The following is a 144,179-nucleotide window of genomic DNA, read 5'->3' on the forward strand; positions in this document are numbered from 1 at the left end:
TTATGAAAACTTTTGATTACTTCATAAAAGTAGTCGCTGGAAGAATTCTGGTTTCAACAATGTGCTGGGAATTTGTGGGTGAACTTTCGGAGGCAAAATCAGATTTAGAGAAAAGTGAATATTCTATTTCTTAGCTTGGGAAGTAAAAATCTCAGAAGTGGTTATGGAATGTTCTCTTTCCAGATCTGAGCGTGAAATAATGGAAGAAAATGCTCACGATGTAATGTAGACAAACAGAAAGAATCACGAGTTCATACGGGGGTTCTCACTCTTCTGTGTGTCTTGAAGTAAATCGCTTAAAGTTGGCAATCAAATCAGCTCCTTATTTGGAGAGGGAGGTATGAGGATTTATTACACACACACACACACACACACACACACGGCGCTCTTGCAGCAGCTCTTGCTTAAATATCACTTCGGGATAATCATAACTTGTGGGCAGATCTTTCCTGTCGAGTTAGTTTCTAACCTGGTCATTGTGCGCTTATTTTTGTCCGTTTTCCCACCCACTTGGGAAAGGCAGAGAAGGCATGCACCGCGCAGCCCCTGAGAACTGTGACTGAAGCTCACGGCTCCCCCCAGCCCTCCCACCCCTGCCAGGAGCCGGGAGCCGGAAGGCCTGCACGACGGCCGGGGCCGCTCGGGGACACCGGGTCCCCCGCGGGCCAGCGTCAGGCTGTCAGGGGTGGGGTAGTGACCGGCTAGCTTTCGCCCGTCTGCTGCGCCCGGCAGGAAAAGCCCCTAGGGCCGAGGTTCCCACCCCCGCCACTTCCTGGATCCCTGGGCTGGGAGGGTGTGCGGGGGTGGAGGTGGGGTCTGCGGGGGTGTGGAGGAGCCCAGGTGCAGCTCGCCTGGCGGCGGGGCGGGGCTGGGGCGGGGCCGGGGCAGGTCGGGTGTTTGCTGAGGCGAAGGGGCGGGCCTTGGCGCCCCGGGAGCTGCCCGGCAACTTTTCCCGGCTCACACCCGGGCGCGGGAGAGAAGACCTCGGGACGGCTCCTGGGGAGTTTCCGGGTCCTAGGGTCCCCGTGCAAACCCAGAGCAGCTCCAGTGCCCGGGGCGGCGGGCTCAGGATGCGGCCAGGACGGACAGGCGGCACACTGCTGCGGCTGGTGTTAGTGCTCAATCAAGGTAAGCGACGGGTTTGCTCCGCATGAGTTGCAGGAGGAACTTGCGTGGGTCCCGGGGGCAAAAGCGAGGAATTCTGCGCCAGCGAGGCACAGGTGACGCGCGTCTCTGCTCTGATTCCACGTGGACCCAAGCGCCTAGCCATCCCAGCAGGATGGAGAGAGACTCCCCATTCCCGCTCTCCCTCGCCTGGTGTCCCCATAAGGCCCGGCTCACCCTGTCTGTAAAGCACCCTTCAAAGCTCGATACGCGCTTCGCTCTTAGGCACACACGCACGCGCACACATGCATGGGGGAGTAAGGATTAGTGGAGCGCCTGGAGATCCAGAATCCTGCTGCCGGGTTCAGACAGGTGCCCCGCCAGACCCGGACCCGGAGGTTCTGTGCGTCCCAGGAATCCGGTCCTGGGAGACAGCCTGCCCCTTAGGGCGATGCCTGGTGGCTTTGCAGGAGCCTGGGAGCCCAATAAGCTTATTTTTCAACCCCAGGGTGTGAATAATGTCCCTATTTCTTCAGGACGCAGCACTGATGTTTCTTCCCTTAGTGGACGTAGGAAAACCAAGCGCCTCTTCAATACTTGGCAGAGGGGAATTCTTCACGCCCTTCTGCCTTCTTCTTACTGTTGTAACGTCGTCTGTTCGACGGATGTAAACTTAGGTCAGGAAAAGTTCTTTTCCGCTTTCTGGATTGTAGGCGCCGCAACGAGAGATTTACCCGCAGCTGCAGCTCCAACGGCAGGGGATTGAGAGCCGGGCCCACCCGTCGCCTGACTCCTTTTGCACGAAGTGGGGAAATGAGGCTGGGGGTACCCAGCTGCGGCGCAACCACGGTCCATCAAGAGTACTTTCCCCAGGGGACTTCCCTGGCGGTCCAGTGGAGGGAGCGCGGGTTCGATCCCTAGTCGAGGAGCTAAGATCCCGCGTGCCGCCAGGTGTGGCCAAAAAAAAAAAAAAAAAGCTACTTTCTCCAGACCATTATCCAGAGCCTCCTGTGTGCTTACTTCAAGAACTTTAGTTTACTTTTGGGGTTAGGTGGGGTGGGGGGAGTCACATTTGTATATCATAGTTTGAATAGCTATCAAAGCAAAACAAACAAAAAAGTGGTCTCTGATTTTCAAGTGTTTTTACAAAGAGGAGAAATCTTTCTTAAACTGCCCTCCTTTGAGGCATTTAACCCGTATGCAGAAGACCCTGTAGCATTTTCTCCAGGTTAGAGAAAGAGAAATAACACGACCCCAGCGGAGAATAGGCATCGTTAGTTTTCCTTTCTAACCCTGGGTCTGGTGCTTCACAGATATTCTCTCCTGGGACCCCAAGAGTGTTTTGAGGGGCCATCAACCCTAACTTAGGGGTTTCAGAGAAAGTTGGATTCACCTTGAGAATCAGCTCCTGGACACCACCACCTTCCCAAGAGCTAATGGACATTTCAGTGCAAGCCTTTCATCTCTCTTTAATTACCCATTATTAACAGAAGCTATGGAAATATAACATCATTTTCTTATCTTTGAAGTGTTGAGGCTTGTTCTTTAAACAGCAGTGAGAAATACTTCAGAGGAATGTAGTGCCGCAAGGCATGAAGTCAGGTACAGAGACTTTACCTGGAGTTGGTTAACATGCAACTCGCTGCAAGCCAGCAGAGGTGATTTAAAATGACATCTGTCCAAATAGTTTGTATATTTCCTCCTTCCTCCTGCTCCAGGTATTTACATACTCAAGGAACAGGTTTTCTCTTAATTCGGGGTAATCAGAATAAAACTTTGTCATTTGTTATCTGAACCCAAGTTCCCAGGGAAACAGCATCATTTTTTGATACCATGAATATCCAAGATTAAAATGAATAATTGAAAGTTCTAGGTTTGTGACAGCTGCAGTTTCTTATGGCATGACCCTATCTGTATAAAATTTTGAGTACTCATCATTACTATACAGACACACATGTAGTTGCTTATAAGTTATATCCATGTATATATGTGTAATATAAATACCAAAAATTAAAATGTAAAAGGCGCATATGTGTATGCGTTTATACATCTAGCACACACCAACCACTGTAGAAACTTAAAACCATCATATCTCACTTTAACACGTAGATTCAAATTCGCTTTCTATAAACATTCTCACAGGTATTTAAGAAAAAGCAGTGCTCATAGTTTGGTTTCATATTTATCACTTTTCATTGATCATTCCTTGGTTTAAGTGCTTGCAATCATTGAAATGGTAACCGGCAGGTTGAGGATGGAAAAGAAAAACCATGAGAGGCCTGGATAATCCATAAACTAAGTAATAGGTCCATAGGGAAAAGGGAAATGTGATTTTAAAATGCACGACATCACTTACACTGTCTAGTGTGTTGCTTGGCTAAGGATAATCCTTCCCTAGCCTCATCTCTTGCTATCTCTGGTACCCTGCCCGAATCACCCCCTATTTTCAGGTCCCTAATTTCCCCTCAGGCGGTAAATATTCTAATTTCCCTCTTAGTAAGCAAGTCCTCCTTTAGTATGTAATTTGGCAGCTCTTTCCCCCTGAAGCACCCTCCACCCCTGGCTTCTGTTCTCCCTGTTTGTCTCCTATTTTCCTGGCTGTTCTTTCTTAGTCTCCTTCCCAGGCTCAGCTGTTTGGCCCAGTCCTTGGTGTTTGCAGACTTCTAAACTCTTCATTTTACCAGTTCCCTCTGGGCCTGCTCCCCGCTCAAGTCAGCATCTCCAGCCAGACTCCTCTCCTGAGTTCCAGATCAGTGTTTCCATCTGTTAGCGAATATCTCCACCTAGATGCCCTATATGCACGTCCAACTCCACATGTCCCCAACTGAAGTAGATATCTGTCCTCTGAAATTTTTTCTTGCATTGTCTATTATTGTTTAAAGGCAGCATTATCCTGCAAACGTGGAAACCAGGGATCTCTTCCCTTGTCTGCAACCTCAGAAACTGTCTCTAAGTTCTGTCTGCTCTCCCCCACTCATGTGCCTTCTGCTAGCTGCCCAGTTCAGACCCTCGCTTTTTTGTGTCTGGACTCCCACTGTTTTAAGCTGGTTCTCCTGTGTTTGTCTCTTATCCCTCCAGTCCATTCTCTGCTTTGTCACCAATGTTATCTTTCTAAACACTTATCTGTATCCAATCACCCCTTTGCGTCAAACGTTTGGTGGCTTCGCATCTCACGTAGCTCACAGTCCAAATTTTGTGGCACGTCAGAAAAAGTCCTTCGCCATCTGGCCACAGCCTGCCTGTTCAGCTTCTTCTCTACCACACTCCCCCGTGCACACTTACACACAAGCACACACACTGCACATAGGCACACTCACAATACACACACCCCAGAGCCATGTACATGCACCTATACACACCCTTCTGTGTTCTGACTGCACCTGAACATCCCATATTTGGTGTTAGCATATTTTCCAGACTATTTTCTTGGCCTTCACTGCCTTGATGCTTTTTCCCTTTTTTTTTTCTCATCTGTTTGCAACTCACCGTTGTCCTATGTTAAAAGAGACAACCCCAAGTAAAATTATAAAGTAGGGAAGCTTTTATAACAAAAAGGGAAGTTTGAAGTAATCTCTCATTTCTGGGACCCACCCTCAACGACCTCTCTCATCTCAGCCTCAGCCCCTCAACCACCTTAGACCACCAGCTGATACGGTAACTCCCCTCCCCCATGGCTCTTCAGCTACACCAGCCCAACCTCGTCTAAGCTTTGCTTTCCTACATACTGGTTCACAAGCCACTGTTTTGATTCACATTCATAGATTGGGACTCTGGATTCAGTATTTAAAAACAATTACGCATACGTTTCTGATGTGCAGCCAGGTTTGGAAGTAATCGCTTAAATATTAGCACTGTACCTTCTCTTACCTAACAAATTAAAATTCCAGAATTACCTGTACCACCTTGTTTTGTGATGACCACCAAGTCAGGTGTATTTCACCACCAAGAGTCAGAGAATGCGTCAGTTCAAGTGAATTCCTTCTAAAGTATGTGATGACTGCTCCTTTCTTAGTGTGCTGAAAGCCATGGGTGTAAAAAAGGGAAAAGCCTGTTAATGCAAAGAGATGAGCTGCTAATGGTGGAATTTTAGACATTCAGCAAAATAAAGGCCATTCAGTCTGTGTGTTGAAAATAAAGAGTTTCAGGAAGAATAGGAAAGATATTTGGGACCGAAAGTGTCATCTTGACATCATGTAAATGTTACCACTAAAGTCACTATCAGCCCTGCTTAACTTGGGACATTACAGAAAGATCGAGCACAGTATAAGGGAAAGAACTATGGAAAGCTGTTACTCCAATCAACAAGTCAAAGATGTGGAGGGTATGTGTATGCATGTGTGCTTTTGTATCTTACGGTAACTGATGATTTACCTGGAGGAACACACAGAATAATGACTCTTAAAGAGAAGAATCTTGATACCACAAGTCCCGAGACAATAATAGGTCCTCTGTGTGAAAGTGACCCCTATGATTCTCCCTTCTGATGATACATAGGTGCTTTGTTGCTCTGGATGCAGTGAATTCCATAAAACTAGTTTTTGATCATACCTTTATGCAGCACTTGCTTTATGTAAGGCAACGTGCTGGATCCAGTGTAGAACCACTGGAAACTTGAAATGTGGTCCAGAGAGGTTGCAGTCCATTTGGAAACAAGTCTGCACACGAGGGAAAGACATTGTCTCAGTCCCTGGGGGCTGCCTAACCAACTTCATACCCTACCATCCTCCTTCCTGACAGAAGCCCAAGTACTGGGGTAACCCCTCCTCTGCACAGCTAGGAGATCCAGGGAATGTTGAAGGGTAATTGGACTGAGCCAGTGCTGGTGGTCCCAGATCTCTCGCCAGTGTCTGATTTAGACATGGACATATAATGGAGTTTTGACCAATGAGATATGGAGTGAGATCCGCTCAGGGACTCTGGGGAACGAATTTTTCATTCCTAAGGGAGATGCTGGTTAATAAACATACTGTCAGGTCTAGATGTAAATCTTGGAACAGCTGTAGCCATCTTGCAACCATGATGTAAGGACTAGCTTGGAGATAAAGCCAGTACACTGGCCTAGTGGAAAGAGAGGAAGAAGAGGGTCCTTGATATTGTCTTTTATTGATAGTTTCTGAAATTTCGAGCCATCATACATCTTGGTGTCTTAAAAAATTTCCGTGTAATTTAAAACTTGTTATGTTGTTCTTGTTATGTTGTTGTGTTGTCTATGCCTATAACATAAAGATGTAAGTTTCTATAACATAATAGGTGTCATATGGTCTCATGCAGTTAATTGCTGAATGAATGATACAGAACTAGATGTTGAGTTCAGAGGATGGAGAAATATCATTGTGACATGTTTAAGTATCAGGCCTCTAGACAGGCCGTCCTGGGGGCAGGAAATAATTGTTAGCATTCAGATCTACTGTGAAAGGCCTTAGAGATCAAAGTTCAGTTCTTTGTAAGTGACTGTAAGTGGTAATACAGTAATGTAATCACTAATAGGCCCCAAGTCTCCTAGTTCCTGGGGCCAGATGTTTTAGATACTTAAATAGGAAAGGAGAAGGCGCTATGCCCGGAACACATTACTCAAGGTATTCACAGAAAGTGAGAGCTGGGAGGTGGGTGGGTGCCCAATCGTGAAAGGCCTTGTAAACCCTGGAAAGGAGCGTGGCGTTTATCTGGAGGACAGCGGGAAGGCTCTGAAGGTTGTTAAGGCACAGTGACACGCTCCGGTTGGCCCCTTGACAGATCACTCTGGCAGCAGGGGGATGGTGGAGTGAATGGAAGCCAGACTGAAGGCACCAAGACCACTTAGGAAAGAACTGGGTCTAGGTTCGGTGTTAGAGATGGCGGTGGTTCAACTATACTCCAGTATAAAAAAAAAAAAAAAAAAAAAAAGATGGCAGTGGTAAAAACCCAGATAGTGGCAGTAGGGAAAGATAGCTGAGGACAGATGTGAAAGGTATTAAGGAAGAATGGACAGGATTTGGTGATTGATTTACGAGACCTGGGTTTCTGGTGTAAACAACTCGGGGGGTGCCATTCACCAAGACAGAAGCGCCGAAGGACAGCAAGGCTAGAGGAAAAAGAGAGCAGTTCAGGGGCTTCCCTGGTGGTGCAGTGGTTGAGAGTCCGCCTGCCGTTGCAGGGGGCACGGGTTCATGCCCCGGTCCGGGAAGATCCCCACATGCCGCGGAGCGGCTGGGCCCGTGAGCCATGGCCGCTGAGCCTGCGCGTCCGGAGCCTGTGCTCCGCAACGGGAGAGGCCACAACACCGCGTACCGCAAAAAAAAAAAAAAGAAAGAAAGAAAGAAAAAGAGAGCAGTTCAGCTTGACAGGTTGAGTTTGAGACATCCACGTGGATACGTGTAGTTACTAGATGGTTATGTGTAGCGGTGTCAGGAACAGGAGTGAGAGCAACATGGGGATAGAGATTTAGGAGTCGTGGGCATCTGGAGAGGGATTGAAGACATGATGTTGATGAGTCAGACGAAGAGAGAGGATGACTTTGGCTGCAACCTGAGGAGCTACCTTAGAAGGTCGGGTGAGGAAGCGGAGATGCCAAGGGAGAGAGAAGACGCAGCTGGATGAGGAGAAAGAGGACAGCACAGACTGGGGCACCGCGGAAGTGTTTCGAGAAGGAAGAGTCGGTCCACAGGATCAAAGTCCTCACAGAAGTCAGACAGGTCTGACCTCCTGGGTGAGGGCAGTCACTGCTGAGGGGAAAAAACAGAACCAGAGTGGAGCCAGTTGAGGAGTCAATGGAAGGTGAGGGATGGGGACAGTGCCAGGAACTTTGGCAGGAAGGCAGGAGCTAGAGGGATGAGGTGGGAGGGGCTGCTTAAAAACAAACAAACAAGCAAACATTGGAGAAACTTGCATAAACATTATCATTGTGTTTTTTTTTTACTTCTGTCACGGTACTGAACGGTACACTTGTAAGTTTTGAAATTTACATTGAGGCATCCGTATGTGGCAGGAGTCCGTGACACGAGAGATTCGAAGAGGAGAAAAGGGGCACGCGTGTCCGTGGAAAGGATGCTGTCAGGGAGAAAGAAGTGGGAGGGGGAAACTAGATGACCCACAAGAACAGCAGCTCCGAAAAGATTAGAAACCACACATGATCACGTGAAGGAAGTCGAAGCAGGTTCTGGGCTATGAAATGGAGAGGATATTAATTGATGAGAGAAAGGTGAAACTGACCAAGGCACACAGAGAGAAAACTCAAAACAATCTTTTCAGAAATCATAGTCCCATATAGCACAGAGAATTAGTGTTGTCTTTGAAAGGTTCTGGTCATAAAATATGAAAGCCTTTTATTCTGCATAACAGTGGTTTTTTTTCAAGGCGTTTTAAACATTTCTATTTAATACAAATTAGAGAAGAAATTAATGTCTACTCTTAATTTTTTTAAGTTATAATTAGTTCAAGGTACTATTCAAGTGTTTTATCCAGTCTATGCCTGCTGACTCTTGTCACGTAAATTACATTTACTAACCAGTATAAACTTGAACTGCATATTTTTGTAATGTTTTCAGGTCCATTGAATATTGGGACTGTTCATAATTTTCAAATATATTTTTCCTCCTTGGAGAGAATTGTCTGTTCTGTTGACCAAACAGTTCATAGAAACTGGGCAACTTTGTCAATGAAGATTCCTGCATTATTATTCCATGTTCTGAAAGGGTAACTGCAATTCTTCCTTTTATTAGTTTAAAGGGACTAGAGCAGTTTTTACTGCAGAAACCGTACATAACTCCTGATCATTGAAAGGCTTTCTGTATAAAAATGAGGCTAATGTTTAAATGAGCAAAGGGGAAAAAAAAGAGTGATGGACACTGTATTGTCAGTGTAAGAGATTATTTCATTGTGTTCTGAAGAGCGTGTACAAAGCTATTGTGCCCCTGCATGCCTTGAACATTGGCAGTTGTCATTCTCCTGATTCATTCGAAGGTGGCCTTTGTTTGTCTTTGTGTAGGCCTGATCTCATTTCCATGGATACCATGTAGAAATGCAGACTGAATGCAAGCTGGCTCTTGGCCAGTTCAGTAAGATAACTCTATTCCAAATTGTTTACCAGTTTCCTTCAGGTCCTTTAACCAAATAGCTTCTTGGACGCTTGTTAGAATATGGACAATGAACCTTCTGAGTTGTATAACCTTTTTGTAATCATATTCTCAATACTAGTGCATAAAATAGATATTTCAGAGAAATTGACTTAGTTTTCTGTGTACTTATTGTTTGGGGGGTGTGGGGAAGGAGGACATAGCCTTGGTAATTGGGATACTTTTATGTGATCTTATTTTCCTTTCAGTATAAAAATGTAATAGCCCAGATAAAAAAAGTCTTAATGCAAAGTGGAAAGATGGTTAAATAATTTATGTAAATGTCATAGAGTCATAGTTCTTTCAGACTGCTATAACAAAATACCACAGACTGGATGGCTTATAAACAACAGAAGTGAATTTCTCACAGTTCTGGAGGCTGGGGAGTCTAAGATCAAGGCGCCAGCATGGTCGCATTGTGGTGAGAGCCCTCTTCCTGGTTCATAGCTGGTGGCTTTTTGCTATGTCCTCATACGGTGGAAGGGGCTAGGGGTCTCTCTGGAGCCTGTTTTATGAGGCACTAATCCAATTCATGGGGGCACAGCCTAAGCACCTCCCAAAGGCTCCCACCTCCTAATACCATCATCTTTTGGGGTTAGAATTTCAACATATGAACACAAACATTCAGACCATGGTATGTAGTAATTAAGAAGTCCCTTTTATTATTACAGTATTTAATTTTTGCCCCCAAGGAATAAGACTTTAACATATTAGTATCATTTTTGGGGGGGGCTATGGTTCCAGTGAGATATGACCTTAACCCTTTTTAACAGTATAGTCCCTTAGTCTCTTACCTTAATCTCTGTTCTCTCTTTTTAAAATACAATTTAGCCCCCAACCCGTATTCTATACATCCTTTAAGTAAGTCTCAATTTCACTGAGGCTTATGCACCCCAGGAAGCCTTCCCAACCACTAATCCAATTTAGTTGTCTTCCTCACGTGGACCCTTTCATAGCAGTTGTCACATTCTACCTCAATGATATGTTTACTTGGCTCTAAATCCTATAGATCGCAAACTCTGAGAAGACGGGGGCCATGTCTTCTTCACTTGTGCCAAGTTGAGTTTTGTTGAATGAATGAAACACGTATGACAGCAATTGTAACACGGGTTAAAGGCACACTTTCCGAATGAATGCCAAGCCGAAAACCTCCTAGTTCTTTCCAACTCGTATATGCCAAAATGCTTCTATTTGCAGGTTTATCCAAATTTGCTAAAATATTCCTTTAGTTGATCAATTTTTTTTTTTTTTTTTACTTCCTTGAGAGAGTTTGTTTGCTTTTGGAATATTTCTCCTTTGTCTTGAAATGTCTAACTAGGATGACTCAGTTGACAAGTAACAAGATGAATAAAAGTATTAGGACAGTGCAGACATCTTTTTATCCCTAAAAAACCCTTTCTTGTTCCCCTCTTCTGTCCTCATAAAGCAGTACTATAATTTATCTTCAGCTTGACTCTCTCTCCCACTGAATACACTTTTTTTTTTTTTTTTTTTTTTTTTTTGCAGTACGTGGGCCTCTCACTGTTGTGGCCTCTCCCGTTGCGGAGCACAGGCTCCGGACACGCAGGCTCAGCGGCCATGGCTCACGGGCCCAGCCGCTCCGCGGCATGTGGGATCCTCCCGGACCGGGGCACGAGCCCGTGTTCTCTGCATCGGCAGGCGGACTCTCAACCACTGCGCCACCAAGGAAGCCCCACTGAATACATTTTTAAGATCACCTTTCATCCTATTTATCATTGTATTCTCAGGACCTAGCATATAGTAAGCACCCAGAAAATGGTTGGTAAAAAAATTTTAAAATAAAAATAGAATTTTGATAATATGAGGTAAGTATGTCCATCAAAGTACTAAACTTGGTTAATACTTTCAGTTTATAGCTTTTCTTTATAAAGCAGAATATTTCAATATCCTTATAGAAAATGACATATACTAACATTCTCGTTAACAGAAAAAAATATTTATATTTCTTCCTTTTGATGTTCATAAGTGTGAATGTAAATTTTCATAGATATACTTGCCATTTATATGAAAATAACTCATTTACTTTTTTCACTTGGTATCTTTTGTATATACTTTTCCCTGTGGCCCTCATATTTATAACTTTACATTAATACATCCTGCCATGTCATGGTTAACTATTGTCCCATTGTTGTATATTTAGGTTGTTTCCTGTGGGGTTTTTTTTCCCCCTACTGCAAGTAATGTGGCTATAAATATCATTGTACAAGAAGCTTTTTCTTTTCTTTTTTCCTTTTGGACAATTTCCAAAAGCAACATTACTGGATCAAAGATTATCCGTATTTTTTAGCTCCTGTTGCATACTGAACACTGTGGTCATCACTAATGTGTGATTTTTACCAATTTTACCAACATTAGATTTTAATTTACTTTTTGTACTTTTTTTTTAACTTCTTATAGGTTGATGAGTGTAACCTGGTGCTTCATATTTATTTTAATTCTCATGCTTTATATTAATCAGAGTGCATTTCTAAGTTACTATTTTAAAATGCCTATCTTTTGAAAAATATATGTAGAGTAGGATATTCTAGAATTTAGGCCTAGAAGAAACCTCAAGAGATCATCTAGTAAATGCCTCATTTTTACAGTAACCAGCTTTTGAAATGACTAAAGCCCAGGACTCTAACCTGCAGTCTGTCATTTCAAGATAGCCTTCAGAATTTCCTCTGAAAATCTCTTTGACAAACTTCTCCTTGTCAGCTATTTCCCACAGATTGATTGCAATCCATTTTCATTTAAGGAGTGGCAGTCCTCTGGTTAAGATTTCCATACTTCCATGGGTCAGAACCTTTTAGGGGGAAAGAGAAGACATTCTGTTTGCCAGAGCACTTGACCTTGAGTCTCCAAATCTGGAGATTGTTCTGGTTAACTATTGCCATGTAACCAATCACCCTAAAACTTAATGACTTAAAATGACGACCATCATTTGTTATCTCTCATGGTTTCTTGCATAGGACTTTGAGAAGAGCTTGGCTGGGCAGTTCTGGCTTGAGATCTCTCATGTAGTTACCTTCAGAGGGTAGGCAGCTCTCTCTCTTCACGTGGTCCCATCAAGGGGTTTCTTCAGCATGGCACCCTCTGGGTGGCCTGATTTCTTGCAAGGCGAGTCAGGGACTTAAAGGCAAGTGTCCCCCTCAAAACTGGCAGAAACTTGCGTGGTCTTTTCTAACCTAGACTCAGAAATCATACAACTACATCTATTCATCAGAGAAAGCCACACCTAGATTCTAGGGGAGGAGACTTACTCAGCGTCTTGATGGGAAGAATGTCAAGTAAGTCCCAGACATGTTTTAAAACTACCACAGTGACTTAGTCAACTTAATGGTGTTTACAAGACTGTTGCTTGTTTATATCATAGTTGTTCAACTTCGACATTGTTGACATTTGGGGACTAGATAATTCTTTTGGGGGATGGAGCAGTGGCAGCGGCAGGAGGGGCTGTCCTTCGCACTTTAGGATGATGAGCGACTTCACGGGCCTCCACCCACTAAATGCCAGTAGACACTTCCCTTCCCCGCAACAGTGTGACAACCAAAACTTTGTCCAGACATTACCAAAAGCCCCCTGAGGGACAAAATCGCTGCCAGTTGAGAAGCACTACATTAAACAAACATGTATTAATGTTCATGGCATCATGAAAGGAACTCTAGCTCTGAAGAGTAAATTTTAATTTTAATGCCATTTTTCTGGCTGACTTTGGATAAGTCACAGGCAAACTCTTCCCTACCTTGCTGGGTCATTGGGAGGATCAAATGGAATTATGAATGGAAAACTATTTTGTGCACTGTAAAAGCATATATAATGTTACTTTTCAAAATTCATATCCTTGGTATTCATCCATTTTTATCATCATTCATTATGTTAAGGGACCTCAATGGAGTGTCTATCATAGGGTAGTAGAGTGTCAGACACGGGAGGAATTGGAGGATTCAAGGCAGTCCCTCCAGGAGCTCTGCTTTCCATTTCTAATGTTACCTGTAGAGGAGAATCCAGATCCTTACTGAATGTAAAATTTAACAGTCAAAACAAAGACTTTTAAGGAAAAGTTGCATTTTTCTTTCTTAATGAAAGCAGGAGAATGTTACACTGCTATATTCCAAACGCAGTTTTATGCTTTTGGCTTTTGCACTACTTTTATTTTTTCTTTTAAGCACTATAGCTGTAAGCCAGACACTCTAGAGCTTAAATCTGTATATACAGTGAATGTGTGGTTCTTTTTAAAGGGCCTACAGTTTCTAAGTTTAGTTGCTTTATTTTTCTTTTGAGAGGAGGGGGGATGGGCTTTCTAAATTATTTCTGCAGTATTGTCCTTTCAGCATGAAGACAATGCTATTGAGAATGATTTCCTGTAATTTTGTACAGGTTCAAGGATCTAATGCGACCTATGACCATTTTCTGTTGTACATATTCTAGGTAATGATTAGCTACACTTGAGAGCTTGAAGTCTGTTTTCTTTCTTTTTTTCCCCAATATACTGTTATTTATTTATTTACTTATTTTTGGCTGCATTGGGTCTTCGTTGCTGTGCACGAGCTTTCTCTAGTTGTGGTGTGCAGGGGCTTCTCATTGTGGTGGCTTCTATTGCGGAGCACGGGCTCCAGGTGCACGGGCTTCAGTAGTTGTGGCTTGCGGGCTCTAGAGCGCAGGCTCAGTAGTTGTGGCTCATGGGCTTAGTTGCTCTGTGACATGTGGGATCTTCCCAGACCAGGGATCGAACCCATGTCCCCTGCATTGGCAGGTGGATCCTCAACCACTGTGCCACCAGGGAAGTCCCATGAAGTCTGTTTTCTTAGTTTCAGAGTCAGGGTCTGAGTAACCCCATTTCCTGCGTTTGTGGTTTCCTGGAGGGTCCATGGGCTGATAATGTTTTCTTGGCTCTCATGGTGAGTGTGTCTCAGCAAAATGTAGACACGCTGTCCTCCTATCCATTGCACAGCAGTTCTCAGAAACTTAAATGGAAACTTATTCAGGATATGTATTTTTATGTGAGAGGTGAAAGTAGGATCACAAATTAACATGCCTTATACAATTTCTCAAAAAGTGTGCTATTATCAGTAATATATAACGATATTAATAGTAAAAAAAATAACAAAAAGAAGCTGTCTTTACTGAGTGCTCATCATTTGCTGGACACTGGGTTAGAGTTTTATATATACTGTCTGATCACAATAAGGTAGACTCATAGATTAGGTCTATTTCACGGGTGAAAAAGCAGTGGCTTATATAGGATGAGGAGCTTGTCCAAGGTCACAGAGCTATTCCAACCTCAGAGGCCAAGCTTTTAGGCTCTACGAGGTACTGTTGGTCTTGCCCTGTATGTGGATTTTTCAGTTAAAAAAAAAAAATCCTTGTACTTCCAGCACTGGCATACTTCTGCCACTACATCACCCCAAAATATAGGGTTCTCCTAAAGCTAGATAAAAAGCAAAGTTAAATGTTCTCTAAAATTCTAAATAGAAAATAAAATGTGTGTATATTTGTATATACATACGTATGTACATATTTATTAATCTTTTAATCTACCTCTATATGTATCTTCTCAGTACCCTGCATTCAAGCATCTTCCTTTGAATCAGTCCAGAACTTATATTTATTGATAAACCTGGTCTTTACTGATCTCCCATTGTATGTATAACTTATTATTATGTGGAAAGGCGAAACAATCAGCAGTCCATCTGTTAATTCAATTGATTATTGATCTACAACCATGTAGATACTCTGAGTATGGGGGAATATAACAGTAAACAAAACAGACAAACTCCCTACTCTTCGGGACAAAGGCTGATTTACCATAAAACAAGGGAAGCTTAAGCTTCAGGCACCCTCACTCTGCAGGCCTCTTCCCATGTATTCACATGCCTGATATTTTTATTAAATATGCAAAAGTTCAGATCATTGTCTCTTTTATACCCTAAAATAACATATTTCAACAAAGACATCAACAACAAACTGTTTGATAAATGTCATCAGTTCAAAACGTTTCTGGATTAATCCCTTTAAAAGAAAATTTGAGGTACCTTGAAATATTATAGCTTCTGTATGATACTGGAAAACAGTCCTAAACATTTACATGACATTACAAATAAGGTGTTATGAACATGAAAGAAACTTTCCTTAACTGTAAATAATAATAATTTTAAACATTCAATTTACCATGCCCAAAAAATTACTCTTTAGAGAGTATGATTTTATAAAGTTATCAAGTAAAGAGGTGATCAAAAGATATAGAGCCCAGGCAAAATGTATCACAGACGTACATCAGGCAATCAGGAAAAGGTATGTTTTTTTAAAAATATATTATTCAGGTTTTAAAACTATTTATTTGCTAGGATTACTTTCCTCATTCTAAACAAAAAGTTAATTTTATACCTGAATTTGTTTCACAATTTTATAATTTTTTCCTTAAAGAGACATTCTGTCCCAAATTGTAGACATGTCAATCCCTACAAAACTTAACTCTTCTCATACAGATTCTAATGAGGGTGGAAGACAAATTAAAAAGATAAATACATAACATAAGAGGTAGCAATGCACAGTAAGGGGGACAGAGAATGCTGGGCAGGGAGTGGGAAGCAGGAAGATTTTTTTTTGCTTGGGGTTATATTATATCTATTGCTATATAACAAATTACCACACATGGGGTAACTTAAAATAATATACATTTATTATCTTACAATTTCTGTGGGTCAGGAATTTGGGCATGGCTTCACTGAGGTCCTCTGCTTCAGGATCTCTCATAAGGCTGCAACAAGGTGTTGGCCAGGGCAGGGGTCTCATCTGAATTCTTAACTGAGGAAGGATCCATTTCTGCTTATTTTAATTGTTGGCAGAATTAATTTTCTCCAGGACTATTAGACTGAGGGCCTCAGTTCCCCACTGGTTCTCAGTGGAAGGCTGCCTTCAGTTCCTTGCCCTGTGGGCCTCTTTGCTTCATCAAAGCCAACAAGAGAAGGCATCTACTAGCAAGATGGAAGTTACAATCTTATGTAATGTAATTACAGAAATGATACTCTGTGATATTTGATTCTGCATTTTGAATCTTCATTTCTATTGGTTTGAAGTCACAGATCCTGCCCTCAAGGGGAGAGGATCACACAAAGGCATGAATAGCAGGAGAGGGGGATCCCTGGGAGCCCCCTGACCACCACAGGTAGTGAGGAATGGCAGCTCTGATGGGTTGATGTTTGATGTAGAAACAGAACACTGTCTGGGAAGAGTGTTCCATGCAGAAGGAACAAATGCAAAAGGCCTAAGGTCAGAGTGAGTTTAAGGAAGAGCCAGGCGAGTGAGCTAAAAAGATAGGATAGGAGGTGAGGTCAGACAGGGTGGGGAGGCAATAAGTATGCAACTATCAAGAGACAAAACATACACAAGAGAACAGTAAGTAACATTTCGAGGTAGTACATCACAATAAGAGATGCAGATGGTGAATTGTAAGATGGGTGCGTACAGGCTAAAATCATAGGGGAAGACCCAAACCAAAAGTTTATAGAGAAGTGGCCTATGAACAGAGATATAATAGAAGAAATACTACCTCAGTTATGTCTATTGTTTCCATACATGGCCTCGAGATGTGTCAGGCATATCTTGTTAATGAGCAAGCTATTCAACAGGCGCTGACTTGCTAAATGCACAAGAATGCTATTCTGAGAGAGGGAGAGGGAGAGAGAGGAGTTTCTCCTTTCACATAAAAGGAATTTAGGAAGATACTGTTAAAATAGAAAGTGAATTGATGAGCTGGTGTTCCAGTACTTTACCCCATCTTCTTGGCCATTGGGAGCCAGTGAGTCTGCCAGATGGCAGCTCATCCTCCAACATCTTCATGAAAAAAAGAGAATATATTGAGTTGTTAGGAAGCACTGTCATAATAAATGGACTTCAGAAGCAATTGCTATAGACTTTTGAAGATGTTCGTTGCCTGCAAGATCAAAAATTGTGAAAGGGCATCAAAATCACCCAACAATGTGCACAATACTCTAATACTTGATGTAGTTACTTTGTCACAAAATAACGACTTGTATTTTTTTCATACAAAATGTGAACCTTAAATGATATAACTTGACTTAGTATATATCTCTCCTGTATTTATATATGCACATCTGTATATTGACAGGCTTATCTTTGAAACGCAGCATAGTAAATTGAAAATTTCTGATATTATGCAATTTCCCCCATCTTAGTCTGCTGGAGCTGCCGTAACAAGACACTACTGAATGGGTGGCTTTAACAATAGAAATTTATTTTCTCACAGTTCTGGAGATAGTAGTCCAAGATCAAGAGGCCATTAAGGTCGGTTTCTGATGATGACTCTCTTCCTGGCTTGTAGACTGCTGCCTTCTGGCTTTGTCTTCATGTGCCCTTTCCTCTGTATGTACATGCAGAGAGAGAGATCTGGTGTCTCTTCCTCTTCTCATATGAACACCAGTCCTATCAGATTACATTCCCACCTTTATGACCTCCTTTAACCTAATTACCTCCTTAAAGGTCCTATCTTCATATATAGTCACATTAGGAATTAGGGGTTCAACATGGGAATTTGGGGAAGATGTAATTCATCCATAACGCCCCTTTAGGCTTAACTACATAGTAATGCATTTATTTCTGCACGAAGTGATGCACATGTTTCTTTAATATGAATGCAGAGTAAATGCCAAATAAATGATACATGCACACATCATTTAAAAAAAAAGTGGCCATAAATTATGAAGCAGAACAAATTATGAAATTATTACCCAGATATTAGCTGTAATCTCTTTGCTTCTTAAAATTGAAATATAATTCTTTTGAATCCCTATTCCACCCTTATAGGAAAATATAGTGCTCTCCCAAGATTTCTCTGAACCCCCAGGAGTTATCCATTTTCATTGTCATTCAGCCCTCAATATCCAGACTGGGGAGTTTTTGTTCTCCACCCTGACAAGTCTGATATTTGACTTTACGCTATATAAAAACTAATACATTAGCTCGTTACAGTTTCATGGATGCTGACAGCTGACATGAGGTTCCTGAGTCAGAGACCAAGGACTTTATTACTCATAGCATGACAGGTAGCACGAGCATGTTTACATCAGTTTCCCTGTGCTGCCCCACAAAGTATCATGAGGGCAGCGGGAAGGGATCCAAATGGAAGCCTGCACACATTGAGTAGGTTGCATTATGAGAGAGGAAAACTGAATTTGGTGACCTGCTGTTTTACAGCAAGAATTCAGCAAACCCATTCTTTGTCCTGGAGAGTGAGATTACCTTACCCTCAAGGTTTCTTGCTGCAAACACAACCCTGAAAAAATGGCCCAGGTAAACATCGGGCAGGATCTAACTTTACTGGCATACCCATCATGTTGAATTGAATGGTGGTCCCCAAAAGATATTTCTATATCTCAGTCCTCAAAATCTGTGAATATTACCTTGTTTAGATAGAGGGGCTTTGAAGATCGCCTTGTGGAAACTGTTGGGAGAAACATGAATGTCAAAGCCCCTTCCAGTGAGGGTTCAGAAGGAAACGAGGAACATGTTGTTGGAAACTGAAGGAATGGTGATCCCTGTTATATAGTGGCGGAAAGTTGGGCCTAACTGTGTCGTACTGTTGTGTGGGAAGCTTTCGAGCAATTAACTTAGATATTTAGCTGAGGAGATTTCCAAGCAAAATGTTGAGGGTGCAGGCTGCTTTTTTTCCTTGCTGAATGTAGTAAAGTGCAAGAGGAAAGAGATAAATTGAGGAAGGAAGCATTAAACAAAATAAGAACAGTACTTAATGATTTGAGAAATTCTTAGTCTATCCAGATTCAAAAAAAAAAAAAAAAAGAGCGAATATTAGGAGACTCATTGTTAGGAAAGTGTGCTCTGAAGAGAAGGCCAAGGGTGTGGCTGGAAAACATTTTGCTGAATGGATTAGGCGTGTGATTCCTGGATCCTCTCAACCGTCTCAGCAGAGGCCAGGAAGAGAGAGAGAGTTATCCAGGAAAGATCTGTGGAGAGCTCTCTTGTCAAATGGCACAGATCCCCATGACATACACAGGAGACCTACAAGGTTTTTAGGAATGTTGTCTCAGCAGAAATGCTGCTCTTGGACTGAAGGGGACAAAGAAGAAGAGGCCAATAGAGCTGTTTCAGGCCCAGAGGACAGAGCCTTGAGCAACAGAGGATTATTTTCAGGCCTGAAAACCTAACGGAATTTGACCTGCTATGTTAAACTTTCTTGGTTCCAACAACTTCTTTATTCCTTCTAATCTCTCCCTTTTCAATGGAAATGTCTCTCACATGCCTGTCACACCATCCTTTTTTAGAAGCAAACAAATTATTTTCTAGGCCCCAGACCCCCAGATGGGGAGAAATTTGCCCCAAGACAGATCATACCTGGAGTTTCACCCATCCCTGATTTAGATGAGAGTGTTTCTCCTGGACTCTTAAGCACAGTTCTTCTGGGAACCTTTGCTGTCCCCTAAGAGAGTTCCCCCGCGTCTTGGTGATAACTGGACCTTCCTGCTGCCCCTGCCTCTGCCAATACCTCTGCAGCTGCTGAGGACCAGTCCCCACCAGCCATGGGATAGAGATTTGCTCCACATTCTTAAAGCAGTGACACCCTGTGCTTGCACTTTCATAGAGATTCAGACCTTAGAGTTCATGTATATGTGTAAGTTGGATTTTATTTTATTTTATTTTATTTTTTTTATTTATTTTTTTTTTTTGCGGTAGGCGGGCCTCTCACTGTTGTGGCCTCTCCCCTTGCAGAGCACAGGCTCCGGACGCGCAGGCTCAGCAGCCATGGCTCACAGGCCCAGCCGCTCCGCGGCATGTGGGATCTTCCCAGACCGGGGCACGAACCCGTGTCCCCTGCATCGGCAGGCGGACTCTCAACCACTGCGCCACCAGGGAAGCCCTATTTTATTTTTTATTGAGATATAATTGACATAATATTATATTAGCTTCAAGTATACAACACACTTAACTTTTAGAATTTTTATTGGAGTATATTTGACTTAATATTATGTTAGTTTCTGGTGTACAGCAAAGTGAATCAATTTTATATATATATATATCTCCATCCTTTTTCAGATTCTTTTCCCATGTAGGTTATTACAGAATACTGAGTAGAGTTCCCTGTGCTAATCAGTGGGTCCTTATTAGTTATCTATTTTATATATAGTAATGTGTATATGTTAATCCCAATCTTCTAATTTATCACTTTCCCCCCACATTTCCCCTTTGGTAACCATATGTTTGATTTCAAGATCTGTGAGTCAGTTTCTCTTCCATAAATAAGTTTATTTGTATCATTTTTTATTAGATTCCACATGTAAGTGATATCATATGATATCTGTCTTTCTGTCTGACATTACTTAGTATGATAATCTCTAGGTTCATCCATGTTGCTGCAAATGGCATTATTTTGTTCTTTTTTATGGCTGAGTAATATTCCATTCTATATATGTACCACACCTTTTTTATCCATTCCTCTGTTGATGGACATTTAGATTGTTTACATGTCTTTCCTATTGTAAATAGTGCTGCAGGGAACATCGGGGTGCGTGTATCTTTTCAAATTATGATTTTCTCCTGATATATGCCCGGTTGTGGGATTGCTGGATCATATGGTAGTTTTATATTTAGTTTTGTTTTTGTTTTTGTTTTTTTATGCCTGCGTTGGGTCTTTGTTGCTATGTGAGGGCTTTCTCTAGTTGCGGCAAGGGGGGGCTACTCTTTGTTGCAGTGCGCGGGCTACTCATTGCGGTGGCTTCCCTCGCTGTGGAGCACGAGCTCTAGGCACACGGGCTTCAGTAGTTGTGGCACACAGGCTCAGTAGTTCTGGCTTGCGGGCTCTAGAGCACAGGCTCAGTAGTTGTAGCACACGGGCTTAGTTGCTCCATGGTATGTGGGATCTTCCCGGACCAGGGCTTGATCCCATGTCCCCTACATTGGCAGGCAGATTCTTAACCACTGTGCCACCAGGGAAGCCCTATATTTAGGTTTTTAAGGAACCTCCATACTGTTCTCCATAGTGGTTGTATCACTTTACATTCCCAGCAACAGTGTAGGAGGGTTCCCTTTCTTCACACCCTCTCCAGCATTTATTGTTTGTAGATTTTTTGATGATGGCCATTCTGATTGGTGTGAGGTGATACCTCATTGTAGTTTTAATTTGCATTTCTCTAATAATTAGTGATGTTGAGCAGCTTTTCAGGTGCTTCTTGGCCATCTGTATGTCTTCTTTGGAGAAATGTCTATTTAGGTCTTCTGCCCATTTTTGATTGGGTTGTTTGTTTTCAACACAATGATTTGATACATGTATATATTGCAAAATGATTTCCACAATAAGTCTAGTTAACATCTATTACCACACATAATTACAAATTTTTTTCTTGTGTTGAGAGCTTTTAAGATCTATTCTCTTAGCAACATTCAAACATACAATACAGTATTATTAACTATAGTCACCATGCTGTACCTTACATCCCCCTGACTTATTTTATAACTAAAAGAGTTCTTATATTTTTGTTTACTACTTAACAGACACTTCCTCTCGAAAATGCCAGCATACATCTGCAGGAATGGGCCAGAATGAAATAAGAGAGTCCTAGTTAAAAATACTCCTCTCTTCCCAATTCTACCTCTTGCTTTTGGCCTTAATTCTCTTCTCTTAACATGAAATTTTTTTCCCCTTTAACTCTCTGGATCTTTTTGCAAATGAACCCCTTCCGGGAAAAGCCAGCCCCACCTGCCCTTCAATGTATGTAGATATGCTTAAGTTTTGCATTAGCTACACAAATTAGACTTTCCTACCATCTTCTACTACAAATATGTGTCATTGAGCTCTGACAATGATATCATGGAAATCAAGACACTTCCTGACAAAATTTTGTGTTGAATATAGAATGATATATTTTGTTTAATACATTTATTTCTGCCCTTGTTTTCTGAAGATTTTGTTCCTTTCTGAGCTTCACTACATATTGAGAACAAAACTGGGTTGACTATATCTCATTACCAAACATATATTTATTTCTCTTTTGAATTATCGTATAATTTAAAATCAGGTTCCAGAATAAAGTGGGAGAATGAACTCCATTTTTGCTTAAACTAATTCTTAATTATTAAAGTTTCCCAGAAATCTGTTTCAGAGATGAGCAGGAACTCTCAGGGCAGGAGGTGCTATAAAATTTTTTAATGAGTGGAAGAAAAAAGAAGTTTGCATTAATCAATGTGTGCTTAACTATCTGGTTTGCCTGTGGATATAAAAATGACAACAAGACAGGTTATAATCAAGGATGAAACACGACACCCTTTTATTTGCGGACAGAGAGGAAATTAGTTAACCCTCCAGGACATACATTGCTTATTTTCACAGTAGGTTTTGTGAGATTCACTGAATACTTGGGCTCGGTTACTATCAACAAATATACAGCAAGGTCACTTTGGATAAGTACTTTGCTGCACTATTACTGCATTCACAGGCATCTGCATGAGGACAGGAGGGAAGTTACACTCTGACATGACCCTGACAGGACAAGGCTGAAGTCACCTTGAAACTCACTGCATCTAATATAGACCTGGACTGTATAAATTAATAATTTATGACTTGCTGGGCCAGTTTCTCACCGTCCCCATACTTTTCTCTTTCACTTCTCCATAATACTGAGCAGCATGTTCGTTGGGCCTGGAATGACCTTGGCCTTCCTCTTTATGCAGTGAATTCCAGCTCATCCTCCAAGGTCCATGGATTGCCACCTCTTCTATGAAGGCTTCAAACTCAGATGTACCCTCTTCTCAACTTTTGGATCAGGGTTCTTTTAGCTTTCTGAAATTTAATACTTATCCCATGATGATATAACTGTTCATTATTTTATTCCAATTACAAGAATGGAAGCTCAAAGACAGCAGAGATCTTGTCTGTTTTGTTCATTGCTATATCTCCAGGACCTAAGAAAATGCCTCGCACAAAGGAGTTGGATAAATATTTTTTGAGTGATTCATTTCTTAGTGTGTGGGCATGTTTGGGGGGTAAGGCAACCCAATGAACCAAATAGGGTTGTTATTTTCCATATGATTCAGTTAATTTATGAGAACAGACATAGGAACACATTACTATGACCAGTGAGATTGTAAAGAGGAAATAGACATTGAATTAGACAGAAGACTTACATTAAATTTTTAGAAGCTAATTAGCTATCATAGGCAAAGTGTGAAATGGTGGCATAGTGAGTTTTAAATATATATTTGAGGAAAATAAGTATAGTGAACTGAGATTGTCCAGATTTATCAAAAGTGGCAGGCTCTTGAGGGAAGGATTGAAGTACAGGAAAGAAGAGGTTTAGTATCAATGGAATGAAGGAATGGTGATGGAGAAGGACATGTTTTGTGAGAAAAATGAGCAGACCGTTTATGAATGGAAATTCTGGACAATAAGTTTGAGAAGATGAGCCAGACCAAGACTCAGATATCAACTACCAATTGTGTGACACTGAGCAAGAAAGACATCTAATCTCCATGAGTTGCAGTTTCCATATTTGTACATTGGTAATAATAGCTAGGTTTTGCTGTTTCACAAGGTTGGTGGGGATCAAATGAATCAAGATGATTCTGACATAGGCGGACAAACAGAAGCATTAAGAAATAGTAGGCTACAAATTGGAATATACATCATGGTTTAAATATTAGAGGGAATAAATACTGGAAGGAAATGAACTGCCCTTGCATGAGAATGATATGATTATGAGTGATCTTTCTCCCCCTAATTTTGTCTATATTCCAAATCATTATCAAAGAACACATATTCATTAAACATTCATTTCATTCAACAAATATTACCCTAGGTGCTGGGAAAATAGGAGTGAATAAAAGAAATAAGATCTGAGCTCTCAAGTCGCTTAGATTTTAGTAGGCAGAGAGACACAAAACAATGCAGATACATAAGATCACTTCAGATGATAAGCGCTGTGATATTGGGGTAATGATGATGGATGTTGCTGGTAGAGGAGGGAGGGGAGGTCTCTACGAGAACAGCAGAGACTTGAGCAAAGACTTAAATGGTGAATAGGTGGCAGGACACAAATACCGAGTGGGGAAGAGTGCTGTAGGCAGTGGGTCAAGCCGCTGCAAAGGCCATAAGCAGAATGAACTGGATGTGTTCAAGGGACAGAAGGAGAGCCAGTGTGGCTGGAACACAGTGAGCGAGGACAGTGGTGGAAAGTGAAAGTCACCAGATACACAAGGGCCAGATCATGAAGGGCTTTTGAAACTGTGGTAAGGAAATTGGATTTTATTCTCAGACATTGGGGTATTTTAAGCAGAGAGATGAAATGATATGATTTACATTTTTAACTAATAGTTTATATATGTGTGTATATACACATGCATATATGTACGTATACACATAGTATATACATATAAGTATGTATACACACATTTGTGCATATATATAATAAAATTTAACTGCTACGTGATAAAATGGACTCCATAGTGATTTCATGTCATGCTGTGATCTGCCAAGGTCTAATTAATGGGGAAAAAAATGAGGTCATTATATATATGACCATATGTGGTCTTTCTAGCAAAAGATATTTTAAAAGAGGAGACAGTTTGATATCACCCCCCCCTCCAAGCTTTTACTAGTTTGTTAGATAATTGGTAACGTATTTAAATAGGATTTATTGAGTTCTGCACTATGGGGTAAAGTTAAACTGTTGATTGGAAACACCAATATTCTGAATGTCAGTTCTGGTTCTCTGCTTACTTTGCTACATTATTTTCGTTTGCATTTTATTTCCTGAAAAGTATAAAGAAGCAGTGGTGCATATCAAAAATAGATATTAAGGAGAAAATTTGCAAATGTGAAGCTGTGTAGATTTTGCTACAGAGAATTTGAAAATTATGATTTGTCCTTCTCATCCTGGCAGCACATTTATTTCTAAAAAATAATAGTGAGCTGAGTACTCTTGAGTGAACAAATCCACAGTAGAATGATTTTGGCAGGTAAAGAGGCACGTCAACTACTTTAAGTCCCCAAAGCTTCATCACTGACCTCATTATTCCTTTGGAGCACATTTCAGAATCTGTCCCCAGAAGTACATGGGCATAATGGAAGAGCCAGCCCTTTTCCTCCATCCTTTCAATGCCTGAAACAATAGATTTATGAAATACTGTGCACTTTCAATGTGGCCCAGAAAGTGGGTTATTCCTTTGTGAAAACCCATATTAATGGAATTTTGATGTCAGTTTTGAAAAGTCCACTCTGCCTTCAGTGTCTGCTAAGGTAACTACTGATCTCAAACAGCTTGAAGCCTGTTCCCATCTCCATAGAGAACGTTAATATCCACACAACCTTCTTTCTCTAGAATGTAGGATGACCAGCATTAATGCTATCAGTGTCAGAGGGGGAGACTTCATCAACCTTACTCTTTACCCTCTTTCCCTTTCCATCACAAACAAGGTTTTTTAAAGAGGTCTATCCAGGCTTTATCCTATCAAGGCCTTTGTTGTTTTTGAAAATGAATATCATTTCTCGAACACTCAGAAAGAAGCATCAAAAAGAAAAACCACTTTTGCAGTTCCTGCTGGAATAAAAGATATGACCCCTTTCCCTTACATTTTCATTCTCAGAAATGATCCTTTCTGAAAAAAATGATACAGTTTTCAAGCAGCTGTGATTTTTTTTTTTACCTCCTTTGATGTAGTCAGCAATGCTTTTTCAACAGACATTTCATATAGAGTTCGTGTCAAGATCTTCAGGGAGATTCAGAAGAAATAGAAGATAACCTTCCAACCCTGCCCTTGGGTGATTTAGAGTCTTGCATTAGGAAGGACAAATAGAACTGAAGTTACTTAATCCCTAGAGGTAATATGTTGTTTAAGAGTTCAAACTGTTCAATCAGACAGCCCCGTGTTCAAATCCTGCCCTTCCCTTATCACTTTCTACCTGTGAGACACACTTATCTCCAGGAACCTCAGAAATTTCTGCAAAACAAATATAATATTAGCAATCAGGGAATTCCCTGGCTGTCCAGTGCTTAGGACTCCATGCTTCTGTTGCAGTGGACACAGGTTTGATCCCTGGTTGGGGAACTGAGATCCTGCAAGCCGTGCTGTGTGGCTGGGGAAAAAAAAAAAAAGTCATATTTTAGGATTGCTATGAAGATGAATGAAATAATGAATCATGGAAGTAAAGTACTTAGCATGGTGTCAGAGCCCCAAATTAGTTCTTAAAAATCAGTAGCCTCTATTTCTTGGTAAACATTGATAAAGAGAATAATTATTACTTCAAACACTTTTTTTTAAAAGTGGCCTTTGATAATTGTATTACAAACTTACATTCACAAATTGTAAATATGGACTACGTTTTTATTTTTCCTTCATAGGCATTTTAAATTGCTGTGTGGCGTACAATGTTGGTCTCCTGGAAGCAAAGATATTTTCTGGTCCTTCAAGTGAACAGTTTGGCTATGCAGTGCAGCAGTTCATAAATCCAGAAGGCAACTGGTAAGAATAGTCTCTTCTTTATCACTTCAGTAAAAACACTAAATTTAATATTTGACTACAATTGCTTGTTCAAATTGGTGCATGTATATGTTACTAATGGGTAGTCCTCAAATATCCGTAAATGAAGGATTTTTCTTTGGGAGTTGGTAACTCTCAGATTAATAATTAATGGGATGGCATAAAGGTACCTTTTTTAAACCTAGATAGAAAATTTTCTATAAATATTCCATAGTAAATTCATAATACCAGATTTTGACCATTTGATGTTAGATAGATAGGTAGATAAATACATTTGTCTTCCTTTCTTACTCTGTAAACTGATATCCATTAGGCTTTGTAAATGCTCAGCTGGCTAGTGCTGCCGCTGGACCATTTCTAGATGGTAGAATTGTTCCCTAAATTTTCTCCTTCAGCAAAGCTTTGTCTACTGGCTTCACTCTAAGTCAGCGTTCCCTACTCCAGGTGACAAAGGGTCCTCACAAGCATTCATACTCCCTTTTGAAGCAGAGGGCTCCAGACAGATCCTAGCTCATCTAGAACTCTTTCCAATGAATAAATGGGCTGTTGTTGGCTTATCAAATAAGGGCTATAATTTATACCTTTCAACTAAAAAAATTATTCCCAACCTAAAAGTTGAGAGTTATGTTTTTTTTTCTTTTTTTTTTTGAAAGATTTTGCTTTTTTTTTAAAAGATTTTATTATTTATTTATTTTTTAATATGTGGTCTTAATTATTTATTTATTTTTATTTTTGGCTGTGTTGGGTCTTCGTTTCTGTGTGAGGGCTTTCTCTAGTTGCGGCGAGCGGGGGCCACTCTTCATCACGGTGCGCGGGCCTCTCACTGTCGCGGCCTCTCTTGTTGCGGAGCACAGGCTCCAGACGCGCAGGCTCAGTAGTTGTGGCTCACGGGCCTAGTTGCTCCACGGCATGTGGGATCTTCCCAGACCAGGGCTCGAACCCATGTCCCTTGCATTGGCAGGCAGATTCTCAGCCACTGCGCCACCAGGGAAGCCCGAGAGATATGTTTTATACGGTGGGAAATTTTAGGACTTCAAGCCCTGGAGGCCGCATCTCAAGTAACCCTGAGAGAACTGCTCCCAGGAGGCGAGGGGGGAGCCAGGATATATAAGAGTTTTGCAACAAAGGGCAGGTAGTCTGAACGTCAAAAGAACGAAAAGAATAAAATATCTAGGAATAAACCTACCTAAGGAAACAAAAGACCTGTATGCAGAAAATTATGACACTGATGAAAGAAATTAAAGATGATACAAATAGATGGAGAGATATACCATGTTCTTGGATTGGAAGAATCAACATTGTGAAAATGACTCTACTACCCAAAGCAATCTACAGATTCAATGCAATCCCTATCAAACTACACTGGCATTTTTCACAGAACTAGAACAAAAAATTTCACAATTTGTATGGAAACACAAAAGACCCCGAATAGCCAAAGCAATCTTGAGAACGATAAACGGAGCTGGAGGAATCAGGCTCCCTGATTTCAGACTATACTACAAAGCTACAGTAATCAAGACAGTATGGTACTGGCACAAAAACAGAAATATAGATCAATGGAACAGGATAGAAAGCCCAGAGATAAACCCACACACATATGTTCACTTTATCTTTGATAAAGGAGGCAGGAATGTACAGTGGAGAAAGGACAGCCTCTTCAATAAGTGGTGCTGGGAAAACTGGACAGGTACATGTAAAAGTATGAGATTAGAACACTCCCTAACACCATACACAAAAATAAGCTCAAAATGGATTAAAGACCTAAATGTAAGGCCTGACACTATAAAAGTCTTAGTGGAAAACACAGGCACAGCACTATATGACATAAGTCACAGCAAGATCTTTTTTGACCCACCTCCTAGAGTAATGGAAATAAAATCAAAAACAAACAAATGGGACCTAATGAAACTTAAAAGCTTTTGCATAGCAAAGGAAACCATAAACAAGATGAAAGGACAACCCTCAGAATGGGAGAAAATATTTGCAAATGAAGCAACTGACAAAAGATTGATCTCCAAAATATAGGAGCAGCTCATGCAGCTCAATAACAAAAAAACAAACAACCCAATCCAAAAATGGGCAGAAGACCTAAATACACATTTCTCCAAAGAAGATATACAGATTGCCAACAAACACATGAAAGAATGCTCAACATCACTAATTATTAGAGAAACGCAAATCAAAACTACAATGAGATATCATCTCACACCAGTCAGAATGGCCATCATCAAAAAATCTAGAAACAATAAATGCTGGAGAGGGTGTGGAGAAAAGGGAACACCCTTGCACTGCTGGTGGGAATGTGAATTGGTACAGCCACTATGGAGAGCAGTATGGAGGTTCCTTAAAAAACTAAAAATAGGGCTTCCCTGGTGGCGCAGTGGTTGAGAGTCCGCCTGCCGATGCAGGGGACACGGGTTCGTGCCCCGGTCCGGGAAGATCCCACATGCCGTGGAGTGGCTGGGCCCGTGAGCCATGGCCGCTGAGCCTGCGCGTCCGGAGCCTGTGCTCCGCAATGGGAGAGACCACAACAGTGAGAGGCCCGTGTACTGCAAAAAAAAAAACAAAAAAAAAAAACTAAAAATAGAACTACCATATGACCCAGCAATCTCACTACTAGGCATATACCATGAGAAAACCATAATTCAAAAAGAGACATGTACCAAAATGTTCATAGCAGCTCTATTCACAATAGGCCGGAGATGGAAACAACCTAAGTGTCCATCATCGGATGAATGGATAAAGATGATGTGGCACATATATACAATGGAATATTACTCAGCCATAAAAAGAAACGAAACTGAGCTATTTGTAATGAGGTGGATAGACCTAGAGTCTGTCATACAGAGTGAAGTAAGTCAGAAAGAGAAAGAGAAATACCATATGCTAACATATATATATGGAATTTAAGAAAAAAAATGTCATGAAGAACCTAGGGGTAAAACAGGAATAAAGACACAGACCTACTTGAGAATGGACTTGAGGATATGGGGAGGGGGAAGGGTAAGCTGTGACGAAACGAAAGAGGCATGGACATATATACAGTACCAAACGTAGGGTAGATGGATAGTGGGAAGCAGCTGCATAGCACAGGGAGATCGGCTCAGTGCTTTGTGACCGCCTGGAGGGGTGGGATGGGGAGGGTGGGAGAGAGACGCAGGAGGGAAGGGATGTGGGAACAGATGTATATGTATGACTGATTCACTTTGTTATAAAGCAGAAACTAATAAAAACAAACAAACAAACAAAAAGAGTCATGTACCAAAATGTTCATTGCAGCTCTGTTTACAATAGCCAGGAGATGGAAGCAACCTAAGTGTCCATCATCGGATGAATGGATAAAGAATATGTGGCACATATATATGATGGAATATTACTCAGCCATTAAAAGAAACGAAATTGAGTTATTTGTAGTGAGGTGGATGGACCTAGAGTCTGTCGTACAGAGTGAAGTAAGTCAGAAAGAGAAAGACAAATACCGTATGGTAACACATATATATGGAATCTAAAAAAAAAAAATGTCATGAAGAACCTAGGGGTAAGACGGGAATAAAGACACAGACCTACTAGAGAATGGACTTGAGGACATGGGGAGGGGGAAGGGTAAGCTGGGACGAAGTGAGAGAGTGGCATGGACATATACACACTACCAAATGTAAAATATATAGCTAGTGGGAAGCAGCCGCATAGCACAGGGAGATCAGCTCGGTGCTCTGTGACCACCTAGAGGGGTGGGATAGGGAGGGTGGGAGGGAGGGAGATGCAAGAGGGAAGAGATATAGGAACATATTTATATGTATAACTGATTCACTTTGTTATAAAGCAGAAACTAACACACCATTGTAAAGCAATTATACTCCAATAAAGATGTAAAAATAAATAAATAAATTAATTTTTAAAAAGATGACTGTTAATTAAAGAAAACCAGATATGTCAAGTTAAAGGATTTAGCGCTTTTCTATGTACGGAAGATGCAAGAATCTGAACTCACTGAAATCATTCCTTTGATGTGCACCTCAGCTATCTGGGGCCAGTATCCTGTGTTTTCATACCCTGAGTTTCCTCAGGGCTCACCGAAGGGAGTGGCTGCAGGCTGTTGGCTGCTAGATGGCAGGTATTCTTTCCTTCCTGTGCCCTCAGGGCTCACCAGGTCATCATCGGCTGTGGCTGCAATGCTGATGACTGTTGCATCCTTTGTTTACTGATATGGCAGGCAATATTCCATCTTTCATACCGTTTTTCCTGTGTGAACTTATGTCTGGTGCTCTAAAAAATGGAATTCAAAGAAACACTCAGAATCCAAATTATCCACATTTTGAAGTGTGCCTGTCTGTATGGTGGGGAAACAAAATGAAATTATCACTCATACGGGTAGTGTGTCACAGAAGGCATCTTGGAGGAGGTGAATCATGGGGTGGGTCTTAAGAGTGGATGTGAACAGGTGGGAGAATATTGTTAACTCATTCCTGCTTCAGAGCTTCGGTGCACACGCTTTTCTCCTGGAAGGGACAGTCTTCCCAAGATTTTGGGTCTTATTTCTCAGTTTTGCTCAAATGCCTCCTGCTCAGAGAGACCTTTCAGAGCCAGCCTGTCTGAATCAGCACTTCACAACCTCCCAGTCACTCTCTAGCCTTTTATGTTGGTTTATTTTCTAAATAGCAGTTATTACTATCTGAAATTATCTTTATATGTTTATATGCTCATTATGCATTTTCTGTTCCGTCTCCGAGGGTAGGGACGTTGCTTCGTGCACTGGTACATGCTCAGAACCCAGAGTGGCACCTGGCATCGAGCAGAGGAGTCACTCATTACTTGTTGAATTACTGAATGAAAGTCCTGGTCCCCACTGATTCACCTGAGGTAGTCTACAAAGTGACCTCGAGCAGACAGACTTACGTAGGCGCTGAACAAGACTCTCAGACGCACTCTGATGGTCCAGTTCATAAGTGTGGCCTTGCTGAGGACAACCTGGCATTAAACTTGAGGTTATTCTTTTTTATTTATTTATTTTTTTTTTTGCGGTATGTGGGCCTCTCACTGTTGTGGCCTCTCCCGTTGCGGAGCACAGGCTCCGGACGTGCAGGCTCAGCAGCCATGGCTCACGGGCCCAGCTGCTCCGCGGCATGTGGGATCTTCCCGCACCGGGGCACGAACCCGCGGTTATTCTTTTTAAGTAACAGTTTTTCTTGGACAGAGAAAGAGGCACCATTAGCAATAGATGCTGTTAGGGATGATAAGTCTGTCAAGGACTGTAGGCAACTCAAGCACTGGCCACACTGCAGGTTGGAAGTTAAGACCAAAAGGGACAAAGTTGACAGGAACCTAGCAGGCAGAGTCCTGGCAAAGTGAGCCATATCTCCTTTCTCTTTCCAGGACTCCCTCTAAGCATACAAAGTGTTGCTAAAAGACAAATATGTTAACAGTTTATGGTGAGATTCTGGTGCTGATAGGGTTATGTCAAGACCGGGGACACCAGGCATTTCTAAATCCTGCCTTGACCTCCTCATGACATTCTGGAAAGATACATAAACACAAGACAATGGTTAGTGGCCAACAAGGTAGCACTCTACTATTGGCTGGGCTGGTGCTTTTAGCTCCAGTATAGAGCTTTCTGGTTAGATGTAGTATGAGGCTTATTTAGGCCTTCCATCCCTCAAGCCTCCGTATAACCACCAGATGATATGTACATACCCCACCCCCAGGAAGAAGAGAAGGGAGCATCTTACCTGAGAGCTACAGCCTGTGAAGGTGTGAAGCAGAAAGGAAAGAGAACAGAACTTGGCCTGGCATGCCAGCCTGGGTCCCTCACTGATCTAGCCTTGTAACATCCGAGTCATGGACATGATTTTCTAACGCACCACAGGCTGGATGCTATGTGAGGTGCAGGAAGTACAAAACATAGACCTTGACTTTAAGGCACGTGGAGTCGAGTCAGTGAGGAAGATGGATGTGCCCAGCAGGCAGTCGTGAATAGTGCCAGAGGCATAAGAGCCAACCCCAGAGTTAACAGCATTTGTGTGCCTTTCGTGTCACTTGCTATATTAACTTACTATTAAAAGCTCATTTTCTGAAAATGAAGCTAAATTTTCTGAAAAGTTAGCTTTCTAAAGAAGCTAAATTCTTTAGCTTGACATATCTGGTTTTCTTTAATTAACAGTCATCTTTTGATGTTCAGACTACCTGCCCTTTGTTGCAAAACTCTTATATATCCTGGCTCCCCCCTCGCCTCCTGGGAGCAGTTCTCTCAGGGTTACTTGAGATGCGGCCTCCAGGGCTTGGAAGTCCTAAAATTTCCCACCGGATAAAACATAACTCTCAACTTTTAGGTTGTGAATAATTTCTTTAGTTGACAGGTATAAATTATAGCCCTTATTTGATAAGCCTTCAACAGCCCATTTATTCATTGGAAAGAGCTCCAGATGAGCTAGGATCTGTCTGGAGCCTTCTGCTGCAAAAGGGAGCATGAATGCCTGTGAGGACCCTTTGTCACCTGGAGTAGGGAACGCTGACTTAGAATGAAACCAGTAGACAGAAACCAAGGCCTGGGACGCTAAAGGGACAGGGTTGCATCCTGGCCTCTCTCACTAGCTGGCCCTGCCAAGGTGCCTTGCCCAGAGGGCAGGGATGAGCAGGGTCCAGGTGAGTGGGCTTTCCCACTCCAGTGCTGGGGTGGCCGTGGGTAGGTCCAGCAGCGTTCACAATCCTGCGGCTCAAGGAACATAATACGAAACTTTGGAATCCAGAATTGCCTGTTTGCTTTGACAATTGGCATTGTGCCCTTCCCCACTCCTAATTTATGACAATTGCACAGACATTATGGGAGTAGCAGATGTGGGAAAGACTGTTTAAACATTATTAACTTTTCTTCTGATACTAATCAAGTTAACTTTGGGCACAGAAAGTGATATTACTATGAATTTCTTTAATAAACTGAGTCTTTTTCCCTTAGACTTTATATATGTAATACATACTCACACATCCCTTTATTTTTTTTACTCCCTACTGCCTGTTGTGAAGCTGCTGTCTTGGCAGTGTTTTCCTCTGCTCGCTTGGACTTTCTTTACAATCTGTCTTGTTGAGCCCTGACTCTATCTTTCAGCCCTTTCCTGCCTTCTGACAACTCGCTTAGAGCTCTAGTCTGAGTTTTTCTTAAATCACACTCCACTATTTTTAAAGTACAACTTTAGCTGTTCCATATGTCCCATTTTTCTAAGAATTTATAGGCATATTTTGTACTGGGATCTACAAGATTTTAACAAAATAATCTTGACTCCTTTGCTAGTTTTATTTATTATGCTTTTATGACACTGTGGACTTTTATTCTAAAAACAGTAGTAATATGGCTTTGCAAATTCTTGAAACTTTCTCATGGTCTCACATGAGCTGGATGACTTTAAAAGCAAGATTACCTCACAAATAGAGCACGAGAGCACTCTACCTGCACGGAAAGCTGTGGTCTCTTCTCCCCCGAGTGAGACCCACAAAGGGTCATCCCACTTTGGAGCCCTCACTTTATACACAGGATGTTCCAATGTAGGTGATGCAATCCTTATCACAAACAGTTACACAAAGGATTGTGATATGTTTAAAGTCATTTCCTGGAAGCTTGTGGTGATATGCACTCTTTCTGTTTGTCTCATCTGAGGGCCTGTCCCAAGAATTGTCTGAGCTCATTATATGACTCAAAAACCTTAGGACACTGCAATCACTTGTGTGACGAGGACTGTCTGGGAATCGAGGGTATTTCCAGTTGTGGAAATGTATTTTCTTGCTCTAGTGAGGACCAGTGTGTGCTTGTTCTTTAAGAGGAGAAATATAATGAGCAAGTGCCATAGCCAAAAAAAAAAAAACTTCCATCTATATATAGTATAGCTTTTACTTTTTATAAATTTATTTATTTATTTTATTTTGGCTGCATTGGGTCTTCATTGCTGTGCATGGGCTTTCTCTAGATGCATCGAGCGGGGGCTACTCTTTGTTGAGGTGCATGGGCTTCTCATTGTGGTGGCTTCTCTTGTTGCAGAGCACCAGCTCTAGGCACGCGGGCTCAGTGGTTGTGGCTCGTGGGCTCAGTAGTTGTGGCTTGCAGGCTCTAGAGTGCTGGCTCAGTAGTTGTGGTGCACGGGCTTAGTTGCTCCACGACATGTGGGATCTTCCTGGACCAGGGCTCGAACCCGTGTCCCCTGCATTGGCAGGCGGATTCTTAACCACTGAGCCACGAGGAAAGTCCCTGTTTTTACTTTTTAATTAAAAATTGTAGTAAAGCATTATGTGTGTTACAAATATAACAGATTGTAGAAAATATCTCTTGTAGAGAATTTTAGATAAATAATAAAGAAGTAACATTCAATTCTGCAACAGACATCAAAGATTATGTCGTACAGTGCATTGGTAATACCAATACTGGTAAATTCTTTGCCAAACACATAATACTCATGATGACTCTTTCAGAGCTTTGTCAAATGATTACCCATTTTACAAATGAGAGGAGAGGAGTGAGACTTAGAAAGCTTTATTAGTTTGCCTAAGTTTACAGAGCTAAGAAGTAATAAGCATAGGGTAGATTAATGCAAACAGAGGTAAGGTGTTCCAAGTGGACATATTTTTATAAGTAACCAAGGAAGAAAGTGGCAGAATGTAATTGGCATTTATAAATAATATTTAAATATAATTTTCATATAAACTTTATAAAGTAAGATAAACTTCATTTAGCATTTTGAATGAAAAATTATTACAGAAAAGGGTTGCCTGGGATGACAGTTCCCATCTGTCTTGTTTTTTTTTTTTTTTTTTTTTTTGCGGTACGCGGGCCTCTCACCGTTGTGGCCTCTCCCATTGCGGAGCACAGGCTCTGGACGCGCAGGCTCAGCGGCCATTGCTCACGGGCCCAGCCGCTCCGCGGCATGTGGGATCCTCCTGGACCGGGACACGAACCCGCGTCCCCTGCATCGGCAGGCAGATTTTCAACCACTGTGCCACCAGGGAGGCCCCCCATCTGTCTTTTCATTCTCTCATAGACAGGGATTTGTCATATAAGTCAAGAGCCAGAACAGAAGGGTTTTACCCTCTGCTTCCCCACCACTAGCTGGGTGACTTTGGGAAAGTCACACAACCTCTCTAGAGCACAAAGAAAATGCCATCCTGACCAAACCAGAAGTTTTTAGCACCTAGTGAGAGAATAAAACACTTCAAAAACTAAACTAATGTGCACATTTGAGGTACTCTCATTAGCTCCTTGTAAAAATATACAGGAGGAAAATCAGGATTTTAAATAACTAGATCCTCCCCACCTCCCTCCACTGCCTCATCCTCAGCCATTTCTCATCTGTCACGGATTAGCTTTGGTCCATTTCTTCTTTTTCTTGGCCAAGGATGCTATTCTGATCCCTTTTCCAAAATAATCATGTCTTCGTCTGTCATTATGTAGCCTTTAAATATTAGCCAATATCCTCCTTTATGTCTCTTTCCAAAGGTAAAATTCTCTTGACAGGTTTTCCTGGTAGTGCCATTTAACATGCTTACATTGCTTATTCACAAGGTTTGCTTTTATTTTAAATCCACAACATATGTATTCCTTTTTGTTCTTCCATTACATTTTAGTTATTTTCACCAACATCTAACTTAGTCATATTTTTGATTCTGCAAAGGCATTAGAAGTCTGACTGTAATATATCCTTGCAGTTTTAAGTTTAAAAAACCTACTGTTGACATTTTTATAACTAATTATTATGCTATTGTCATGTACTTAAACCAACACTATTCATATAGGTATACAAAGTGGCGTGTTTCCTATCAACATTGACTTTCCCTTGGCTGGCAGGGTAAGTAGGGAACCAAGTACCTTTTAGACCCCCATGGGCCCCTCCAGTGTTGATTCACCTACCTTTGTCACATCATAGTTGTTAATTTTTTTCCACTAAGTTAAAGTTATCTTTATGGATGAATTTTTTAAATGGTTTGTGTTATAGTAGAAAGGGCACTTGAAATGTTCCCTGCTCTGGACACAAATTTGTATGTGTGCCCACAAACATAGGGACACACATACATGCCCATCTTTTGTGACTTGCATGTGGAATAGATCGGCTGCTCCGGAGTATCTGGAGCCCTTCAGTGACCTGTGAAAATCCTCTGTGCCTCACCAGCTAGTCTTATCATTTTAAGCTTTCCTCTGTGTTAATGCCTGAATGTCTGTTTTTAGAATGAGTTCATTCACGATGGTGCTGGGACTCACACACACACACCTTCCTGGTGGCTACTTGTCTGAAACTTTTCCATCCATCAACTCTGTCTGAAGAAGGATCTGGTAAATGCAAAGTGGCACAGGTGGAACCTATTTGTTAATTTGCTTAGGGCCCAGGTGACAGGACAACAGTGAGTAGCTCTCCTGGAAGAGTTCTAAGTCAGCTTAATGTGACAGAAAGAATTGGAGGTTTGGAGTGAAAGGGCAGATCTAGACTTTGCTGCCAATCAGACAGAGTCAGTTTCTTTATATGAAAACAGGAGTAGTTATAATATTTGATCTCACAGAGTATTTATAAGGATCAAAGAAGATCCTTATAATAAAATAAAGGATAAAATGTGCTTTATAAAATGTAAAGTAGTTTACAAATATGGTTGCTTTTCCAGTTCTTAGCATTGATAGCAGCCATCTGTCAAAACACCTATTTAAAAGGTACTATCTCATGGGCTTTGATTTATAAAAATGTGTGACCTTAAAAGCATTCCTTTCCTCCCCGCCAGGGCACAAGAATGTGGAATTAATACCATCACAAGGCTTTAAATTGACTATTTTGCCTTTTGAGTTTAACTTCAGGAAAACTGCATGTTGGATGAGTCAACATAACAGAATCCGTTTTTATTGATTCAATTGCTTCCAGTGCAAAAGCTAATTTCCAGGATTTTTGTGAGACAGAACAGTAGGCTTAAGATGTTCTAGCAATAATGAAGTCGGTGGACTTTGCATTGGGGAACTGAAAGACCTTGAGGGGTAGCCATCCCACTGTTTGAGGAAGTGATCTGGCAGCCACAGAAGTCTGAGGCTGCATAATGAGGCCAGGAGACTAAAATTGCCTTTCAACATATGCCAAAGAGTTTAGCTATTAAATTTATAATTGCAGTGTTTCCCAGCCAAGAGCTGAAAATGAACTCTCTTACCCGTCTTCCCCCTTCCTAGAGATGTGAAATCTTACAGGTGAATTCTTCCCATCACCAGCTCCTTTTATGTTCCAAGCAGGTAGCCATATGGAACTCACCAGCCTCCTTGTGTTGTCAATGGCCTGGAACTAAACAATATAAGGAACAGTATTTATATTTATAAGCTGTAGGCTTTGAAATTTCTCATCTTAATGTGGGTATTATATATAGTAAGCTTCTAATGCCAAACAAAATACCACCATGGATGGCTGCTAGACATCTCCAACTGACAACAATGTCCTCCTGACCTCAAAATCTTGCTCTACTGACTGTATTCCCCTTATCTGATGATGGCCGCTTGGTTGCTTTTAGTTCTAGCTGAAAACCTTGGGGTCATCCTTTGGGGTTTTTTTATTATTATTATTCAAAAACTAACCTCTCAAGAAATCCTGCTGGCCCTACCTTCAAAATATATCTGAAACAAGTACACTTGTCACCACCTTCCCTTCTGCCAGCCCCGTAGGAGCCTGGCATCACCTCTTGCCTGTATTATCCCAGGTGCCTTCTAAGCACTTCACCTGTTCCGCCTTTACCCCCATGCAATCATTCTCAACACAGAAGCCTTCAGAATCCTTCTAAAATATGTCAGATCATACCACTACTGTGCTCAAAACACTCCAATGACTTTCTTTCTCATATTTCACTCAGAGGGAAAGCTGAGTCCTTATGATTTCATACAAGGCTCTGCATGATCTGGGCCCATTACCAACATGACCTCATCTCCTACAATTTCCCCCTTGTGCATTCTGGTCCAGCCACAGGGCTTTTGCACTTGCTGTTCCCATAGCCAGGACTACTCTTCCACCAGAGTCTTATGGTTTTACTCCTTTCCCTCCATCTACTCTGTTTTTTTTTTTTTTTTTGCCGTACGCGGGCCTCTCACTGCTGTGGCCTCTCCCGTTGTGGAGCACAGGCTCCAGACGCACAGGCTCAGCGGCCATGGCTCACGGGCCCAGCCGCTCCGTGGCATGTGGGATCCTCCCGGACCGGGGCACGAACCTGCGTCCCCTGCATCGGCAGGTGGACTCTCAACCACTGCGCCACCAGGGAAGCCCCCTCCATCTACTCTTTACTTAAATGTCGCCTCAGTGAGGCCTTCCCTGGCCCTCCTAATAAAGATTATAACACCCTCCACCTCACGCTCCTAATTTTATCCTCATTTTCCCACAAAGCACTGATCACTATCACCGTATGTTTTACTTACTTATTACACTTATTGCCTGTCTTTTCCCACTAGAATGTAGCCTCTGTGAGGCCATAAATTTTTGACTGACTTACTCTCTAATATCTCCCCAGTGCCTAGAATTGAGTCTGGCACACAGTTGGCCTGGCCACCAGGTACAGCATCACAGGTTGTATACTGTACAAGGCCAGGGCACACCATGCATGTGGGAATGGTACCCGCTAGAGCTGTGCAAACTGTTAGCCCCCTAAGATCTTTAAAAACATTTATTGAACCAAATAAAACATGCTTTGCCCTAGTGTCAATATTTTTAAGTGCACCTCTGTCCATAATCTCTGGAAAAGTCTCTAGTATCGAAGGAACGCTTGGAGAGTTTAGAAAGTCACAGACCAAAGGAAGATATTTATAACAGTCCCTCGATTGTGGGTTTAAAACTACCTACACCACCGTAAATACTGTTTACTAACTAAACAAAGTATTTTGAATTCCACTGGAGGTGGGCAGATTGGCTATGTTTTGGAACTCTATATAATCACTATTTTCCCACAAGATAATTGAACAGTAAGTGTTATTTTAAGTAGTCTTGGAAGAATTCCCAGTTTCACTGTAGGAAAAGAGGAGTTTATATCTTGGGATTTTGTTTTGTTTTGAGAATCAGCACACACGCCTGTTCACGCAGCTCTTTGTCTGGTTGTGATTAAATTAAATCCATAACTTCAAAGAGGCTTTGCCACATTTCAGCAGGGTTTACCTACCAACGTATCCTATTCCCCACCTTTATAACATTCTCTCCTGGCATGTTCCTTCCTGCTACAGCTGATTATATAAAATTTTATAGATAAATATATCTGCCTCCTTCATCTTTCTGTCTGATTAATTTGAGAATGTCACAGTTCCCTCAGAGTAACCATGGGTGATGTCATAGCCTTTCCTTGTGAGGGTGAGTTGTCAGGAACAAGGATTTCACTAGGTGCAAGGGAGGAGGAGAATCTACTGGAAACACTGCCAATAAAGGAGGTGAGCAATGGTTTTACAAACATTCTCTGTAGTCACTAGTGTGACCTGTGACTTCCTACTTACTAGTATGGTTCACAGCATTTAAAGAATGAATTATACACGATGAGGGCATCCTTGCTGTTCTTCAACAGTCACCAAAATGGTCTGGTTTGCCACTGTCCTCCATTGTTTTGCGTTAAGAGTTCAATATGGCATAATGCTGCCAGAGATTTATGTGTTCTGTGTGAGAATCTCAGGTCCTTTCATAAATTTCTTGTTCAGGGGCACACAGCTGCACAGGTGCTTGCCTTCTCTTCTTCCTGTCTGATGAATGGGGGAAGGGGTAACTTTCATGGTGGCAGTGGAGATGTCATCATCTCCCTAAGCCTTGAGGTTATCAAATCATGAATTCTGGGAGGGGATAGGAGGGGGTGGGGGGAGAGTGTCCAGGGAATGCTTAGTCGATAGGAAACAGCAAGTGGCCTTTTGAGCTTTCTCACTGAGAAAACAGGTAGCTAGCAATGCAGCTTTACTGCTGGAGGCTCTGAGGGACAAAATGGTTAAATTTTAGGTGAGAAACACTAAACTTTTGTTTCTCAGTGTGTTTCTCTGGAATATGCTGAGGGTGGATGGGAAAGGTGCACAGTAGAAGCCACGCAAACGACCACATTTGGGACCATCTGAACATACGCTGTTCTTCCCTGTCTGTAAACAGTACACCCCCCATCTCAGTAGGTGTGGCCTGACCCTCAGGTTCCAGTTCCTACTCCTTGATGATTCTGGAGCCCAACCCATCTGTTCAGACAGTTTTCCCAACCTGGGCCCTTTGCCACGCCTTCTTGCCACTAATAGGAAAGAGAATAAATAGCCTAAGGGTCAAGAGCTTGGGCGTCAGAATCAGTTATGCTTGGCTCTCACGACCTAGGTGAATATGAGTAAGTTGGTCATCTCTCTGTGTCTCAGCGATTCTGTATGGAAAATGGAGATAACATAATCTCAGACCCGTGCTGCACAGGAAGTTAATAATGTTTGGAAAGCCTCTCATTCAGTACCAGCTGTTGTAAGATTTGCTGTAATTAATATCAATTCCCAGCATGTAAAGGGGCAAAGCCACACTTCCTATTATAGTTTCTTGCTATCAGGTGCTATGTTGTTCCCTACAGACTCCTCAGTCAGCTTTTGTTTAAAAAATAAAGACTCAAGTTAGACGCATCATGGATATGTGGAGACTGAATCAGGAACAGCAGACAGAACAGTCACCATATAATGCTTTCCTCTCAACTTGGTGGAGTTTTTTCCGCTCTTCTTGTTTGTCTGTTTTTTCTTCAATTTGGACAGAAAGAAATGCTCCTCAATAAAAACAGAACTAAAAATTTTCTACTCAACTTTTCCTCAAGTAAGAGAATTCTCTTAGGTAATAATATAGAATCAACACAACATTGTAAATCAGCTATACTCCAATAAAAATTTTTAAAAAATAATGTAGAATCATCTATTCGTTTGTTCACTTGTGTTTTCATTCATTTGTTCAACACCTAGTCACTCAGCGCTATAGTCTCAATTCCTAATCGCCATGGACTTTTCCTCTCTAGGGGGGATTTAGTCAGGAGGCAAGCACTTCCAGGCTAACGTGATGAAAACTGGGACAGGGAAAGCTCAGAGACTATGAAAGTCTTCAGGAAATCCACCTTGCTCAAATGTGGAAGAACCAGGTGACTTCCTGGAAGAAGTGGTTGTCTAATGGGAGACATAACTAATGAGCAGACTTTCCCAGGCAGGGAACAAACAGCACGTGTGAAGCAAGGAAAACTCAGCTCCTCCACCAGATCAGAGTCTGACTAAAATACAGAATTTCAGGAATGTACCAGGAGAAAACAGGGCTGGAAAAGTAAGCAAGGGCCAGATTATCTCTTTCTTTCTTTATTAAAGAAATTTTTATTGACATATAGTTAATTTATAATGTTGTTAGTTTCAGGTGTACAGCAAAGTGATTAAATATATGTGTGTGTGTGTATAATATGTACTTTTTCAGTCTCTTTCTTTCTTTCTTAAATTTTAAGATGTATCCTGCACACAAAGATCAGAGGTAATACTGTGTAGTTCTACTATGGAATGAAGACCAGAGATTTGTACAAATGGAGAAAAATCGAGCTGCTGGAAGATAGTTTTTACAATACAGAGTCTTCATAAGTTTCCTAACTTCCTCTGAGTTGTTATGAATTTGAAGAACATCAGATATGTTCAAACATGCACTTCAAATCCTGCTCTATGATTCTCTCCCTCCATTAAAGTGAATATTGGCTATATTACTAATAGCCAATATTTCAATTCCTATTTCTATTTGTATTTCAGGTATACAGATTGTGGTTCACAATTTTTAAAGGTTATGTTCCATTTATAGTTATTATAAAATATTGACTATATTCCCTGTGTTGTACTATATATCCTTAATAGTTTATTTATTTATACATAGTAATTTGCGCCTCTTAATCCTCTACCCCTATATTGCCCCTCCTCCCTTCCCTCTCTGCACTGGTAACCACTAGTTTGTTCTCTGTATCTGTGAGTCTGTTTCTTTTTTGTTGTATTCACAAGTGTGTTTTACTTTTTTTTTTTTTTTTATGTTGAGCCTTCTTTTAATTTTTTTTAATTTTTTTTTTTTTTGGCTGTGTTGGGTCTTCGTTTCTGTGCAAGGGCTTTCTCTAGTTGTGGCAAGCGGGGGCCACTCTTCATCGTGGTGCATGGGCCTCTCACTGTCGCGGCCTCTCCTGTTGTGGAGCACAGGCTGCAGAGGCTCAGGCTCAGTAGTTGTGGCTCACGGGCCCAGCTGCTCCGCGGCACGTGGGATCTTCCCAGACCAGGGCTTGAACCCGTGTCCCCTGCATTAGCAGGCAGACTCTCAACCACTGCGCCACCAGGGAAGCCCCTGTGTTTTACTTTTTAGAGTCCACATAGAAGTGATATCATACAGTATTTGTCTTTCTCTGTCTGACTTATTTCACTAAGCATAATACCCTCCAAGTTCATTCATGTGGTTGCAAATGGCAAAATTTCATTCATTTTTTATGGCTAAATAGTATTCCAGTGTGTCTCTGTGTGTGTGTGTGTGTGTGTGTGTGTGTGTGTGTGTGTGTGTGTGTACCATATCTTCTTTATCCATTCATCTGTTGATGGACACTTAGGTTGCTTTCATATCTTGGAAATTGTAAAAGATGCTGCTTTGAACATTGGGGTGCACATATCTTTTCAAATTAGTGGGGTTTTTTGTTCTTGTTTTTGTTTTTTCCCCAGATAAATACCCAGAAGTAGAATTGCTGGGTCATATGGTAGTTCTATTTTTAGTTTTTTGAGAAACCTCCATGCTGTTTTCCATAATGGCTGCACCAATTTACATTCCCACCAAGAGTGTACAAGGGTTCTCTTTTCTCCACATCCTCAACAACATTTGTTATTTGTGGTCTTTTTGATGATAGCAATTCTGACAGGTGTGAAGTGCTATTTCATTGTGGTTTTAATTTGCATTTCTCTGATGATTGATGATGTGAAGGATCTTTCCATGTGCCTATTGGCCATCTGTATGTCTTCTTTGGAAAAACGTTTATTCAGGTCTTCTGCCCCCCCTTTTTCTTAAAACATCTTTTTTGGAGTATAATTGCTTTACAATGGTGTGTTAGGTGCTACTGTATAACAAAGTGAATCAGCTATACATATACATATATCCCCATATCCCCTCCCTCTTGGATCTCCCTACCACCCTCCCTATCCCACCCCTCTAGGTGGTCACAAAGCACCGAGCTGATCTCCCTGTGCTATGTGGATGCTTCCCACTAGCTGTTTTACATTTGGTAGTGTATATATGTCCATGCCACTCTCTCATTTTGTCCAAGCTTACCCTTCCCCCTCCCCGTGACCTCAAGTCCATTCTCCATGTCTGTGTCTTTATTCCTGTCCTGCCCTTAGGTTCTTCAGAACCATTATTTATTTATTTATTTATTTATTTATTTTTAGATTCCATATATATGTGTTAGCTTATGGTATTTGTTTTTCTCTTTCTGACTTACTTCACTCTGTATGACAGACTCTAGGTCTGTCCACCTCACTACAAATAACTCAATTTCGTTTCTTTTTATAGCTGAATAATAGTCCATTGTATATATGTGCCACACCTTCTTTATCCATTCATCTGTCAATGGAAACTTAGGTTGTTTCCATGACCTGGCTATTGTAAATAGTGCTGCAGTGAACATTTTGGTACATGACTCTTTTAGAATTATGGTTTTCTCAGGATATATGCCCAGTAGTGGGATTGCTGGGTTGTATGGTAATTCTATTTTCAGTTTTTTAAGGAACCTCCATAGTGTTCTCCATAGTGGCTGTATCAATTTACATTCCTCCAACAGTGCAAGAGGGTTCCCTTTTCTCCACACCCTCTCCAGCATTTATTGTTTGTAGATTTTTTTGATGATGGCCATTCTGACCACTGTGAGGTGATACCTCATTGTAGTTTTGATTAACATTTCTCTAATGATTAGTGATGTTGAGCCTCATTTCATGTGTTTCTTGGCCATCTGTATATCTTCTTTGGAGAAATGTCTATTTAGGTCTTCTGCCCATTTTTGAATTGGGTTGTTTGTTCTTTGATGTTGAACTGCATGAGCTACTTGTATATTTTAGAGATTAATCCTTTGTCAGTTGCTTCGTTTGCAAATATTATCTCCCATTCTGAGGGTTGTCTTTTTGTCTGCTCTATGGTTTCCTTTGCTGTGCAAAAGCTTTTAAATTTCATTAGGTCCCATTTGTATATTTTTTGTTTTTATTTCCATTTTTCCAGGAGGTGGGTCAAAAAGGGTCTTGATGTGATTTATGTCATACAGTGTTCTGCCTGTATTTTCCTCTAAGAGTTTTATAGTGTCTTACATTTAGGTCTCTAATCCATTTTGAGTTTATTTTTGTGTATGGTGTTAGGGAGTGTTCTAATTTCATTCTTTTACATGTAGCTGTCCTGTCTTCCCAGCACCACTTATTGAAGAGACTTTCTTTTCTCCATTGTATATCCTTGCCTCCTTTGTCAAAGATAAGGTGACCATATGTGCGTGGGCTTATCTCTGGGCTTTCTATCCTGTTCCATTGATCTATATTTCTGTTTTTGTGCCAGTACCATACTGTCTTGATTACTGTAACTTTGTAGTATAGTCTGAAGTCTGGGAGCCTGATTCCTCGAGCTCCGTTTTTCTTTCTCAAGATTGCTTTGGCTATTCAGGATCTTTTGTGTTCCCATGCAAATTGTGCAATTTTTTGTTCTAGTTCTGTGAAAAATGCCATTGGTAGTTTGATAGGGATTGCACTGAATCCTATAGTATAGTCATTTTCACAGTGTTGATTCTTCCAATCCAAGAACATTGTATATCTCTCCATCTGTCTGTGTCATCTTTAGTTTCTTGCATCAGTGTCTTACAGTTCTCTGCATACAGGTCTACCTAGGTAGGTTTATTCCTAGGTATTTTATTCTTTTTTTTGCAGTGGTAAATGGGAGTGTTTCCTTAATTTCTCTTTCAGATTTTTCATCATTAGTGTGTAGGGATGCAAGAGATTACATTAATTTTGTATCCTGCTACTTTACCAAATTCATTGATAGCTCTAGTAGTTTTCTGGTTACATCTTTAGGATTATCTGTGAATAGTATCATGTCATCTGCAAAGAGTGACAGTTTTACTTCTTCTTTTCCGATTTGGATTCCTTTTTTTTTCTTCCCTGATTACCATGGCTAGGACTTCCAAACTATGTTGAATAATAGTGGTGAGAGTGGGCAACCTTGTCTTGTTCCTGATCTTAGAGGAAATGGTTTCAGTTTTTCACTATTGAGAATGATGTTGGCTGTGGGTTTCTCATATGTGGCCTTTATTATGTTGAGGTAAGTTCCCTCTATGCCTACTTTCTGCAGGGTTTTTATCATAAATGGGTGTTGGATTTTTTCAAAAGCTTTTTCTGCATCTATTGAGATGATCATATGATTTTTCTCCTTCAATTTATGAATATGGTTTATCACATTGATTGATTTGCATATATTGAAGAATCCTTGCATTCCTGGAATAAACCCCACTTGATCATGGTGTATGACCCTTTTAGTGTGCTGTTGGATTCTGTTTGCTAGTATTTTGTTGAGGATTTTTGCATCTATGTTCATCAGTGCTATGGGCCTGTAGTTGTCTTTTTTGTGTGTGACATCTTTGTCTGGTTTTCATATCAGGGTAATGGTGACCTCATCGAATGAGTTTGGAAGTGTTCCTCCCTCTGCTATACTTCGGAAGAGTTTGAGAAGGATAGGTGTTAGCTCTTCTCTAAATGTTTGATAGAATTCGCCTGTGAAGCCATCTGATCCTGGGCTTTTGTTTGTTGGAAGATTTTTAATCATAGTTTGAATTTCAGTGCTTGTGATTGGTCTGTTTATATTTTTTATTTCCTCCTGGTTCAGTCTCGGAAGGTTGTGCTTTTCTAACATTTTGTCCATTTCTTCCAGGTTGTCCATGTTATTGGCATACAGTTGCTTGTAGTAATCTCATGATCCTTTGTATTTCTGCAGTGTCAGTTGTTACTTCTCCTTATTCATTTCTAATTCTGTTGATTTGAGTCTTTTCCCTTTTTTTCTTGATGAGTCTGACTAATGCTTTATCAATTTTGTTTATCTTCTCAAAGAACCACCTATTAGTTTTATTGATCTTTGCTATCATTTCCTTCATTTCATTTTCATTTATTTCTGATCTGATCTTTATGACTTCTTTCCTTGTGCTAACTTTGGGGTTTTTTTGTTCTTCTTTATCTAATTGCTTTAGGTGTAAGTTTAGGTTGTTTATCTGAGATTTTTCTTGTTTCTTGTGGTAGGATTGTACTGCTATATACTTCCCTCTTAGAACTGCTTTTGCTGCATCCCATAGGTGTTGGGTTGTCTTGTTTTCATTGTCATTTGTTTCTAGATATTTTTTTATTTCCTCAATGACCTCTTGGTTATTTAGTAGTGTATGGTTTAGCCTCCATGTGTTTGTATTTTTACAGTATTTTTCCTGTAATTGATATCTAGTCTTATGGCGTTGTGGTCAGAAAAGATACTTGATATGTTTTCAATTTTCTTAAATTTACCAAGGCTTCATCTGTGACCCACGATATGGTCTATCGTGGAGAATGTTCCATGAGCATTTGAGAAGAAAGTATATTCTGATGTTTTTGGATGGAATGTCCTATAAATATCAATTAAATCCATCTTGTTTAACGTGTCATTTAAAGCTTATGTTTCCTTATTTATTATCATCTTGGATGATCTGTCCGTTGGTGAAAGTGGGGTGTTAAAGCCCCCTACTATTATTGTGTTACTGTCGATTTCCCCATTTATGGCTGTTAGCATTTGCCTTATGTATTGAGGTGCTCCTATGTTGGGTGCATATACATTTACAATTGTTATACCTTCTTCCTGGATTGATCCCTTGATCATTATGTAGTGTCCTTCTTTTTTTCTTTTTTTTCACATCTTTATTGGAGTATAATTGCTTTACAATGGTGTGTTAATTTCTGCTTTATAACAAAGTGAATCAGTTATACATATGTTCCCATACCTCTTCCCTCTTGCGTCTCCCTCCCTCCCACCCTCCATATCCCACCCCTCTAGGTGGTCACTAACCACTGAGCTGATCTCCTTGTGCTATGCAGCTGCTTCCCACTAGCTATCTATTTTACGTTTGGTAGTATATATATGTCCATGACACTCTCTCACTTTGTCACAGCTTACCCTTCCCCCTCCCCATATCCTCAAGTCCATTCTCTAGTAGGTCTGTGTCTTTATTCCCATCTTACCCCTAGGTTCTTCATGACCTTTTTTTTTTTTCTTAGATTCCATATATATGTGTTAGCATATAGTATTTGTTTTTCTCTTTCTGACTTACTTCACTCTGTATGACAGACTCTAGGTCCATCCACCTCACTACAAATAACTCAATTTCATTTATTTTTATGGCTGAGTAATATTCCATTGTATATATATGCCACACCTTCTTTATCCATTCATCTGTTGATGGACACTTAGGTGGCTTCCATCTCCTGGCTATTGTAAATAGAGCTGCAATGAACATTTTGGTACATGACTCTTTTTGAATTATGGTTTTCTCATGGTATATGCCCAGTAGTGGGATGGCTGGGTCGTATGGTAGTTCTATTTGTAGTTTTATAAGGAATCTCCATACTGTTCTCCATAGTAGCTGTATCAATTTACATTCCCACCAACAGTGCAAGAGGGTTCCCTTTTCTTCACACCCTCTCCAGCATTTATTGTTTGTAGATTTTTTGATGATGGCCATTCTGACTGGTGTGAGATGATATCTCATTGTAGTTTTGATTTGCATTTCTCTAATGAATAATGATATTGAGAACTCTTTCATGTGTTTGTTGGCAATCTGTATATCTTCTTTGAAGAAATGTCTATTTAGGTCTTCTGCCCATTTTTGGATTGGGTTTTTTGTTGTTTTGAAATTGAGCTGCATGAGCTGCTTGTAAATTTTAGAGAGTAATCCTTTTTCAGTTGCTTCATTTGCAAATATTTTCTCCCATTCTGAGGGTTGTCTTTTGGTCTTGTTTATGGTTTCCTTTGCTGTGCAAAAGTTTTTAAGTTTCATTAGGTCCCATTTGTTTATTTTTGTTTTTATTTCCATTTCTCTAGGAGGTGGGTCCAAAAGGATCTTGCTGTGATTTATGTCATAGAGTGTTCTGCCTATGTTTTCCTCTAAGAGTTTGATAGTTTCTGGCCTTACATTTAGGTCTTTAATCCATTTTGAGCTTATTTTTGTGTATGGTGTTAGGGAGTGATTTAATTTCTTACTTTTACATATACCTGTCCAGTTTTCCCAGCACCGCTTATTGAAGAGGCTGTCTTTTCTCCACTGTATATTCTTGCCTCCTTTATCAAAGATAAGGTGACCATATGTGCATGGGTTTATCTCTGGGCTTTCTATCCTGTTCCATTGATCTATATTTCTGTTTTTGTGCCAGTACCATACTGTCTTGAATACTGTAGCTTTGTAGTATAGTCTGAAATCAGGGAGCCTGATTCCTCCAGCTCCATTTTTCGTTTTCAAGATTGCTTTGGCTCTTCGGGGTTTTTTCTGTTTCCATACAAATTGTGAAATTTTTTGTTCTAGTTCTGTGAAAAGTGCCAGTGGTATTTTGTTAGGCATTGCATTGAATCTGTAGATTGCTTTGGGTAGTAGAGTCATTTTCACAATGTTGATTCTTCCAATCCAAGAACATGGTATTTCTCTCCATCTGTTTGTATCGTCTTTAATTTCATTCATCAGAGTTTTATAGTTTTCTGCATACACGTCTTTTGCCTCCTAAGGTAGGTTTATTGCTAGGTATTTTATTCTTTTTGTTGCAGTGGTAATTGGGAGTGTTTCCTTAATTTCTCTTTCAGATTTTTCATCATTAGTGTATAGGAATGCCACAGATTTCTGTGCATTAATTTTGTATCCTGCTACGTTACCAAATTCATTGATTAGCTCTAGTAGTTTTCTATTAGCATCTTTAGGATTCTCTGTGTATAGTATCATGTCATCTGCAAACAGTGACAGCTTTACTTCTTTTCCGATTTGGATTCCTTTTATTTCTTTTTCTTCTCTGATTGCTGTGGTTAAAACTTCCAAAACTATGTTGAATAATAGTGGTGAGAATGGGCAACCTTGTCTTGTTCCTGATCTTAGTGGAAATGGTTTCAGTTTTTCACCATTGAGGACAATGTTGGCTGTGGGTTTGTCATATATGGCCTTTATTATGTTGAGGAAAGTTCCCTCTGTGCCTACTTTCTGCAGGGTTTTTATCATAAATGGGTGTTGAATTTTGTCGAAAGCTTTCTCTGCATCTATTGAGATGATCATGTAGTTTTTCTCCTTTAATTTGTTAATAATGGTGTATCACGTTGATTAATTTGCGTATATTGAAGAATCCTTGCATTCCTGGAATAAACCCCACTTGATCATGGTGTATGATCCTTTTAATGTGCTGTTGGAGTCTTTTTGCTAGTATTTTGTTGAGGATTTTTGCATCTATGTTCATCAGTGATATTGGCCTGCAGTTTTCTTTCTTTGTGACATCTTTGTCTGGTTTTGGTATCAGGGTTGTGGTGGCCTCGTAGAATGAGTTTGGCATTGTTCCACCTTCTGCTATATTTTGGAAGAGTTTGAGAAGGATAGCTGTTAGCTCTTCCTTAAATGTTTGATAGAATTTGCCTGTGAAGCCATCTGGTCCTGGGCTTTTGATTGTTGGAAGATTTTTAATCACAGTTTCAATTTCAGTGCTTGTGATTGGTCTGTTCATATTTTCTCTTTCTTCCTGGTTCAGTCTTGGCAGGTTGTGCATTTCTAAGAATTTTTCCATTTCTTCCAGGTTGTTCATTTTATTGGCATATAGTTGCTTGTAGTAATCTCTCATGATCCTATATTTCTGCAGTGTCAGTTGTTACTTTGTAGTATAGTCTTCTCCTTTTTCATTTCTAATTCTATTGATTTCAGTCTTCTCCCTTTTTTGCTTGATGAGTCTAGCTAATGGTTTATCAATTTCGTTTATCTTGTCAAAGGACCAGCTTTTAGTTTTGTTGATCTTTGCTATCGTTTCCTTCATTTCTTTTTCATTTATTTCTGATCTGATCTTTATGATTTCTTTTCTTCTGCTAACTTTGGAGTTTTTTTGTTCTTCTTTCTCTAATTGCTTTAGGGGCAAGGTTAGGTTGTTTATTTGTGTTGTTTCCTGTTTCTTAAGGTAGGATTGTATTGCTATAAACTTCCCTCTTAGAACTGCTTTTGCTGTATCCCATAGGTTTTGGGTTATTGTGTCTCCATTGTCATTTATTTCTAGGTATTTTTTGATTTCCTCTTTGATTTCTTCAGTGATCACTTGGTTATTAAATAGTGTATTGTTTAGCCTCAATGTGTTTGTATTTTTCACAGTTCTTTTCCTGTAATTGATATCTAGTCTCATAGCATTGTGGTCCGAAAAGGTACTTGATACGATTTCAATTTTCTTAAATTTACCAAGGCTTGATTTGTGACCCAAGATATGATCTATCCTGGAGAATGTTCCATGAGCACTTGAGAAAAATGTGTGTTCTGTTTTTTTTGGATAGAATGTCCTATAAATATCAATTAAGTCCATCTTGTTTAATGTATCATTTAAAACTTGTGTTTCCTTATTTATTTTCATTTTGGATGATCTGTCCATTGGTGAAAGTGGGGTGTTAAAGCCCCCTACTATTATTGTGTTACTGTCAATTTCCCCTTTTATGGCTGTTAGTATTTGCCTTATATATTGAGGTGCTTCTGTGTTGGGTGCATAAGTATTTACAATTGTTATATCTTCTTCTTGGATTGATCCTTTGATCATTATGTGGTGTCCTTGTCTCTTGTAATAGTCTTTGTTTTAAAGTCTATTTTGTCTGATATGAGAATTGCTACTCCAGCTTTCTTTTGATTTCCATTTGCATGGAATATCTTTTTCCATCCCCTCACTTTCAGTCTCTATGTGTGCCTACGTCTGAGGTGGGTCTCTTATAGACAGCATATATACGGTTCTTGTTTTTGTATCCATTCAGCCAGTCTGTGCCTTTTGGTTGGAGCATTTAATCCGTTTGCTTTTAAGGTAATTATCCATATGTATGTTCCTATTACCGTTTTCTTAAGTGTTTTGGGTTTGTTGTTGTAGGTCTTTTCCTTCTCTTGTGTTTCCTGCCTAAAGAAGTTCCTTTAGCATTTGTTGTAAAGCTGGTTTGGTGGTGCTGAATTCTCTTAGCTTTTGCTTGTCTGTAAAGGTTTTAATTTCTCCATCAAATCTGAATGAGATCCTTGCTGGGTAGAGTAATCTTGGTTGTAAGTTTTCCCACTTCATCACTTTAAATATGTCCTGCCACTCCCTTCTGGCTTACAGAGTTTCTGCTGAAAGATCAGCTGTTAACCTTATGGGGATTCCCTTGTATGTTATTTGTTGGTTTTCCCTTGCTGCTTTTAATATTTTTTCTTTGTATTTAATTTTTGATAGTTTGATTACTATGTGTCTTGGCATGTTTCTCCTTGGATTTATCCTGTATGGGACTCTCTGTACTTCCTGGACTTGATTAACTATTTCCTTTCACATATTAGGGAAGTTTTCAACTATAATCTCTTCAAAATATTTTCTCAGTCCTTTTCTTTTTCTCTTCTTCTTCTGGGACCCCTATAATTCGAATGTTGGTGCATTTAATGTTGTCCCAGTGGTCTCCGAGACTGTCCTAAATTCTTTTCATTCTTCTTCTTTATTCTTCTCTGCGGTAGTTATTTCCACTATTTTATCATCCAGGTCACTTATCCGTGCTTCTGCCTCAGTTATTCTGCTATTGATTCTTTGTAGAGAATTTTAAATTTCATTTATTGTGTTGTTCATCATTGTTTGTTTGCTCTTTAGTTCTTCTAGGTCCCTGTTAATATGTTTCTTGTATTTTCTCCATTCTATTTCCAAGATTTTGGATCATCTTTACTATCATTACTCTGAATTCTTTTTCAGGTAGACTGCCTATTTCCTCTTCATTTGTTTGGTGGGTTTTTACCTTGCTCCTTCATCTGCTATGTATTTCTCTGTCTTCTCAGTTTGCTTAACTTACTGTGTTTGGGGTTTCCTTTTAACAGGCTACAGGTTCATAGTTCCCATTGTTTTTGGTGTCTGTCCCCAGTGGGTCAGTTTGGTTCAGTGGGCTGTGTAGGCTCCCTGGTAGAGGGGACTGGTGCCTGTGTTCTGATGGGTGAGTCTGGATCTTGTCTTTCTGGTTGGCAGGACCACGTCCAGTGGTGTGTTTTGGGGTGTCTGTGACCCTATTATGATTTTAGGCAGCCTCTCTGCTAATGGGTGGTGTTGTGTTCCTGTTTTTCTAGTTGTTTGGCATGGGATATTCAGCACTGGAGCTTACTGATTGTTGAGTGAAGCTGGGTCTTAGCGTTGAGATGGAGATCTCTGGGAGAGCTCTCATCAATTGACATTATGAGGGGCCAGGAGGTCTCTGGTGGACCAGTGTCCTGAACTTGGCTCTTCCACCTCAGAGGCTCAGGCCTGACACTTGGCTGGAGCACCAAGACCCTGTCAGCCACATGGCTCAGAAGAAAAGTAATAAAAAAGAAAGAAAGAAAAAATAAAAATAATGTTATTAAAATAAAAAATAAAAAATAATTAAAGTAAATAAATAAAAAATTTAAAAAAAAGAGAGAGAGAGCAACCAAACCAAGAAACAAATCCACCGATGACAACAAGCACTAAAAACTATACTAAAAAGAAATGGACAGAAAGAACCCTAGGACAGATGGTAAATGCAAACCTATACAGACAAAATCACACAAGGAAGCATACACATACACAATCACAAAAAGAGAAAAAGAAAAATATATATACATATATATATATATATAAAGGAAGAGAGCAAACAAATCAATAAACAAATCTACCAATGATAATAAGCTCTAAATACTAAACTAAGTTAAATATAAAAGTAGAAACAAATTAGACACAGAAAGCAAACCCCAAGTCTACAGTTGCTCCCAAAGTCCACCACCTCAGTTTTGGGATGATTCGTTGTCTATTCAGGTATTCCACAGATGCAGGGTACATCAAGTTGATTGTGGAGATTTAATCCACTGCTCCTGAGGCTGCATGGAGAGATCTCCCTTTCTCTTCTTTGTTTGCACAGCTCCTGGGGTTCAGCTTTGGATTTCCCCCTGCCTCTACAGGTGGGTCGCCCTTTGGCATCTGTTCTTCACCCAGACAAGAGGGTGTTAAAGGAGCAATGATTCTGGGGCTCTGGCTCACTCAGGCCAGGGGAAGGGAGGGGTACAGTAGCTATAACTGGAATGCAGGGTGAGCCTGCAGTGGCAGAGGCCGGTGAGACATTGTAACAGCCTGAGGCACGCTGTGTGTTCTCCCAGGGAAGTTGTCCGTGGATCACGGGACCCTGGCAATGGCAGGCTGCACAGGCTCCCAGGACGGGAGATGTGGATAGTGACCCATGCTTGCACATAGGCTTCTTGGTGGCTGCAGCAGCAGTGTTAGTGTTTCATGCCTGTCTCTGGTGTCCACGCTGATAGCTGTGGCTCATGCCTGTCTCTGGAGCTCATTTAGGCAGTGCTCTGAATCCCCTCTCATTGCACACCCTGAAACAATGGTCTTTTGCCTCTTAGGCAAATCCAGACTTTTTCGCAGACTCCCTCCCAGCTAGCTGTGGTGCACTAGGCCCCTTCAGGCTGTGTTCATGCAGCCACCCCCAGTCCTGACCCTGGGATCTGACCTCCGAAGCCTGAGCCTCACCTCCCAGCCCCACCCAACCCAGCGGTTGAGCAGACAAGCCTCTCAGGTTGGTGAGTGCTGGTTGGCACTGATCCTCTGTGCGAGAATCTCTTCACTTTGCCCTCTGCACCCCTGTTGCTGCGCTCTCCTCCATGACTCCGAAGCTTCCCCCCTGCCCACCCTGCATCCCCACCAGTAAAGGGGCTCCCTAGTGTGTGGAAGCATTTCCTCCTTCACAGCTCCCTTCCAGAGGTGCATGTCTGTCCCCACTCTTTTGTCTCTGTTTTTTCTTTTTTCTTTTGCCCTACCCAGGTACGTGGGAAGTTTCTTGCCTTTTGGGAAGTCTGAGGTCTTCTGCAAGCATTCAGTAGGTGTTCTGTAGGAGTTGTTCCACATGTAGGTGTATTTTTGATATGTTTATGGGAGGAAGGTGATCTCCACGTCTTACTCCTCCGCCATCTTGAAGTTCCTCCCTCCCCCATTTTTTTATTGTTTTTTTTCCTTTGATGTTGAGTTGTATGAGCTGTTTATATATTTTGTATATTAACCCCTTATCAGTCTTATCATTTGCAAATATTTTCTCCCATTCAGTAGGTTGTCTTTTTGTTTTGTTGATGATTTCTATAGGCAATATTTTAACAGGTAAATTAGGTAAAGTATCTGCTCAGAAGAAGACAAAAAATTTCAACTCGAACCTTAATCAAAGTTAGCTGTTTTAAAGTATTCTAGGAACTTCCCTGGTGGTCCAGTGGTAAAGAATGTGCCTTCTGATGCAGGGGACACACGTTCAGTCCCTGGTTGGGGAACTAAGATCCCACATGCAGCCGAGCAACTAAGCCCTTGTGCCACAACTACTGAGCTTGTGTGCCTCAACAAGAGAGCCCGCAGGCTGCAAACCACAGAGCCCACACACCCTGGAGCCTGTGCACCACAACTAGAGAGAGAAAACCTGCACGATACAACTAGAGAGAAGCCCACGCACTGCAATGAAGAGCCCACGCGCTGTAATGAAAGATCCTGAATGCCTCAGCAAAGATCTCATGTGCCAGAACTAAGAACTGACACAGCCAAAAAAATAAAGAAAATAAATAAGTAAAATGAACATTCAAAAAAAGTATTCTAGAATGCTCTACAAAATATTAGTTTGAAAATAATTGTAGAAGGTAAATAAGGGGAGAAGACTATTACTGAATCATTAACTCTCTTTCAAAATAATTTGTATTTTCCTCTTTCCATGATTGTTCATGGTGTTCCCTCTGTTAAGAATGCTGACTACTAGCCTCATCCTTTGATGTCCATTTTTGCTTCCTTAGACCATTTTACTTTTTTTCAGGAAGGGGAACTTATTCATATCCTTCCACTCATTTGTATGATTATTATTTTACTTGTTATGCATTTTAAACAGTTTTACTAAGTTAGTATAAATGTACCTTAGACTTTTTTATCCACTGTAGCACTTAATTGGGCACATGTTGTTTAATCAATAATGTTAAAATATTTAAACAGAAGCCTCATGAAAGAATTTAAGTTTAATTTAAGTTAGATCAATAATCTAATCCTTCCCAACTTTGACAAGGAAAAAATATTGAGTCAAATATGCTTCCTTCGTCACTGGATGCTGCTGAGTAATTAACCTACAGAAGTTTCTAAAGATCAGGCTGTTACATGGACTCTTTCTATCCATTCTTCTGTGGCCAGAAATGTCGAGTGAGTGGTTCTACAGGGAAATGCATCGTCTCTTACTGGAAAAACTCTGTAGGAAGTGAACTAACCAAAGGGAAGATGTTAGCGCCCGTCTCTGACCTCAGTGTTCTGTATTCCAGCTATAAACATGATACATATAAGGAGAGCCCCACAGTACACTTGCTCTTTATTTTTGCTGAGGATTCCCTTATATAGACGGTCAGCATAAAGCCACTTAGATAGCTCGTCTGCTCCCTAAATAACCTAGAAAACTGCTTGGGGCATAGAACGCACTAGACAAATGTTAGTTTTCACTTTAGCTTTTAATATCGTTTCATTCTTTAGAGCTATGCTGACCAAAGAGCCACTGGCCACCCATGGCTACTGAACACTTGAAGTATTACTTGTCCACATTGCTATGTGCTCAAAATATACACCCTGAATTTCAAACACTTAGTATGGAAAAAAGGATGTCAAATAGCTCATTAATAACTTCAATATTGATTGCATGCTAGTATGGGTATATTGAGTTAAATAAAATATATTATTTAAGTTAATTTCACCTGTTGCTTTTTTGTTTTATTAATGTGGCCACTAGAAAACTTAAAACTTAAAATTACAAGCCCACATTTGTGGCTTGCATTATATTTCTGTTGGACAAAACTGCTTTAGAGAGACCTCCCAGGTGTGTGGCAAGACAGCTGTACTGTAGATGTTCATCAAGGATCTTGATCAGCTAAGAGGAAAAGAAGGAGAGCAAATTATAGCTGAGCAAATAGAAACTGTTCACTTATTTAAAAATTGTAATTAAATTTGGGTTTTTTTTTTTTTACTGTTTTGTGGTCAGCTTTATCTTTAAGAAACTATAGCTAACATTTTATGTCTAATGGAAAATAAAATCCCTATTTCTAGGTTACTGGTTGGTTCACCATGGAGTGGCTTTCCTGAGAACCGAATGGGAGATGTGTATAAATGTCCTGTTGATCTATCCACCACTACCTGTGAAAAACTGAATTTGCAAAGTAAGTTATAATTAACAATGTGATTTTTTTACACATAATAAAATCTCATTTGTTATATACACAGATGAAAAATAAAAACAAAACCAATAATAGTTTTGTGTTTAAGGAATATAGACAGCTTTTGTTGCCTTTATGTCTGTAGTCATATGGGGCCCAACTGTATTCAGATTTCCAACACAGTTTGATGACCTGATTAAGAAAGATGGATGCATGGGAAACGTGCTGCCTCCTGGGCCATCTACCCCCATGAGACTATCCATACTTCTCTCCCTCCTCAAAACAAACCATTAAGTATAGAAATATCAGTACTAGGGCTGATTTTGGGGGTGCTGAGGAACACTCTTTATTTCTGGTCATGTCTAAATGATTTCATTCTACTAAAAAAAATTCACAATTTGGAATTCTTTGTAATTGTTTGCAATTGCTGTTTTAATTATCCACAAAAGTAGACCTCCGCTTCCAGAAGTTAAGTAGTGAAGGAGAATTGGGAAAATAGTTTGATAAGGTAGCAGGGTTAAGAGACAATTTTTCTAACAAAAAAGAGATGATCCTATTTGTAGGGAGAGTGGAAGGAGGCAATAAAAAGGGAGTGACTACTGGTCAAGAATAAAGTTAACTGGATGGAATTAACGTCTCTGGTACCTGGGAAAATGAGTCTTAGGAAGAAAGCTCTCTTCTCTGAAACACAAAGGAAAGAGAGAAGTCATATTTCTAGAAGGACCTTTAGGTAAAGATGAGAGAAGTTGAGATTATCCTTCAAGTGTGATTATCTTCTTTGAGTAGAGAGTGATGGGATCTGGGTTGAGTTTGGAGGCTTGAGAAGAAGGGTGAAATTTTAAAATAGGTATCCTGGGAAATGGGGGATAAACTATATAATAAAGCTTTTGAATACTCACCCCTAATATATATGTTTTATTATTTTAGAAATTTTATGCATATGTATATATACATATGAGCAGATGACTTAGCATAATTTATGTGTATACACATATACATAAACTGTAATTTTGTGTATATGTATACCTGTGTGTGTATATATATGTATACACCTTGGCAGAGATTAGAGGATATGAGAAAACAATGATATTATTGAGAAGAATTTCAATGTTCAGTAGCTCAAGAATGGATACAGCAGATGATGCCCTATTTGAGTGGGAGAGAGAAGGTTGGAGAGATTTATCTATTATTCTACATGCCAGTGTCATGATTTTCTTTTAAAGTTCATTCACTATTGCTTTGAGCCAGATTCTACCATACGGCATTCTTTGATAACACTTTAAGCATACTTTTTTCCAATCCAGAATAAAGCTTTAGCTGAAGCCACCATGACCTTTGCAGACTCCACCCCCTAGGATCACATTCTGCAGATGTGGTCACATATTTAAATGAGCTGCCAGATCACTGAAGGCATCTCATTTCCATACACTTCATTATATAACACGAGCACTAAATTCAATGCTACATGTAAACCTGAGTGTACATTGAAAAAAAATGGCTTTAAATAAATGATGATTTAACCACTCTTAAAAATCTTCTCCCCTTTGAAAGCTTCCACAAGCATTTCCAACGTTACTGAGATGAAAACCAATATGAGCCTTGGCTTGACACTGACAAGGAACGTGGGAACGGGAGGATTTCTTGTGAGTGTTTACTTTTCAAATCCTCATTCCTCTCAAGAAAGTATGAAGTATGAAGTCTTCTCACCATCCCTCCTAGCAAGCCAAATCTTGAGGTTTAAATTTTTGAGCTTGACTTTGGATAAGACATGCTAGATGGAGAGCCAACATGAACGAACAATGTGTTGATATGTAGACGTCTTAAGATATTTAGTAAAACCATTGCCACAAAATGTTTTGGAAAAAGGGATCAGAAGGAACACTGATTCTTTACCCTTGGAAAATGTGCTTTGTATTGATAACAGCAGAATTCTAGCTCTCATTTCTCCTTCCTGTAGGAACATTCAGGATAGGTACTGCAAATTCAGAAAGTAGGTTTCAAAGCTACAAAGTACTTTTATTTTTAATCATTTCTGATAATCATTGACCAATCTGATATTATTTAAGGCATGGCTTGATCTCATCTTATTTCATATTAATGTGTACTCTCATTTAGTTTCTAGAAAGCTGTGAAAAGACCACCACAAATCAGTAAAAGAGAATGCCTTATTTAACAAGAGGTCTGGGGACAATTAATTGGTGAATAACTTGCATATCCCAATATACTTCTGAGTGAATTAAAAAGTTAATATAAAAAACTAGAAGAAAATGGAAGTTTTCTGAAAGAGAGAATAATTTCTGAACTTGGGACTAACAAAAAAATAACATAGAAAATTGTTGAAAAGATGCGACTGTAAAAAAATGAAAACCATCACACACCAAAAAAAAAAAAAAGAGAGTTTAAAGGCAAACAAAAACCCAGTCTCATTTTACATTTCTGCCAGTCCATGTAGGTGTAACCTAGTTGTCTAGCCCTGTTAAAATAGTCTTAGAAAGCTTACTTTAACTTTACATTGGTTATGACATGCTACATTGATATGCTAACTTAAAAGCCTGGGTGTATAACCAGATTACTCTAAAAATGTAATCAATTTGAACAATATCATTCTATTTTTACTGAGAGATATTAGAGAGACCTTGATACCACTAACTGAATTAAGTGTTGCTTATAATATGGGTTAGATCAATGCATAAATGAATATTGCAATGAATCTTCCTGGTTTATGATCTTCTGAAGTCTTTATCATAAGGTTGCTTTTGTCTTTTTTTTTAAGTTGAATAAATTAAGAAAGAAAAACATATTAAGATACAGGGATTACAGAATGTGCTTCAAAGTTTTTAGTCTGTAACTTCAGATTTTAATCTGTAACTTCAGATTTTTAATCTGTAACTTTACAGATTTTTATATGCAAAATAAAACATTTTGTAAATCTTATTTATAAAATAAAATTGCAAGAGAATTTGAGAGATTAACAGTCAATGTAGCAAGTAGAAGGAAGGAGGGAGGGAGGGAAAGAGAAAAAAAAAAAAAGGAAAAAGAAAAAAGCCAAAGTCTTCTTTCCATACCTAAAAGGTCAAAATCTTAAAATACTCTTAAGAATTCTGTGGAAAAGACTGACAATCATCACATTTTTTTTTTTTTGAACCTTCTTAAGTTCCAGGCTTAAAGCAGGAATGTTGTTCTGGCATTAACAATTGGCATATTCTAATTTCAACTCCTTAATGCTGTTTTCCATTGCTTTTAAAACAAAAAAATCTTTTCTAATACTTCATGAGTTAGTATTTTAAGATAAACCAACTTGGGGGTGGGAATATAGGAATCAGTAGTTGGTATCTTATTCGGTATACTAACCCAAGGCATCAATAGTGATTTCCCCCTAACTAATTGGCAAAATGAACCAGTTTTATAAGGGAAAAACTATGCCTTGTTCATTGAACATGAAATATGACCATAGCTGCTTCTCCTTTGAGCTACCAACAATTAAAGTGGGTCAAATAAGTCCCCTTTCATTCTTCCAATCACTTTTTGCAAGTCCACACTTTTCAGTTGTTTTAATAATTGGTCCATAGCTTTGCATAAGTTTAAACTATATAGATTTGTTTTTAAGATCATCACTAGACTTCTCTTCCCCATTTTTTCTCCTTTCACATCTAACGATTTGAATATTATTTAATCTAATGTTTCCCACGTGATTTAATCAGGAGTTCTTGGCATTCAAGCGCTGCTGAAAGGGAGAGCTTTGGGGTCAGGTCAGTGGAGATATTAATAGTTGGAGTATGATTGTGCACAAGAAGACAAACACCAGGTTTGATAACTGAAGGTTCTAGGGGCCAGAAGTATGGGGTTCTGAAGTCCTCAAGAAATACTTTGATAACTACAAAGGTAAAAACTGTCAGTTCATGAACCTCCTTTGTGTTTGTTTAGCATGTAGAGTGTTTCAGGTTTTTGTTAACTATAAATTTTCACACAAAATTCTCTCTTTCACTCTCCTTGAGAATTTGGGAGGTCTGGCCACACGGGGCCTGTTTCACACCAGCCGGCGGGCAGGAGCCACAATGGTCTGCCCTGCACAGAAAGCGTGGGCTCTTCATTCACCATGGTGTCTACACCTGGCTGGAGCTCTCTTCCAGGCTGCCTGCCTGGCCCATGGGGACATGAGGACTTGTGGTTTCTGCTGAATAGTATAAATGGAAGGGACAGGAGGAGACCTATGTTCAAGGAATAACAATGATAACGATGCTGGCTAACAATTATATATCCCTTGCTATTTACCCAGCACTGTTCTAAGTGTTTATAGCTATAGACTCATTTCGTCTTCACAGCAGCCTTAAGTTAGGAGGTCATTTTACAGATGAAGCAGCTGAGACCCAGGTATCTGAGAGACAAAAAATGAACTTTGCACGCATTTTTCTCCTGGGTGTTCTCTGGAAGGACAGCACCCCTTTTGTTGAGCTTGGTGGGTCACCTCATGGGCTCCTCCCTACACTGACAGTCCCAGTGCCCCCGTCCCCAAGACGCCTGCCACCAGGCACAGCACATCTGCCACCCTCTCCCTCCCTTCTGTGGGCTCCAGTGCACTTTCTCTCAAAGGCACTGTTGACTTGTTGGTTTCAAGAGTTGACGATTCCAAGAGTCTTCTAAGAGAATAAAAATAGTCCTGAGTTTCACAAATGGCGAGGTGGAGGGTTAACATTTTCCATGTGTTTTGTCATTGTTTTCATTTCTTTTAAGACCTGTGGTCCCCTGTGGGCACAGCAGTGCGGAAGTCAGTTTTATACAACCGGGTTATGCTCTGATGTCAGTCCCAATTTTCAGCTCCTGACCAGCTTTTCACCTGCAGTTCAGAGTAAGTTATGAATGTGCAGCGGGTCTGAGCAATGCCTTACATTAAAGGAGGGAAAAATTGTATCAACAAGTGCCATCCTTTTTTACTTTGTCTCATCTGTATGTGGATGTGATTTTGCCTGACCTATGGATATATGTTTCTTTCGTCGTTTCCTGTGTAGCCTGCCCTTCCCTCATAGATGTTGTGGTTGTATGTGATGAATCAAACAGTATTTACCCCTGGGATGCAGTAAAGAACTTTTTGGAAAAATTTGTGCAAGGCCTGGATATAGGCCCCACAAAGACACAGGTATGGACATCCATTATATATACACTAACCCACGCCTTTCGTTCTGAGAAAATATTATTAGAGATGAGGTCTTTATCTTTGCATTTGTCAAATCCCCATATTAAAGGCATTTAATGGTAATCTTGAAAGTTAACTGAAATTTGTGCTACACTGAGTTATTCTGTCTATGACTTCCCCTAATGCTAGTCTTTAAGCTTGGATGTCTATTCCTGATTCAGGCATCAGATATGTGTATAGCATCTTAATCCTCTTTAGATGCTTTTTTTTTCTTCCACTAACTCATGAACTAATCAATACATTTAGAAATCCAATATGTATTTTTTTACACACGCTTGGACTAATGATGACTTTCTTTTACTTACACTTTACTGGTGAAAAAATTATCTTTGAATTTTTATAAGTAAGTTCATAGACAGCATAATTCTACCATTTATTATTTTATAGTCTTTTGTCATATTCTAGTCTAGCCTTCCATTTTTCACACAGGACAAGTCTTTTCAATACTTTTGAATAACTTTTTATGTTTTAAAGAGTCTTTAATTTGGTTTTCTATCTTCCTGAGGTAGGCAAGCAAAACTCAGGAGCAGAAACGTCATGCTTTTATAACGCTGAAGAGCATTTTTAAAGTTTCAGGGTTTTTCTTTCTTTCTTTCTTGTTGGATCTGCTATTTCGTGGGCCATCTGGTTGTAGCAGGACATTGATCCAATATCAACAGGAATCAATTCACAGAGTTACTAGTTCCTGGGTTGCATCTGGTGCTCCAGGGGCCAACAATTGTTGGAACACTTTTCTAAAAAGCTTTCCAGTTATCTATATTGAAATTTGCTTTTCTGCTTCCCTATACAGTATTATAAAATATTGTTATATATTTTCCCCATTGACATTGCTTTTCAATACCAAGAGGACATTAGTATCTGTCAAAACTTTGGAGGTTTCACTGTGGGCTTTCACCAGAAAATAAAATAAAATTTCTGTTAAATAAGACTAGGTATAGCACTGGTTTCTGGAGAGCATCACTGTTAAGGCCCTCATAAGAGAAGTTTTCATCTGTATCTGCTTATTTTCTCTGTTTCTAAATGGGTTTCCCCCATAACATGACTTACTGTATTTAATAGTCTCTTGTGTGGAATTCCTGGCCTTCCTCTTCTGTCTTCCAATCCTGATGCATCTTCTTCGTCTCTAGAGGTGGTTTTACTCAGTATCTTCTCTTCCCTTCTAAATGTGATGTTTCTATAAGCTCTACTATACCACATTTCTTTAAATCTTCTCTTCCACCTTTATCTTTTGCACATAGAAGTTATGGGGCTGTGTCAGGGGATCACCATTCTCTTCCTATCACCTTAGATTTTGAAATCCTTAGAGTTATTTTTGATCCTTTCCTGTCTCTCAAATCTTACATCCTATCCTAATGAGGAGGGTTCAGTAATATATTTTTTGTCATTTTTCCAGTGCCTAGTTAACTGCCTTCCTAGAGAAAGTAGCTGATTGAACTCAGAAATCCAGGCCTTGCCCTTCCCACCTTCCTTACACACTGACCTCTATTTCAGAGACCCTTTTACCACTGATCCCTCATCACTATTCCTATTCTGGAAGCCCCAAATCCTAGGCATAGAGGGTGATCTCAGTGCTGAGAACAAGGATGTTAACAGAAGTGTCTGACCTCCTTGATCTGAAGGATTAGGGTATGTGCCCAAACATCTTGGTCAGAAGTTGTTCTGCCTCTCAGCCCTCTCGAATAAGACTCTCTCCAATGGCATTTTCCCTGAAGACCAGAAACTTCCTGCCCTAAATGCACATATAGCAGCTTTCTTTCTAACATCTGTGATTAGAGGAAATCCAACACAACAAAAACATTCATGTTGACCTCATTGATTAGCACATCACTTTTTCTTGTATTCAACTATAATTCTTTGTTTATTATATAATTATCCTCCCTTGATGAGATGTTCTGTTCCATCTATGACTGCTTATAATTGTTTACATGTTTATATCCATTGGTAACTAGAAAATCTATTTATATCATTTGAATCTTCCTGTTATGAACTTAATGCTACTATTCATCCATATGGCAGTGCTTAAAAATCTACATCTATTACTCTTGAGAACCAAATGGTACACAAATGGCACATTATCTTGCTTGTCAATAAGTAAGGCTGCCCTGCACTGATGGCCTCTGACCAGGAAGTTATTCCGCTGGAAGAAAAATAACTATTCTTAAGAAAAAAGTTGGAAATGATTCCCTTAAGCTATCAGCCCATGTCTAAATGCACTTTCGATTTTTATTATATTGGTTAAATAGGAATGATTTATAACTTAATGACAAACCTGTAATAAACTTCTTTTCTCTTGAAGGTGGGGTTAATTCAATATGCCAATTATCCAAGAGTTGTGTTTAACCTGAACACTTTTAAAACCAAAGATGAAATGATTAAAGCAACATCCCAGACATCCCAATATGGTGGAGACCTCACAAATACATTCAAAGCAATTCAGTATGCAAGGTAAGTTATGTTGCTAATAGGCCAATATTTTGATAAAATAGAAGTGCTCATAAGTAATAAAAAGGAAAGACAAAGAAAAATAAATATGTGGTACCTACACTTAAATCAGAACTAGTAGAGAAGAAAAGTCTGAACATTCTGTTACTTGAATACTTTGAGAAGGCAGTAGGGAATGAAATTTTTAAATCTTTGATTTATAGAACTTTTATAAGATATTACATAATTTTTAAAGATTTTACATGAAGTAAGTACAGTGAAATTAAAAGACCTTAGTTTAAGTTGGCAATGGAGCAATCTGCATTTATTTGTTAATATTTATCAAGGCCACAGACAACTTGAGCTACTGGAGCACTTCATGCAAATTTAGAAGGGCCATAGATTCCTAAGTGTTAATGACCTAGAAGTCTGAATTGAATTGAAGCGCTCATTCTACTTATAACAGGCTAGGGCAGTGTGAATTTCACAGCTATATAACATTCTCCTAATTCTTTGCTCAGTGTCTCTTATTTTCTCAGCACTGCTGACCTTCATCTTCACTCTGCTTTAATCAGATACCTTTACAAAAAATGCTAAATATTTTCCTAGTGTTAGAAATGAGAACTGTAGGTTCACCTTCCCTTAAACCTACTTCTTGCCCTTTTTCATTGAGTTGTGAGTTCCTTCCTTCCTCTGCCATAACTCCTTGAAAGAAGTGTCTATGCTCCCTTTTCCACATCCTTGAAACATATGGCTCTGCCATCAGGTAAACATGGTCCTGCCTCAAGCCTCATCCTCTTTAGCATCCCTGAACATTTGACAATAATGAGCACGCACTGCTATTTCTACTCCAGTTGCCATGACACCACATACTTCTAGAAAACCTGCGAACTTTTTGTCAACAAGTTTGCATCTTCACTGGCTCCTTTTCCTAATTTTTCTTCACCAAACAGAGCCCACTCTTTTATAGCCCTGTTCTCTTAGGCATTGTATCCATTGTATACACATGAGCCACCAGCCCTGCCTGGGTTACCCCATTGCTTTGTCATTAGCCCTGACCTCTCTCCTACAATTCACACAGGCATCCAGCTGATGCTGAAAATCCTTATTTGGAGTGTTGGCTCACTAGTCAAATTCAGTACATTCTAAACTGGCCTTACTCTTTTCCCTACCCCTCCTCATGACTCTGCCATTTTGATTCATGTGTCCACCTTTTCCCCTAGTCATTCAGACTAAAAACTTGATGGTTTACTTTATTCTTTCTCCTCCTCCTTAGGTCATGTATCTGGTCAGTCACCACATCCTGTCCTTTCTTTTTCTGAATTTCCTATTTTATCTGTCCCTTCTTTTTTCAGTATATTCTATGTTCTAGTTGCTGCTTCTATCAACTGCCCACTCTCCCTATATATCTCAAAAGTAGATTCCCTACAAGAGAAGATATGATTGGTTTGGTTAATCTTTTTTGTCCCTATTAAGATGTCCTTTGGAGCCAAGCCATCTCAGAGGCCGCTGGCCAATTGCCATTATGTGGAGTACCCTTCCTGTTCCAGGAAAGTAGACTTAGGGGTAGACTAAGATGACATAGAAAAATGGCCTTGTAGGAGTTAGAAACAGCAGAGGGCCTGTATTTTTCACAGGGAATGTGGGTGTGGCATTTTTCCCTGGAAAGAGCCCTGGGGTCTGGCAAGCTTCCTTCTCAAGAAGAAGGGCCACTTTCTGTTAAAATGGGACTCATATGGCTTTCATGATCTTTTCAAAACTTTGTTTTTCTCCCCAGCATCCCTGTCTCACCACAATTTCCTGAGCTAACAGGACTCTTTCCATTGTTAGGAGAGTCACCTAACTTCTCAGACTTTCTGGAATTTAATTACTTCTATTTTCTTTCTCTTTTTCTTCTTCTTCCTCCTCCTCCTCCTTCTTCATCGGTTTCTTTACAACAACAAATAGAGTTCCGATACTCTTTTAGTAAATATTGACATTTTCCATTGATCTTATCTGAGTGCCTACACTTAAAATTTACTGTTCCAAGCCCTGCAGGGAATCAAAACTAAATGAGGCATAGTTTCTACCCTCAGCAAACTTATAATCCTACATGAACTCTACTGTATGTCATAAAGAGTATAATTCACTCAAAAATTATTTGATGTGAGTACGAGAATTCAAATTTGGCTGAGAAATATGAAATATTTTTCCATATTTCTATATTCTATATAGAATACAAAAAAAGCTTTAGGAAATAAAATGATAGTCTCAGTTTTACGCATGTTGAATTTAAAGAGCTCCTTACACTTTCAGGTGAAAATATTCAATGCATTGAATACACAAACTTGAAGACAGGAAGGATGAATGGAAGCAAATATAGACTTTAAATTGTCATCATGTAGGTGGTGGTGGTGAACCTATATGATGACACCAGAAAGAATGTGCAACAAGAGAATCCAACAGACAGAAAAAAAGAGTTGTTGGACAACTTGTTAAACATCTAGAAACAAAATAAAGCTGAATCCCTGCCTCACTCCTTGAACCAAAATAAATTTCAGCTGGACCACCAATTTAAATCTAAGAAAATGAAACCATTAAAAGACTATGAGAAAACTTGGGTGATTAAAGAGAAAAGTCTTAGAGATAAGTCCTTTTAAAATACCATGTCAAATATAAAAGACACACATGCAAAAGTTAATGGATTTGATTATATCAAAATATAAAATTTCTGTACAGAATTAATATCACTAAACTTCAAAAAGTGATAAATGAACTGACAATTATTTACAATATATGTGACAAAGGATAATTTTCTTTATTAACAGAAGTCTTGTCAGGAAAGTGATGAAAAACAAAGAAAAATGGGCAAAGATAAAGAAAAATCAAGAGTTCATGAAGGAAGAAATATAAATGGCTAATAAACATATTAAAAATACTCATCATCCTTCATAGTGAAAAAGTACATATTAAAATAACAATTACATATTATTTCTCACTTATAAGAGTATCCCAGATTAAAAAGTTAATAATTCTCATTGTTATGGAAAGGAGGTGGAGAAAATTGCATTCTTGTACACTGATGGCAGTATAAATTGGTGGAATTTTTTTTAAATAAATTTATTTATTTGTTTTTTACTTTTGGCTGTATTGGGACTTCATTGCTGCGCGCAGGCTTTCGCTAGTTGCAGCGAGCAGGGGCTACCCTTTGTTGTAGTGCACGGGCTTCTGATTGTTGTGGCTTCTCTTGTTGCAGAGCATGGGCTCTAGGCACACGGGCTTCAGTAGTTGCAGCATGCAGGCTCAGTAGTTGTGGCTTGTGGGCTCTAGAGCACAGGCTCAGTAGTTATAGCACACGGGCTTTGTTGTTCCATGGCATGTAGGATCTTCCCGGACCAGGGCTCGAGCCCACGTCCCCTGCATTGGCAGGTGGATTCTTAACAACTGCGCCACCAGGGAAGCCCTAAATTGGTGGAATTTTTGAAGAGCAATTTAGTATTTTATTTATCAAAATTTGAAATGTGTAAATACGTTGTCTAAATAATTGCTAAGACTTTATCCTACTGACACATTCGAAAAAGTATGCCAAGATAGATACACAAGGACATTCATTATAGCATTATTTGTAAAACTCAAAATGGCCTAAATGCATAATAATGGGAATTGGTTAAATAAACTATTGTTCCTCAAAATAATGAAATATTATGTAGCCATTAAAAAAGGAGAAGTCTAAACCAGTGGTTACCAGTGGTGGAGGAGGGGCAACATAATGGTGGAGGACTGGGAGACACAAACTACTGGGTGTAAGATGGGCTCAAGGATGTACACCGTGGGGAATAGAGCCAATATTTTGTAATAACTATAAATGGAAATTAACCTTTAAAAATTGTATAGAGGGCTTCCCTGGTGGCGCAGTGGTTGGGAGTCCGCCTGCCGATGCAGGGGACGTGGGTTCGTGCCCCGGTCTGGGAGGATCCCACATGCCGCGGAGCGGCGGGGCCCGTGGGCCATGGCTGCTGGGCCTGTGCGTCCGGAGCCTGTGCTTCGCGATGGGAGAGGCCACAGCAGTGGGAGGCCCATGTACCGCAGGAAAAAAAAAAAAATTGTATAGAAATAAAATCAGAAAATCAAACACAAAGAGGAGAGTTCTATGTGTGCTGATATGGAAAGGTCTCCATCAAAATGAAAAAAACAACTGCAGAGAATATGTTCCCATTTTTATAGAAGTTTAAGGAGTAACTTTTGCATATATTTCTCTAGATGAAACATTTTCTAGAAGGAAACATAAACTGATAATAGTGATTACCTTTGGAATAGTGGCTTGGTGTGAAATTTTTGTTTTACACCTTTCCAAATGCTTTGGATTTCTTTTACCACATGTATTTATTACTTTTTAAAAAACAATTTACTGTTGAAAAAATAAATGCAGATCCAATGAGTAATATTTATGAAAGGAATGAATATCTTTACCCTGTTGATTAGTTTTAATGAGTTTAATCTTATTAGCAGAAGATAATTCTAAGGATTCCTGATGTAAATACACACACACCCACACACCATGGAAACCATGGAAGTTATTTTTAATGCCAAGCAAGATTTATATTTTTATATGTTTCTCTACAAGCTATGAATAGAATGTAGTTCAGAAGTCACCAGCACTGACAGAGAAATTCTAAGTCACAATAGGTTATGCTCAAAGAAGTCAGTTTCATATTTATATTTCTAACCAGAGATCCATGTGTTTAGTTTATTTTTTTATAGTGAGTTTTTATTTTATCTGCCACAGAGATTCTGCTTATTCAGCAGCTGCTGGTGGACGACCAGGTGCTACCAAAGTCATGGTGGTTGTAACTGATGGTGAATCCCATGATGGTTCAATGTTGAAAGCTGTAATTGATCAATGTAACAATGACAATATACTGAGGTTTGGCATAGCGGTAAGTGGCTTTTCTTTTTACTTGTCTTTTAGTTGATGGGTAAATATTCCTTTATAACATCACTTCTGAAGACTGCACTTTCTTATTGGCTTAATATAAAAGAATATTTTTACTCTACCTCTGCTTCTTGCTGATTTGCAGTCCTGTCAATGAAGAGGATATGGAAGTGTTAGTTGATTTACTTCTCCAGAGGGCCTATTGTGTTCAGAAATAGCCTAGAAAATACTAATAGGAAAATTGAAGTACAACACTAATGACCTTCTCCCCTCTTCCTCTATTTTCAAGGTTCTTGGGTACTTAAACAGAAATGCCCTTGATACTAAAAATTTAATAAAAGAAATTAAAGCAATTGCCAGTATTCCAACAGAAAGATACTTTTTCAATGTTTCTGATGAAGCAGCTCTACTAGAAAAGGCTGGGACATTAGGAGAACAAATTTTCAGCATTGAAGGTAAAAGAACTCCTTCTTTCCAGAATTTTCTTTCAAATTTTTTTCAAGAAAACAAACTTATGTTTACCAGGTTGTAAGGGAGGGAAGGGATAAATTGGGAGATTGGGATTGACATATATACACTACTATACAGTATATAAAATAGATAACTAATAAGGACCTACTGTATAGCACGGGGGACTCTACTCAGTACTCTGTAATGGCCTATATGGGAAAAGAATCTAAAAAAAGAGTGGATATATGTATATGTATAACTGACTCAATTTGCTTTATACCTGAAACTAATGCAATATTTTATATCAACTATACTGTAATAAAAATTAAAAATAAAATAACATGTTCTTCAAAAACCTTAAAAAAAAGAATTCTTTATTACCATACTTGTTCTGTTAATGTTAACTTATATACCTTATATAAAGAGAACTTCTAAATAACATCAGTAAGAAAAATAGACAAAGAATGATGAATAAGTAGTTTATAAAAGATAAAATACAAGTGGCCAATAAACATAAGAAAATATTCCCATTTTTAGTAATTATTTTAAAATATAAATGAAATCAATGTTACTTTGTGTCTAAAAGATAACAAAGACTAGTAATGTTTAATCTTGGAGAGATTATGGGGAAGCAAAAAAGCTCATACACTATAAGATTATAAACTGTATAACCTTTTGGGGTGGCAACTTAGTAATATCTATTATAATCATAAATAGTTTTACCTTTCCATATTGTAAACAGTTTTTGTAATCATAAAAAGTTTTACCTTTTTACACTGTTACATAATTTCTGAAATTCTTGAATTTGTTTACAACAAACATGTATACTTCTAAAATTAGAAAAATACAGTGAAGATTTTTAATAGTTCAGATTTTGAGGAAACATTTTACTTACCAGATCTACAATAATTTACTTCTATGGGCTTGGAAGGTCTAGTCTCTATAGAAATATCATGTGTTCAAGAGCTCACTATAAGGAGGACTACAACACAATTCCCACTTTGTAAAAAGTCCCACATGACCCAAATCCTGGTTCCTGATGGTTAACCCAAATAACTCTCATATTTTATTGAGCACCTACTATGATCAAGTACTGCTTCAGAAGCTGGATCCAATGGGATTGTGTAAATTAAGTATTAATCCCTATAGTCAGATCTTTATCTCCTGATTATCCACTGGAAGGGTCTATCTAAAGACTTTTATTCTTCTCTACATTAATGTGGCAGTCGAGAAATTTAGCTTCCTTTTTGCGAAGATTAGTGAAATGTAACCGCTTTGGCCACATGTATGGAAAATGAGTTCTAATTGAGTCTTATGGTGCTAGTGTCAGAGGCAAGCACATATGTATAACTTGGACCAACTTCCCAGTTGGTAAAATTCCTTCTCAGTCTTGAATCCTAGTTCCTGAAGCCTAATCCAAATATCTCTCAGGACAGTCTTCACTACAGAGCAATTGCCTGGCTCCTCCAACTGTATCTGAGATATATGTGCATTTATTACTACAGATATTTAAAAGCTAAAAATTCGGTTAGGTTCTTAGCAAGTAATGATAATTTTTTAAAAAAAGATAATCATGTCAGTTTTCATCTTACCTCATCCCCTATGCTGAGTGTTCTCTGATATCAGAAATTTCATAAGTATGCCAATAAATACATTAATGTATGATCAAGATTAATGCCAATTTCAAACACTATCTCAGAAGCATTGTAGATTTCTACATCTGTTAGAACACTTCCTTAGAGATTCCTCCCTCTCAGAATCTGCCAGCTCTATATTTTTGAGTGGACATCAGAACACTGTGTGTGTGTGTGTGTGCGCGTGCACATGTGTTTGAAAATTTTATTTAAGACTGATAACAGTGATATGATTTTTGAAACTGTTTCCTAGGTACTGTTCAAGGAGGAGACAACTTCCAAATGGAAATGTCACAAGTGGGATTCAGCGCAGATTACTCTCCTCAAAATGTGTGTATATCAGATAACATTTGCCTTAATACTTCTGTGTGCAGTAACCCCATACTAAAGTGGGAAAAACAGCCATCTAGTGATCAACAGTTCTCATTTCTAGTCACAGTCATTTAGTTTCTTTGCTCTGCTGGCTTATCATCTGAAAAACAGAGGTTAATAATGCTTTCCCTTCCCTATTTCACAGGGATTTTTTAATGGGAAAAAATGATAATATACAAGAAAGCTTTTGAGTGCTCCAGGGAACAGGCACTATATTAATTCAAGGTATTATCACTGCAGGAATTTACTTTATATGAATTAACTACCGGAAAAATTTGTTAAAAACACACACTCTTGTCATCACTGTCGTTGAATTCTGAGTTGCCGGTGTATCTTTTTTCTAAGAGCAGAGACATAAAAAAATAGTTGAAAAAGTAAGGAGTTAGGAAAAGAGTGAGATGGGACATCTTCTTAGCTCAGGGAAGTCCATTCTTTCTTAGAAACATCCATCTCGCAGGCCTCTGATTCTAATTCTACTCGGGATATGAGTGAAGTAGTAATAATAGTGAAAGAGGCAAAGAGACAGGTGACACTAGGAAATGCTCAGGGAACAGTATGAACTCAGAGGATTTGATTGGTAGAATAAAGGACCAGGATCACTTTATTTGTCTCTATAATAAAAGGTGCTAACCTTTTCTGGATCACCAGTAGTTAGAGATTAAAGTTACGGGTCTTTCCCTCAGAAAAAATCTAAGTGAACCCACACAAAGAGAATTTTTCACACAATTTCCTGAGGTTTTGTACACTCCCTGAAGCCCCTTCCTGCACCCAGATTCAGAGTCCTGGATTTATGACAATCATTCACATAATTTCATGGTCTCTTATCCTCAAAATGGGACACATTATTTCCCTGTTTGCTATTTTTTTAATGGCTTTGTAGTTTTCATCCCAAAATCATATCTTGATAAACCATAATGGAAAAGAAAATGAAAAAGACTGTATGTATAACCAAATCACTTTGTTGTACAGTAGAAATTAATTCAACATTGTAAATACTTCGATAAAATAAGTTTAAAAAAATTAACAAAAAAAACCCCAAATCGTATCTTTGATGTTTTCTAAGATCTAAGATCAAAAACTTAAAAATAAGTAGTCCCATTCCTGACCAACCCTACCTTCTGCGATGACTTGTACCTTCAAATATTCAGATTGGGTTTTGAGTCAATCCCAAGTGGCCTGTCCTCTTTGGCCCTTCCCCACTGGTGCTGACCAATGGCAGTCTTTCTTCTCATATCAAGTGTCACCGCTTCAGCTTCCTTTTGTAGCTGTGCCATATTCAAATAGATGGGATAGGATAGAGAGGATTAGAGGAACATTTGAGAAGGAGCAAAGAAGAAAGAGAAAGAAGTTGAAGATAGACCAGGTCAGAAGAGGGCCAGCACGACAGGTCTGGGGTAGCAGCGCCCACCTCTCCTCCTCTGGCAGCAGCACTTCCTGTTTCTGGAGGATGCCTCATATCCTGAGCTCTTCTTAGGAATATGTGAGGCTGGAGGCTCACTTCTGACTCCTTTCTAAAGGCTCACAACTGTTTGGCGTTTGCAAACATGTGCCTTTGCATGGAAATTTGAAGATGGCTATGTGCCCCTCCTGTGCTGTGGTACAGATTTATCTTTAAAATGTGTTGTACTAAACAAAGCCCAAGGTAACATAGCCCGTGGGAAGGCTTTTTTTTCCGGCACAAAATATATCAAAACAATTCAGAGATATATCAACACACAGTCTGTTAAAAAAACGAATTTCAGCTGAGTGAATTTGAAGATCTAAGCAGCTTTATTTAATGATTCATGAATCAGGCAGCATCCCATCTAACAAACAGAAAGGAGCTCCAAGGAGCTGTAGAAAATGGAAGCCTTTTACAGGCAGAAGGGGAAACAGTTGTATTGGTTCAGGCAAGGTCACCTTCCTGTAGGGGAGAGAAGGGCTCTATCAGGTGGATTACCTCACTAGTGCTGACCAGGAAATTCCAAACTGACCAGTTAAGGTCGCATTCCTGTGGGGGGGGGCATTTGAAACTGCAGTTAGGTTCGGTGTTAAGTCTGGGTTTGGTGACGTGGACTTGGCACAAGTGTTTCCATTTTTGGGCTGTTGTCTCTTTTTTTAGCAATTCGTATACATTTTACTTCATCATGCTTAGTTTTTCTTCTTTAAATTTAGACCATTTGTTTCAGTGTTTGGCACACACTACACTCTTATGCTTTACAGGTGATGTTAATGCTTTTCATTTCCCAATTATTTTAGGATATTCTGATGCTGGGTGCAGTAGGAGCTTATGACTGGAGTGGGACTGTTGTCCAGCAGACACCTCATGGACATTTGATCTTTCCTAAACAAGCCTTTGACCAAATTCTGCAAGACAGAAATCACAGTTCATATTTAGGTAAGGCCTAGCAGCATTCAGCTCAGCAAATTTAAATCCCATCCTTTAAACTAGCGTCTTGTTGAATCTCAGGGTCAGTTCAGCAAAGTGCTTGAGCTATCCTCTAATTGTTATATTTGTTGCACATATTTCTGTTGCCTCTTTGCCAGTCAGGCCTTAGCCTGTAACTATTTAATGAAACGCTGTGTATTTGACTCATTAATCTCTTCTGGCTGTTCCAGCAGTTGTTATTCCTGGGACATGATTGTGTTTCTCCAAAATAGAAATAGTTCCTAAGAGTCAATACGGTAAGTGGTAGCCTTATATCAATTTGGAGTTCCTAGTCTTTTTATTAGTGTAATAAGCAGCCACCAATTTCGAGCACCTACTATGGGACAGCTCCTGAGTTGGCTGTTCTATCTATGTAACATTTAATCCTTCCAACTACCCTTTTTTGTTTTTTTGTTTTTTTTTTTTTTGCGGTACGCGGGCCTCTCACTGTTGTGGCCTCTCCCGTTGCGGAGCACAAGCTCCGGACACACAGGCTCAGTGGCCATGGCTCACGGGCCCAGCCGCTCCACGGCATGTGGGATCTTCCTGGACCGGGGCTCAAACCCACGTCCCCCGCATCGGCAGGCGGACTCTCAACCACTGCGCCACCAGGGAAGCCCCAACTACCCTTTGAAGGAAATATTATTATCCTCATTTTACCTTTGAGAGCCAAAGAGGTTAATTACTTGCCTAAAGATAAAAAACTTCCTAAGTGGCAAGGCCACAATTTGAACCTGGGACTGTCTGACTCCAAAGCTTATGTTCTTTCCACTGTGCAGATTTCCACCTTTTAAATTCATTTAGTTTTTCATTCCAGAAATATTGGTTGAGTGTCAGATTCATGAGTGGCTGATGGGGACAACCCAGAATCTAGGGCCAGCTTTATAGGGAGATGCCCCGCCTCCACTAGGCAGTGCTGGTGGCCAAGGGGCAGAAGCAGTTTATCTTAGAAAAAGGAGGATGTGCACTCAGGATCACTAGCAACTGTGCGTCCCACTAACGAAGAGGACCTCTGATCATCTCTGTTAAATTCACAAGCGTATCTGGCCGAGCTATTCAGTAGTACCTACTCTGTGACCCTTTCTCTCCTAGGTTACTCTGTGGCTTCAATTTCTACTGGAAAAAGTGTCCACTTTGTTGCTGGAGCTCCTCGGGCAAATTATACCGGCCAGATAGTGCTGTACAGTGTTAATGAGCGTGGCAATGTCACAGTTATTCAGTCTCACAGAGGTGACCAGGTAAATTCCATTGTTTAAGAAGATGAAATTAATTTCAGGGACAACAGGACAGGTGGGGAGTTAGTAGAAATGGAAACTAACATTTATTGAGTGCCTATCCTGTAGCTGGCTCTGTAATCTGTGTTTACTTGAATGTTCCTTAAATCTTCACAACAGTACTGAGATCTACCATCCCCTTTTGACAGGTTACTGAGGGTTTAACTACCTTTCTAAGGCCACATAGCTTTCATGGGGTGAAGCTGTCATTAAAGCCCAATGATGACAGGCACCTAACCAGTGCTTTGTAGGCAAGCCCCTACAAGGGGCCAAGGACCTGGAGGAGAAATAAGGAGAAGAAGGGAGCAGGATAGCATCATAAAGACTGAGCTACGACATCTGGGCTTGTCGAGGTGTCCTGTGGCTTTGACGTTTCTAAAAGTAAAACAACTCCCTTCTCTGCCACTTTCTTCTGATGTGTGACGGTTTGGTAGTCAGAACCTGTGACGCCGCCCAGTCATGGCCCACGAGAGCAAAGGCCAGCTGATAGATTCCTATTTCCTTGCGAAGTAGTTTTGACTCATGGACTTAGCACATATTTGAAACGAGCATCGCTGAACTCTAACAGCCAACAGAAAATTTTCTTCCTTAAATCAGAGAAACCGACTATCCACAGATTTCCCTTCTCTGGGATTAAATCTGATCCACTGTCTCTATGGACTTTCCAGGAATAAGAAGATCTGAGTCTTTGACTTCCTTGACCACAAACCAGCTATGATCACATACTTTTCCCTCCTCTTTAATATTTTAAAGAAGGGTGCTTTTATTTTGAGAAAAGTAATGCAAGTGTTATGGGAGGAATCATTTCTGATTCATTTCTGAATCCTCAAGAGGCATTCACGTAGGCATAGGTTGAACCTTGGTTGGACGGAAGGATGATCATTCAGAGTTCCAGCCTCTCATTTCCTTTTATCAGCAACTAGTTCTCCAGCCCAATCTATCTGGGAACTAGTCTACTGTCCCAGATCATGCCATGGACACTTACATCACTTGTAGTTTCCCACTCCACTCCACCTAGCAACTTCCTTGCCATCTTCTAAGATGCGATTCAAATAATACTTAATCTTTCTAAGCCTTTCTGACTCCTGTGCACTCTGCTTACACAGCATTTGCTACTTGCCTCTATTATCATATATTTTACCTCGGAAGCACAATTATTTGCTCTGCCTCCCTCTCCCCTCCTGCCTTTGTGTACAACATCTCACAAAGTTTCTAAGTGTTTCTTAAATGTGGTCTTTTACCCACCAGCATCAGAAGCACCTGGAGTGCTTACTTAAAATACTGTTTTCTTGATCACCCCTTGGACATGGTATCAGAATCTCTGGAAATGGGTCTCAGGAATCTGTATTTTACAGATACTTTTTTGGTGATTTTTTTGCACCCTAAGGTCTAAGAACTAAATGTTAGATTGTGATACAACCGGAGAGAAGGGGCTATGTTATCCATCTTTAGGTACCTAGCACCTTATAGGCAACGAATGCTCAATTTTTGCTTGTTGAATGAGTAAACAGAAGTTCAGCATAATACTAGGAGTATAGGAATCCTAAGGTTGATATGCTTTATTACTCCAGATTGGCTCCTATTTTGGTAGTGTGCTGTGTGCAGTTGATGTGGACAAAGACACCATTACAGATGTGCTCTTGGTAGGTGCGCCAATGTACATGAATGACCTAAAGAAGGAGGAAGGAAGAGTCTACCTTTTTACTATCACAAAGGTAAAAAATAAATAATTATTAAACTGACTTTGTTTGATTTGCTTTAGTATTGGTAGATAAAAGTTAATCTGCATTTTTGAAGAATTAAGAAAATTTATCATTGAATGATAATTTTCATATAGAGTATGGTTTATTTATAAATTTATTTATTTTTGGCTGCGTTGGTTGCTGCTCACAGGCTTTCTCTAGTTGCGGCGAGCAGGGGCTACTCTTCGTTGCGGTGCACGGGCTTCTCATTGTGGTGGCTTCTCTTGTTGCGGAGCATGGGCTCTAGGAATGTGGGCTTCAGTAGCTGCAGCATGTGGGCTCAGTAGTCGTGGCTCACAGGCTGTAGAGCGCAGGCTCAGTAGTTGTGGCGCACGGGCTGGTTGCTCCGAGGCATGTGGGATCTTCCCGGGCCAGGGATCGAACCTGTGCCCCTGCATTGGCAGGCGGATTCTTAATCGCTGAGCCACCAGGGAAGTCCTAGAGTATGGTTTATATTTCATCATTTTGAGGATGTCACCATTAAGTTATAGTTTTAAAAATCACATTGATAAGCATAACTTAGAGCTTAATGTATAGTGTCCTGCCGTTTTCCATGAGGTCTTTGAATACATATTCTCTTTACAAATAAAGTCATTATAAATGCACATTGTTTTTTGAAATACATACACACACACACACACACACACACACGCACAAACATCTGTGTATTTCCCAAGTATCTCATTCAATTATTCTTCTTTGCTATAAAGGTATAACAATAACAGGGCAAAGCTACCTTGTTAGTATTTTACAGTGGTAAGTACAAATTTTACCAGGCACTTTAGAAACCTCCATATATTCCTGGATGCTTTCTACAGTAGTTTGTCAGGAAATTCCATTGCTTAGTGTAACATTTAGGTATATATCCAAGTCTTGGAAATTCTAGTTCTTGCACATAAAACTAAGCATACTCTAACATGGAAAAGCCCAGTTTTTCCAACTTGCAGACTGAACTCTCTAAATCCATGCACATAAGTATAGAGAACTTATAGAAAGAAAGAAAGAAAGAAAGAAAACCAAAACTAAAGGCACAGGTTGACATAGAAAATTAGATGACGAGATACAGAAAGGATGGAAAAAGAGAAGCTAATATTAATATAGTAAATAGTATATTTATCTGTTGTGATATTTTGTCCTACCTTATTTATTTAAGTTAATGTAAGAGTTAGCCCTATATCAGAAGCAGTTAAAACAATTTTAAAGCATATAAAGAATGTGCAGTTGAGTATTTAATAAGGGAAGAGCATATCTATTAGTTTGGAAATTTAACAAATCCCCAGTTTCTTAAATGTTTCTTGCTGGGCAGTCTGAATTATCATTAATTGTTGAAGGTGAGAAGATCTTCCAGTATTTTACCAGACACAGCAACAAATTGATTTCCATAAGATTATTATAGAGGAGAAGGAATCAACACTGACCCAGTTTCATGGGTGAGAAGCATTGCTTTCTTATGAAGTCATGAAATATTTCCATTCTTGATTTCAAAATCTGAAGAAAAAAGAAACACACGACTGTGTCTTTCACAAGAAAATGTCTTTTCTTTGGCAGAATTATTCAGTGTTTCTTATAATAGGATATTAACAATCTCATTTTTCACTTTCTATGCCATTATAATTATGCCACTGTTGTTCAGTAGTTTTTAAATAAAGGACTAAATTAAGATATTGTGTTTTATTTTGTCTCTACCTTAATTTTATTGAAGAGATTAGATTTTTACCAGAAAATTTTTAAATCCAAAAATTTGGAAACAGATGAGTGAGGATTCTAATATTAAGGGGAAAAAAGACAAAGAAATGGACACTTTTATGTAGGTTGTGCAGCCACAGTAAAGAGATTGCTTCCTTTCACCTTGGTTTATGAGCAGATTGATTGCCTATGACCTTACTTGCTAAAAAAATTTTTTGTATGTCTCATCATAGAGAATTTTGAATTCTAGGTTTAAAATCCTATCCGTTTTTAACAGTTTGCAAATTGGTTTGGGCATCATTTGCTGTGAATTTTAATTATAAAAATTGTAAGTTTTTCTCTTTTTTTAATTGAAGCATAGTTGATTTACAATGTCATGTTAGTTTCAGTTCAGCACAATGATTCAGCTATACATATATAAACAGATATAGATATATTCTTTTTCAGTTGCTTTTCCCTTTTAGGTTATTACAAAATATTGAGTATAATTCCCTGTGCCATACAGTAGGTCCTTGTTGGTTATCTATTTTATATATAGTAGTGTGTATATGTTAACATAAGGTTTCCTTTAATTGTCCCCTTTCCCCTTTGCAAGGGCATTTTGAACTGGCACCAATTTCTGGAAGGCCCTGAGGGTGTTGAAAATGCTCGGTTTGGTTCAGCAATTGCAGCTGTTTCAGACATCAATATGGATGGCTTTAATGATGTGATCGTTGGTTCACCTTTGGAAAATCAGAACTCTGGAGCTGTGTACATCTACAATGGTCATGAGGGCACCATTCGCCTGAAGTATTCCCAGGTAATCCAGTTTCGTGGTGATTATTTACATGTGAGTATCATTCCTTTAGAGCTAGAGAGTATCATGCGGACCATCCAATCCACCCCTCTTGTTTTATAATTTCATTCACTCATTCATCAGATGCTTGGTGAACCTCTACTGTGTGTCAAGTGCTGATAAGTCTCTGCGAATGCTGTAAAGTCCCGTCAGACAAAATTGTGCTCTTTGTGGATCTTCCATTTTTGTGGAGGAGACGGGAAAAATGAGATAAATAAGATAAAATAATCCAGATAATAATAAATGATAAGGAATTTTTAAAAACTAAAATAGGGAATGAATTTTCAGGACTGGAAGATATCAGGTATTCAAGTGGGTGACCAAGAAAGCCTCACTGAGAAGGCAGCTTTTGAATAAAGACCTGAAGGAAATGGACTAAGAGAAGAATCAGGACCCAGACTTGCATCAACTCCTTCCCAGTCCACTGATCTTTCACTGCTTTATTTTATGTGAGAGATTCATGCTATTTCTTTGATGAAAATGTGGCTGCAAGAATGATAATCTGATCAGATAAGATGTGACTGAAAAATCAATGGAATTCTGTGGAGAATAAAACAACCTGGGAAACGGCCATATAAAGAACATACCAAATACCATATGCTAACACATATATATGGAATCTAAAAAAATAATGGTTCTGAAGAGCCTAGGGGCAGGACAGGAATTAAAGACGCAGACATAGAGAATGGACTTGAGGACACGGGAAGGGGAAGGGTAAGCTGGGACAAAGTGAGAGAGTGGCATGGACATATATACACTACCAAATGTTAAATAGATAGCTAGTGGGAAGCAGCCGCATAGCACAGGGAGATCAGCTCGGTGCTTTGTGACCACCTAGAGGGGTGGGATAGGGAGGGTGGGAGGGAGATGCAAGAGGGAGGAGATATGGGGATATATGTATATGTATAGCTGATTCACTTTGTTATAAAGCACAAACTAACACAACACTGTAAAGCAATTATACTCCAATAAAGATGTTAAAAATAAGTAAGTAAATAAATAAATTTTAAAAGTATTATTAATTCTTATAATAATTTTAAAGTATAAAATTTAAAAAAAGAACATACCAGGGCAATGTAGATGCTGCCTTTTTTCTGTTTCAGTTGTCATGCACTATAATTTCATCTCAAACTTGCTCTTTTAGAAAATCTTGGGGTCTGATGGAGCCTTTAGGAGCCACCTCCAGTACTTTGGGAGATCACTGGATGGCTATGGAGATTTAAATGGGGATTCCATCACTGATGTGTCTGTTGGTGCCTTTGGACAGGTCATTCAGCTCTGGTGAGTCAGTGAGAGCCAGACACAAATTAGCTAACGAACAAATGGGCTGCTAAGTAGAGCAGATTGCTGTGCCAGTATTATTGAAATGTCACATGTGTTATATAAGACTCTAAAACATTTATATGTCATAGTTTGCATAGAGGAAGGAATATGTTTTTCCTGGTGGGAGGAAAAAAATATTTGCTTAACATTAGAATCAAGTTTCTCTTCTCTATATAGTGAACAGAAAAAGTACATTGAAAAGACAAACTCTTGAAATGGTATTCAGGATATTTCTGGTTATAATCTTCCAAATAGCCTTACCTCAGCTTGCAGAAAAGAATTCTCATGAGAATGCTCTAAAAATACTGAACACTGAGACCACACAAGTAAAGTGCAACTTCTCATGTGGTTAAAAGGTATCTTTTACAATTATTGGTCATAAACAAGAAGCCATTATTTAGGTTTAGCTGACCTCTTGTTGACCTCAGGAGGAGTTGAAGAGCATGTGGGGAACAATAAGGGATTCAAGGGCCATGTGAGTCAAGGACAAAAATAAATATATTGGGCTGGCGAAGGACTGGAATCAAAAAGAAATAGAGAATTTGATCAAGAGTCCCCAAGAAAATATAGTTCAGTTATCCATTCATGTCTGCTGAAAAATGAGCTTTTTTAAATGTCCAAATACATCAAGAACAGAAAAAAAGAATTACCTATCGAGTAAATTACATTGAGTTCAATGAAGCTATTTACAGTATCTCACTCGTGCTTTTAAAGGATGAAATGCATTGTTTTTAGTGCAGCATTGGTTTTTTTTTGGCTGTGTGGGGCATGTGGGATCTTAGTTCCCCAACCAGGGATTGAACCCGTGCCCCCTGCAGTGGAAGTATGGACTCTTAACCACCGGACCACCAGGGAAGTCCCTTAGTGCATCATTTTAATGAAACTTCATGTGGAAAAAATAAAACTCAACGATAATATTTAAGACTTTGAAAAAAAGAAAATATATTTACTGAATAAAATCAGCTAAAATCAGTTAAAAGTAGCATTAAAATAACACAAGGTATGATTACACATAATTATATGGCTGATTTGTAAACAATTTTGTAAGAAATCATACCCTTCAGTGAACATCACCCTGTAGCCACCTTGGTTGGCCTCACACTTGGTAGGCTATATACTTAACTATATTATGACATTCCCTTTTTAGATAGTACATGGTGGCCAAATTTTTTTCTTTGAAGGTGAATTTGATTCTTCTAAAAAGTCAAGACACGTGGAGTCAAATCAATTTATTGAGGGGATCAGTTAAGCTAGGTTAATGCCGTTTTGTAGTCACATTCCTATAAGTTGCTAAGACTGGTTTTTCTGGGTAACTTCCTGAGAATAATTTTTTTAACATTTATGTCTTTCAGGTCACAGAGTATTGCTGATGTATCTGTAGTTGCTTCATTCACACCAGAAAAAATCACTTTGCTCAACAAGAATGCTGAGATAAACCTTAAACTCTGTTTCAGCGCCAAGTTTAGACCTGCTAAGCAAAACAATCAAGTGGGTGAGTAAACCTGAAATAATCTATACAACAGATAGGTTTGCTTATAGAGTTTTAGTCCTGAACATAACCCATACTTTGGATTTGGAAACCAAAAGAAATAAGGGTCTTGCAGACATTTGAATTGCCACATATTTGAGGTGCCTGAGAATGGTTAATTCGGCGTGGAAGGTTTGTTTAGACCTTCGTCCGTCATCTCTAGAACGTAACATTCTGCTGCTGAAGGTCATAATTTCAATGAAATAATCATAGCCTCTCCCAATCTGTCCTTTGAGTCTCTCTACACCTTCCTAACTGAAAACCATGGGCACGTGCAGATTACACTGAACTCAAGCCCATATTAAATGAGTACACTGTATGTTGGCTTTGCCATGATCTCGATAGAGTGAGTTCAGTACAAAGATCAAATATTCCTATTCTTAAAAATTTAATAAGCATGAAATAATGAGAAAGTATAAAACAATATATAATTTGTGCCCAGTGTTTTACATTTTCTAAATAATCCAAAGAAGTGAGTGAATGTCTAAAGCATGTCCTATCAGCAGGAGAGAGTAGGGAAGGCTGTGTGCAGATGTCAGCAGAAGCTGTTGTTGTCTCTCCCTGGATGGGTCCAGTCATCTTCCAGGGCCTGGCTGAGGTCCCACAAGCTCTCTGATGTCTTTCTAACCACTGCATCTCACCCCCATCTCTCCCGCTCCAATTGTCTCACCTCCCTCAATACGTAGCCATTGATTTAGCACTTGATCCAACACTACCTTCTTTCATTTGCTACTGTTTCACGGGTCCTAATCCCCCTTCATCAGATTTTGGCTCTAAAATTTAGAAACCCGTAGTTCCTACAGCTATTTCATTAGGTGGTGAACAAATAAACTAGCTTAAAGGTAAAAACATAGAGGTATTTGTCACGATTCATACCAAGAAATAAGTAGTTTACGAACACAAAAAGTTAGATTCACATCTTGGCACGCTTTCCATATTTCCTACTTTTCATATTCATCTGGCATTTTTCCTTTCAGGTGTTCTAACACTGACCCAACTCTGAGTAGCACATCTCACAGACCTGCCTTGTAGCACGTCCATCTCAGTAGCCACGATAGTAGAGTCAAAAACCATTACTGTATAAACATGAAGTGGCTAGATGAAATGTAGAACATGGTGATTTTCATTAACAATACTGTATTGTATATTTGAAAGTTGCTGAGTTTAAAAGTTCTCCCCACACACAAAAGAATTGTAACTTTTTGAAGTGATGGGTATGTTAACTCACTTTATTGTGGTAATTATTTTGCAATATATAAAATCACTATGTTGTATACCTTAAACTTACACAATGTTATATGTCAATGATATTTCAATGAATCTGGGGGAATAAAACATTAAATATAAAAGATTAATTTGGAAAATCTATTAGTTGGCAGAAATGACTGGTAGGTCACCTCTCCTGGCCCTGAAGCATGGATTTGTCTCATGTATCTTCCTCCCAATTTTTGACTATACTTCACCTCTTCTGTTGCCACACACTCAAAAAGGGCGTTCTGCTTTGAGAATTTCATTCCCTTCCACTCACTGTCTAGGGTCTCCTGCTACTGGGCATCTTTCCCTTTGAATCCTTCTTCTTAATGCCTTAGGTCCACACAGTCATGATCATTTGTCACTTAATTACCTGGCAATAATAGTATGTAAGACAGGAATCCCATCTCTGTGACTTTGAAAAGTGAATTTATAAAGTATTTGGCTTCTATTATTTATTGCATCAGGTGCACACTCCAGTTTAAAGTTAATAACATAAAAAGGATTATCATATTGCCTATGTGACTATGTATCATTTTTACCAAGCTGTTGGAAAAAAATAAAACAGTATAATTACCACACCTACTAACTTTGTCCTAGCCACAATCACTTCCCCAGCATAACTTATCCTTTGCTTTATTTTCACCATTTATTTTTAGTTCTTGATTCCTTTGTATTTTATCTTTGTTAACCTCATTAAGTCATCAGAGCAAGAAAAATTATACATCACTTCTAATAGATATTTGAAAGGTAACACATAGAATGCTTTTGGAAGTATATTCAACCTTTAAAACATTGGAATAAGATAGAGTAATCCCAAATAAGGCAGTTGATGCTATTAATAGTATCAGGTCTTCTCTCTCAGTTTTGGACATGTAGCCAGCAGACTTTATTGAAGGTTCTGATAGTTTGGACATTGGCTACTGACATCAATTTTTATCACATTTGTTTCTCATTTCCATTTCCCTAGGTTAGTATTATTATCTATGTTTTTTTTTTTTTTGCGGTATGCAGGCCTCTCATTGTTGTGGCCTCTCCCATTGCGGAGCACAGGCTCCGGACGTGCAGGCTCAGCGGCCATTGCTCACAGGCCCAGCCGCTCCGCGGCATGTGGGATCTTCCCAGACCGGGGCACGAACCTGTGTCCCCTGCATCGGCAGGCGGACTCTCAACCACTGCGCCACCAGGGAAGCCCTATCTCTGTTTTATAGATGAGGAAATGGAGGTTCAAAGAGGTTAAGCAAATTGCCTAAAGCTCGTAAATGGTGGGATTAGGATTCAAAGCATCTGATTCAAAACTTGTTACTGCAGTGTTACATGCCTTTCCCCAAGTAAACATCTAGAATATGCCAGGCACTATACATGTCCCCTTAGAGTATCTAACTTAATCCTCAAATAACAGTGAATCCTCAAAACTGCACAGAAACAGCAGGAACATGGGATCTGATTTCAAAATTACCCAAACTTTATTTCTGCCCATGCCCTAGCTGTATGAACTGAGGTGAATTATTTCAAAAAATAGGATAATATTCTGCTCATAATCTGAAAAATAGGATAATAATATCCACGTTCCAGGTTTATTGTAAAACTTGTATAAGATAACATATAAGAATGTGTTCAATTGTAGGCACTCAACAGTTCCTTTCCATGTCACCACTTTATGGACAATGAAACCGATATTTGAGGAAGTAATTTGACCAACTTCATTCAGTAGATTTCCTGGTGGCAAATCTACTTTTCCTTCCACTGCATCGAGCCATGTTTCTTTGAATCACATTTCTTTGCATCCATAGTCACGTATTGACACATCATACCAGAGCTAGAATTACAAATATCATAGGCCATCCATGGTTCACAGTCCATCAGCAGAAAGACTGGTTTTTGTTTTCTTGAAGTCAAAGACTTTACCCAGTAGGACACAATAAAACAGGGATGCTTTTTCCTTAAGTTTATTTGTAATAACATTTCTTTATGACTTTTATTATAGCCATTGTATATAACATCACAATTGATGCAGACCAATATTCACCCAGAGTAACCTCCAGGGGATTATTTAAAGAAAATAATGAAAGGTGCTTGCAGAAGACCATGATAGTAAATCAAGCACAGAGTTGCTCTGAGTACATCATCCACATACAGGTGAGGCCTCAGAGTCATCCCTTTCATCTCATTTCTTCTTAAAGACTAATGAATGGCAAAAGCCTAAAATGGAAGCTTATGAGTTAGATAAATGCTTGTTCTTCTAGTTAATGTTTTTCTCATCTATGAACAGGAGTGTATTTCCTTTATACTAGTATATACGGTCACATTCTATTATTGTATAAGTTAGTTGCATTAAATTTTATTTGGGATTGCAAGTAAAAGGGCTGAAAATAAGATTCTTAAAGAAATCAAGGACAGTGCTTTCTTTTTTTTTTTTTTTTTTTTTGCGGTACGCGGGCCTCTCACCATTGTGGCCTCTCCCATTGTGGAGCACAGGCTTCGGACGCGCAGGCTCAGCAGCCATGGCTCACGGGCCCAGCCGCTCTGCAGCACCTGGGATCTTCCCGGTCCGGGGCAAGAACCCATGTCCCCTGCATCGGCAGGCGGACTCTCAACCACTGCGCCACCAGGGAAGCCCCAGTACTTTCTTAAATGTTTAACAGGAAGAACTTTTAGTTGACAATAAATTTTATTTTGACATTTTCATATGAGGAGAAATTTTATTTATTTTTAAACGACTGAAAAGGACAATTCTAATTGGCTTTTCCATTATTGGATTAAACTGATATAGGTGAAGGATGGTAGATTATGAGGTAAAAATTATTGGCTATAATCTTATGCCATAGTTACTACAGTTCACATGGATTTTGAAACTCTCCCAAGTAGGAAAAGTGCTTCTCAGGAGAAAACTAAAAGAAAATCTATTTTATAAATTACATGAATATTTTCCCCTAGGAACCATGTAATGGTATTTGAAAGTGTAATTTACTCAGGAAACTATTTTTAAAAGAGTTGTTTAAGAACTTTCCTAGAATGTGGTTCTCAGACTTTAAGATTCATAAGAATTGCCAAGGAAACTTTTATAAAATGGATATTCTGTAACCCCACCACCAGAAATTTGGGTTTGAAGGTCCAAGGAATGCACAGGTCTAAGGGGCATCCCCAAATACTTCTGATGTAGATGGATGGTACAGAGATAACATCTCAAGAAATGCTAAGTATAAGAGTTGGAAAAACAAAGTTAATGGTCGGATGAACTAAAATCAGTTGAGTTATTTATATTCAAGTTGAAGGTTTCTTCTTTGTGAAGGCCTGGACTTTTTTGTTGTTGTTAATGTGCCAATTATACAGCTTCTTTAAAGGAATAAAAGCCAGATTCCATTTTCTCTTACCCTTGTGCTAAGTGGTGGATCAAATTAAATGTGTAATCCATTGTGGGGGAATGAAGACAGCCAGGCTGTGGTGTATGTATGTATGTGTGTATATAGATATGTATGTATGTGTGTATATAGATATATCTCCTGTTCTCTGACATGTATACTTGTGAAGTTTTTACGAGGTGTGTGTTACTGTGGTCAGCTAAGACCACAGGTGTTCCAGGTAACACACCACATTTGCTATCAATACCAAAGTCCATCCTATGTGCCAACCCTGCAGCCAGCCGAGGACACATTTCCTTGTAGTCAGGAAGCCATTGTAGTGGTCAGGCCCCTCCAAAAGGGCTCAAGATAGGAGTAAGTCCTGCCTGTGAACGAACAAAGAGAATAAAGATACCACTTCTAGGAAAATGCAGATTTCATTTTTAGTGCTTACCATTGTACAGACATTGTTCTTTCTTGAAGAAGAATGCTAGATGGCATTTGCAACCCTGTTTTGGCATTATTTTCATTTTTCAATAGACAGGAAACCTCAAAAACCGGAAGCTGCCCAGGCCTCCTGGAACACTGCAAATCCTCCACTGTTTTTACTAAAGACAGAGAGGAAATGTCATACTTGTAGCTGGACAGTGTTGGTTTTAATGTCTGTAGAGTGATACATGCATCATCTTCTATGTGCAAAGAGCAGTTCAGCCACTAACAGTCAGCTAGGCCAGAAGTTGGGGAGCTTGGTTTGAAGTGTGGGAAACACTTTGATCTGGTTTTGTAGACTAAAGTTAGGTTCTAAGGAAGGGAGTCCCCTTGTCCATTCCTGACAGCCAACCTTGGGCATTTTCCCTTGTAGGTCTTAATATTCTCTTCCAGAGATTTGGTCAGGACACCTAAGGACTCCGGAAGTCTTGGCAATAGGAATTGGAAGAACATGGCCAACAGCCCCAGAGCTTGGTACTGACAGAGGGGTCTTCTGAGCATTTAAAACTGGACATCTCATCTAAATATTGATAATTGTGTATAAATAATGAGATTACTGATGAGCTTAACTAAGAATTACTGCTTCAAATTTTTACTGAGCCCAGGTTTTTAAGTCTCTTAGAAGTGGAGAGGCTAAGAGCAGACTTAGGACAGAAGTGAAGAAGCAAGAGCCTTGAAAATTCAAAACAGAGCTATTCTGCAGGATTCAGAGTAGACTGTGTCCTTAATCATGAACACATTTGTGGTTGTTTTCTTGTTTTGAAGCTGCCGTGCCCTAATCAACTGACTCTGTGCATGTGTGTGTTTAGGAGCCCTCTGATGTTGTCAGCTCTCTGGATCTGTGTGTGAACATCAGTCTGGAAAACCCTGGCACCAACCCTGCCCTCGAAGCCTACTCTGAGACAGTCAAGGTCTTCAGTGTAAGTGTGGTTTGCCCTTCTTGGAATTCAGACTAGCTGACAAAGTTTCACAGTCACTGCCTTAGTGTTTGAAGGATACTTAGGACATAGCCTTTAAGCTGTTAATTTTCTAATTGAAATACAGTTACTTATATGTAAAGTTTACCAGCATGTAATTTCCATGAAGGCAGGGATATTTGTTTTCCTTGTTCCCTGCTCTATTCCCAGCACCTTGAGCAGTGTTTGGCCCACCACAGGTGCTCAATAAATGTTTGTTGAAGAAATAAGTAACAATAAAGTGAACACCTTGTGCTCACCACCCACTTAAAAAAAATAAAATGGTACCAATACCTCTGAAATTCTCTGTATCACTCCCCACCCCATCATACCCACTTCTATCTTATTCCCCCAAAGCAAATCATCATCTTGAATTTTGCATTTATCAATGCTTTTCTTTCTGATGTTGCTAAACATGTATATATTCCTAAAACATTGTTTAGTTCTGCATGGCTTTGAACTTTATGTAAATGGAGTGATATTATATGTGTTCTTCCACAATTTGCTTTCTTAACTCAAGAGCAAATTTCTGGGATTATTTTTCCTTTTTTGTAGATCCCTTTCTATAAAGATTGTGGTGATGATGGAGTTTGCATCTCTGATCTAGTTCTAGATGTTCAACAGCTGCCAGCCGCTCAGTAAGTTTTCCTTTAAAGTTCAGTGAAAACTGTAGAAATAAAAGACACATTAGATTACTTCATTTGGGTGAATGTTTATAGAGATTTTTTTCTATAAAAGAAATATCTATAACTCTTAAAAACCTTTAAAATCTAAATTACAAAGTATCTAGGAATAAACTTAACCAAGGAGGTGAAAGACCTATACTCTGAAAACTATAAAACATTGATGAAGGAATCTGAAAATGATCCAAAGAAATGGAAAGATATCCTGTGCTCTTGGATTGGAAGAATTAATTTTGTTAAAATGTCCATACTGCCCAAAGCAAACTACAGATTTAATGCAATCTCTATCAAAATGTCCATGACATTTTTCACAGAGCTAGAACAAATAATTCTAAAATTTATATGGAACCACAGAAGACCCCACATTGTCAAAGCAATCTTGAGAAAAAAGAACAAAGTTAGAAGTGTCTTCAGACTATGCTACAAAGCTACAGTAATTAAAAGAGCATGGTACTGGCACAAAAACACATATATATAGATCATTGGAACATAATAGAGAGTCCTGAAATAAACCCATGTATTTATGATCAATTAGTCTATGACACAGGCAAGAATATACAATGGAGAAAAGACAATCCCTTCAATAAGTGGTGCTGAGAAGGCTGGACAGCTACATGTAAAAGAATAAAATTAGAACATTTTCTCATATCATATACAAAAATAAACACAAAATGGAGTAAGGACCTGAAACCATAAAACTCCTAGAAGACTACATAGGCAGAACACTCTTTGACATAAATTGTAGCAGTATTTTTTCTGTCTCTGTCTCCTAAGACAAAAGAAATAAAAGCAAAAATAAATAAATGGGATCTAATTAAATTTAAGGGCTTATGCACAGCAAAGGAAACCACTGACAAAACAAAAAGACAACCCACTAAATGGGAGAAAATATTTTTAAATGATATGACCAATAAGGGGTTAATATCCAAAATATATAAACAACTCATACAACTCAAAAAACCAAACAACCCAATTTAAAAATGGGTAGAAGACCTGAATAGACATTTTTCCAAGGAAGACATACATATGGCCAACAAACATATAAAAACATGCTCAACATCGCTAATCATCAGAAATGCAAATCAAAACCACAATGAGATGTCACCTCATACCTAGCAGGATGGCTATCATCAAAAAGAACACAATGAATGTTAGTGAGGATGTGGAGAAAAGGGAACACTTGTACATGGTTGGTGGGGATGTAAATTGGTGCAGCCACTATGGAAAGCAGTATGGAGGTTTCTCGAAAAACTAAATATAGAACTACCATATGATCGAGCAATTCCACTCCTGGATATGAATCCAAAGAAAACAAAAACACTAATTCAAAAAGATAGATGCACCCCAGTGTTCATAGCAGCATTATTTACAACAACCAAGATATGGAAGCAACCTAAGTGTCCATCAACAGATGAATGGATAAAGAAGATGTGACACACACACATACATATACATACATAAACACATTTATATATACAATGGAATATTACTCAGCCATAAAAAGGATAAAATTCTGCCACTTGCAATAAACATAGAGGGACCTAGAGCATATTATGCTTCATGAAATAAGTCAGAGAAAGACAAATACTTTATGTTATCACTTATATAGAGAATCTAAAAAATAAAACAAACGTATATAGCAAGACAGAAATAGACTCACAGTTAAAAATAATAAACTAGTGGTTACCAGTGGGCAGAGGGAAGGAGGAAGGGGAAAGACAGAGGTAGGGGATTAAGCGATACAAACTACCATGTATAAAATAGATCAGTAATAAGCATATATTGTACAACACAGCAAAATATAGCCACTATTTTGTAATAACTTTAAATGGAGTATAATCTCTGAAAGGATTGAATTGCTATGTTGTACACCTGAAACTAATATAATATTGTAAATCAACTATGTCAATAAAAAAAATTAAATAAAAACTTCAATTTCTCTCATCCATATAGAAGTAAAACACTAAGAAATATAAAACCACTTGTATTTGGATGGTGCTTTTTTCTGCAATGTAATTAAAAGCAACAAAAAAGAAACTCCAGTAGCATTTAGTCATTCATTGTTAATATTATTTTACTATGAAGATAATTTATTATTAAGCAATTTTCTCAGTCTTCTAAATAGTAAATCTAAAGAGGTTTTTTTTGAGTAAAGTATTTGAATACTAGCTTTTTAAAAAAAATTGTAATGACTTTCTTTTTCTCCTTTTTACTTTTACAGACAACAGCCCTTCATTGTCAGCAACCAAAACAAAAGGTTAACATTTTCAGTAACACTGAAAAACAAAAAGGAAAGTGCATACAACAGTGGGATTGTTGTTGATTTTTCAGAAAATCTGTTTTTTGCTTCCTGGTCCATGCCGGTATGTGAAGGCACCCTGTGTTAACTGATCTGTTTCCTACTTGTTGTCAATTACTGTCTCCCTTATACTCAAATCTCCATGTCCTCTGTGTTTTCTGAAGAAACACCTTAACCCTGAGCATGATCAGTCCTGACTTGTGGCTCCCAACTAGTTAAACCACTTGAGAAACATAGCCTGGCTGTGTATCTAGACCAATTCTGCTTCCCAGCTTGGGTCAGTTTTCCTTTGCCCTGACACTTGGCAGTAGTAGCCAGACTCTACCATAAACTCTCCTCAAGCCATCTGTGTGATGAGGCTTCCTCGGTGCTGCACAGATGCTGGGAGCTGCACTTGCTCTGAGAAATTAGAGTCCCACAGCTCAGCCCGAGCTTAGTAACCACAGGTCTTGCTGCTGCCAAGATGCTGCATTCCAATGAGGTCAGTTAATCATGTTGACTTGATCGCTATACCAGGAACACACTTGTCCATGAATGTCCCTCTGGTCCCTCCTCTGCCACCAAGCAGTGAAAAGGAGAGAAGGAAGCAACTGAGATTTTCCAAATTCACTACTTGATAAAAGTATTAAAAGATGGTTTCATCCAGTTTAAAGTCAATGTGAACTTAATAGATTTAGTGTTCTAAACCTATTCTGACTTCAGTGTTTAAATTTTTTGTGCCAAATGACAACTTCTTATTTTAAAGAGAAAAAAACCTGAGGAAAACTAAAATGATTCTTTAAATTATTTAAGGTATAAACAAAAACTATATTTTATTTGTCTTTCTCTTGAAACTACAACTTTGAAAATATACTGAGAGAAAAGTATGTATTAAAGACAGCATTTCTAAATAGTGGATTAAAGTTATTTTGTGCTTCTGAAATATAAGAAATAGGATTTATTTCTGGGTAAAATTCCAGTATTTGACCTCTCCTTTGTCTTGTTGGGTGTCCTGCTTAGCAATAAAAAATAGTATGTTAGCCACTTAGACAATTCATACAAAATTTTCAAGTCTTGGTATGAACCAACCTTTCTGCTAGAATTTCCAGGTGGTTTATACATCCTTCAGCACGTATGTGCGTGCGCATGCACACATACACACATTGCATACTAATTGATCATTGTTTCCTTGGTCTCATTCAGGTTGATGGGACAGAAGTGACATGCCAGATTGCTTCATCTCAGAAGTCTGTTACCTGCAATGTGGGCTACCCTGCTTTAAAAAGGGAACAACAGGTACACCTTGCATTTTATCCTTAAATCCATGCTGGCCCCTCCTTGCCATTGGTGTTAACCAATGAACCATCTTTATTAGGTATCGTCATTTGATAGGCACCACAAAATAACTGCCTGCATGTGGTTTTTTTTCATTTATTTTTTTATACAATAGGTTCTTATTAGTTACCTATTTTATACACATCAGTATATATATATGTTCATCCCAATCTCCCAATTCATCCCACCACCACCACCACCGCCCCGCTGCTTTCCCCCCTTGGTGTCCATACGTTTGTTCTCTACATGTGTGTCTCAATTTCTGCCCTGCAAACTGGTTCATCTGTACCATTTTTCTAGGTTCCACATATATGCGTTAATATACGATATTTGTTTTTCTTTCTGACTTACTTCACTCTGTATGACAGTCTCTGTGTCCATCCACATCTCTACAAATGACCCAATTTTGTTCCTTTTTATGGCTGAGTAATATTCCACTGTATATATGTACCACACCTTCTTTATCCATTTGACTCTCAATGTTGCCTGCATATTTAGAGGAAGTTTTTAAATATCTGCATGTTTTCTTTAAGTTATTAATAAAAGTGGGATTTTCTCCTTTGCAGTTCATTCCCAAAGGCACATACAATATAGAAATTTCTTTATTTCTGAACACATTGACCAACACTGGTCAAAGTGCTTTTACAGTCATGGATATCATTTTTAACCCCTAGTAAGCAAATTTTACATCAGCACAAAGCCTTCAAATTCAGATAAGTGTAAGTGCCTGTGATGTGCTGTCTGTATATGTCAGGTGAATTCAGTTCTGTTCTGAAGGTAAGGCAAGGTGGACAAATACATAGATATTCTACAAATTATAAAGCTTAAGGTTTATAAAATTCAGAATCAAATGGGAGTGAGTTTACTTTTATGGGACACTTTGTTTTTCATGTTGGTCCCAGAGCACAAAGCGTCATAGATTGATGAATTTTCATTTTGTGTATAGGTGACTTTCACTATTAACTTTGACTTCAATCTTCAAAACCTTCAGGATCAGGCCTCTGTCAGTTTCCAAGCCTTAAGGTAAAACATGATGAAGTCATGAATTAATGATGGGTGGCTTTTCTAATATTTCTCTTTCAGTAATTTCCTCATGTTCCTTTCAATAGTGAAAGCTACGAGGAAAACAAGGCAGATAATTCAGTCAACTTCAAACTCTCTCTGATGTATGATGCTGAAATTCACATAACAAGGTAGGTGAAACAGTAGGCAGCCTGTGACCATGGACATCACTCTGGCTCATAACATACTTGGTTCATGACTGAACAAGTCCTCTATATGCTCATTCTTAACTGGGGAATTTGAATTAAAATATTTCCTCATTGTCAACTAAAACAGAAGTCCAGGGACAAACTGGTCCCTAGGGGAATCTTGAGGGACTCTTTAGCTTTATTGACTAAGAGCAACACCAGAAAGACAAAGGAATAATCCTCTGTCACTTGCCAAGGGAAACTCCCCCGCAGGCCCTCGGAGGAGCTGTCAAAGCAGAACTCTCAGGGCCCCGAGGAGTTGCCACCACTTCCTTCTCCACGCCTGTGTCCTACTGTCCACATGAGATCTCAAGCAATGTCCCCACTCCTGGACGTTGAAGCCCCAAACACAAATACTGAATCTAGTTACAGAAAATTAGTTTCTGGGTGGAAAATTCCTGACATAGCAGATTAGGGGGTTTCTTCCAACCAGGAGAAAATGAGGCATTTTTCAAAAGAGGTCATCCAGAAGGACATGAGTTATTCCATTTTCTTGCCCGCCCAAAGCAAGTAAACCTGAGAGCACCAGGCAAAATGGTACTAGTTGATACCAGTTATCTTGAATTGTTCAGAGAGACATGTGTCTTGAGAGGTGAATAACGTATAGACACCACAGGTGCTAATAGGATCACCTTCAAGAAGGGAAATGGGTTCATGGGCACAGGCACATTGGGGCACAGCTATGCAGGTACATAGGCTGCAGGTGACACCCATTTCCAAGCCTGGGAACCAGAGTTCTCTACCTGCTGAAACACTAAGGCAGCTTCTCAGCACAGATCAGTGACCCCTGGAAAACACGCAGCAGTGTATCCCCAAGGAGCCACACTTCAAAGTGTCCAGTGACCGCTGATTTCTCTAACATCAGTCCCTAAAGCATGGAATATGTAGATCATCCAACAGATCCCTGAGCAAAAACAAAAAGGAAAATATGTCATTATGTCTAGAGCTAGAGACACATGAGCAAAGATGAAAAGAATGTTTCCTTATCGAGTGAGTTGCAAACAGCAAAAGCAGAAACAAAGTAGCAGAAACAAAGTATAGCCCAAGTCATCCATCCCTGAAAAATTATTCAGTAACTGCAGCTTTCAAAGGGCCCTCAGCTGCTAAAATAAGTAACTGAAAACAGATGCAGCCAAAGAGACTGATAGCACCACATTACCTGATTTTTTTTCTTCCTACCTTTAATGCTTCTTTCTCATCCTAAATCCTTTTTGTTAATAGAGCCTTTTTCTAATTCCATTCTCCCACCATGGCCAATTTTTTCAGATATTTTAAGATGAAATAAATACAATACTGAAGTGGGACTTCACTTTTACTAACATCTTAGCTATGTATTTTTTGTGATGGTAAATTGGATTCTCAGACATTCTCATATTCTTTTAAGTATATCATGCAGTTAAAAAAAGTATGGAGAATTATAAAGAATAAAGCTAAAGTGGCTCCTAATCCTACCTCTCAGATAATTTCTCTTAATGTCTTTTGTAAAAAAAGATATTAAATGTACATGGATAGAAAATCCAAACATTACAGAAATGTACACAACGAAAAGTGAAATCATCTCTCCGCATCTTCTCTGGTCATTTTGTAGATGACTAACTTGACTGTTTTCAGAATACCTTCCAGATAACAGGGTTTATTTATCTACCAGGATATATGCATTATACACACACACACACACACACACACACACACACACGAGTTTACTTTTTTTGAAAAAAAGTCCTACCCAATTATTGAGTATATCCCTTAGGAATCACTTTGATACTGTATAAGTATGTAATTATTTTGTGCAAATATGATGGATGGAAATAGATGACAGTAGAATTACTTCTAAAACAAGATCCGCCTGAGTACAGCTAACTGCTAATATATTGATCAATACTTAAGTAACTGAAGGAACACTTAAGTAACATGGAAAAATACTGGAACTCTTGAAAATGCAAAAACAGAGCATATTAATCAATTTAAAAACTGGCCATACTTAGCGGCTCGCACAAAGATCTTCTGGAAGGCAAAGGGAATAATTCATGGACATAAAGCCAGACTTTCTGTTTTATTTTCTTTTATTGTAATTAATTTTTATTGGGGTCAGGCTTTCTGTTTTTAATCCTAGTCCATTTTCCCGTTTTCCATGTAAGGCTGACAAATCATTGTTTCCTCTCATAGATATAACCTTGACAAATACTACATCTATTTAAGTCCCTATGGCATATTTTCCTTTTGAGAATTTGGGAAAAAATTCTAAGGCATAAAAAAAGAAAAAGGCAAGATTTTCAGTAAAGAAACCAAACAACTCTATCTCAGAAAATATCCAGTCCAATTTTTTTTTTTTTAGGAAATAGAATCAACATCCTGTAGTTAGGATAAATTGTCTGTTGGGAATAAATATTGCTTCTCAGACTCCCATCCCTGCTATCTACCCTCCATCCCTCAATGAAGCTACCCTAGTTGAAATCCATCCTCAGATTCCCAGAAATGAGTGAAGAGAGGGAATGGTATTCAGTTACCTTCCAGTCTCAGTGGTCCTGTGGGGTTCCCTCTGGCCTGGTCATCACTTCACTTGCAAACCCTACTCAGCAGCCCCAAGCAAAGAAGTCCAATTAGGCCAGTGCCTCTAGGCCTAGTCTAATAAAACTCCTGGGTCAGCCACCTTAGAGATGGTCTGTATGGTCAGTGGTGGAAACAGACTGACCAACCCCAATTCAGACCAAAGCATCAGAGCTGGTTTGGAACTAGGGAAGAATAGGGAGAAGGAATAATAAATAAAATGTATACAGTGATGAGTAGTGCAGGAGCTAATGCCCGATAGCTTATCATGGTACTTCAGCCATCATACCAAGTGGAAAATCCTCTGCTTTAGAAATCCATTCATCCAATCAATAAGGACCAAGTGTCTACTATATTAACACACCTGTCAATATATCTTGACACACCTGTCAAGATATAATATCTCGAGAAGACTTTCACTATAAATTCTTAATACATTTGTACTTATTTTTGAAACTTTACAACTGATACGCATTTAACACAAAGAATCTCAGCAGAGTGATCATTAAGGGATATGTTTTGAAAGGAACTTGTTTTAGCCTTAGAAATGTACACTGGATCATAAGTCCATAATAAGCATTTGTTTTCATTTAATATTTTGTACCTAAATGTAAACTCTTTCACTTGTAAAATAAGCTAGAAAATATTTAGATAAAAGAAATATTAAACTTCAAGAACAATAGCATAACTAAAATATTCGTCTTTACAAACATCATCCAACAGATCTACCAACATAAATTTTTATGAAGTCTCCTCGGATGGGAATATTCCTTCTATTGTGAACAATTTTGAAGATATTGGTCCAAAATTCATCTTCTCCATTAAGGTTGGTAAGCCTGACATAAGAATGGAAAATCAAGAGAAAGGGGAAAAAAAATGAGGGCAGGAGAAGAAGAAAGTAAAAATAAGTTGAAATATACCAGTGGTTCTCAAACTTGAGCACGCATTAGAATCACCTGGAGTCTTGTTAAAACACATGTCACTGGGCTCCATCTCCAGCGTTTCTGATTCAAAAGGTCTGGGGTGGATCTAACAATGTGCACTTCTAACAAGTTCCCAGGTGATGCTGATGCTTCTGGTGTGGGTGCCATACTTTGAGAACTACTAAGGTAGACCACTGATAAGTAAACAGGTGGGCTTTGTACATAGTTATGTGTCCTGGGTAAGAGATAATTGATGTATTTTGAAAGCAATTGTTGCACATTAATCAACAGAGCAGTAATATAATGATATTACTACGGACAAAAGTCTCTGAAATATAATCAGTATGCCAATTTATCCTTGGAAACCACTTCTATTTGAGAAGCTCACCATTTGTATACAAATATTTATTTTGTACAGTCATGCTAAGTAGTATATAAAAATATTTTAAAATTAGTTTCTATTGGCTATTACTTAGTAAAGTACAAATTTAAAGTTTGTTTTCAGTTATATAAAGAGAAATGAATTTATGAGAGAATGATATTTTATAACAGTGCATAAACTTTGGAAAATAAAAAGGGAAGAATCCACCCACCACCCTTAGTCATACCATTTTATTTTTGTACATTTCCTATAAGTCTGTCACATGGTTGCAACTCTATAATTCAGTGATTTAAAAAGTTCTTAAAGGAGTCTTGCTTTGTGATCCAGATACTGGAATTTATAAAATGTACATGGTATTTGGCAACTACTTCTTTAATGAAACATTTAGTCAATTAATAGTATATATTATAATATTCAAAGAACATGTAATAAGTATCAGCCTTTGTATGAAGTGCTTTATGTATGTTAACCCATTTAATTCCCAGATCAGTTATGAGATTGATAGGATTATTGTTCCTATGAGTGTTCTTTAAAATGTTTAATAACCAGTAGGGCATGAGCCCTGGACAATTAGGACAGACTTTCCACCAGCGAGAACAGAGGCTGTATCTGTGCCTACCTACTGATAGGCCAATTATCTTTATTTTAAAAATGAGAAAACTGAAGCATAAGGAGGTGAAGTACCTTGCCCAAGCCACACTGCTAGTTAGGGGCAGAGTGGGACTTCATGCCCTAGCAGACCAAACCCACAGATGGTAGGTGTTTTTAATCATCTCCTAAGTCACAAATTATTTACCAGTTAAAATTGTAGATGTTGAGATTCTTCCAAGAGGTAAAACACAGTGAGTCAAAGAGTGACCATAAAGTAATGACTCACTTTCATATGGACTCACTCTTACCACTTAAAAGTTGCCCTTCATCAACACTGAGGTTGTTGATCACGTTCCTTCCAACATGTGTATGATGTAGCGGCAATCAGAATGTTTTCTTACTACATAGGTAACAACAGGAAGTGTTCCAGTCAGCATGGCATCTGTAATCATCCATATCCCTCAATACACCAGAGGCAAGAACCCGCTGATGTACCTGACTGGGGTGCACACGGACCAGGTAAGTGCAGCCAAATTGCCTATAAGTACGAGTACCTTCCATGTGGAAATGTTCCATGAAGTGTAGGTGATCATGTCTGCATCATACAGACAAGAAACTGAAAAGATAACCCCTATGCACCCTGGATGCCAGGTAACTAGCAGTTAATTTCATATTAGAAGCAGGATATTGTTATAAGAGATGTCTGAGTGTAGGGATGTACAGATGGCAGAAATTATTAAAACCTCCTTCTGACCAGCTGAAGATCTGACTTTGTCAGAGCCCTGTTTATAGAGAAGTTAGTTGGCTGGGAAGTGAGAGGTTGAACCCATAGTGGGAGAATAGTTGGTCTACACAGCTGCAGTCAGTAGCTGGTCTTCAAGCTGCCAGCCTGGACTTTCAACTGGTAGTTGTCAACCCTGGTTCCTCATTTAATCACCTGGCACCTTTTAAATACGTGTGATGCCCACACCTACCCCAGGCAATTAAATCATAATCTCCAGGGCTAAGGCTCTAGCACCAGTGTTTTTCTTTAAAAGCTCTCTGGGTATTTCTCTAAAAGCCCTCCGGCTACAGGGATGCTGTAGCCAAACCCCTGACAGTAGCTCAGCCATAGTCTAGCACTTAGCTAATGCTACAGCAGTGTTACTTCTGCGCTGTTTATAGGTGACTACAGGAAAGCAAAAACCTAAACTGTTCCACAGGAAAAAAACCTGAATTAAATAAATCACTCCCAGACAATTGTTATTACAAATTTGTGTCATCACATGTGGGCTGCAAGAACCAGCGCCATGCCATCAAGTCACGTCAGGAGGATCTGAATACTTCAGGGTTTACATCAGTGATGAACAGAAGTGTGGCCAGGTCAGCACAGTGAAGAGAATCCTGGGAGCCCCTCCCCTGCCCCAACATGTGACAATAGGATTTCCTAACAAGTCGGAAATAACATCATAAACCATCTTGCTTCCTAAGACTGATTTGATGTCCTTCTTTGTAGGCTGGTGACATCAGTTGCAAAGCTGAAATAAATCCACTGAAAATAGGACAAACATCTTCTTCTGTATCTTTCAAGAGTGAAAATTTCCGTCATGTAAAAGAATTGGTGAGGACAGGTTAATGGGGTGAAAACTTCCTTTAGTGATTCATTGTTTGTTTTATCTGGAAATTGAGGCACTTCTTTTTTCCTGCCACCTCAGGTGGTAGAACTTTCCTATTTTGCCTTTGATGATCTGTGTGAATCAAGAAAATACATGCTGAAATCTAGGTTATTGAATTATTAGTTATGCCATTATTATAAAATACATGTTCCAAATTTCATGATACTAAAAGGACTCCATGTCAAACTGGTTTTGTGTTGTGCACACTGGAAATGTTGCAAAGAGCTGAGCGGGAGCTGGGCATGTGTGGGAGGTGAAGCCCCCCTCACCTCCTCCACATAATCACTGACATCTTTTATTGAGCTGTTAAATTTGACTCTCTGACCACCCTTCTCTGTTTTCAATATTTTCTCGTCTCCTGCTCGAGAGTTATGCCACTTTTTTGGGAAAGACACTTGTCTAGCATCTAGCATGGCACTTGGCAAATATGAAGTATTCAAATAAGCAAACATTTAGTGAATAGTAAAACCTAAACCAACCTCAGCTCTCCCCTATGAACAACACTGAAATTCTCCTGTTTTTCTTTTATTGCAATTATTTTATTTCATGAAGGATGGGAAAACAGGAGAATGAACAGTTTATTTAAATAACTATAGTGTAATTACAGTGTAAATGTGGTCTAAATCTGAACAGAGGTATGTAAAAATGCTCAGGAGAAACTCATCTCAGGGTATGAGATGAGTTATACCTCTCAGCATTTTCCTTATTTTTGTGAAAATGTTTTGATTTTGTAAAAAAGGCAACTTCTGTGAACAATATAGAGGAAACATAAGATGAAAAACAAAGAAGAAACTAAAGTCCTCCAGAAATCTAACAGCTGACCACTTAACATTTAATGAACAGTCTTCCTTACCTCTAATCATTAACCTACATATAAGCACATGTACACTGTTACATAAATGGACCAAGCTACCTTTTTTCATTGGCCGATATGTCACAGATCTTTTAATAGGCTTTATTTTTAGAGCAATTTTAGGTTCACAGCAAAATTGAGTTTAAATACAGAAATTTCCCATATACCTCTTGCCCCACTTACCCACAGCCTCCTACACTATGAACCCGCCTCCCCCCACCACGCAGAGTGGTACGTTTGTTTCAATCGATGAACCTACACCGACACATCATAATTACCCAAAGTCCATGGTTTACATTGTTACCCTTGATGTATGTTCTATCGGTTTGGACGAACTTATAATGACATGGATCCACAATTGCGGTGTGTGCAGAATAGTCCAGAAACTCCTCTGCGCTCCACCTATTCATCCCTCCTTCCCCCCTAACTCTTGGCAACCACTGATTCTTTTACTTTTTTAAAATTCAAGGAATGCATCTGTATCATGAGGTTACTGACTAAATTGTACTACATTTTGTGTATGTATATTCAATAATTTACTTAACTAGTACACTGTTCATAAACACGGATTGTTTAGTCTTTGGGTTTTTTTAAAATTTTTATTTTACACTGGAGTATAGTTGATTAACAGACTTGTGGGGGTTGTTGTTTCTCTTTAACTCTGAGAAACAGAAACTTCAGTAAACAGGCCTGCTGTACTCTTCTGCACACACTTACGATTATCTCCTGCGGCCTTCCACACAGATGGGAAGCGGCAGGGGCAAAGGACACGCACTTTTTACATTTTGAGGCAAAGTGCTAAACTCTCCAGAAGAAGGGTTGTAACTACTACTAATAGTTCATGAGATTGCTCATTTCCTTAGATCCTTCCCAGTCCTGGGTTTTATCTGTCTTTGTAAAATTTTGGTGTTTATTTTTTAAAGCCCGTACTAACTCTCTCTTCTTTTACCCTTGACTCCAACCTGAAAGAACTGCAGAACCGCTTCATGTAGTAACGTCACCTGCTGGCTGAAAGACCTTCAGGTGAAAGGAGAATACTTCCTTAATGTGTCTACCAGAATCTGGAACGGGACTTTCGCAGTAGTAAGTACAGGCTCTGTTTATTCGGCTCATTGATAGCAATGAAACATAAGCCTTCACTGTCAATAAGGTCGCGCCCTCTGACAAAATCAGCATTCTGACTAATGTCAGCCGTGCCCAATGACCCAGAGCAATCTTACCTTGGAAGGTAGTATGCTTCCATCCCTTTCCAAAGCTTGCCCAACCTGGCTGTGCCTCAGAATCACCTGGGCTGCTTGTAAAGCATCTGCTTCTTAGACTCCATGCCAGCCTACTAGAGCAGGATCTCTGGAAATGGTGTCAGGATCCCCTCAGCTGCCTGGGGTGCAATGGGCCACCTGCTCTGCCTTCCTCCCCCTGCTCTTGACTTTTCTGACTTCTGGTCTCCTCCACCACACACCCAAATCAAAGTGCCTCAATTCCCTGTGCTCCCAGGTGACTGGTGATTGATCTTAAACTACCTGGTAGATGAATCTAACCTAAGAATCCATCTTCCTATATTAAAGCCAGGTGTAACCACCCTGCTCTCCTGTTTTTAATCCCTTCTCTGGTGAAAGCCCCAGTGTGCTTACAATTTTTTTTGTCATTTCAGTCTCACAACAAGTTTGAGGAATGTGCCAAAACAATGTCAGAGTTTTTTTCCAATTGGCAGGTGTGACTTGGCAGTAGTGATACCTGCTTTCAGCAGAGATTTCGGTAGCCAGAATTTCAGTCTGGCACGGGAAGTGTAAGGATGGACAGGCCTCCTTAAATCTGACTACATAAGCGGCGAGCCATTCATTTTACTAACACTGGCTCTGATTGAGGCAGCAAAATAGAAATTAGTTTGAAACCTCCAGGGGGCCTTGTGGCTCTCAGTGAATTTTTTAAAAAATAAATCAGTCTTCAAGGTGCTTACCAACCATACCCTATTCCCTATTTTCTAACCACTTCATGATCTCTCCAACAAACTCCTCCCTGCTATGGAGTTTTATGTCACATCAGAGAACTTGGCTCCCTCCGAACTTGGCCTCGGAACCAAAATATAAGCAATATTCTTCGATAAAGACATAATAGAAAGAGGAATTGTGAAAGGCAGGTGAAAAACTAGAGAAGTGGAGGAGTGAGGAGTTGGGTTTTCTCCTTGTTTGCCTTTATTTGGTTTTCTTGTTAGTTGCATTTGCTTTCAAGCCTTCAGGATGCCTCTAAATCCTGTAAGACGCAAAGCAGGCAGTTATACCATCATCCCAGCTGCTGCAGTTTGGCGCTCAGTTTTTTACCCATTGGATCTTGGCTCCTTGGATTTGAGGAACAAATGTTTTCATAGTAACCTTTGCCAGCTGGGAAGGAAAATTGACTGTTGCAAATCAAAAGGCAATCACCCCGGCTCTGTAAAAAGCATCTGGTTTTTCTTGAGTTTGTTTAAAGCTACATCAGTTTAACTGTAAGACTTTTTATAGTACCTTCCCCAAGGTTTTCAGAAGCAGCAGTTTCATTTCTGGAAGCAAAATTCTGAAGAAGTGTATTATTTATGCTTTTTCAACATGGTTATGATAGTTAAGCTGAAAAACACCCATGAGAGTTATTGCATATCAAGTCCTACACATCTTCCTCCTTCATGAAAGGTCAAATGTTTATCCCCACCTTGTTTTGAACCATTTCAACAGTGGATGTTCTCAGACCATCTAGGAGATCCGGTTTGAAATATGAATCCTACTTCCTGTATTAGAGCCCATGAATATACTATCTTTTGCCCTTTTTCTGAGGCAGTGCAAGTCAACTTAACATTTCAAGTAATTTCATCACAAAGTGATTGCTTAGGCTTCCAAATCAGTGGCATTGTTGCTTGCCCTTTGTAAGGAAAAGGCTTGTTGAATGCTAGCAGGTGTGTGACTTCACTCTCCTGGGTGTTCATGGCACGCCTACCGCTACTTGTTAACCCTGCAGGATACTGCGTACCCGTGCAAAGGGCCAGACTTAGGAGGGCAGATATATCAGTGCTGTAAGGAAGTTCTTTCATATCTAGTCTGCAGGGACTATTAAATAAGAACATTCACTTAACTGTTACTCCTTTTAAATTTTAAACCATCATCAATACTCCTAATGTTCCCCAAATAATGTATGTTTGAGAGACCAGTGATCAGGGTTAACTTCTGCAATCTTCCATCTTGAGAAAATTAAGGCTAATCAGAGACTGAGCCAGTGGAAAGGAAATAAATTGCTCACTTTTTGGATATGCGTTCTTTCTGGCTCCCAGATATAGTTTAGCAAATTACCTCATGGAGTATATTGAATCATGTGCCCTAGTAACCACAAAAACTAAATCCTAGTAGCCAGATCATGTGAAGGCAGTTCTCAAATCTGGGCATTGTATTCCATCTCGAAATAAGCGTCAGTCCCGATACTTGATTATAGAGAAAACAATATACACATCAGTTATGTATCCACTGAAAAATAGATTATTTTTCTGTAACTAGATTCAGGAATGCATGTAAAATAATTTCATTTTTGGAGGTTACTAATAACATCAGCATAAAATGTATGTCCTTCCTATATGCCTGCCCCAAATCCAGTATTTTTTATAAAAATGCTTAGATTAGGAAATCTGAAATTATTACTCATGTTATATAGCACTGACACAAGGTTTAGGATGTCTGCCACTGACATGCATGGTCTTTAAACCGTTTTATTTTACACATGTGTACCCAAAAGAGAAACTCTCTTCCTTTTGAATCTGATTTCACATTCTGTTTTGTGATTTATTCAGGTAAATATTTAAAAACAGCAAGTTTTCAATTTTCTCTCATGTCACAAACTTCGTTGTTTTTAGAAACCTAAACTATGATCTTTCGCAATTAAAAACTTCATTTCTAAACCCTTGTTTTTCACCCCTGTTTACAAGTTAGAGTTACCGAGAGAGAGCCTTTAACCGGCTGGTATCTAGACCCCACCCGCCGAGACTTCGTTTTTTTTTTTTTCTTCTAACATCTTTATTGGAGTATAATTGCTTTACAATGGTGTGTTAGTTTCTGCTTTATAACAAAGTGAATCAGTTATACATATACATATGTTCCCATATCTCTTCCCTCTTGCATCTCCCTCCCTCCCTCCCACCCTCCCTATCCCACCCCTCTAGGTGGTCACAAAGCACCTAGCTGATCTCCCTGTGCTATGCAGCTGCTTCCCACTAGCTATCTATTTTACGTTTGGTAGTGTATATATGTCCATGCCACTCTCTCACTTTGTCACCACTTACCCTTCCTCCTCCCCATATCCTCGAGTCCATTCTCTAGTAGGTCTGTGTCTTTATTCCCGTCTTACCCCTAGGTTCTTCATGACTTTTTTTCTTCTTAGATTCCATATATATGTGTTAGCATACGGTATTTGTCTTTCTCTTTCTGACTTACTTCACTCTGTATGACAGACTCTAGGTCCATCCACCTCACTACAAATAACTCAATTTCGTTCCTTTTTATGGCTGAGTAATATTCCATTGTATATATGTGCCACATCTTCTTTATCTTCTGATGATGGACACTTAGGTTGCTTCCATCTCCTAGCTATTGTAAATAGAGCTGCAATGAACACTTTGGTACATGACTGTTTTTGAATTATGGTTTTCTCAGGGTATATGCCCAGTAGTGGGATTGCTGGGTCATATGGTAGTTCTATTTGTAGTTTTTTAAGGAACCTCCATACTGTTCTCCATAGTGGCTGTACCAATTCACATTCCCACCAGCAGTGCAAGAGTGTTCCCTTTTTTCCACACCCTCTCCAGCATTTATTGTTTCTAGATTTTTTGATGATGGCCATTCTGACTGGTGTGAGATGATATCTTATTGTGGTTTTGATTTGCATTTCTCTAATGATTAATGATGTTGAGCATTTTTTCATGTGTTTGTTGGCAATCTGTATATCTTCTTTGGAGAAATGTGTATTTAGGTCTTCTGGCCATTTTTGGATTGGGTTGTTTTTTTGTTATTGAGCTGCATGAGCTGCTTGTAAATTTTGGAGATTAATCCTTTGTCAGTTGCTTCATTTGCAAATATTTTCTCCCATTCTGAGGGTTGTCTTTTCATCTTGTTTATGGTTTCCTTTGCTGTGCAAAAGCTTTGAAGTTACATTAGGTCTCATTTGTTTATTTTTGTTTTTATTTCCATTTCTCTAGGAGGTGGGTCCAAAAGGATCTTGCTGTGATTTATGTCATAGAGTGTTCTGCCTATGTTTTCCTCTAAGAGTTTGACAGTTTCTGGCCTTACATTTAGGGTTAGGCCAGAAAGCTTTCGACAAAATTCAACACCCATTTATGATAAAAACCCTGCAGAAAGTAGGCACAGAGGGAACTTTCCTCAACGGAATAAGGCCATATATGAGAAACCCACAGCCAACATCGTCCTCAATGGTGAAAAACTGAAACCATTTCCACTAAGATCAGGAACAAGACAAGGTTGCCCACTCTCACCACTATTATTCAACACAGTTTTGGAAGTTTTAGCCACAGCAATCAGAGAAGAAAAGGAAATAAAAGGAATCCATATCAGAAAAGAAGAGACTTCATTTAATTTGCTATGGCAGGGCCCAGTCACCCGCATGGTTTAAGTTCCCACACGGGGTCCCAGCATATCGGCGATTTAAGCACACACAGATGCTTGAGTCTTCAGAGTTGGCATTTGCTCGTCACTTTCCACAAGAACATAAATAGGGAACATGCCGAGTTTTATACATTAACTTCTGCTAGGATAAAATATAGTCTTTATTCTTCTTATGTTCCAGTCGACTTTTCAGACAGTACAGCTGACAGCAGCGGCAGAAATCGACACCTATAACCCCCAGATATACGCGATCGAAGAAAACACCGTCACGGTGAGTGCGTCGCATCCCTCCCTGTGGGCGCTGGAGTCTCTGACAGGCATTCCATTTCTGACCATTTACAATAGTCACTTTCGCATCTACATGTATACAGAAGTATCTTACTGAAACTCTGAAAGGCTAATGTTTATCATGCTGAGCTTTGATAAGGGTGTTTGCTACTCAAAAGAGCCCCCTGGTGTCCTTGCCCTCCCCCTCGTGCCCACGCTGGCAAAGCTAGATCAGAAGTGATGATCTGACAGGAGGCACAAGGGGGAAGGGGCCCCATCTTGCTGTGGCTCCCTCCTCCCTCCTCCAGGCATCAACCAGCACCATGGCTCCTCCTTTCTGCTCATGCTTACACAAAGCAGTTTACATCCTCGGCCATGAAATCTAAGTCATGCTCCTTTGAATCATACATAGTATTTTAGAGTATTTTTGAAAGAGAAGTGCTTAAGTATGCTTAATAAATAAGGCATTAGAGGGCTTTTTCTTTGTTTTAGCAGTACTCCTTAAAACTAGACACTGACACTGTGTGAAACATCCATTCATTCGATCTTCAGTCTAGAAAACTATAAATGCTTCTCTTGATTAAAAAAAAAAGGGGTTGGCAAAGAAATGTATGTTCACAGAAAACAAAGGCTCACTGTTCCAGGAGCTGGCACACGGGACAACTTTCCTTCGCACTGGAACTCTGGTTAGAATATGCCATATTTAGATATAGCAGGATTTCCATGCTCAGCTAACCTGCTGGCAGAGCCCTGGGCATCTTCCTCCCAACGCTTTTGTTGGGAACTGGAAGCCAGTTCAAGACTCTGCCCCGAGGCCAGCTTGGCAGCTGGCCCCAGTCCACTAGTCCACTGCTGCAGTCTATGGACTTGGCTAAAAAGCCAATGGCCTTGTGAACTCGGGACCTCTCTTGATGCCTGAGAGTGGAGCTCACAGCCCTGCTGTCCCACTACTTTCCCAGCAAAAATGATTCCACATAGAGGATGCTGCTCTGCTTCTGGTTTAGGACTATCAGTGAAGGCCCACACCCTCTCTTCAGAGGCTGGGGTGTGGAAAATCAGAAACGGAGCCAAAGGAAACGTGGGCTTCAAATTCAAAGTGCTATGAACTAAGCCTCATTCATTTCAGAAAAATGTAGTGTTCAGACAATACCTGGACCTCTGCTGAAATCTGGTTTTTTTAAGAAAGCAGTATTAAATAAATGCATTAATTAAAATTTCAAATTAACAATTTCAATGAACGTTTTGGGAGATTTTTCTTTTCATGGTTTTCTCTGAGCAATACTGATAAGTAATAGAGGCCAACTATTACTTGTGTCTATAAAAATATTTTTTGAATCCAAATAGCTTTTAAATAAATTTTAAAATTATATTTTGGAATCCAAATAATAATTGACCTATCCCTATAGGTAGACAAGTGATTCTTAAATTTATTTGAATTCCAAGCCCACTTAAAAAGCCAATACAAAAATCATGTACTCATAGTTCCCTAAAGATCCATGGAGCCTGGATTAGCAAATTCTAAAATAGAGAGAAGTAGGGATATGACTGCCACTAAGCAGTGAACTACATGAATCTAGTTATTTTATTCCTAAATTTATAAAGCCTTAGTTTAGCTCTTAAAAATCCAAATGAGAAGAAATATAGTCACCAAAAGGCCAGACTCAAGTTTAGCCCAACTCATAAATTCTGTGGTGAAAAGCAGCTTATCTGCCACTGTAATTCAGTGTTACATCAAGTAAATAAATTAGGTTTTCTCCCCTTGTTTGGCTCCAAAATTAGCTCTTTGAAAATGGTTGTGATTCTTTCCCCAATTAAAAAAAAAAAAAAAAAAAGAATATACAGTTTTACTGTTAGAACTCTTACGGCAGCCATGCTATTACAAAGCCACAAAGACTGCCAGGAAGTGGACGTTAAGAATCATGTGTAACCTCAAGGGCAATTTATCACTGAAAAGGTCAACTTGAGCCCTGAGATATTACTTCTACTTGTTAACAATCCATATCAAGTAAATCAACATTTTAGGAGCCTGATTCAAAGTAGTTGTTGTTGTTATTGTTTAATCACAAGGAGTTTGTGTTGTTAATTTTTTGACTCTCCTCCCCAAGACTGGGTTCCAAATGCTTTCACTTGATGATGAGACTGGATGCCAGAAACTAAAGTTCCAAATTTCATAAGTGATTAAAGCATCTGAGACTGTCAGAGATGACATATCCACTAAATACTGATGCAGTTAAAGGAAGGAAATGGGAAGACTTGCATGCCTTGCCTGTATTTGCAGGAGCATTTTGTCTCGAGATTGTACTGTACAATATTTAACTGAGGAATGTGATCGTGAGGAAGTCACATCCCCTTTCCAGACCATCTTATAAAATTAGAGGATTTGACTAGACCATCTCACTTTTTTTCAGTGCTAAATTAACGCAATTGTTTTGTATATACACTTACAGATTCCCGTTACCATAATGAAACCCCACGAGAAAGCTGAAGTACCAACCGGAGTTATAGTAGGAAGTGCAATCGCTGGAATCCTTTTGTTATTAGCTCTGGTTGCAATTTTATGGAAGGTAAGAAATGTTTCATATTTAAAAATACAGGGGTCCTGAAGGCCTCTGTCTTGAATTTCCTTATCACAGAGCAACCCTAAGTTTTATATGGTACCTCCTCATCTATCATAAGAAAAAAGGAAATGCAAGTTTATTTGCAAATTCTCACTCATGTTCTTGAAAGCAATCAGTAAGGATTTTATCTCTTTGGTCTTGGTCCCTTTTCTCCAACCTTCTTTCATCCAGACCCTGAATGTTTTGTGTACCTGCAAGTAAGTAGACCCTGAAAAATTTAACTTTATGCAATTCATTTCAACTCTGGGTATTAATCTCCTCGCTGAAGGGCTGATGCCAGGTCAACACTCTGCACACTGACCTCTCCAGATCCCCTCGATTCCCAGAGGTGCACGGAGGGGGGAGTCTGGGTCCATACAAAATAAGCCAGAAGTGGTAATGTTTTTACATCATCATCTTACAGCTTGGATTCTTCAAAAGAAAATATGAAAAAATGACCAAAAATCCAGATGAAATTGATGAGACCACAGAACTCAACAGCTGAATCACCCAGCAGTTCCCACTGCAGTGGGACGGGGCAGCATCCCAGCCAGGGTTTACTATTCGCATGAACGGATTTCTTAAAAATCCCAGTGTAACTTAGTAACGTAACAGGTAAACTAGAACTGCAGGTCAGTTTGTAAAGAAACTGTGAGGGATTTGGGAGCGAAGGAGTATAAAGGGTAAAAGACTATTTTATGTTGGGGGGAAAGTGATCTTTACGTTGGCTGGTCCAGAGTTTACATGAAATGTTTCCAAACAGGAGAACTCTTAAAGAAAAATATAACCTTTCTCAGAATATTTTTTGGGGAAAAACCCAATCATTTAAAATGATTGTTTTTAAACAACAAAAGTGGAAGTACTCGGTATAGGTATATAATTAGCTTGGATATATTGATGCTGATGGGCAAAAAAACCAACACAGGTCTTCAACTTAATGCTGCTCATCCAAAGTTGCCACAGAGGATATTTTCAGTGATAATTTTGTTTATACACTAGGTAAAATTTGCTGTTGTCAGCCCACAGCTGCTTCCTTAGAGTCCCTTTCTTGCGATGATGTACTTATCAAAACATGCTTGGTGACTGGTAGGGGCCTCCTGCAGAGGAAATCTCCATTTCACTGGGGGAGGGTTAGGGGCCTGAAGGATTTAGAGGCCAAAGCACAAACTTTTGTTTAAAATCTGTAACATCATTTATGGTAGAATCTTGTCTGTTGGAGGCCCCGCCTGGAAGGAGGAAATTTTTCTCCTTTAGGGTGCATAACTGGCTGACCCTGACTGGCTGGCTGGCTGGCAGGGGGCGGGAACCTTGTGAATTTTTGAAAGATGAGTAATTTGTTTGGAATCCTTCCTCCTTCCACAATGAACCTCTCCCACCTCCTGGTGCCCCCATATTCTCGATGCCTGCTGCTGCCTGCCTTCCTCTCCAGGAGTCCAGAGTTTTCCACCCTCCTTGTCCAAATCTCCCACTCCCAGGGCAGCTGCTCTTCTCCAGGTGTGAGAAGGCAGTCATCTGTTTCACTTCCACACTTGTGTGAATTACTGTATAATCCCCTTAACTTCAGGGAGCTATTTTCATTTATTGATAAATATGCAAGAAAAGCCCAAGTGAACTTCTAATTGTTGAGATTTCAGGCAGGGTAAACAAGGTAAAGTATAAACATCTCAGGAATTTGCAAGAAGTTACAAGGAGACATTAGAAACCACCCAATCAGCATGTGCACCTACTGTGCTTGTCTGTTTCTGGAGGACTTACACTTCCAGAAGAAGGACTTTCACCTGGGAGTTTGCTCACCAGGTAGTCTCACGCCCCAATTCCTGAGAGTCTTATTGAGTCGTCAGATCGGGATGAAGCCTGGTGACCTGTATTTTACAAGCATCCCGGTCCTTATGGTGTAAATGGGCCACTGTGAGGGCCACCACCCATTTCTCCTTCTGCACCTCCTTTTCTCTACTTCTGAGCCCACCTATCCTCTAGGAGGGACTGGGAGAAAAAGGGCAGAGATGAAGGCCGTGGGGACTATGTTATGTCAGAAAGTACATACCTAAAGCTTCAGACAAGTCACTTAGCCTCTGTAAACTTCAGTGTCCTTGTTATAAAATGGGGAGACTGGGGCGGAGCTCAGCAGCGACGCTTTTGACTTTAAAAACCTACTATCTGGGTTTCTTATAACACAAATAGACAATCCTCCAAGAATCTGACACTGAAAAGAATTAGGAGGAAAACAGGTATTTGCCCATGTGTGCCTGTGATGGCAGTGCAGGGCTGTCTGCACAGTTACAGAATTTATTTTGCATCTGACAAAACAAAGGGGGAAAAAAAGACAATTAGAAATAAAACATCAGGGGTTTACAGCAAAAACAGCATGGTATTCTCTAGTTACATGTGCTAGAGCCCAATTCTTTTAACAGCTGGATTCAAACACTGTTTCATTCCAAGAAAAATTGTTTTAAAAAAAGAGTGGAGGGGAAACTGGTCATTAAGTTGATAAAGACTATTTAACAAACTGGGTAACTGCTGTATATATTTACGAGTTTTTTGATGTAATATACTGAGAACATTGGAAGTCATCCTTTTATTTTACTCTGCTTCCCCTTCCTTAGATGATAAACACTAATCTGAGGTCACATACTCACAGTGAGCTTGCGAGCTCTGGCAAGCCTTGCCCTGGATGAGCCGCCTTGACGGCACTGTTTCCATGAAGGAGTTGGATTACTATAAACTAAAAAATTAGCCATTTGTCTCTGCACCATTTATTCACACTGGCGCAGGGTTTCTCAGTCTGGGCACTACTGACGTTTGGAGCCAGGTAATTCTTTCTTGCGGGGGCCTGACCTGTGCAGTGGGGGATGTTCAGGAGCATCCCTGGCCTCTGGCTACGGCCTCTACCTACGAATACCAGACGCTCCCTCTCCCCCTCATCGTGGTGATCAAAAAATGTCCCCAGACATTGGCTAACGCCTCCTGGAAGGCAAAAATCACCCCGACTGAGAACCACTGCACTAAGCAAGTGGCCTAAATATACAACTTCTGTTACCAGATCACAGATTTGAGGCAGAGGCTCTAGTGAGGAGTATTTCTCAAGCACTTTTAAGCAAAGCTTGAGTATTCATCCAAGAAATTAAAAAATTATGAGAAAAAAAGCTCTGTATTCCTATTCAGCCATACTTTTATTTTAAAAGTAACTAGAATATGGGGCTTAAAAGATGTCATCTTCAAAGTTTCCATTTCATAAATGGTGTATAGACAATATGTATAGAATGTGATAAGAATTGAGTTGCTTCATGCATGGCTGCCACACAAGCCTTACAAAATACTAAAGTAGAACAGTCTGTGAAAAAAATGCATTGAGATTTGAATTTATGCATTGTCCATTTTAGCAGCAAAATGAGAACTGGACAGATTCCTAGCTGGCTGTGCTATTTTTATAAAATAGTAAAAGTTACTAACTGTGAAAAGAAAACTAAAACCAATTTATCATAATCACACAAGTGATTATACTACAAGTTATTATAGAAGGTATAATTTTATAATGTATTCTGATATACAGCTATAATGTAATATGACAGTCCCATAAATTAAGACATCATTAAGCAGAAAGCATTAAACAGGATTCCTCAAACTGAGCTCCCTGGTCCATCATTAATACAATTTGCACACAGAAAATAATTATATACACAGCTCTTAGGACTATGCCCTCATTAACGCATACTCATTTCAATCAATTCGAAAGACGAGACCTCTAAAGGTAAAAGGTATACATGGGGGTAAAGTTTGAAACAAAAATGTTAACTATTTCTTTGAATCTTAAAGAATGAAAATGTAGCCATTATGTAAATATAAAAAAATGGTTTCATTTGTACCTGATTTATTTTGGCAGATAAAGTCAAAATGTAAATGTATATATTGCACAACTATGTTAAATTGTATTATTTTTTTAAAGACAAATTGTCTAGGATAGTTTCCTTCACACATAATGTATAAATCTTTGTTAAGTATATTTGCTTTTTTGATAAACTGGTTTTTGTCTTTTTTTCTCTCCACCAAAAATATAAAAATGAATATGCATGTTTGTATATGAAGTTTCATAATTCGTTTGATTTTTGAGAAGCAAAAGATCAAATTGGAGCAGTAATCAACAAACTAGTTAAGAGCTTTTCTCCTATTAAAGTATGAGAATCAAACAGAAAAGTATTATTTAATTGTAAACCCCTCTTTAAATACCACATTACTGAATACAATTAAAATCATTTTGAAAATAAAGCTGTTTACTTTGGAATTTGAATTTTACCACTTAACGTATTTCACTGTATTTATCTTATGCACTCACTGTGCTTCAGAACACATTCAAGACTCAGTAGAAGAAGAGCAAGGATACATCTAACCTCTTACGTTAGTAGCAGCGGCCACAAGGATGCTTTTGCAGGAACCTTAAACCGCCTTCACAGCTTAGAGACTAGGTGTAAAGCCTTGCTCCTCACAATGTGGTCGATGGGCAGGCAGCGCTGCATCACCTGGAGGCTGTTACAAAATGCAGATCTCAGGTGCCACACAGAACTGAATTCCAATTGGAAGTTTAAGATCATCAGATGATTCATATTATGTTAAAGTTTGAGAAGCACTACTCTAAAGCACAATTTACCTCTAGATATACATATGTGCTTGATATAGGAAAAAAAAAATTGGTCAAACCGCTGCAGCCTATATGAGTAGTCATCTGCATAGTTTTTTAAAAATTTTTAATAGTAAGCAAGAGGGTTTACATCTTAAGGATTAAATATGCTGAAATGAACGTGCTGAAATTATAAAACAAGGTACATATCAGGCTCATAGACTGGCCCTCATTCTATAGCTGGCGCATCAATGCAAAGGTTGCTGGGTATGTGTTGGGTTGCACACCTATGCACAAACATCTCCAATTCCTACCAGGTGAACTCCCACATGCCTTCCTCAGTTTGGCCCATCTCAATTCTGGTGAAGCACATCATAAGGGCAGCTGATTGCAGAACCACCACCAGTAAGCGTATCTGGTATGCTTCATACATTAAAATACAACTTTGAAGAAAAAGAACATTCATTTTTCTTTGGATTGTCACAGAGTAGGTTAAAGACCTGTATCAAATCTACCATTCTGTTCTAAATCGGAAAAGTTTTATATTTATGTATTTTTAAAAAGTAATTCCTTTTATTCATTCTATATCACCTTTTAAAAACTACACAGAACATTTTAAAAAAATTCCTCATCCTATCATAACCCTTTAATATTTTAAACTAAGATACCAATTAAAGATTGGAAATAATCTTATTCAAAAAGAGGGACTGATTTTCATCTTAGGACCACTCCAACCTAACAGAAAAAGGCTACTAACTAAACTGAACTTCTTGATTCTGTGCAAAATAGAAGTAAAAAGCTAACTTAAGTTGTTCTTACTATAACCCTAGCTCCACTGCCCTCTGCTGGGTGAGCTACCTAACTACACCACACAAATTGTTACTGCCTTAAGAGAGGCCTTTACTACAACTAGGTGCTCAGGAACTATGTAGGAGAGACATTGCAGGATGGGAGTGAGGAAGACTGCAGAAGAAAAAGCTGCACCTATCCACTCATTCATCTAGCCAGATACTTTTACGCATCTGTAAGCACTACAACTACACATCGTGTCACATGTGTTTAATTTGGGGGCACAATACTTAACACCGACAGAACTTCTGAGCACTCTTGAGTGCGTGTCATGGTTAGACACTGTGGTGACAGAGACAAAAAATCCCTAGCCTCAGGAAGTTGATAGTCTAGTGATGGAGATAAATGAACAGATGGAGTACATGAGGTAGTGGTTAAGTGCCACTGCAAGATATAAAGTAGAGCAAGGGAAGGGAACAGGAATCCAGTTTTAAATAGGGTAGTCAGAGAAGGCTCTCTGAGGAGGTGACATTTAATTAGGGAGGAAGTGAGGAAGCAGACTATAGGAATTCCTGGAGGAAGGGCATTCTAGACAAAAAGACCGGCAAGGACTCTTAGGGAGAATAAGCCTGCCACAAAGCACCACAGCAAAGCAGGGAGCCTGGTGCAAGAGAGGAGGTGAGAGGGGCAGGCAGGAGCCCGATCATGTAGGTTGTAGGTCATGGTGAGAACACTGAGGTTCTAGGATGTGATTACCTATTAGAAGGTTCAAGTAGGATGATGAAGTGACCTAAGTGGGAGAAGGAAGGGGGACTGTCACCAGGCCACAGCAACAGTCCAAGAGAAACGGAGTGGTGGCTTGGATGACAAATGTAGCAGCAGAAAAAAGAAATGAGTGGATTCAAAAGATATCCAGGAACTGTTTTCTAATTCTCCAATAGGTTCATTCAGGGATCTAAGATCAAGATTCAAACTTCTGGCTCCTTAATCACTATTTCTCAAAACATGCTGAAAATACAGTGGCTCAACATCATATCTAAAGGACAAAAATATCCACAAAATCACAAAATACTTCATTTGTTGACCATCCGCTATTACTTTCATCCAAAGATAAAATTCTTTAAATTTTGCTACCTGTTAAAAAACTTGAAACGCAAGTAATCTGAGTTTCCTACTTCTTGGGTGAATTTACATAGGCTGTCATACAAAGCCACAGTTCCAAAGTGACTTTAAACATTACAATCCACTTAAAGGCCGATTTTTTTAGGTTACTCTTCTAATTAGTGAAGCAACTAAGCTACGGGTATAGAAAGGCTCTGTCAAAGTGCTGCTAGCCTCTTATTACCTCACCACCAATTAACACTGCCACACCTAAGAAACTGGGGATCAAAGACCCTATTTAAATCCAGTGCAATGCACTAAAAACTGTCAGGGATGTTCCATCCCAGTTTTAGCATTTTAGTCCCAGATTAACTCCTTAACCTCTGTACTGGAGACTTAAAAGCATAATAGTCTGTGTTCCTGACTTAGAACAAAACCTACTCAAAATTAAGACATGACTTTAATAAAACATGCTTAGAGAATACTTTGTTCTTTAAATATTTAATTACCATCAATAAAGATCCTCTAAAGAAATATTTGAGTAGAAAAATCCTGAAATCCACATATACCTCATACATATATGACATAATAAACAACATATGAACATGGGTGCAAAATCCCAGGAATATCTGGTGGCTCAGTAATCTCATGATACTGTGCTTTCACACAGAATGTAACTGACTGTTGTCCAACCACCAGCCCCTGTTCTCAAATAGGAGGACAAAGTTTGGTGGGAGGGAGGCAGGCAGTGAATTCAGAGAGGGTAAGGTTGAGACCAGACAGACAACCCCATCTCGGTAAGGGAATAGTTGGTGGAGGATTTGTCAGCCTCCCCACGATTCTTCTGGTCCAATCTCTGAATAGGTGAAGGAATAAACACCAAATAAGCAGGAGATTCCTAATGTCCATATGGCTGTTCCAAAGGTCCCAGCCAAAGACAGGATGCAGGATCTTCCCCATGGTATCTAACATTGGCAGACAAAGACCACTGGTGGGTGCCTCGCACAGAACAGGCATTCAGTATTTGTTGAACAAATGAATTCCTTAGGTAAAAAATGCTTTGCTAGATGTAACTAGTGATATTACTGAAAAAAAAATCTTTGGGTATGAAAATGTAAGTCTTTGTTCCCAAAATGCATAATGATAATTTTATGATGTCAACTGCCCAAAATTATGCCAATATATTATTACTTTAAAAACTATATGGAGGTCAGATCAAGATGCCAAAGTAGGAGGACATGGAGCTCACCTCTCCTGACAAACATACCAAAATACATCTATGTGTGGAACAATTCACACAGAAAACCAACCGGAAACTTGGCAAAAGAACTCCTATACAACTGAAATGGCAAGGAAGATTTCCACATAACTGGGTAGGATGGAAAAGAAGCAAAAGTTGGGGCCTCTGCCCCTGGAAGGGATCTGAAAGGAAGAGAAGGTCCGCACAGGTGAACCCTCCTCCTGGGGTGTGAGCAGGCTGAGCCACAGACTGGGCATCCCAGGCCCAGGGTCCTACACAGAGGAGACAAGCCTGGTTGGTTGCTGGGAAAACTGCTGGGGCAGATAGAAGGGCTGGAGAAGCCTAAACTCTGCTCTTGAGGAGTGCATGCGTGCTAGCTTGCCAGCAATCAGGGTGGAGAGGGCCTCGCACTGGTGGCTGCCACCTCGCTGCACTCCCCAATCCAAGCAGGGTGAAAACCCTGGGCCCTGCTCACTCCACATCACATCTTGGCACAAGAGCTCAGCCAGCCAGACCCTGGGAAAAGACTCATTCTTGCTACACAGAGACAGTCCGGGGGGCCAGGGGTGACCCAGGTGGGGCAGCAACGGCCACTGTAAGCACATGCACAGGCAGTGCCACTGGAACACGCTGCAGTCAGTCTCCTGGCCAAGCAAGCACCCTGGCCTCACCCACTCCACAACCTGGCACTGGATCTGGGGCAGACAGGTCCTGGGAAGACTGCCACTGAGGCAGCCCAGACCTCTGGTGGCAGAACAGCCACCTCAATTCCTGCAGCCACACGCCCCAACCTCCAGCCCCAGCTTAGCAAACGCTCCGGCCCCACCCACTCCAAGCCACAGCCCTGCACTAGATCTGGGACAAACACAATGGGGGAAGAGACGGGACCTTGGGCTGTGTGTGAGCAGAGCCACAGACACCTACACAGGTACCACCTCGGTCCTCTGTGAGCTCACGGGCCTCACTTGCTTCAGCACTCCCCTCCTTGAGGGCAGAGCACACACTCAAGGGGAAGGGAGCCTGACTGAGCCTGACCCTCAGAGCTTCTATTCCAGCAACTGGGGATCAGGCTCCCCCCTTATCAGTGTGGTCACAGCCACAGGGCAGAGAGGAAATCCTGCCTCACACCCTGCACAGGATTTAGATCCTCCAACACCAGCCACACCCCCTATCAACGTGATAGTGGCCAGCACACTCTGAGGGAAGACGTGGCTGGCATCCATATCAAAACCAGCCCCTACACCCAGGACTTTGGACACACACGGTCTACATAGGGATGCTCCCACATAAAAACACCCCTTCAAGACCAAAACAGATAACTTTCTCCTAAGTTCATAGAGACAGAGAAAGTTAAGTAAAATGAAAAGGCAGAGGAAGTAGCACCAATTAAAAGAGTAAGAGGAATTCCCTGAAAGAATAAATAACGAAACAGGGTTCATCAGTCTACCAGACCCTGAGTCTAAAAAGTTGGTAATAAAAATACTAACTGAGGGCTTCCCTGGTGGCGCAGTGGTTGAGGGTCCGCCTGCTGATGCAGGGGACATGGGTTCGTGCCCCGGTCCGGGAGGATTCCATGTGCCGCGGAGCGGCTGGGCCCGTGAGCCATGGCCGCGGAGCCTGTGCTCCGCAACGGGAGAGGCCACAACAGTGAGAGGCCCAAGCACCGCCAAAAAAAAAAAAAAAAAAAAATACTAACTGAATTAAGAAAGATTACTGCTATAAACGCAGATCACATTAAGAAGGAACTAGAAACCCTAAAGATGAACCAATCAAAAATAGATAATTCAATTTTGCAGATGAAAAACAATCCAGAAGCAATGAATAGCCAACTAAATGACACAGGAGAACGAATAAGTGATCTGGAAGATGGAATAATGGAAATCACCCAATCAGAACAGTAGAATGAAAAATTTAAAAACATGAAAGCAACATATGAGATCTATGGCATAATATAAAACAGATCAACCTACACAAAACAGGGGTTCCAGAAGGAGAAAAAAGAGAGAAGAGGATCGAAAATGTAATTAAAGAAATTATGGCTGAAAACTTCCCAAACCTGAAGAAGGAAACAGATATCCAGGTACAGGAAGGATGGAGGCTACCAAACAAGATGAACCCAAAGAGACCCACACCAAGACATGTCATAGAGGTTCGAGGGGGAAGACGGCGGAAGAGTAAGACGCGGAGATCAACTTCCTCCCCACAGACACACCAGAAATTCATCTACACGTGGAACAACTCCTACAGAACAGCTACTGAATGCTGGCAGAAGACCTCAGACCCCCAAAAGGCAAGAAACTCCCCACGTACCTGGGTAGGGCAAAAGAAAAAACAGAGACAAAAGAATAGGGACGGGGCCTGCACCAGTGGGAGGGAGGCGTGAAGGAGGAAAGGTTTCCACACACTAGAAGCCCCTTCACGGGCGGAGACTGGGAGTGGCGGAGGGGGAAAGCTTCGGAGTAGCGGAGGAGAGCACAGCAACAGGGGTGCGCAGGGCAAAGCGGAGAGATTCCGGCACAGAGGATCGGTGCCCTCAGGCACACACCAGCCCGAGAGGCTTGTCTGCTCGCCCGCTTGGGAAGGCGGGGGCTGGGAGCTGAGGCTCAGGCTTCGGTCGGAGCGCAGGGAGAGGACTGGGGTTGGCGGCGTGAACATAGCCTGAAGGGGTTAGTGCACCACGGCTGGCGAGGAGGGACTCAAGGAAAACGTCTGCACCTGCCGAACAGACAAGAGACTTTTTCTTCCCTCTTTGTTTCCTGGTGCGCGAGGAGAGGGCATTAAGAGCACTGCTTAAAGGAGCTCCAGAGACGGGCGCGAGCTGCGGCTAAAAGCGTGGACCCCAGAGACGGGCGTGGGACGCTGGGGCTGCTGCTGCCGCCGCCAAGAAGCCTGTGTGCAAGCGCAAGTCACTGTTCACGCCCCCTTTCCGGGGAGCCTGTGCAGCCCGCCACTGCCGGGGTCCCGGGACGGCTTCCCCGGGAGAGCGCATGGCACGCCTCGGGCTGGTGCAACATCACGCCGGCCTCTGTCACCGCAGACTCGCTCCGCACTCCGTAACCCCTCCCTCCCCCACGGCCTGAGTGAGCCAGAGTCCCCGAAGCAGCTGCTCCTTTAACCCCGTAGTGTCTGAGCGAAGAACAGATGCCCTCCGGCGACCTACACACAGAGGCGGGGCCAAATCCAAAGCTGAGACCCGGGAGCTGTGAGAATAAAGAAGAGAAAGGGAAACCTCTCCCTGCAGCCTCAGAAGCAGCGGATTAAAGCTCCACAATCAACTTGATGTACCCTGCATCTGCGGAATACATGAATAGACAACAAATCATCCCAAATTGAGGAGCCGTGTGGATGAAAGGCTCTTGGTGCTGCAGCCAGGAGTCAGTGCTGTGCCTCTGAGGTGGGAGAGCCAACTTCAGGACACTGGTCCACAAGAGACCTCCCAGCTCCACATAATATCAAATGGCGAAAATCACCCAGACATCTCCATCTCAACACCAGCACCCAGCTCCACTCAACGACCAGCAAGCTACAGTGTTGGACACCCTATGCCAAACAACTAGCAAGACAGGAACACAACGCCACCCATTAGCAGAGAGGCTGCCTAAAATCATAATAAGGCCACAGACACCCCAAAACACACCACCAGACGTGGACCTGCCCACCAGAAAGACAAGATCGAGCCTCATCCACCAGAACACAGGCACCAGTCCCGTCCAACAGGAAGTCTACACAACCCACTGAAACAACCTTAGCCACTGGGGACAGACACCAGAAACAACAGGAACTATGAATCTGCAGCCTGAAAAAAGGAGACCCCAAACACAGTAAGATAAGCAAAATGAGAAGACAGAAAAACACACAGCAGGTGAAGGAGAAAGATAAAAACCCACCAGACCTAACAAATGAAGAGCAAACAGGCAGTCTACCGGAAAAAGCATTCGGAATAATAATAGTAAAGATGATCCAAAATCTTGGAAATAGAAGAGACAAAATGCAAGAAACAGTTAACAAGGACCTAGAAGAACTAAAGATGAATCAAGCATCGATTAAAAACACAATAAATGAAAGGAAAAATACTCTAGAAGGGATCAATAGCAGAATAACTGAGGCAGAAAAACGGATAAGTGACGTGGAAGATAAAATAGTGGAAATAACTGCTGCAGAGCAGAATAAAGAAAAAAGAATGAAAAGAACAGAGGACAGTCTCAGAGACCTCTGGGACAACATTAAACGCACCAACATTCGAATTATAGGGGTTCCAGAAGAAGAAGAGAAAAAGAAAGGGACTGAGAAAATATTTGACGAGATTATAGATGAAAACTTCCCTAATATGGGAAAGGAAATAGTTAATCAAGTCCAGGAGGCACAGAGAGCCCCATACAGAATAAATGCAAGGAGAAATACGCCAAGACACATATTAATCAAACTGTCAAAAATTAAACACAAAGAAAACATATTAAAAGCAGCAAGGGAAAAACAACAAATAACACACAAGGGAATCCCCATCAGGTTAACAGCTGATCTCTCAGCAGAAACTCCACAAGCCAGAAGGGAGTGGCAGGACATATTTAAAGTGATGAAGGAGAAAAACCTGCAAACAAGATTACTCTACCCAGCAAGGATCTCATTCAGATTTGATGGAGAATTTACAACCTTTACAGACAAGCAAAAGCTGAGAGAGTTCAGCACCACCAAACCAGCTTTACAACAAATGCTAAAGGAACTTCTCCAGGCAAGAAACACAACAGAAGGAAAATACCTACAATAAAGAACCCAAAACAATTAAGAAAATGGGAATACGAACATACATATCGATATTACCTTAAATGTAAATGGACTAAATGCTCCCACCAAAAGACACAGATTGGCTGAATGGATACAAAAACAAGACCCATCTATATCCTGTCTACAAGAGACACACTTCAGACCTAGGGACACATACACACTGAAAGTGACGGGATGGAAAAAGATATCCCATGCAAATGGAAATCAAAAGAAAGCTGGAGTAGCATGTCTCATATCAGACAAAATAGACTTTAAAATAAAGACTATTAGAAGAGACAAAGAAGGACACTACATAATGATAAAGGGATTGATCCAAGAAGAAGATATAACAATTGTAAATATTTATGCACGCAACATAAGAGCACCTCATTACATAAGGCAAATACTAACAGCCATAAAAGGGGAAATTGACAGTAACACAATCAGACTAGGGGACTTTAACACCCCACTTTCACCAATGGACAGATCATCCAAAATGATAATAAATAAGGAAACACAAGCTTTAAATGATACATTAAACAAGATGGACTTAATTGATATTTATAGGACATTCCATCCAAAAACAACAGAATACACATTTTTCTCAAGTGCTCATGGAACATTCTCCAGGATAGATCATATCTTGGGTCACAAATCAAGCCTTGGTAAATTTAAGAAAACTGAAACTGGATCAAGTATCTTTTCCGACCACAATGCTATGAGACTAGATATCAATTACAGGAAAAGATCTGTTAAAAATACAAACACATGGAGGCTAAACAATACACTACTTAATAACCAAGTGATCACTGAAGAAATCAAAGAGAAAATAAAAAATACCTAGAAACAAATGACAATGGAGACACAACGACCCAAAACCTATGGGATGCAGCAAAAGCAGTTCCAAGAGGGAAGTTTATAGCAATACAATCCCACCTTAAGAAACAGGAAACATCTCGAGTAAACAACCTGACCTTGCCCCTAAAGCAATTAGAGAAAGAAGAACAAAAATCCCCCAAAGTTAGCAGAAGGAAAGAAATCATAAAGATCAGATCAGAAATAAATGAAAAAGAAATGAAGGAAACGATAGCAAAGATCAATAAAACTAAAAGCTGGTTCTTTGAGAAGATAAACAAAATTGATAAAACATTAGCCAGACTCATCAAAAAAAAAAGGGAGAAGACTCAAATCAATGGAATCAGAAATGAAAAAGGAGAAGTAACAACGGACACTGCAGAAATACAAAAGATCATGAGAGATTACTACAAGCAATTCTATGCCAATAAAATGGACAACCTGGAAGAAATGGACAAATTCTTAGAAATGCACAACCTGCCAAGACTGAATGAGGAAGAAATAGAAAATATGAACAGACCAATCACAAGCACTGAAATTGAAACTGTGATTAAAAATCTTCCAACAAACAAAAGCCCAGGGCCAGATGGCTTCACAGGCGAATTCTATCAAACATTTAGAGAAGAGCTAACACCCATCCTTCTCAAACTCTTCCAAAATATAGCAGAGGGAGGAACACTTCCATGGTCATTCTACGAGGCCACCATCACCTTGATACCAAAACCAGACAAGGATGTCACAAAGAAAGAAAACTACAGGCCAATATCACTGATGAACATAGATGCAAAAATCCTCAACAAAATACTAGCAAACAGAATCCAACAGCACATTAAAAGGATCATACACCATGATCAAGTGGTGTTTATTCCAGGAATGCAGGGATTCTTCAATATATGCAAATTAATCAACGTGATACACCATATTAACAAACTGAAGGAGAAAAACCACATGATCATCTCAATAGATGCAGAGAAAGCTTTCGACAAAATTCAACACCCATTTATGATAAAAACCCTGCAGAAAGTAGGCACAGAGGGAACTTTCCTCAACAGAATAAAGGCCATATATGACAAAACCACAGCCAACATCATCCTCAATGGTGAAAAACTGAAACCATTTCCACTAAGATCAGGAACAAGACAAGGCTGCCCACTCTCACCACTACTATTCAACATAGTTTTGGAAGTTTTAGCCACAGCAATCAGAGAAGAAAAAGAAATTAAAGGAATCCAAATCAGAAAAGAAGAAGTAAAACTGTCACTCTTTGCAGAAGACATGATACTATACATAGAGAATCCTAAATATGCTACCAGAAAACTACTAGAGCTAATCAATGAATTTGGTAAAGTAGCAGGATACAAAATTAATGCACAGAAATCTCTGGCATTCCTGTACACTAATGATGAAAAATCTGAAAGTGAAATCAAGAAAACACTCCCATTTACCATTGCAAAAAAAGAATAAAATACCTAGGAATAAACCTATCAAAAGAGACAAAAGACCTGTATGTAGAAAGTTATAAGACACTGATGAATGAAATTAAAGATGATACAAATAGATGGAGAGATATACCATGTTCCTGGATTGGAAGAATCAATATTGTGAAAATGACTCTACTAACCAAAGCAATCTACAGATTCAATGCAATCCCTATCAAACTACCAATGGCATTTTTCACAGAACTAGAACAAAAAATTTCAAAATTTGTTTGGAAAAACAAAAGACCCAGAATAGCCAAAGCAATCTTGAGAACGATAAACGGAGCTGGAGGAATCAGGCTCCCTGACTTCAGACTATATTACAAAGCTACAGTAATCAAGACAGTATGGTACCGGCACAAAAACAGAAACATAGATCAATGGAACAGGATAGAAAGCCCAGAGATAAACCCATGCACATATGGTCACCTTATCTTTGATAAAGGAGGCAGGAAAGTACAGTGGAGAAAGGACAGCCTCTTCAATAAGTGGTGCTGGGAAAACTGGACAGGTACATGTAAAAGTATGAGATTAGATCATTCCCTAACACCATACACAAAAGTAAGCTCAAAATTGATTAAAGACCTAAATGTAAGGCCAGAAACTATCAAACTCTTAGAGGGAAACATAGGCAGAACACTCTATGACATAAATCACAGCAAGATCCTTTTTGACCCACGTCCTACAGAAATGGAAATAAGAAAAAAAATAAAGAAATGGGACCTAATGAAACTTCAAAGCTTTTGCACAGCAAAGGAAACCATAAACAAGACCAAAAGACAACCCTCAGAATGGGAGAAAATATTTGCAAATGACGCAACTGACAAAGGATTACTCTCCAAAATTTATAAGCAGCTCATGCAGGTCAATAGCAAAAAAACAAACAACCCAATCCAAAAATGGGCAGAAGACCTAAACAGACATTTCTCCAAAGAAGATATATAGACTACCAACAAACACATGAAAGAATGCTCAACATCATTAATCATTAGAGAAATGCAAATCAAAACTACAATGAGATATCATCTCACACCAGTCAGAATGGCCATCATCAAAAAATCTACAAACAATAAATGCTGGAGAGGGTGTAGAGAAAAGGGAACACTCTTGCACTGCTGGTGGGAATGTGAATTGGTACAGCCACTATGGAGAACAGTATGAAGGTTCCTTAAAAAACTACAAATAGAACTACCACATGACCCAGCAATCCGACTACTGGGCATATACCCTGAGAAAACCATAATTCAAAAAGAGACATGTACCAAAATGTTCAGTGCAGCTCTATTTACAATAGCCCGGAGATGGAAACAACCTAAGTGTCCATCATCAGATGAATGGATAAAGAAGATGTGGCACATATATACAAAGGAATATTACTCAGCCATAAAAAGAAACGAAATTGAGCTATATGTAATGAGGTGGATAGATCTAGAGTCTGTCATACAGAGTGAAGTAAGTCAGAAAGAGAAAGACAAATATCGTATGCTAACACATATATATGGAATTTAAGGGAAAAAAATGTCATGAAGAACCTAGGGGTAAAACAGGAATAAAGACACAGACCTACTCGAGAATGGACTTGAGGATATGGGGAGGGGGAAGGGTAAACTGTGACAAAGCGAGAGAGAGGCATGGACATATATACACTACCAAACGTAAGGTAGACAGCTAGTGGGAAGCAGCCGCATAGCACAGGGAGATCAGCTCGGTGCTTTGTGACCACCTGGAGGGGTGGGATAGGGAGGTTGGGAGGGAGGGAGACGCAAGAGGGAAGGGATATGGGAACAGATGTATGTGTATAACAGATTCACTTTATTATAAAGCAGAAACTAAAAAAAAAAAAAAAAAAAAAAAGACATGTCATAGTTAAAATGGCAAAAGTTAAATATAAGGAGAGGATTCTAAAGGTAATGGAAGAAAAACGGAGTCAGTTACAAGGGAACCCCCCTAAGGTTATAAGCTGATTTCTCTGCAGAAACTTTGCAGACCAGAAGGGAGTGGCATGATATATGCAAATTCCTGAAAGGGTAAAACCTGCAACCTATGACACTCTACCCAGCAAGACTATCACTTAGAATAGAAAGAGAGACAGAGAATTTCTCAGACAAGCAAAAACTAAAAAAATTCAGCAATACTAAACCTACACTATAAGAAATACTGAAGGGTCTTCTCTAAATGGAAGAAAAGAATCTATAGGAAAGGGAAAATCGCAATAGGAAAGGCAAATATAAAGCAAGGATTGAAGATCACTTAAATAAATCAGTACATAGATTAAAAAAGAAACAGAAAATGTAAAAGCGATTTTAACTACAATAAGCAGTAAAAGAATAAGCATGAAGATGTAAAATAGTACATCAAAATCACAAAATGTGGAGGAGGGGAGTAAAAAATGTAGATCTTTTAGAATGTGTTTGGACTTGAATAACTTAGTTTAAAGCAAGTAGATATTGTTATGGATCAACATACATGAACTCCATGGTAACCACAAATCAAAAACATACAACAGATTCACAAACAAGCAAAAAGAAAGGAACTCAAGCATACTACAAAACAAACTCACCAAACCACAAAATGAAAAATAAACAAAGTAGAACTGGAAAACAAGGAATAAAATGGCAATAAGTACATACATATCAATAATTATCTTAAATGTCAATGGACTAAATGCTCTAATCAAAAGACATAGAGGAGGGGGCGGTGCCTGGAGATCCTGATGGGACCGTGTCTCTCTCGGTTCTTCCTATTTTGGCGTCTGTGCTGACGTAACTTTTGCATTATGGCTGTTTAATCTCAGTTATTGCTTATATCCTTGCCTCGTGAGCAACCCTTAAACATAAGGAAAATGGGGCTTTAAAGAGGAGATTTCCTCTGACGGGAGGATGAGGAAACGCTTGCAGGCGGTGGTGAGTTCGAGGTGCTGCCTTCATAATGCAGATCCTTATTTTCCCATCAGGGGTTGTTACTTTACTCTCGCAGAGGGTTTTCCTACCTGCGATTTCTTCCAATAAAATACGTCTTATAAGCAACCACTGTATTTGCTTTCCTAAAACAATTCCCACCAGGACACTGCCTTGATCAGAAGCCGTGGGACTTCCCGTGTGGCGCTCAGAGTCTTACACATCACGGATTTTTCTAACCTGATGTCTCACAGCTCCCCTTAATGCAGCACTTTCTCCTGCATTGAGCTTGGGCATTGCCACCTGCTTAAAAAAAAAAAAAAAAAAAAACACATAGAGTGGCTATTGTATAAAAAAATGAGAACCTGCAATATGCTGCCTAAAAGAGACTCACTTCAGGGCAAAAGACATAACAGACTGAAAGTGAAAGGATGGAAAAAGATATTTCATACAAATGGAAATGACAAGAAGCTGGGGGTAGTAATACTCATATCAGACAAAATAGACTTTAAAACAAAGGCCAGGGGCTTCCCTGGTTGCGCCGTGGTTGGGAATCTGCCTGCCAATGTAGGGGACATGGGTTCGAGCCCTGGTCGAGGAAGATCCCACATGCTGCAGAGCAACGAAACCCGTGCACCACAACTACTAAGCCTGCGCTCTGGAGCCTGCGAGCCACAACCACTGAAGCCCACGCGCCTAGAGCCCGTGCTCCGCAACAAGAGAAGCCACTGCAATGAGAAGCCTGCTCGCTGCAACTAGAAAAAGCCCGCCCACAGCAACAAAGATCCAACGCAGCCAAAAATAAATAAAATACATTTTTTAAAAAATCAAACAAACAAAGGCCATAAGGAAAGACAAAGGAGAGTATTATATAATAATAAAGGGATCAATACAAGGAAAGGATATTACACTTGTTAACATATACACACCCAATACAGGAGCACCTAAATATATAAAGCAAATACTAACAGACATAAAGGGAGCAATTGACAGGAACACAGTAACAGTAGGAGACTTTAACACCCCACTGATATCAAAGGACTGATCATCCAGACAGAAAATCAATAAGGCAACAGAGGTCCTAAATGACAGAAATGACCTGCTGGACTTAACTGATATGTATAGGACGCTACATCCAAAAAAAGGCAGAAAACACATTCTTTTTAAGCATGCATGGAATGTTCTCTAGGCTGGACCACATACTAAGACACAAAACAGCCTCGAAAAATTTAAGGTGGTAGAAATTATATCAAGCATCTTTTATGAACATAATGGTATAAAACTAGAAATCATCTACAGAAAGAAAAACGAGAAAAACACAAAGATATGGAGAATAAACAACATGGTTTTAAAAAAAACCAGTGAGTCAATGATGAAATCAAAGAAGAAATAAGAAAATACCTGAAGACAAACAACAATGAAAACAACCTTACAAGATTTATGGGATACAGTAAAAGTAGTTCTAAGAGGGAAGTTCATAGTGATACAAGCCTTCCCCAAGAACAAGGAAAATCTCAAATAAAAACTTATCACCTAAAAGAATTAGAAGAAAAACCAACAAAGCTCAAAGTCAACATAAGGAAAGAAATAATAAAGATCAGAGAGGGAATAAATAAAATAGAGATCAAAAAACAACAGAAAAGATCAATAAAACCAAGAATTGGTTTTTTTTTAAAGATAAACAAAAGTGACAAACCGCTAGGCAGGCTCACCAGGAAGAAATGAGAGAGGACTCAAATAAACAAAATAAGAAATGAAAGAGGAGAAGTTACAACTGATACCACAGAAATACAAAAAAAAAAAAATCATTCAAAGCAATCTACAGATTTAGTGCAATCCCTATCAAAATACCCATAACATTTTTCACAGAATTAGAACAAAAAAACCCTAAAATTTATAAGGAACCACAAAAGACCCAGAACTGCTAAAGCAATCCTGAGAAAAAAAGAACAAAGCTGGAGGTATAACCCTTCCAGACTTCAGACTATACTACAAAGCTACAGTACTCAAAACAGCATGGTACTGGCACAAATACACACTCATAGATAAACGGAACAAAATAGAGAGCGCAGAAATAAACCCACACACCTATGGTCAGTTAACCCACAACAAAGGAGACAAGAATGTACAATAGAGAAAAGACAATCTCTTCAACAAGTGGTGTTGCAAAAGCTGGACAGCTGTATGTAAAACAATGAAATTAGAATATTCCCTCACACCATACACAAAAATAAACTCAAAATGGTTTAAAGACCTAAATATACGAAATGACACCATAAAAGTCCTAAAAGAGAACACAGGCAAAATATTTTTTGACATAAATCTCAGCAATTATTTTCTTAGGTCAGTCTCCCAAGGCAAAAGAAATAAAAAGTAAAATAAACAAATGGGACCTAATGAAAGTTAAAAGCTCTTGCACAACAAAGGAAACCATCAACAAAATGAAAACCTACAGAATGGGAGAAAATATTTGCAATGATGCAACTGACAAGGGGTTAATATCAAAAATATATTTATAAACAGCTCATATAATATCAAAAAAACAAATGCCCCAATAAAAAATTGGGCAGAAGACCCAAATAGACATTTTTCCAAAGACATACAGATTACTAACAAGCACATGAAACACCACTAATTATTAAAGAAATGCAAATCAAAACTACAATGAGGTATCGCCTCACTGAGTTATCACAGTCAGAATGGCTATCATCGAACAGTCTATAAATAATAAATACTGGAGAGGATGTGGAGAAAAAGGAACGCTTGAACACTGTTGATGGTAATGTAAACTGGTGCAGCCACTATGGAAAATAGTACGGAGGTTCCTTAAAAAACTAAAAATAGAACTACCACATGATTGAGCAATTCCACTCCTGGGTATATATCCAGAAAACAAGAAAACTCTAATTCGAAAAGATACACGCACCACAATGTTCACAGCAGCACTACTGATTACATAATAGCCAAGACAGGGAAGCAACCCAACAGATGACTGGCTTAAGAAGATGTGACATATACACACATACACATACAATGGAATATTACTCACCACACACACAAAACAAAATCACCATTTGCAGCAACATGGATGGATTTATGGAATCTTATGCTTAGTGAAATAAGTCAGATAGAGAAAGTGAAATAAGTCAGAGAAAGACAAATGCTATATGATATCACTTATTTGTGGAATCTAAAAAAATAACACAAATGAATCTATATACAAAACAGAAACACTCACAGATATAGAAAACAAACTTATGTTTACCAAAGGGGGAGGATGAAGGGGAAGGACAAATTACGAGTATGGGATTAACAGACACGAACTACTATACATAAAACAGATAAGCAACAAGGATTTACTGTACAGCATAGGGAATTATACCAAAATCTTGTAATAACCTATAATGGAATATAATATGCAAAACCCCCCAAATCACTATGCTGTACACGTAAAACTAACAAAATATTGTAAGTCAACAATACTTCAATTTAAAAGAAAAAAGAACTATATGGAACTTATATACTAAGATCTACCAAGATAGTATATAGGTCGACCAAGCAAAAACTGGACCATTGGGCTTCCCTGGAGGCGCAGTGGTTGAGAGCCCGCCTGCCAATGCAGGGCACACGGGTTTGTGCCCCGGTCCAGGAGGATCCCGCATGCCGTGGAGCGGCTGGGCCCGTGAGCCATGGCTGCTGAGCCTGCACATCTGGAGCCTGTGCTCCACAATGGGAGAGGCCACAACAGTGAGAGGCCCGCGTACCGCAAAAAGAAGAACAAAAAAAACTGGACCATTATTTAGTATAAAGATTTTTCAGAAAACATAACTTTATTAATGATAATGTTGCTTAAGCTAAAAAAAACTATCTGAAAATACTTTACCAAATAATCATATAATTTCCCTTTTTAATTGGTTGTGGGTACAATTTTATAACTAACATTATAACACAAAGCACCCTTGTTGCTAGCTTGCCTTGTTTTACAACAATTTTATGCTGATTTATATATTGATACAATACTAATAACTAATAAAATACAGTAAGTATTATGGTAAGATTATTGATTCTGAAATACTAGAAAGCTTCATATGATGAAATATCTTAGGTATTATCACTGAATTTTTAAAAACAGCATATTGCTTTTAAACTTTTAAAATCGTGTTTATTTAGCTTATTTTAAAAATATATAAATTCTAAAAATATATCATACCAAGAGTAACTGATAAGGACTTTTTACACCTTCCAGTTCCGCCTACATTCCCAAAACGCATCCCTGACACCAATGATATCACTGGGCATAGGGGTAGGGGGTTGGGGGCAGCCTCTGAGACAGTCACTGAGGAGGGACCACACCTCAATGTGAGTCAAGTTACAGTTAGAGCTTAGTCATAGAATAATATGTCTACCACAGGCATCTTTCCTTACATTTAAATTATTCTTCCATTTTTTCCCTAAAGCCTTTCTTTCCTCTATCTCTAGTTCCCGAATAAGCCCTCATCCTAAACACTCATTTATTTTGCTTTTTTTTCTCTCTTGTTCCACTGGTGTAACGTTAAGAGTTTATGTTCAGTAAACTATCTTCTGGAGAAGAAAAATCAAAACATGATCAAAGATAAGAATTTACCAAGTTTAAAATTTAAGACTCTAAAAACCTAAGTGGTTTAATCATCGGTTGCCCAAAAGCATTCTTTGTTTCTTTTCCAAGATGATGATGATTCTTCATAGATTTCCTAAAAAAGCAGAACCATAATAAGAATTTAAAGGAGAGCATTTTAATAAATGCAAATATATCTGAATAAATCAGGCGGATGAATATCACAACTATTTATATCTGCTCCTCTTTTAACAATCCAATGGCCATTTGCATAAGGCATTGAGAGCAAACAAACGAATAAACATGCTCCCTACACTCAAGGACCCAGTCGAGTAGGAGAAACGACAGACAAGAAGCCTTAACAAGACAAGGGGCAAACACAGAAAGGAATAAACAATTAATTCCACTTGGGATCATGACAGGAGACAGCCTGGGCAAGTTTATGTAGGGAAGATGGAAGGTCTTTCAACATTTTTTCTTTCCAGACACACCTACTACTTCCACATTTCTAAATATGCGTTTCCAAAGGCCGAAGGGATATTTCCATTAGCTTTGAAATTAAGAGACCACCATAAAGGTTCCTAAACAGGTCTGAGCTGCATGCTGGTGGCAAACACCCTGTAAGTGTGTGCCCTACCCACCTGCCCATCCCTTGCCTGTATCACAGATGATCTCAAAGCATGGGCTGAAACCAGAACCAGACTAGAATTCAGATAATTTTTGAACAGAAGGGGAATAAGAATATATCACTTTCTCTTCTCACTCTCTAGTCAGATTCTATTTCTGAAGGGGTAGAAATCCTAATTCAATTATCCTCTGAACACCTGTACACCCTCCCACCCTCTACAGACAGAGAAGTAAACAGAAAGCCCAGCCAGTTCTTGAAGCATCACAATGAGAGTATACCCCCAACTCCTACCCACTCCCTTATTTGGGGGACCTACCATCTCATCTACTTTGTCAGCTGGCTGTCCATTCTTTGCTCCAAGGCAAAGAATCTCTTCCAGCCAGGCTCACAATTCATTCTGGAATACTTTTCCTACCTTGCTCTCTCCAGGGTCTCATGGTCTATCAAAATTGTGGCAGCCTTGTTCACAGCAAAGCAACCAGATATCTGAGCTTCACTAAGACAGATTCCTTTCACATATCCTATCCTCTAATCCCTAAGTATCCCCTTATAACAATGGGTTTCAGTTTTTATCCAGAAAATATGGTCACTAAATTTCACAGGTGCTGGTTCAGAGTCCAATTTGCTCATCTCACCACTGGTCCTTCACTCTGGCCTTCTGCTCTACTGGGCAGTGAATCCATTCCTCAGCTTTGCTATCAGCCACAATGCTGTTGGGCAATGTGAGGCTCTTCAGTGTCACTACACTTTTCTGAGAATACAGAGTGATCCCACTGTTGAGGTTACTCCACCAGGGGAGAAATCAGGGAGCTGGGCCTTTTCATATCTTCAGAATGATCTATTTAAGCAGGGACTTGTTTGCTTTTATTGATGGGTTTGATGTATGGACGGAAAACAAGATAGAATTTCCTACTTAGGTTTTTAAATCCACTTACTATGCATTTTCTCCAAGGAGGCACTATCCCACTTTTCTTTTCCTAAAATGAAGGAGTTCTAGGAGAAGGCTCTTTTGCCTTGAGAAGTCTCTATTTTAGCCAGTGACTAAATAGCCATGCATTACTCCTGCTCTCCAAAGGAAAGACCCTCTAACTCAAGGGAATTCTAATATAAGGGATAATACTTCATATATGAGCCACTGGAACGTTCTAGACTAGGAATTCTAACTGTTACCACTTGTTGAGGTCTTCTCCAGGCCATGCATTCTTTGGGGCACATATTTTTCATGCTTAATAAATTTTGCAAAGGAGATTATTACATAAACATCCTATTTCCTAGAAAAAGAAAACAAGATCCTATAAAGTCAGGGAAGTACATACTCTGTATGTACTCTTCTTCCTTGTTCTTTAAAAATTCCTGAGAAAAATCATGTCCAAAGACAAAATTAGATATTTTCTTAACTTACCTTTTTCCATATGGGCACCTTGGCTTTTAAAGTATCAATGGCATAGCTCACAGCTTCGAGGGATGCAGTCCTATGGGCTGAGGACACAGCAATGATAATGCTTGCTTCTGACACTGGAACTAAGCTTTAACAAAATGAAGGAAAAAATTCATCATCTCCTCTGAAGCTACATGTTAAAAAATCTACTAGACATGTGAAAAAAAATAAAAATTCCAGTGAAGCATTCCTAGAACTAAATATCCAGTTCTGTTTTACCTAAACATCCCATTTAGTTAGAAAACAGTAATTCATCCCAGTTGCGTTTAGCAGGAGGTGCCAAGCTTGTGACTAATCTGTAAGCATGTATCCACTAAATTTACTGAATGGGCAACAACATGAAAAGTACCTCACTGATTCAACAAATATCTGATCAAACAAACAAGGCACAGTGCCAGGTAATGCCTAGAAATACAAACGAATCGCATGATAAATATAATGTAGAATTTAAAGTATTAAATAGCAATGAATAGTAAATAACAGAATTGATAACATTAATAAAATTATAGTTACCAATAACAAAGTAATTACTAATAGATGATAGATTTAGTCCCATTGCTGGGTTCTTTTCAAAGCCTGGAACTCCACTCTTCTTAGTGATACAAAACAGCAAACTAATCTAATGACCTTAAAAGGCTTTTACATCAAAAAAATCTCAGACTGTCATATAAACAGGGTACAGACTACAAAACAGTTCTGAAAAGGTCTCATGGCCTTTAGCACACATCAGCACAGGCTGTTGGGAACAGGGCCAAAGAATCTTGCACATTTGGACTTTGTTACAGCATCAGCCATGCTCCAAATGTTACAATGTAACAAGCAGCCTTAAAGGCACTGTCTGCCAGAATGATAAACAAACCTCCCTCTCAGGGTAACACAGGACGAAAATGAAAGATTCCAGAATCAGAATTAGTACAAAGGCGGAAAACGACTACACTTAAACTTTTAAACTGATAAAGGAAATCATACCCAAGCCGATGGAACACTGCTATGTGTTTGACTGGCCATTTCTGCCTAATGTCACTACAAATTTTTCTGACTTCATTTTCTGCCATTGGTAGATATGCTTCATACTCTAAGCTAATGACTTTTTTCCCTTCGAAGTTATTCCTTGTAGTTCCTAAAATTAAAAAAAAAAATCACAAAATAAGCTTTCTTCCTACAGTAGAAAAAGCACACTAATAGAATAAAAAACAATTAGAATTTGACCCTTAAAAGGAAAATATTATGTTCCCAGGATTATCAGAATTCTCTCTGCTAATAATGACTTTTAGTCTACTTTTTTTTTTGAATAGACAAGTAGCATACCAATTTGTCTAAAAATTACTTTGAAATTTTCTAAACACAAAAACTTGATTAGAAAATCAAGATAATCATCACAAAGATGAGGAAATAAAATGACACTGATTAGCCAGGTTTACTGAAAACATTCAAATGACAAACCAGTATATATTCCCTTTGTAACAATTAGAATTTGACCCTTAAAAGGAAAATATTATGTTCCCAGGATTATCAGAATTCTCTCTGCTAATAATGACTTTCAGTCTACTTTTTTTTTTGCCTTTAACATAGGTTAATTTGAAGATTACTAAAACAAAACAAGAACTAAAAAAATTTCTACTCACCACCATGGGTAATCTTGGCTAACTGCTCCATATCTTAAAATCCTCTTACTATTAACACTGAACATGAGAAACACCTGCTAATTTCTACTGTCTTGTATAGTCAATAGATGCTATGAAAATTACAACTCACCTACAAATAGGGATACTGCACCACAGAATGGAGAAATCACCAGCTGTGAGACTTCATCTACTGAAAGTTGCTCAGATGTGAATTTTATTATATCTTTCGATTTCTCTTCAACTTCATTTATATCTTTCCTGGAAATAAAATATTACCAAACCTTTACATTGGTACTAGAGTAAAAACACCGAACTTATAGGCTATGTTCCAATTTATATATTTTTTCTACATTAGATGCATTAGGAGGCATGATTTGATCTGAATGATAAAAATAAGCAAGTGTAGGGCTTCCCTGGTGGCGCAGTGGTTGAGAGTCTGCCTGCCGATGCAGGGGACACAGGTTCGTGCCCTGGTCAGGGAAGATCCCACATGCCGCAGAGCAGCTGGGCCCGTGAGCCATGGCCGCTGAGCCTGGGCGTCCGGAGCCTGTGCTCCACAACGGGAGAGGCCACAACAGTGAGAGGCCCGCGTACCGGAGAAAAAAAAAAAAGCAAGTGTAAAATTTCAGCAAAACTCAGTAATTTTACAAATATCCCTAACGAATCAAGCATGATATAAAAAGGAACTCACCACTAACATGATCACTTAAAATGCAATCTATTTCATTTGCCAACGTATTCCAAACTCTGGAATTGCTACTCTTATCTCCTGCATCCACACACACATCACCTCTAACCACTGGATTACCAAGCACCACACCCAGAACTGCCTTTTTCTTGACCCAAAAAAGGAGGGCAAACAGAATGATGACTCCACAGGAACTGGGTTCATTTCATAATCAGGCACAACCTCAGTTAAGTAACTGAGGAAATAAAGGAATTGACTGCACGCCTATTCACCAGATGCTGTCCAAGTCCTTTGCCATGCATTTCTCATTTCATTCATCAAGCATTTATTTCGTACTCACTAAGGGTCAGAGACTAAGCCCACACACTGGATACAGACCAGGGAACAAAAGGCCTGGCTCCGGTGCTCAGGGCACTTATGCTAGAGGAGGAACAAAGCAATAAATAGGAATTACAAATAGGGATAACTTATGGAAACAAACAGCGTTCTGAGACAGAGCATGGGGGCTGGGGAAGGTGTGTTTAAGATAAGAGGGCCATGCTACTGAAAAAAAGCCATTCAGATGTTACTGGATTCCAAGATGCTTCAACCTCCTGTACATGTCACCTGAGCTTCTTCCACTTCATCTTGCAATACGATACAGGTAACCCAAACACTGTCTGTGAACTTCAGACCACACTGAGCTCCCACAACTTGATTCTATAATAACATAGATTCTAAAACTGCATGTTACAAATCCTGTCAAACACACTCATATCATACACAATGCTGCTGAGTATCTTCCTAGTCTTCCCAAAGAACAGCTCTAACTATCACACACAAACACACACCTAAGGCAGCCCATTGTTTTCTGAATAAATTACAAACTCAAAAAAAAATAGTATTTTTCTATATCATGGTGGTGATATGGTGACCACAGTTTCCAAATAAAACTGAGATACATATCTAACGGAGAGTTATTTCCAAATAATAGGACTAAGAAAATCCAATCTCTATCAACATGCCAGGCAATTGGCTTTACAATATTTATTCTTCACTTCTGGGGCACTACCCTCCAGAAGAGTGGGGAAGAAATGGGCGAAAAACATAAATAAGCATCCTTGGCTTGTTCTTTTCTTTAATAAAACCAAAGTTTTGCCATCCAATATGATATTTACTTGATTTTGGAGAAAAACACTATCAAATTAAGAAAGTTTTCTTTCATTCCTAACTTATAAGAGTTTTCAATTAGAGATGATTATTAATTTCTACATTATTTATTTCTCAGTTGACAAATTAAGCCTCATTCTGTCTGCCTCTCCAGACTATACTAAGAAGTGTTCTTCAGTATGGAGAAGCCTTAAAAAACTAAAAATAGAACTACCATACAACCCAGCAATCCCACTACTGGGCATATACCCTTAGAAAACCATAATTCAAAAAGAGTCATGCACCACAATGTTCATTGCAGCTCTATTTACAATAGCCAGGACATGCAAGCAACCTAACCTGTCCATTGACAGATGAATGGATAAAGAAGATGTGGCACATATATACAATGGAATATTACTCAGCCATAAAAAAACGAAATTGAGTTATCTGTAGTGAGGTGGATGGACCTAGAGTCTGTCATACAGAGGGAAGTAAGTCAGAAAGAGAAAAACAAATACCATATGCTAAAACATATATATGGAATCTAAAAAAAAAAAAGTGGTTCTGAAGAACCTAAGGGCAGGACAGGAATAAAGACACAGACATACACAATGGACTCGAGGACATGGGGAGGGGGAAGTGTAAGCTGGGACAAAGTGAGAGAGTGGCATGGACATATATACACTACCAAATGTAAAATAGCTAGCTAGTGGGAAGCAGCCACATAGTACAGGGAGATGAGCTCGGTGCTTTGTGACCACCGAGAGGGGTGGGGTAGGGAGGGTGGGAGGGAGATGCAAGAGGGAGGAGATATGGGGATATATGTATACATAGAGCTGATTCATTTTGTTATAAAGCAGAAACTAAGACACCACTGTAAAGCAATTATACTCCAATAAAGATATTTAAAAAATAAACAAATAATAAAAATAATAATGGGTTAAATTTTTTAAAAAAACAGAAATGTTCTTACACATTATCCTACTCAGACGTGGCTTACTTTATTTGGAAAGATGGAAAGATGACACGGGTCCTAGACCCACTAGCAATATAACTATAATAATAAAGCTGTTTTTTATACCTGGAAAATGGTAAGCATTTTTCACGAAGAGTGATCTTTTTACTTTCCAGCTATGCAATTTTTCTACATTTCTCTGTGCCCAGGAGAGCTATTATCCAGTATTAATAAGCATATTTGTGGAAAAGTACACAGAGCCCAATAATAATCTGAGTTCAAATGTTGGCTCTGCCACTTATTAGCTATGTGATCTTAGACAAGTTTTTTAACTTCTCCCTCCTGCAAAATAGGAGTATTAAAACTCCAGTGTCTAGCGCTGTGCCCGACACAAAATCTCAATAAACCATGTTAAATCAATAGAATGAACAAATCAAGAGGACATTAAACTGCTTACAACCAACTGATGCAGAGATGATAGATATTTATAAGTCCATCTGCACCAATAAAGAGTTGCTGCTTTACCAAGAGTTGGTGCAGACAGCCTTACAAAGAGTATACAGTTAAAGGAAACCATATGTAAGTTATTATCTGTATGATCCTTCTCCACAAGATTGGCTAAGAAAAACCTATCTCACATACCCAGGTGGCTCAAAAGCACTATCCTCCACTAATGGGGGGGATAATGGCAATTTCATCTCCTGATTGAAGCAGGAGGAGCTGATCTCCAAGCTCGACATATTCTTGACGAACAGCAAATATCACCTGATTTCTGACGTCAGCCAATCTGAAGGGAAAAAAGTATAATTAGATGTATCAATGCTGTTAGACCCCAAATCTCCTCAGCTGCAATCAAAATTACATAAATATTACTTTATGAAGCATCATCTGCAAAATCACTAATTAAACTCATATTTTGCAGAGGAAGGATATATCCACTGAAGAACATACTTATTCACCACAAAGAATGCAGTAAACTGCTAACAACTCTTTACTGGATGTTGGGTGTCTTGGGGAATTAAAGAAACAAACAAAAAAACACTAGACTGGAGACAACATTCAGACCAGGTCAAAAAAAAAAATGACAATTTCTTAATCAGTACATGCCCTCCCCAGGAGCTTTCCATCTAAGCATACAAGTATATTAAGTATAGCACGAAAGGTTCCAAAACACCAGGTGCCTCTCAGCAGGTATAACGTTAAAGGTAAAGTAGGAAGAGGCCCCACTACGTTTCACTGATTATCAGGGAATTTTAAGAACTTAAAAAGATATGAAATCAAGAAGGAATAATTTTCTTTATGAACATACATTGTGGGCTGTCCTTTACACAGCACTAAGACTTCCAAGTTAAACATTCACACAATTTAAGTGACACTACTAATATACCTGGAACACGTTCAAATAGGCCACTTTTATATTTTGTTCCAAAAAACACTCATTGAGGTACGAACAACAGCAGTAAAATGATACATTTTCAAGAACCAGAAAAAAAATCAAATATTGTAAAAAATCAAATTCAGCAGCAGCTGTTTGCTATCTTTCATTTTTCTTTCAATCTTAAAAATTTATATTTTGAGTTCTCTAAAAAAGGGGCAGGACATAAAAGTTTAAAGCACACATTTTTAACAGGACACGTAACAATTTCATTTAACGTTACAAAAATGCAGAATCTACATTTTCAGTATTTTGTAAATTATAAAAGCAAATATAATCATGTCCCTTTCGGAGTATCACAGCTCACTGTGTTTTTTAAGTAAAATATCTTTAACCTTTATTAAGGAATTTTGCATTTTTAAATACTAGAACTTAAAGTTTTCAGAAAAAATACAACTAATGATCCTTTTGACATTAAACATGGAAATCTAAGTTAACTTTTTCCTTTTATCATTTACTCACACATTTTTAAATATTAAAAAGTGTTAATCATATACATTCTGCAAATTTTTAACTACCCAGGATGGCGCGTTTCTAACTCATTCCACAGCTGCAATGCTTTTATTTCTTGTGGCACAGAAATGGTCTCTGAGCGAATTCCTGTTATTTCAGCACTTTCTGCAAAATACAACACCTCCACCTGAAAAGAAAGAAAATGTTTTTAACAATGACAATCCATAGTCCTTTTCTGACTGTCCACGCTGGGTTTTGTTTTTCAAATGTATTACTTTAATCAAAGACACTTTTTATAAATTAGAAAAAATTAAAAGTGCCCATAAAAATTTCAGCATACCTACAAGTTCAAATTTTGAAAAATTTTTATGTTTTAAGTACAAGTCAGACTAATTTCCAGATGCTTTTTAGTTTTATAAATGTTATGTGTGCCACAACTAAAATCCTAACAATATCTTCTTAGAAACCATTAGGTTGGCCTTTAACATAAAATTCTAGCACCTTTTATACTTTAGCAGTGAACAAATGTCTGAGTCAAGAGATGAATTACACAAATAAATGACCAAATAAGTGAAAGACACGTCCTTCACGGTTGTCATATGACCTTTGAGTCCAGTCTACATTACACTGAACCCAGCTGTCCAGGATTAAGTTATGCAACACACAAACCCTGATATTTACAAAAGCAGATGGGTCTGAAATACAGGATAAACTTCTATTTCCTAGGACAAACCTATGCAGACAGCCTGGTATCTAAGCGATCCGACCAAGTAAAATAACCCACCTGTGACTGAGAGCAAATCATTCTCTACGAAATAATCAGAGGCCTGCAAATAATCAAGGGTTCGCAAACGCACAGATGGAGCACATTTCATCAAAGAATTCTTAGTTAAGGGCATTTCTTTCTATATTGAAAACCTGTCTTAGAAACGAACCATCTGAGAAGCAAGGGCAAATATCGCGGGTGCTTTAGAAACCAGCTGGTCTTCCAGGCCGTCACCTGCAGAACAAGAGTTCGCGGAATGGACTTGACTTTCGTTGGGGAGACCAGAGCAAAGCCTCCGAAGTCGGGAGGGCCTACCGCGGCGGTGGCGTCGCCGGGGTCTGGGCGAGCAGGACCGGGTCTGTGGAGGGGAAAGGCGAGGACAGACACAAGGCCGGAGAGCTTCCCCATTCTTACCTGGCACCGCGGCACCATCCCGCTAGCGAACCCTAGCCGGGTATCCTGCCGCGGAAGCCGAGGCGTCTGATCGACGCAGTACGCAGTACGCAGTGCGCAGCGCGCAGGCGCAACCTGCCGGCCCCCCTCCGCCCACATAGAGCATGCGCAGAGCTAACTCCTCCCCGCCGTTCTCCCCGCTTTGTTTGCGCAGCAGGCTCCTGGAACTTGGTGTTCACTCGCGTAGATAGGTCGCGGTGGTGGGCGAGAGCTGTAGGTGTCGCTAAACGGGAAAAGGGCTGACCACGCATGTCTTTAGCCTCAGCTGAGAGGCTGAAGTGTGGGAGAGCTGACCCCGGACTCTCCTGGACACCTGCCACCTCCGTTATAGAAGCTCGACTGTTTTCGCCGCTCAACTGCAGGGTTCTCTTTAACACTTTTTATCTACCAACCTTCTGCTTTATGATTACTGTTCCCTAAAGACTTAAAGCATTCAACGTATCTGAGCACTCGAACTGTATCACATTTACACTTTTCCTGTTTACTACCTGCTTAGTAATTTGTCCACACACCATCTAAAACAGCGGTCCCCAACCTTTTCGGCACCAGGGACCAGTTTTGTAGAAGACAATTTTTCCATGGAAGGGGGGGGCGGTGGTTTCAGGATGATTCAAGTGCATTGCATTCATTGTGCACTTTATTTCTACTATTGTTACATTGTAATATATAATGAAATAATTATACAACTCACCATAATGCAAAATCAGTGGGAGTCCTGAGCTTGTTTTCCTGCAACTAGATGGTCCCATCTGGGGGTGATGGGAGACAGTGACACCCCAAGTGTGTTGCTAATGTACAGTCTCCTCCGTGATCTCGTTTTGGTTGCTGTCACTGCAGAAAACCCTGCTTCACAAAGACAGGATGTTGGAAATGCAAGCAGGCTTTTCAGTGCTTTTGTGGCAATCTCAGGATATTCCGCCTTGACTTTAATCCAGAACGTATGGAGATTTGAAGTTATCTCAAACATAATTTTAAGGGCACCGTCATTTGTGATCTCAAGCAGCTGATCCTCTTCTAGCACGGACAAAGTTGATTCACCTGGCTTATCACAAATGGGTCTCAGATCCATTCCTTCCCAGTTCAGGGGTCTTTTGTGGTTGGGAAGTAATGCTCAAACTCTTTTGAAAGCTGAGAGAAGTGATCATGCACCAGCTAGAAGAAAGAAGGCCCTGGTTCAGTCTCTCAAAATCTCTGCTAATGTTTGAAACATGTCAAAAATCCCAATGTTCACTCATCGCCCCCATAATTCCAGTTTGGCTTTGAATGCAGCCACGTTATATGCTGACTTGAACACAGCTGTTGTTCTCCCCTGAAGTGACAGGTTGAGTTTGTTGAGCAGGTTGAATGTGTCACACAAGTAAGCAAGTTTTGCGACCCATCTGTGTCACTGAAATGTGCTGCCAGGGGTGACTGTTTTTCTAAAAGAAATCTCTGGAGTGGCTCTCGTAACTCAGAAACTCTGGCCAGTGATCTACCTTTAGAAAGCCATCTCACTTCTGTGTATAAGAGAAGACGTGTGTGCTCTGCGTCCATTGCCTCACAGAGCTGCGCGAACAGACGTGAGTTAAGGGCACGTACTTTAATGTGGTTGATAATTTTAATCACATCCTGCAAAATGTTATTAAGTTCAGGTAACATTTTCCAGCTAGCCAGCATTTCTCTATGGATGACACAGTGCACAGACTCACATTCAGAAGCGACCTCTTTGACCCGAGTAGTGAAACCAGAAGGCCGTGAAGTCATGGCAGCAGCTCTGTCCATGCATATACTGAAACAAAATGATCAATTCAGTTTTCCTGATATGTAATCATTCAAAGACTTGAATAGTTCTGCAGCTGTGGTGTTGGTTGGCAACAAAAGTGCACATAACATATCCTCATGCACATCCTCCTGAAAAATAGATTACACAAAAACAAGCATTGTTGCCTTGTTGTCAACATCAGTAGACTTGTCAACTTGGATTGTGGACCACGTGACTCATGAATCCTCTCTAACAATTGTGCCTCAATATCCTCTGTTATTTCATCAATTCGTCTAGTTACGGTGCTAGCCAGAAGAGGAACACATGCCACCTTTTGAACTGCAGCCTCTCCTAAAAGTTCACGACAAATGTCCGTAGCAGCAGCAGGATCAATTCTTCACCGATAGTAAAGGGCTTCTTAGCTTTAGCAATGTGGTTAGCCATTAAGAATGATGCTCTCAGGGCAGACACATTTGATGAAGTGGTGACCTTCAGTAATTGCTTCTGTTCTTCGTGTTCACGCTTTTTTCTTTTGAAGAACTCCAAAGCCTTGTCTTTTAATGCAGGATGCTTGACCTCCATGTGGTGAAGCAGTTTTGAAGGTTTCATGGCTTTGTTGGATAGCCGGTTGCCAC

The 144,179-nt window shown here is 39.5% G+C and overlaps 2 protein-coding genes across 2 annotated transcripts; one reads left to right on the plus strand and one right to left on the minus strand.

Annotated features, from left to right (window-relative positions):
• Positions 1–987: 987 nt before the first annotated feature.
• On the plus strand, positions 988–110,411 carry ITGA2 (integrin subunit alpha 2). Its single transcript, XM_081230402.1, has 30 exons — positions 988–1,128; positions 26,561–26,681; positions 56,995–57,104; positions 58,653–58,744; positions 61,833–61,947; positions 62,108–62,235; positions 64,589–64,737; positions 69,479–69,629; positions 69,915–70,080; positions 71,963–72,039; positions 74,320–74,458; positions 75,581–75,726; positions 77,334–77,477; positions 79,786–79,989; positions 81,170–81,306; positions 82,701–82,840; positions 86,115–86,266; positions 88,767–88,877; positions 89,469–89,551; positions 91,818–91,959; positions 93,078–93,170; positions 94,156–94,232; positions 94,319–94,402; positions 97,730–97,832; positions 99,311–99,421; positions 100,398–100,502; positions 102,380–102,493; positions 107,222–107,311; positions 109,755–109,871; positions 110,329–110,411. Exons 1-30 carry the CDS (start codon positions 1,071–1,073, stop codon positions 110,407–110,409), a joined length of 3,540 nt encoding a protein of 1,179 aa, XP_081086528.1. The 5' UTR covers positions 988–1,070; the 3' UTR covers positions 110,410–110,411.
• A 21,021-nt stretch (positions 110,412–131,432) lies between these two features.
• On the minus strand, positions 131,433–140,763 carry MOCS2 (molybdenum cofactor synthesis 2). The gene is made up of 6 exons (XM_081231274.1): positions 140,650–140,763; positions 139,339–139,483; positions 136,053–136,180; positions 135,267–135,417; positions 134,262–134,385; positions 131,433–132,367 (listed from the first exon to the last, which is right to left on the minus strand). Exons 2-6 carry the CDS (start codon positions 139,434–139,436, stop codon positions 132,299–132,301), a joined length of 570 nt encoding a protein of 189 aa, XP_081087400.1. The 5' UTR covers positions 139,437–139,483; positions 140,650–140,763; the 3' UTR covers positions 131,433–132,298.
• Positions 140,764–144,179: the final 3,416 nt, after the last annotated feature.

The sequence above is a fragment of the Mesoplodon bidens genome (genome assembly GCF_964165515.1).
Source record: "Mesoplodon bidens genome assembly, chromosome: 4".
Taxonomy (NCBI): domain Eukaryota; kingdom Metazoa; phylum Chordata; class Mammalia; order Artiodactyla; family Ziphiidae; genus Mesoplodon; species Mesoplodon bidens.

What these genes read in the sequence shown, in the direction of transcription:
- ITGA2 (XM_081230402.1), top strand. Translation starts at nt 1,071, where the DNA reads ATGCGGCCAGGACGGACAGGCGGCACACTGCTGCGGCTGGTGTTAGTG. An exon ending in TTCGCCTGAAGTATTCCCAG is followed by an intron (nt 79,990 to 81,169) that starts GTAATCCAGTTT and finishes TTGCTCTTTTAG; the next exon opens with AAAATCTTGGGGTCTGATGG. An exon ending in GCTGAAATTCACATAACAAG is followed by an intron (nt 94,403 to 97,729) that starts GTAGGTGAAACA and finishes ATCATCCAACAG; the next exon opens with ATCTACCAACATAAATTTTT.
- MOCS2 (XM_081231274.1), bottom strand. Translation starts at nt 139,436, where the DNA reads ATGTCGAGCTTGGAGATCAGCTCCTCCTGCTTCAATCAGGAGATGAAA. An exon ending in AGTGCTTTTGAGCCACCTGG is followed by an intron (nt 136,181 to 139,338) that starts GTATGTGAGATA and finishes TTTTATTTCCAG; the next exon opens with GAAAGATATAAATGAAGTTG. An exon ending in TGCAGTATCCCTATTTGTAG is followed by an intron (nt 135,418 to 136,052) that starts GTGAGTTGTAAT and finishes TTTTAATTTTAG; the next exon opens with GAACTACAAGGAATAACTTC.